Below are 144,179 nucleotides of genomic sequence, written 5' to 3'. Positions count from 1 at the left end.
GTTCTAGGAGGGAAGGGAGGGGGCAGCTAGTCTCAGCATCTAAGGCTTCCGTTCTCTGCTTGGCAGTGAGGGCTTAAACCACAGATTTCAGCCTTCTTCCCTCAGTCTTTGCTCCGAGGTCTCTGCCGTGAGTGTTGGTTTCAGCCGTGTTATATGCTGCCCCCTTAGCTCTGTGGTCCATAAGCGGAGCCCTAGCAGTCCGAGTTCTTCCCTGTCCCACAGCTGCGGTAGTTCCGGGATGCAGCGAGCTCGGAGCACTGAGCTAGGTCTGCGTCCTGTGCCCGCGCAGCTCCGTCTCTGCACTTCTCCCTTCCCTCCTCCCCGCTCGCTCGACTCTCCCACCTATAGGTGAATTCAGTAGTGGGCCTGTTCGTCTTGCCTGTCTGCTGTGCAGGAAGTCCTTTGTGGAGATATTGTTATTCGATTAGTTGTAAATTCCAGGGGAGCTTTACAGAGGCTCACCTCGCGCCGCCATTTTGATGATCGTTTCGTAAACTGAATTTTCTGAATTTTCTAGTGAGATCCCAGCCCACACAGAGACTTAGCGACTTCCCCAAAGCCACACAGATAGTAAGAAAGAGATTCAAATCAAGTTCTGACTCTCTCCTAAACATAAGTTTCCCATTCCACCACACCCCCCCGCCAAAACTGGATGATATAGGTGTACAGGCATATTTGAGAAATGATGAAATATCTGGTTCGGTTACAATGTAAAAGAATGTGGGAGGTGTGGGAAATGGTAGCATACAATCTGTGCAATGTTTCACTAATTTGAACATTAATGTTTACATATCTGATCATTTGCATTAGATTTTAGACATGGAGAAATAATTCCTGGGACAGGTACAATAAAACCTTTCTATAGTTTTTAGAAACTTATGACCTCACAACGTTGAGGGGAAAAAAACAACAAGGAATTAAATTTGATTCTCGATGCAACCATGTTTTACTTGCAATTACTTTAAAACATCATGAATATTTATTACCTAGTTTTCCAGACATTATGCCAGAACAATGATAAGGCAAAAGCTGTCTGAAGCAAATATGGAGAATACCAAATAAAACTGACTGCCTTCGTGTTGCATCTTAACTATATTGTGTTTATGTTAGTTTCATGTTTTCGTATTTTAAAAAACATTGCCCAAATCTGCATATACCTTGAACATTCATTTCTTATCAAATTAAATCTCATTAAATGATGTAAAAATCTGTTAAGTCGTTTTACAAAATAAAAGAATATGTTTTGCAATAAAGATTAAGTTGTTTAGTAGAGCAAACCAATACTTGTTTTATGAGATTTCTATTATACCTTCAGGGCAGTAATTGAAATGACCTGGCTCAGTGATCATGGAAAAGAATTGTACCCTGTACTGAGATTCAAGCTGTTGGCTTTAAGTTTGTAGATGTTAATGTTTAAGCAAATATTTAGCTTCCATGGAGCACCTAAGAATTATAACTAATTTAATGGCTTTTAACAGGAATAACTGAAAACATAGAAATAGGCTCTGAGCATGGCACTTTCATTTTATATAATTTAAGTAATTGAAAAACCTACTAATGGTTATGGATTTCTTGAATTTATGTAATGCTTTATCCTTTCATGTATGTCGTACACATTGCTATAAATTATGTATCAATTTCCCTTTTAGAAACTGAATTTGAATTTCTAATTATTTATAAAACACTATGAGATATTTGGGGAAAAAATTATAGTATTACTAATAAGCATTCAATTAGTTCAATTTCCTGACCTGGATTTCGGAGGCTTAGCTGTTCCAAACCTTCAGAGGATTTTCTTTCCTCCACACACACAAAAAATGGGTTTATATAAATATTAATGAAAGTATTGATTCAGTTTTGAAATTTTTACATTTAACTCAAAATGGAAAATAAGGTATAGAAAATACGTTAATGTTCTGAATCATTTCTGTTAAAAAGAAAACACACACACAATGATATATGTTATTATTTGAAATAGTCCAAGACAAACTTTAAAGAAGAAAGAATCCTGGACAACTGATTCGAGTCTTCAACACCCATTCTGTGCATCTGGGGAGCTCCAACACAAAATCATATGTTGCTGGGAGGCAGGAGAGGCTGGTATTCGTATTTGAGTTTCATACTTTGCAATCTGTTACCTATGCCTCGCTCCTTGGTGGTTTTTTGCTCTATTAAAGTTATACCTTACACCGATCCAGAATTATGCCATTTTAACAAACACTACCTGCTTCTATCAATGTAAAAAAGAAATTGGAAAGGATAAATAAAGCTAGAATGTATTTCTCAAATTTAAATAGAAAAGGCTTCATTAGCCTTTAACAGAAGAGAAACAATTTTGCATACTCAACAATGAGGTACGGAATTAAAGAAGAATTAAAGAAGCAAACTAGATAGTTTTGTATTGTGTGTCAGAATGACCTCTTTGCAGCCACTGAATTGTGTCTAATGATGTGAATAATTTACTCCAGCTTCCCAAGGAGTAATGTAGTGACTTTTATGCTTCACAGAATCAGAATAAATGATTAGAGATAAGACTCAACAAGTAGTCCAAATAAGGGATCTTTACCTTGTGTGATCTGTGGGGGCCATTGTCTCAAAACTAGCAAATTGTCAGTCAACTGAGTTTCAGGTTTCCCTTGTCTCCTTGTCAAAGCCCTCATCTTGGATCAGGTCCTGAAAGCTTGGATCTTGCATTTTGTTTGGTTGACAGAGTTCCTGATCTTGGTCAGTCCTGGCCCTACTTTTGCTCTCTAGTTGAGAGACTTTGGAGACCCACTTACACCTTACCTGCTACTTAACCTCAGCCAGTACCCTTTTGTTGACTTCCCTTCTCCAGGAAACTGACAGCTGGAAGGGACTCCACCCTACTAATGGCACAAGTTATGGCAGTGTCACTGGAATGAACCATTAGCATATTTGTAAATCCATACATAAAATTGAATTACATAGAAAATTATAATCCTCCATGTGCCACCTGTTAAAATAACTTTATAAAAGGACTTTGAAAGAACCAAAAGATTAGGGCAAGTCGTTTCTCCTGTGGGGCTCAGTTTTACTAATCTATAATGGGAGGGGGATGGTCTATAATGTTCCTTCTACTACAAAAATTCTATAATTTTCATATCAAATTATTTTAGTGTGTTTAATTTGATGCTTTGGGAGACTCTATTATTAAATAAAATTAAAGAAAATGTCAGCCACATGCTACAGGTGTTTTTGTTATCAACACATTTATTTTAGAATATATTTAATTTGCTTAAAACTACCCCCCTACACACAATGATTTATGTGACCCATTATTCAGATTTCATCAGGTAGGACAACTTGTGCTGGAACAGCGTGTTTTCTGAAACTTTTGATAAATTATGTCTGTCTATATCCTGTTTAGAGGATAAACTGAAAATCTGTAACAAACAACTGGTTTGACTAAACTTTTCACTGAAATTATCCTATAATTTAATATCCTATAAAATATAGCCAGAAAATAAAGCACCCTTTCCTCCAATCTCCATAGTACTAAAACAATTATGCTATTAATCCTAAATATCACCTAAAAATGTTACTAAAAGGAAAGACAGAATTATATTCTTCCTGCTGCCATTGGCATAAATTGCTATTACATGGATCCATTGACTTACTCTTTGAAGTTGACAGGGCCATTTGGTGGAGAAAAAACACCATATATAGAATTATGAAAATAAATACACCATATTACACACAGCTAGCATTAAGTTAGGCCTGAGTGCAATAAACATGCCTGCTAATCTGTGAGACTTACCACTAATGGGGCTAACCAAATTTCTATGGAAATAAAAAGAAATGTGAAATCATCAGCAGTGTTCCAATGCTTTATGTCTTGGGATAAAATATTAGTGAACACTTCCTGTAAGATCCTATGGTTCTAATCCCAGGCTGTAGAGTCAGACATTAGATGAAATCCTCTTCTCCCCAGCAACCAAACATTACAAGCCAAATGACTTTGGACAAGAGTTACTTATTCTTTCAACTTCAGTTTTATTACCTGAAAATGGAGATAATAATGCCTCCATTCATGGGCTAGTTATTAGCATTAAATGAGATAATGTGTATAATGTTCCTAGTATAAGTTCTGCCACATAGAAGATCAATGAAGGGTAGTTGTAGCTGTTGTAATTTTATTATCCTTGGTGGTATTTTGCCATTGTGATTACACACAAATTTGAATAGCAACAAAGAAATGAGAGTAGAATATAACCATCAATCAGTTGCTTGGTATTAAAGATTGTAAAGACCTGAGATTGTAATGAGGGAAGGGATGGGAAGTGTGCTAATTTCAACTCTGAATAGCAACAAAGAAATGAGAGTAGAATATAACCATCAATCAGCTGCTTAGTATTAAAGATTGTAAAGACCTGAGATTGTAATGAGGGAAGGAACGGGAAGTGTGCTAATTTCTATCTTAATCTATTTCATATCTTCAGTTGTTAACCAACTCTTACTTAAATACCCCCTTCAGAAAATAACTCCATCCAGATGCAAAGTATATTGGAACAAGCACAGGAATCTAGATAGAGTCAGCAAACTATGGGCTCCAGGCTCAATCTGTTACTTCTTGTTCTTAAATAAATTAAGTTTTTGGCACACCACCATACCCATTTGTTTACTTATTGTTCATGGCTTCTTCTGTAGTACAATAGCAAAGCTGAGTAGTTGCAACAGATATCTACAGATATGCCAAAAATATTTACTATCTGGCCCTTTATAGACAATGTTTGCTGACTCCTAATTTAGAATATTCCTTAGGAGTCTCATCTCATTTCACACGATGTCCTTTCTAGAGGACTCCCAAATATTTAAATTTTTTTGAAAAGTGTAGTTAAGCTTAATTAGTTATACGCCTACTGCATTCCACCCACTAAATGAGATATACCTTACCATAATGCTGCCCAATGTGGGAAATGAAATACTTCTTTAAATGAACAGCTTTACATTCCATTTACACCCTTGGTCAGGTGACTTTATGGCATAGATAAAGAAACAAACCAGTGAGTGCATTCTCGGTTCTGAATTATCAAAGAGATGTTAGTTAATTCAAAATGAAACTTCCTATCCTTGAGCCTTCTCTGTCACTTTCTAAGGAACCTCTTGGTTATTTAGACCAAATGTCCAGTTATCTTTCTGACTGCAATTAGTTATTCAAATCTGGCATGATGTAATCCTTAAACCAATATAGTCCCATGATTACTTAAATCTTTCTAAAAGTATCAAAGAAGAAATATATCATCGTTTGCAATCTGGGTTCTATTTCTGGGTTATTTGATTTGTTTAAAATGTTTTGCAATGTTTAAACTGTTTTGTTGTAAATTGAAGCATTTTGTTCTTCTTTCAATGAGAGTAGCAAACAAAAGATCATGCTGATCAAGAGGTAGATCACTTTATCTTCCAAGGCCCTTTTGACTTCTGAGTTTAGTTTGTTTCTTGCAATACACTTCCTTTCTATACTTGTTTTGTGCCATCACATGTCATGTCTTCATTAGTCTGGTGTTCCTCTGGTAAGCTGCCTAGTTGTGTCAATCTCTTGTTTTCAATACTAGCTTTATTGAGATATGATACACAATACCATGCAATTCACCTACTACATGGTACAATTCAGTGGTTTGTAGTGTACGTAGAGAGCTCTGCAACCATCACGACGATCTATTTTAGAACATTTTCTTGACCTGAAAAGGGAACCCTGTTGTCGCGTCCAGCGCAACAAGGGCAGTGAGGATGCGAGAAGGGGAGGTTTGGGTTAAGTTTTTAAGCAAGAAACAAACAGAGACTTAATGCAGTTAAATCTCTCTGAAGGCCAGGGGTCTCTCAGTCTCAGAGGACTTGAGCCCAGAATAAAGCCAGCTGGAGGCTTTTATTGATAGGTATACAAGAAAGTAACATTGTTTCTTACACGGTCTGTGAGGCTCAGACTTCATAACAGAAAAATGTTTATTCCAATCACCCTTTGTCTGTAAACAGCCGAAGCACAAGGTCCCAGGATGTTTTTACCTAAAGTATGTACCTTTTCAGGATCAAGTCTTTCACATTGTAACAACTCGTTGAGAGAAGTGGAAACAGGTGCAAGGGGAAAGCCAGAGAGGACAATACACTTTCCCAAGCAGGGGGAAGAGGAGGCAAAGCCCCTTCCCATACCTGTCCAAGGCAGCTCATTTGGGGTCCCCACTCGGTTCCGCCTGGCTTAGGTTGTATCTCCCATGAGATATCTTACCCGTCTTTGGCTGCAAACCATCTTTTGGGGACCAGACAGAGAGACATAAGGGATAAACACAAGGATGGAACAGAGTCCCAGAAAGGCACAATCTCACAAACTCTTCTTTCCTTAAGGAAAGACATAAAGGGACAGTTGGCTAGGCTGTTGTGTGACTACACCCTGTTAGCAATAAGTCACTATTTTCCTCCAAATTTGGGCTCTACTCCCTCCATCCCTAGGCAAAAACTAATTTTTCTGCCTCTACAGATTTTCCCTTTCTGTACTTTTCATATAAATGAAATCATACATTATGTGGTCTTTTGTAATTGGCTTCTTTCACTTAGCATAAGGTTTTGAAAGTTCAACCATGTTGTAAGACTGTCAATCTCTTTTTAAAGTCACATTTTGCATATCTAGTAGACTAAAACTCACATAATTATATCATTTTTAAATCTGATTATATATTCTTCCTCTCTCTCTCTCTCTCTCTCTCCCTTCATCCTTTATTCCCTCCCTGTTTCATACACACACACACACACACACACACACACACACACACGCACAATGCAGACAATTCTAAATTCACCTAAATCTGGCCTACCATATTCCAGAATCAAACAAACATAACATGACTGTTTCTTCAGGAACCTGATTAGTGGTGTGGAAAATTATGGATAACCCTTATAAATTTTGAAATATGCTCTACAATTGATTCTGGAGGGCCTCTAGTATATCTTTAACAGACCTTTTCATAGGAAACCTCCAATATTTGCAATTACATCCAGATGAAGATTTAGGTTGAATATTTCCTCCAAAAGAATGCTTTTATAATCGAGACACACAAAATAGTGAAGTCAAGATATGTATGTAGGCCAGTGCACTCACCTACCTGGCCCTGTAATTTACAGTCGTGCTCATTTCTCCTCTAAAAACAAAATGTGACATGTGCCACTTAGTTATGTAAACCTCATGGGGGGGATTAATATGGCTGTATCTAAAGTAGCTGTCAGAATTGATGTAACTAAAAGAAAGACCTTCTGTAACTTGCAGTTTAATCATTATAAAACAAAATTCGGAAATGATTTCAATCTCTAAATTAAGTATAACAAATATGTTATTTTAAAATAGATTAAAAAGATGAGATCAAAACAACCTTCATGCCTTCTTTCACAACTTCAACCCAAACATCCTCACTCTTTTCAGGATTCCTACAGCATCCCTTACATTTCTTATCTTGAATTGTTCTCTCATTATTTCATATATATTGGTTTTGCTATTGAATTATCATTAGACAATTAATTCCATGGCTGCTGAAATCATAATTGTTCTATGTTTCTTACAATACTTAATTCACTGCTGAGAAACTAACATGCACTTAAAAGAATATTGCCGACTAATTAAATATTTAACAGACAAAAACCCAGGGGAAAACATTTTAATTTTTTTAAATTTATTGGGGTGAAAATTGTTAGTAAAATTACAAAGATTTAAGGTGTACAATTCTGTATTACATCATCTATAAATCCAATTGTGTATTCATCACCCAGAGTCAGTTCTCCTTCCATCACCATATATTTGATCCCCCTTACAGTAATCTCCCGCCCCCCACCCTCCTTACCCTCTGGTAACCACTAAACTATTGTCTGTGTCTATGAGTTTTTGTTTCTCATTTGTTTGTCTTCTTCTTTTGTTATTTTTGGTTTATATACCACATATCAGTGAAATCATAGGGTTCTCTGCTTTTCCTGTCTGGCTTATTTCGCTTAGCATTATACTCTCAAGATCCATCCATGTTGTCACAAATGTTCCTATGTCATCTTTTCCTACCGCTGAATAGTATTCCATTGTGTATATATGCCACAATTTATTTATCCATTCATCTATCGAAGAACAGTTTGGTTGTTTCCATGTCTTGGCCACCCTAAACAAAGCTGGAATGAACATTGGAGCACACGTGTATATGTATAATGTTTTCAGAATTTTTGAGTAAATACCCAGCAGAGGGATTGCTGGGTCATATGGTAATTCTATTCGTAATTGTTTGAGGAACCTCCGCAATGCCTTCCATAATGGCTGCACAAGTCTGCATTCCCACCAACAGTGTATGAGTGTTCCCTTTTCAACAAAGCCCCTCCAACACTTGTTACTATTTGTCTTCTTGATGATAACCATTCTGACTGGGGTGAGGTGATATCTCATTGCGGTTTTTATTTGCGATTCTCTGATGATTAGTGATGTTGAGCATTTTTTCATATGTCTATTTACCATTTGTATGTCCTTTTGGAGAAATGTCTCTTCAGGTCGTCTGCCCATTTTCCAATTGGGTTGTTTCTTTCTTTGTTGTTGACTTGCATGAGTTCCTTGTATATTTTGGATATTAGCCACTTATTGGAGGCACTGTTTGCAAAACTCACCTCCCATTCAGTAGGTTGCCTCTTTATTTTGTCAATGGCTTCTTTTGCTGTGCAGCTTTTAAGTTTCATATACTCCTATTCGTTTATTTTAGCTTTTACTTCCCTTGCCATTGGAGTCAAATTCATAAAACGCTCTTTGAACCCAAGTTCCATAAGTTTAGTACCTATGTTTTCTTCTATGCAGTGTATTGTGTCAGGTCTCATGCTGAAGTCTTTTCAAAAATTTAATTTTGAATTAATGTTGGTACACAGGGACAGATAGCAGTCCAGTTTCATTCTTTTGCACGTGGCTATCCAATTCTCACAGCACCATTTTTTGAAGAGGCTGTCTTTTCTCCATTGTATGTTTTTAGCTTCTTTGACAAAAATTATCTGTCCATATTTATGTGGTTTTATTTCTGCGTTCTCAATTCTATTCCATTGGTCTATGTGTCTGTTTTTCTGCCAATACCATGCTGTTTTGATTACTATAACCCTGTAGTACAAGCTAAAGTCAGGGAGTGTGATACCTCCAGTATTGTTCTTTTTTCTTAAGATAGCTTTTGCTCTTCAGGGTCTTTTGTTGCTCCAAACAAATCTGATGATTTTTTGTTCTATTTCTTTAAAATATGCCATTGGGATTTTGATGGCAATTGCATTACATCTGTATATGGCTTTGGGTAATATGGCCATTTTCACTATGTTGATTCTTTCAATCTATGAGCACGGAATGTATTTCCATTTCTTTCTGTTTTCTTCAATTTCTTTTAAAAATGTCTTATAGTTTTCAGCATATAGGTCTCTCACATCGGGTTCAGTTTATTCCTAGGTATTTTATTCTTTTTGCTGCAATTGCAAAATAAATTGTTTCTTGTATTTCTTTTGCTGAGATTTCATTGTTAGTATATAGGAATGCAGTAGACTTTTGTACATTGATTGTGTAGCCAGCAACATTACTGTATTCATTGATTGTTTCTAATAGCTTTCTGGTGGAGTCTGGTGGAGTCAGACTTTGGTGGAGTCTGGTAGGGTTTTCTATATATAGCATCATGTCATCTGCAAAGAGTGATAATTTAACTTCTTCATTCCCAATTTGGATGCCTTTTGTTATTTTCTCTTGCCTGATTGCTCTGGCAAGGACTTCCAACACTATGTTTAAAAGCAGAGGTGATAGGGGACAGTCCTGTCGTGTTCCTGAACGTAGAGAAATCGCTTCAGTTTTTCACCATTAATAATGAGATTAGCTGAGGGCTTGTCATATATGGCTTTTCTTATGTTAAGGTACTTTCCTTCTATACCTATTTTAGTAAGTGTTTTAATCATAAATGGATGTTGTATCTTGTCAAATGCTTTTTCTGCCTCAATTGATATAATCATATGATTTTTGTCCCTTATTTTGTTTATGTGATGTATCACATTGATGGATTTGCAAATGTTGAATCATCCTTGTGCCCCGGGGATGAACCTCACAAGGTAGTCATGAATAATCTTTTTAATGCATTGTTGTATTCGATTTGCTAGAATTTTGTTTAGGATTTTTGCATCTGTATTCATCAGAGATATAGGTCTGTAGTTTTCTTTTCTTGTGTTGTCCTTACCAGGTTTTGGTATCAGGGTATTGTTGATCTCATAAAATGATTTAGACATTATTGTCTCTTCTTTAATTGTTTAGAAGAGTTTGAGCAGGACTGGTATTAGATCCTCTCTAAAGGTTTGGTAGAATTCACTAGTGAAGCCATCTGATCCTGGACTTTTGCTTTTGGAAAGGTTTTGGATGACTGATACAATTTCGTTACTGGTGATCGGTCTGTTTCGATTTCCCAGATCTTCATAGTTCAGACTTGGAAGGCTATATGTATCTAAGAAATTGTCCATTTCTTCTAGGTTATTGAATTTGGAGGCATATAGTATTTCATAGTATTCTTAGATGATCCTTTGTATTTCTGTGGTGTCCGTGATAACTTCCTCTTTTTCATTTCTGATTTTGTTGACTAGTGTTGTCTCTCTTTTTATCTTAGTGAGTCTAGCCAAGGGTTCGTTAATTTTGTTAATGTTTTCAAAGAACCGGCTGTTTGTCACATTCATTTTTTTCTATTGTCTTTTTGTTCTTCATTTCATTTACTTCTGCTCTGATTTTTGCTATTTCCTTTCTTCTGACGTTGGGTTTCATTTGTTCTTTTTCTAGTTGTTTAAGATGTACCATGAGGTGATTTATATGGGATTTTTCTTGTTTCTTGAGATAAGCCTGTAATGATATAAATTTCCCTCTTAAAACGGCTTTCGCTGCATCCCAAAAATTTTGGTAGGATGTATTTTCATTGTGATTTGTTTCTTTGTATCTTTTGATCTCTCCTCTAATTTCTTCTTTGATCCGGTCGTTCTTTAAAAGTATGCTGTTTAACCTCCATGTATTTGTGTCTTTTCCTGCTTTCTTTTTGCAGTTGATATCCAATTTCAAATCCTTGTGATCAGAGAATATGCTTGGTATGATTTCAATCTTCTTAAATTTCCTGAGGCTGAAAAAAATGGTGGCGTGAGGTGAGCCTCTGTAACGCTCACCTGGAATTTACAACGAATCAGACAACAATAACTCCACAAAGGACTCCTTGCACAGCAGACAGGCAAGACGAAGAGGCCCACTACTGAATTCACCTCCAGGTGGGTGAATCGCACGAGCGGGGGAGGAAGGAGAGGAGAAGTGCGGAGACAGAGCCGTGCGGGTGCAGGACGCAGACCTAGCACAGTGCTCGGAGCCCGCTGCTCCCGGATATTCCACAGCTGCAGGAGAGAGAAAAACTTGGACTGCTAGGGCTCCGCTTACGGCCAACAGGGGGGCAGCATATAGCACGGCTGCTCCCGGCAGCAAAGACTGAGGGAACAGGGCTGAAATCGGTGGTTTAAGCCCTCACTGCCCAGCGGAGAACGGAAGCCTTAGGCACGGAGACTAGCCGCCCCATCCCTACCCTCCCAGAGCTTGCCGCGCCCCCAACTGCCTGGTGCTAGAAGCGATAAAGTAGCAGTGTCGGATCAAAGGACAGAATATTTGCTGCTCTGAGAACTGTGGACCGCAGACACAGATTCGCAGCTCAACTAGTTCCGGCAAAGGGGAGGGAGCTGTGGAAGCAGGACTGGCTGTGGTGGTGGTCGCCGCCATTCCTCTGGGCCACCTCTAACAACCCACAACGCCCCTGGCCCCAACTATCTGGGCGGATCCCTGCAGGAGTAAACAGAACTGCTGAAACAAACGGGCTCTGAATCTGGTGCAGAAAGAGCTTTGGAACTTCAAAAGCTCTTCGCATACCTATCAACCTGTTGCAGAAGCCACTCCTGTATATGTCTAGGAAGAGAAATAGTAAATCAGTGATTGCCATGAATAACCAAGGCAACAATATAGCTCAGAAAGAAAGTGAAAAGTCTCCAGAAAAGGAATTTAGAGATATGGACATTTGTGATTTAAATGACAGAGAATTCAAGATTGCAATTCTGAAAAAACTGAACGAGATGCAAGAAAACACAGAAAGGCAGTTTAATGAACTCAGAAACACAATCAAAGAACACCATGAGCATTTTACAAAAGAGATTGAAATCTTGAGAAAGAACCAAATAGAATTTCTGGAGATTAAGAACTCAATAGAAGAAATTAACAATAAAATATCCAGCTTAGGTAGTAGAGTTGACCAGATGGAGGAAAGAATCAGTGACATCAAAGATAGGAACCTGGAATTTACACAGAGGGAAGAAGAAAGAGACTTGAGACTTAAAAGAAATGAAAGAACTCTACAAGAACTTTCTGACTCCATCAGAAAGAGCAATATAAGAATAATGGACATACCAGAAGGAGAAGAAAGAGGGAAGGGAACAGAAAATATATTCAAACATATCGTCAATGAGAACTTCCCAAACTTGTGGACAGAACTGGATCCTCGAATCCAAGAAGCAAATAGAAAACCTAATTACCTCAATCCCAACAGGCCTTCACCAAGGAACATTGTATTGAAGCTGTCTAAAATCAATGACAAAGAAAGAATCCTCAAGGCAGCCAGGGAAAAGAAGACGGTAACTTATAAAGGAAAGGCCATTAGATTATCATCAAATTTTTCAGCAGAAACTCTACAAGATAGGAGGGAATAGAACCAAATATTCAAACTATTGAAAGAGAGAAATTATGAGCCAAGAATAATATATCCAGCAAAGATCTCCTTTAGGTATGAAGGAGGAATAAAGAACTTTCCAGACATCCAGAACCTAGGGAATATTCTAATACATGACCTGCACTACACGAAATACTAAAGGAGGCTATTAGACCACCATCAACAGGGACAACTTGTGGCAACCGAAACATAAAAAGGGGGAGCGTAAAGGCCTGAACTGGAATATGAGAATAGAGAAAGTAAGCGTACTGAAGAAACTGGAATACTCTAAATATCAAAATTTCTTTTACATAAACTCAAGGGTAACCACTCAAAAAACATCCAGAACTGAAATATATAATGTAATAAAAGAAGAAACAGAGGAAAACGTCATAGAATACCACCACACAGAAATAAGAAACAACAACAAAAAAACAAAGAAACAATGGAGACACAGCCTTACCAGAAAACTAAAGACAGAATGACAGGAAATCCTCACATATCAATAATCACCCTAAATGTAAATGGACTGAACTCACCAATAAAGAGACACAGAGTAGCAGATTGGATCAAAAAACTAAACCCAACCATACGCTGTCTACAAGAGACACATCTCAGCTACAAGGACAAGCATAGACTCAAAGTGAAAGGGTTGAAATTCACACTCCAAGAAAATGGTACCCAGAGAAAATCAGGTGTAGCATAATGATTTCCGATGAAACAGACTTCAGGGTGAAAAAGATAACAAGAGACAAAGATGGACATTTCATAATGGTAAAGGGGACTATACAACAAGAAGACATAACAGTCATCAATATTTATGCCCCCAATCAGGGAGCACCGAAATATACCAAGCAACTACTAACAGAACTAAAGGGAGAAATTGACCAAAACACAATTATACTAGGGGACTTAAATGCATCATTGACAGCTATAGATAGATCATCCAAACAGAAGATAAATAACGAAATAGCAGCCTTAAATGACACATTAGATGAAATGGACATAATTGACATAGATAGAGCACTTCATCCTAAAACATCAGACTATACATTCTTTTCTAGTGTACATGGAACATTCTCAAGGATAGACCATATATTGGGACACAGAAGCAGCCTCAGCAAATTTAAGAAGATTGAAATCATACCAAGCATATTCTCTGATCACAAAGCTTTGAAATTGGATATCAACTGCAAAAAGAGAGCAGGAAAAAACACAAATACATGGAGATTAAACAACATACTTTTAAAGAACGACTGGGTCAAAGAAGAAATTAGAGAGAGCTCAAAAGATACATAGAAACAAATGACAATGAAAATACATCCTACCAAAATTTTTGGGATGCCGCGAAAGCAGTTTTAAGAGGGAAATTTATATCACTACAGGCCTATCTCAAGAAACAAGAAAAATCCCAAATAAATAACCTCATGTTACACCTTAAAAAACTAGAAAAAGAAGAACAAGCGAAACCCAAGGTCAGCAGAAGAAAGGAAATAACAAATATCACAGCAGAACTAAATGAAATAGAGTACAAAAAGACAATAGAAAAAATTAATGTGACAAAGAGCTGGTTCTTTGAAAAGATTAACAAAATCGATAAACCCTTGGCTAGACTCACTAAGATAAAAAGAGAGAATACACTAATAAACAAAATCAGAAATGAAAAAGAGGAAGTTATCATGGACACCACAGAAATAGAAAGGATTATACAAGAATACTATGAAGGACTATATGCCACCAAATTTAATAACTTACAAGAAATGGAGAAGTTCTTAGAAACATATAGCCTTCCAAGGCTGAATCATGAAGAACTGGAAAATCTTAACAGGCCGATCACCAGTAACAAAATTGAATCAGTCATCAAAAACCTTCCCAAATTCAAAAGTCCTGGACCAGATGGTTTCACTAGTGAATTGTACCAAACCTTCAAAGAGGATCTAATACCAATCCTGCTCAAACTCTTCCAAAAAATTGAAGAAGAGACAGTACTCCCTAACTCATTTTATGAGGCCAACATTACCCTGATACCAAAACCTGGTAAGGACAACACAAAAAAAGAAAACTACAGACCTATATCTCTGATGAATACAGATGCTAAAATCCTAAACAAAATTCTAGCAAATCGAATACAACAATGCATTAAAAAGATTATTCATCACGACCATGTGGGATTCATCCTCTAGGCACAAATATGGTTCAAAACCTGCAAATCCATCAATGTGATACAGCACGTAAACAAAATAAAGAACAAAAATCATATGATTCTATCAATTGATGCAGAAAAAGCATTTGATAAGATACAACATCCATTTATGATTAAAACACTTAATAAAATTGGTATAGAAAGAAAATACCTCAACATAATAAAGGCCATATACGACAAACACTCAGCTAATCTCATATTTAATGGTGAAAAGCTGAAGCCCTTTGCTCTACGTTCAGGAACACGACAAGGTTGTCCCCTATCACCTCTGCTTTTCAACATAGTGTTGGAAGTCCTCGCCAGAGCAATCAGGCAAGGGAAAGAAATAAAAGGCATCCAAAGTGGGAATGAAGAAGTTAAATTGTCACTCTTTGCAGATGACATGATGCTATATATAGAAAACCCTAAAGACTCCACCAAAAAGCTATTAGAAACAATCAATGAATACAGTAAAGTTGCTGGCTACAAAATCAATGTTCAAAAGTCCATTGCTTTCCTATATACCAACAATGAAATCTCAGAAAAAGAGATAGAAAAAACAATTCCTTTTGCAATTGCAGCAAAAAGAATAAAATACATAGGAATAAACTTAACCAAGGATGTGAAGGATTTATATGCTGAAAACTATAAGACATTTTTGAAAGAAATTGAAGAAGACTGAAAGAAATGGAAAGACTCCGTGCTCATGGATTGGAAGAATCAACATAGTTAAAATGGCCATATTACCCAAAGCTATATACAGATTTAATGCAATCCTCATTAGAATCCCAATGGCATTTCTTAAAGAAATAGAACAAAAAATCATCAGATTTGTTGGGAACCACAAAACACCCACAATAGCCAAAGCAATATTTAAAAAAAAAGAACAATAGTGGAGGTATCACACTCCCTGATTTTTCCTTGTACTACAGGGCTACAATAATCAAAACAGCTTGGTGTTGGTGGAAAAACAGACACATAGACCAATGGAATAGAATTGAGAACCCAGAAATAAAACCACATAAATATGGACAGACATTTTTTGACAAAGAAGCTAAAAACATACAATGGAGGAAAGAAAGCATCTTCAATAAATGGTGCTGGCAGAATTGGATAGCTACGTGCAAAAGAATGACACTGGATTGCTATCTGTCACCATGTACCAAAATTAATTCAAAATGGATCAAAGACTTAAGCATAAGGCCTGACACAATAAACTGTATTGAAGAAAACATAGGTACTAAACTTATGGACCTTGGGTTCAAAGAGCATTTTATGAATTTGACGCCAAAGGCAATGGAAGTAAAAACTAAAATAAACGAATGGGATTATATGAAACTGAAAAGCCTCTGCACAGCAAAATAAACTATTGACAAAATAATGAGGCAACCAATTGAATGGGAGAAGATTTTTGCAAACAGTGCCTCTGATAAGGGGCTAATATCCAAAATATACAAGGAACTCATGAAACTCAACAACAAAAACACATACAACCCAATTAGAAAATGGACAGAGGACCTGAAGAGACATTTCTCCAAAGAGGATATACAAATGGCAAATAGACATCTGAAAAAATGCTCAACATCGCTAATCATCAGAGAAATGCAAATGAAAACCACAATGTGATATCACCTCACCCCAGTCAGAATGGCTTTCATCAACAAAACAAATAGTAACAAGTGTTGGAGAGGCTGTGGAGAAAAAGGAACTCTCATACACTGTTGGTGGGAATGCAGACTGGTGCAGCCGCTATGGAAGGCAGTGTGGAGGTTCCTCAAGAAATTACGAGTAGAATTACCATATGACCCAGCAATCGCTCTCCTGGGTATCTACCCCAAAAATATAAAAGCATTTCTCTATAGAGACACGTGTACGCCAATGTTCATTGCAGCTTTGTTTACGGTGGCCAAGACATGGAAACAACCAAAATGTCCTTCGATAGATGAATGGATAAAGAAGTTGTGGTACATATACACAATGCAATACTATTCGGCGTTAAGGAAAGATGATATAGGAGCATTTGTGACAACATGGATGGATCTCGAGAGAATAATGCTAAGTGAAATAAGTCAGACAGAAAAAGCAGAGAACCCTATGATTTCACTGATATGTGGTATATAAACCAAAAAGAACAAGACAAACAAATGAGAAACAAAAACTCATAGACACAGAGACGAAAAAAAATGGCGGCGGCGTGAGGTGAGGCTCTGTAACGCTCCCCTGGAATTTACAACGAATCGGACAACAATAACTCCACAAAGGACTCCTTGCACAGCAGACAGGCAAGACGAAGAGGCCGACTACTGAATTCACCTACAGGTGGGTGAATCGCGCGAGCGGGGGAGGAGGGAGAGGAGAAGTGCTGAGACGGAGATGCGCGGGCGCAGGACAAAGACGTAGCTCAGTGCTCGGAGCCCGCTGCGCCCGGATCTTCCGCAACTGCGGGAGAGGGAAGGACTCGGACAGCTAGGGCTCCGCTTACGGCCCACAGGGCTGAGGGGGCAGCATACAAAACCGCTGAACCCAACGCTCGCTCACGGCAGACCTCGGAGCAAAGACTGAGGGAAGAGGGCTGAAATCGGTGGTTTAAGCCCTCACTGCCGAGCAGAGAACGGAAGCCTTAGGCTCGGAGACTAGCCGCCCCCTCCCTACCCTCCCAGAGCTCGCCCCGCCCCCACCTGCCCGGTGCTAGAAGCCATAAAGTAGCAGTGTCGGATCAAAGGACAGAATATTTGCTGCTCTGAGAACTGTGGACCGCACACACAGATTCGCAGCTCAACTAGTTCCGGCAAAGGGGAGGGAGCTGTGGAAGCAGGACTGGCTGTGGTGGTGGTCACCGCCATTGCTCTGGGCCACCTCTCACAACTCACCCCGCCCCTGGCCCCACCTATCTGGGTGGATCCCTGCAGGAGTAAACAGAACTGCTGAAACAAACGGGCTCTGAATCTGGTGCAGAAAGAGCTTTGGAACTCCAAAAGCTCTTCGCATACCTATCAACCTGTTGCAGAAGCCACTCCTGTAGATGTCTAGGAAGAGAAATAGTAAATCAGTGATTGCCATGAATAACCAAGGCAACAACATAGCTCAGAAAGAAAGTGAAAAGTCTCCAGAAAAGGAACTTAGAGATATGGACCTTTGTGATTTAAGTGACAGAGAATTCAAGATCGCAATTCTGAAAAAACTGAACGAGATGCAAGAAAACACAGAAAGGCAGTTTAATGAACTCAGAAACACAATCAAAGAACACCATGAGCATTTTACAAAAGAGATTGAAATCTTGAGAAAGAACCAAATAGAATTTCTGGAGATTAAGAACTCAATAGAAGAAATTAACAATAAAATATCCAGCTTAGGTAGTAGAGTTGAACAGATGGAGGAAAGAATCAGTGACATCGAAGATAGGAACCTGGAATTTACACAGAGGGAAGAAGAAAGAGACTTGAGACTTAAAAGAAATGAAAGAACTCTACAAGAACTTTCTGACTCCATCAGAAAGAGCAATATAAGAATAATGGGTATACCAGAAGGAGAAGAAAGAGGGAAGGGAACAGAGAATATATTCAAACAAATTGTCGATGAGAACTTCCCAAACTTGTGGACAGAACTGGATCCTCGAATCCAAGAAGCAAATAGAACACCTAATTACCTCAATCCCAACGGGCCTTCACCAAGGCACATTGTATTGAAGCTGTCTAAAATCAATGATAAAGAAAGAATCCTCAAGGCAGCCAGGGAAAAGAAGACGGTAACTTACAAAGGAAAGCCCATTAGATTATCATCAGATTTTTCAGCAGAAACTCTACAAGCTAGGAGGGAATGGAACCAAATATTCAAACTATTGAAAGAGAGAAATCATGAGCCAAGAATAATATATCCAGCAAAGATCTCCTTTAGATATGAAGGAGGAATAAAGACCTTTCCAGACATACAGAAGCTGAGGGAATTTTCTAATACACGACCTGCACTACAAGAAATACTAAAGGAGGCTATTAGACCACCATCAACAGGGACAACTTGTGGCAATCGAAACATAAAAAGGGGGAGCGTAAAGGCCTGAACTGGAATATGGGAATAGAGAAAGTAAGCGTACTGAAGAAACTGGAATACTCTAAATATCAAACTTTCTTTTATATAAACTCAAGGGTAACCACTCAAAAAACATCCAAATCTGAAATATATACTGTAATAAAAGAAGAAACAGAGGAAAACATCATAGAATACTACCACACAGAAATAACAGACAACAACAAAAAGGCAAAGAAACAATGGAGACACAGCCTTACCAGAAAACTAAAGACAGAATGACAGGAAATCCTCACATATCAATAATCACCCTGAATGTAAATGGACTGAACTCACCAATAAAGAGACACAGAGTAGCAGATTGGATCAAAAAACTAAACCCAACCATATGCTGCCTACAAGAGACACATCTCAGCTACAAGGACAAGCATAGACTCAAAGTGAAAGGGTGGAAATTGACACTCCAAGCAAATGGTACCCAGAGAAAATCAGGTGTAGCCATAATGATTTCCGATGAAACAGACTTCAGGGTGAAAAAGATAACAAGAGACAAAGATGGACATTTCATAATGGTAAAGGGGACTATACAACAAGAAGACATAACAGTCATCAATATTTATGCCCCCAATCAGGGAGCACCGAAATACACCAAGCAACTACTAACAGAACTAAAGGGAGAAATTGACCAAAACACAATTATACTAGGGGACTTAAATACATCATTGACAGCTATGGATAGATCATCCAAACAGAAGATAAATAACAAAATCGCAGCCCTAAATGACACATTAGAGGAAATGACATAATTGACATATATAGAGCACTTCATCCTAAAACATCAGACTATACATTCTTTTCTAGTGTACATGGAACATTCTCAAGGATAGACCATATATTGGGACACAAAATCAGCCTCAGCAAATTTAAGAAGATTGAAATCATACCAAGCATATTCTCTGATCACAAAGCTTTGAAATTGGATATCAACTGCAAAAAGAAAGCAGGAAAAAACACAAATACATGGAGATTAAACAACATACTTTTAAAGAACGACTGGGTCAAAGAATAAATTAGAGGAAAGCTCAAAAGATACATAGAAACAAATGACAATGAAAATACATCCTACCAAAATTTTTGGGATGCCGCGAAAGCAGTTTTAAGAGGGAAAATTATATCATTACAGGCCCATCTCAAGAAACAAGAAAAATCCCAAATAAATAACCTCATGTTACACCTTAAAAAACTAGAAAAAGAAGAACAAGCGAAACCCAAGGTCAGCAGAAGAAAGGAAATAACAAAAATCAGAGCAGAACTAAATGAAATAGAGAACAAAAAGACAATAGAAAAAATTAATGTGACAAAAAGCTGGTTCTTTGAAAAGATTAACAAAATCGACAAACCCTTGGCTAGACTCACTAAGATAAAAAGAGAGAAGACACTAATTAACAAAATCACAGATGAAAAAGGGTAAGTTATCACGGACACCACAGAAATACAAAGGATTATCCAAGAATACTATGAAGGACTATATGCCACCAAATTTAATAACTTAGAAGAAATGGACAAGTTCTTAGAAACATATAGCCTTCCAAGGCTGAATCATGAAGATCTGGAAAATCTTAACAGGCCGATCACCAGTAACGAAATTGAATCAGTCATCAAAAACCTTCCCAAATTCAAAAGTCCTGGACCAGATGGCTTCACCAGTGAATTCTACCAAACCTTCAAAGAGGATCTAATACCAATCCTGCTCAAACTCTTCCAAAATATTGAAGAAGAGTCAGTACTCCCTAACTCATTTTATGAGGCCAACATTACCCTGATACCAAAACCTGGTAAGGACAACACAAAAAAAGAAAACTACAGACCTATATCTCTGATGAATACAGATGCTAAAATCCTAAACAAAATTCTAGCAAATCGAATACAACAATGCATTAAAAAGATTATTCATCACGACCAAGTGGGGTTCATCCCCGGGGCACAAGGATGGTTCAACATTCGCAAATCCATCAATGTGATACATCACATAAACAAAATAAAGGACAAAAATCATATGATTCTATCAATTGATGCAGAAAAAGCATTTGATAAGATACAACATCCATTTATGATTAAAACACTTACTAAAATTGGTATAGAAGGAAAATACCTCAACATAATAAAGGCCATATACGACAAGCCCTCAGCTAATCTCATAATTAATGGTGAAAAGCTGAAGCCCTTTGCTCTACGTTCAGGAACACGACAAGGTTGTCCCCTATCACCTCTGCTTTTCAACTTAGTGTTGGAAGTCCTCGCCAGAGCTATTAGGCAAGAGAAAGAAATAAAAGGCATTCAAATTGGGAATGAAGAAGTTAAATTGTCACTCTTTGCAGATGACATGATGCTATACATAGAAAACCCTAAAGACTCCACCAAAAAGCTATTAGAAACAATCAATGAATACAGTAAAGTTGCTGGCTACAAAATCCACGTACAAAAGTCCATTGCTTTCCTATATACCAACAATGAAATCTCAGAAAAAGAGATAGAAAAAACAATTCCTTTTGCAATTGCAGCAAAAAGAATAAAATACCTAGGAATAAACTTAACCAAGGATGTGAAGGATTTATATGCTGAAATCTATAAGACATTTTTGAAAGAAATTGAAGAAGACACAAAGAAATGGAAAGACATTCCGAGCTCATGGATTGGAAGAATCAACATAGTTAAAATGGCCAAAGCCATTTTATTACCCAAAGCCATATACAGATTTAATGCAATCCCCATTAAAATCCCAATGGCATTTTTTAAAGAAATAGAACAAAAAATCATCAGATTTGTTTGGAACCACAAAAGACCCCGAATAGCCAAAGCAATATTTAAAAAAAAGAACAATACTGGAGGTATCACACTCCCTGATTTTTGCTTGTACTACAGGGCTACAATAATCAAAACAGCTTGGTATTGGCGGAAAAACAGACACATAGACCAATGGAATAGAATTGAGAACCCAGAAATAAAACCACAGAAATATGGACAGATAATTTTTGACAAAGAAGCTAAAAACATACAATGGACGAAAGACAGCCTCTTCAATAAATGGTGCTGGCAGAATTGGATAGCTACGTGCAAAAGAATGAAACTGGACTACTATCTGTCACCATGTACCAAAATTAATTCAAAATGGATCAAAGACTTAAGCATAAGGCCTGACACAATAAACTGCATTGAAGAAAACATAGGTACTAAACTTATGGACCTTGGGTTCAAAGAGCATTTTATGAATTTGACTCCGACGGCAATGGAAGTAAAAACTAAAATAAACAAATGGGATTATATGAAACTGAAAAGTTTCTGCACAGCAAAAGAAACTATTGACAAAATAATGAGGCAACCAACTGAATGGGAGAAGATTTTCGCAAACAGTTCCTCTGATAAGGGGCTAATATCCAAAATATACAAGGAACTCATGAAACTCAACAACAAAAAAACAAACAACCCAATTGAAAAATGGACAGAGGACCTGAAGAGACATTTCTCCAAAGAGGATATACAAATGGCAAATAGACATATGAAAAAATGCTCAACATCGCTAATCATCAGAGAAATGCAAATGAAAACCACAATGAGATATCACCTCACCCCAGTCAGAATGGCTTTCATCAACAAAACAAATAGTAACAAGTGTTGGAGAGGCTGTGGAGAAAAAGGAACTCTCATACACTGTTGGTGGGAATGCAGACTGGTGCAGCCGCTATGGAAGGCAGTGTGGAGGTTCCTCAAGAAATTACGAATAGAATTACCATATGACCCAGCAATCGCTCTCCTGGGTATCTACCCCAAAAATATAAAAGCATTTCTCTATAGAGACACGTGTACGCCAATGTTCATTGCAGCTTTGTTTACGGTGGCCAAGACATGGAAACAACCAAAATGTCCTTCAATAGATGAATGGATAAAGAAGTTGTGGTACATATACACAATGGAATACTATTCGGCGTTAAGGAAAGATGATATAGGAACATTTGTGACAACATGGATGGATCTCGAGAGAATAATGCTAAGTGAAACAAGTCAGACAGAAAAAGCAGAGAACCCTATGATTTCACTGATATGTGGTATATAAACCAAAAAGAACAAGACAAACAAATGAGAAAGAAAAACTCATAGACACAGACAATAATTTAGTGGTTACCAGAGGGTAAGGGGGTGGGGGGTGGGTGATGAGGGTAAAGGGGATCAAATATATGGTGATGGAAGGAGAACTGACTCTGGGTGGTGAACACACAATGGGATTTATAGACGATGTAATACAGAATTGTACACCTGAAATCTATGTAAATTTACTAACAATTGTCACCCCAATAAAATTAATTAAAAAAAAAAGAAGTTGTGGTATATATACACAATGGAATACTACTACACGGTAAGGAAAGATGATATAGGAGCATTTGTGACAACATGGAAGGATGTTGAGAGTATAATGCTAAATGAAATAAGTCAGACAGAAAAAGCAGAGAAACCTATGATTTCACTGATACGTGGTATATAAACCAAAAAGAACAAGACAAACAAATGAGAAACAAAAACTCATAGACAGACACAATAGTTTAGTGGTTACCAGAGGGTAAGGGGGTGGGGGGTGGGTGATGAGGGTAAAGGGGATCAAATATATGGTGATGGAAGGAGAACTGACTCTGGGTGGTGAACACACAATGGGATTTACAGACGATGTAATACAGAATTATACACCTGAAATCTATGTAAATTTAACAACAATTGTCACCCTAATAAATTGAATAAAAAAAAAATTTCCTGAGGCTGATTTTATGTCCCTATATATGGTCTATGCTTGAGATTGTTCCATGTACACTAGAAAAAAATTTATAGTCTGATGTTTTAGGATGAAGTGCTCTATATATGTCAATCATGTCCACTTTATGTAATGTGTCATTTATTTCTTTTTTTTATTTTTTTTAGATTTCCCCTTTTATTGATAATTTTTTATTTTTATTTATTTTCATTTTTTTGATTTTTAATTTATTAGTTTCAGATGTACAAGACAAGGTAATACTTAGACGTTCATCATTTATATCCCTCACACTGTGAACCTCCCCCATCCACTATCCCTCCGACCTCGCACCGAGCCATCACATTATATATATAAAATCATAGTTGGCATTCATTAATGCTTAGCTTCTGGTGTACAATGCCATGATCAGACATCCCCAGTATCCCTGAGGTGGTCTCCCAAATAGCACGCATGTCCATCGGATACCCAACAAAATCTTTACAATATTATTGAATACGTTCCCCAAATTAATTTTCAATAAACCCTGAGACCATCTTGTGGTTACGAGCTGCTTCCTAATCCCTTCACCTTTCCACTTATCCCCACCCCACCCCCGCCCATCTAACAACTCTCGGTTTTTTCTTTGTGTCCCCAAAACTGTTTCTGATTAGTTCATTCACATATTCTTTTCTTTAGATTCCGCATATAAGTGAGATCATATGGTACTTGTCTTTCTCTTCTGACTTATTTCACTTAACATAATGTTCTCTAGATCCATCCATGTTGTTGTAAATGATAAGATTAATTTCTTCTTTATGGCTGAGTAATACTCCATTGTATAAATGTACCACAGCTTCTTAATCCAGTCATCTACCGATGGGCATTTCGGTTGTTTCCATATCTTGGCTATTGTGTAAATTGCTGCAATAAACATAGGAGTGCATACAGATTTTTGAATTGGACTTTTGAATTTCTCCGGGTAGATGCCTAGGTGTGGAATTACTGGATCATAGGGTAGTTCCATTTTCAGATTCCTGAGATACCTCCATACTGTTTTCCATAGTGGCTGCACTGATCTGCAATCCCACCAACAGTGCACTAGCGTTCCCTTTTCTCCACATCCGCGCCAGCATTTGTTGTTTGTTGATTTATTGATGATAGCCATTTTGACTGGAGTGAGGTGGTATCTCATTGTGGTTTTTACTTGCATTTCTCTGATGGTTAGTGAGGTTGAGCATTTCTTCATAAGTCTGCTTGCTTTCTGCATGTCCTTTTTAGAAAAATGTCTCCTCAAGTCCTCTGCCCATTTTTTAATTGGGATGTTTGTTTTTTTGGAGTTGAGTTGAGTAAGATTTTTATAGATTTGTGATATTAATCCTTTATCAGATATATCACTGGCAAATATCTTCTCCCATTCAGTACGATCCCTTTTTGTTTTATTGATGGTTTCCTTTGCTGTGAACAATCTTTTTAGTTTGATGTAATCCCACATGTTTATTTTTTGTCTTAATTGCTTCCCTCCCACGAGGGGATATATCGGTAAAAATCTTACTCCGGGTAATGTCCATGAAGTTTCTTCCTATATTTTCTTCTAGATATTTAATGGTTTCAGATCTTACATTTAAGTCTTTAAGCCATTTTGAATTTATTTTTGTATGTGGTGTAAGGAGGTGGTCCAGCTTCATTTTCTTGCATGTGTCTGTCCAGGTTTCCCAACACTACTATTTGAACAGACTGTCTTTACCCCATCATACATTTTTGCTTCCATTGCCGTAGATTAGAAGGGCATATAGGCATGGATTTACTTCTGGACTCTCTATTATGTTCCATTGATCTGTGGGTCTATTTTTATGCCAGTACCATGCTGTTTTGATTCGTGTAGCCTTGTAGTTTACTTTGAAGTCAGGTATCGTTATACCTCCCACTTTGTTCTTATTTCTCAAGATTGCTGAGGCTATCCAGGGTCTTTTATGGTCCCATATAAATTTTAGGATTATATGTTCTATTTCTGTGAAAAACGTCGTTGGTAGATTGATAGGAATTGCGTTGAATATGTATATTGCCTAAGGCAGTGTGGACATTTTAACTATATTAATTCTTCCTATCCATGAAAATGGAATGTGTTTCCATCTATTTATGTCTTCTTTCATTTCTTTCTTCAGTGTCGTATAATTTTCTGCGTACAGATCTTTTACATCTTTGGTTAGATTTATTCCCATATGTTTTATAGTCTTTGGAGCAATTGTAAATAGAATTGCTTTTTTTAATTTCTCCTTCTGCTATTTTATCATTGGTATATACAAATGCAACTGATTGCTGAATATTAATTTTATATCCTGCTACATTACTAAAATCATCTATCAGTTCTAATAGTTTCTTGGTGGAGTCTTTAGGGTTCTCTATATATAGTATCATATCATCTGCATATAATAATAATTTTACTTCCTCCTTACCAATTTGGATGCCTTTTATTTCTTTGTCTTGTGTGATTGCTGTGGCTAGAACTTCCAGCACTATGTTGAATAGAAGTAGAGAAAGTGGGCAACCTTTTCTTTTTGCTGTCTTAGGGGGAATGGTTTGAGCTTTTCCCCATTGAGTATGATGTTAGCTATGGGTTTGTCATGTGCGGCGTTTATTATGTTAAGATATGATCCCTCTATTCCCACTTTCTTAAGGATTTTGATCATAAAATGTTGCTGGATTTTATAAAATGCTTTTTCTGCATCTATTGATATGATCATGTAATTTTTATTTTTCATTTTGATAATGTGGTGTATCACATTAAATGATTTGCGGATGTTGAATCACCCATGCATACCAGGGATGAATCCCACTTGATCATGGTGTATGATCTTTTTAATGTATTGCTGAATTCTGTTAGCTAATATCTGTTGAGAATTTTTGCATCTATGTTCATTAGAGATATCGGCCTGTAGTTTTGTTTTTCTGGTGTCTTTGTCTGCTTTTGGGATCAGGGTGATAGTGGATTCGTAAAAACTGTTTGGGAGTCTTCTTTCCTTCTGGATTTTTTGGAAGAGCTTGAGGATAATAGGTGATAATTCTTTTTTGAACATTTTGAAAAATTTACCAGTAAAGCCATCTGGTCCAGGGCTTTTGTTTGTTGGGAGATTATTGATGACTGATTCAATTTCCCTGGTGGTAATCAGCCTGTTCAGGCTTTCTGTTTTTTCTTGTGTTAGCCTTGGAAGTTTGTGCGCCTCTAGAAAAATTGTCCATTTCTTCCAGATTGTCAAATTTGTTGGCATATAGTTGCTCATAGTAATTTCTTAAAATTTTTTGTATTTCTGTGGTGTCTGTTGTCACTTCTCCTCTTTCATTTCTGATTTTATTAATTTGGGTCCTCTCTCTCCTTTTTTTAATGAGTCTGGCTAAAGGTTTGTCAATTTTGTTTATCTTCTCTAAGAACCAACTCTTGGATTCATTGATCTTTTGTATTGTTTTTCTCGTTTCTATTTTATTTATTTCTGCTCTGATCCTTATTATCTCCTTCCTTGTGCTCCCTTTGGGCTTATTTTGCTGTACTTTTTCCAGATCCCTTAAGTGTGAAGATAAACTGTCAATTAGTGATGTTTCTTGTTTCCTTAGGTAGCCCTGCAGTGCTATGAACTTCCCTCTTAGGACTGCTTTTGCAGCATCCCATAGATTTTGGGTCGTCGTGTTCTCATTCTCATTTGTCTCGAGATATCTTTTGATTTCTTCTTTGATCTGCTGCTTGACCCATTCATTATTTAGTAACATGTTATTCAGCCTCCATGAATTGGTGTGTCTTCCTGGGTTTTTTTTTCCTTTAGTTCATTTCTAATTTCATAGCACTGTGGTCAGAGAAGACAATTGGTATGATTTCAATTTTTTTAAATTTATGAGGGCTTGTTTTGTGTCCTAACGCATGATCTATCTTGGAAAATGTTCCATGTGCACATGAGAAGAACGTGTATTCTGCAGCATTGGGGTAAAATGCTCTGAAAATATCGATTAAATCCAAGTGGTCCAAAGTATCATTTAAGGCTGTTGTTTCCATATTGATTTTCTGTCTGGAGGACCTGTCCCTTGTTGTCAGAGGTGTGTTGAAGTCTCCTACTATGATAGTGTTGCTGTTGATCTCTGTCTTTATGTCCATCAGTACCTGTTTTATATATTTAGGTGCTCCTATGTTAGGTGCATAGATGTTTACTAGGGTTATGTCCTCTTGTTGGATTGATCCCTTTATTATTATATAGTGCCCATCTTTGTCTTTTAATATGTTCTTCATTTTAAAGTCTATTTTGTCAGATATAAGTATTGCAACTCCAGCTTTTTATTCGCTTCCATTTGCATGAAATGTGTTACTTCAACCCTTCACTTTCATCCTGTGTGTGTCTTTTGACCTGAAATATGTCTCTTGTATACAGCATATACAAAGGTCTTGCTTCCTTATTCACTCAGCCACCCTATGTCTCTTGACTGGAGCATTTAATCCGTTTACATTTAAAGTGATTATTGATAGGTACATAGTTATTGCCATTTTTAAATTTGTAGTAAATTGTTTTCATCTTTCTTCTATTTACAGAAGTCCTTTTAGTATTTCTTGCAATGCTGGCTTGGTTGTAATAAATTCTTTCAGTTTGTTCTTTTCTGGGAAGCTCTTTATCTCTCCATCAACTTTCAATGATAGCCTTGCTGGATAAAGCAATGCAGTTTGTAGGCCTTTGTGTTCCATCACTTTGAGTATCTCCTGCCACTCCCTCCTGGCCTTCAATGTTTCTGTAGAAAAGTCATTTGATAGCCTTATGGGAGTAACCTTGTAAGAAACCTTCTGCCCATGTTTTGCTGCTTTTAAGATTCTCTCTTTGTCTTTAAGCTTTGCCATTTTAACTATAATATGTCTTGGTGTGGGCCTGTTTGGGTTTATCCTGGTTGGAACTCTCTGCACTTCCTGGGCTTGTATGTTGGTTTCCTTCATCAGGTTAGGGAATTTTTCGGACATTATTACCTCAAATATGTTCTCAATCCCTTGCTTCCTCTCTTCGCCTTCTGGTATTTCTATGATGCGTATGTTGTTTCGCTTGATGTTATCCCAGAGATCTCTTAACCCATCTTTATTGTTTTTTTATTCTTTTTTCTTACTGTTGTCCAGTTTGGGTGATCTCTGCTAACTTGTCTTCTAAGTCACTGATTCGATCCTCTGCTTCATCTAACCTGCTGGTCCTTCCTTCAAGTGTGTTCTTAATTTCGGTAATTGTGTTCTTTAGTTCTAGCTGGTTGTTTGTTAAGATTTCTACATCCTTTTTTAATTCTAACTGGTTGTTCTTTATGATTTCTATATCCTTCTTATGTCTTCTCTAAGCTCGTTAAACATTCTTATCACCATTGTTCTGAACTGTGTCTCTGAAAGGTTAGTTACCTCTGCTTCATTTGGTTCCAGTTGTGGAGGTTCCTTCTGTTCTTTTATTTGGGACATGTTTGTTTGTCTCCCGATTATGACTGACTCTCTGTGTTTACTTTGATGTGTTAGAAAGATCCCCTAGAGCTCTTATTTCTTGCTGGGTTATCTTATGTAGTATGTGTCTTTTATATTTGACTTGGACTACTTCGTTCTTCTCCTCTGCATGTGCTCCACAGGTGGGTCGTGTGTTTAGTATATTGTCCTGTTCAAGAAGAACTTTAATTGCTTTTTGCGTGTGAGTAGGTGGGTTTAACTCCTAGGCTCTCTTGTTGTGAGACTTGGCTCTGCCCACCGCAGGGTGTTCTGCTGGGTGAGGGTTGGCTACTTAAATGAGGTTTGGCCTCTATGGGCTCTTGTGCCTTCAGAGAATTTCCTCTGGGTGTGTGACTTGTAGATCAAACCCCGTAGTACTCTGGTTTGGTCTAGAGTTGGCTTCTGGATATGTTGAATCTTGTGCCTCTTAAGCTGGGCCCTGTTAGGGCAGTTTCAGCACAAATCAAGTTACCAAGTACAACAACAACAACAACAACAAAGAAAACAAATCAAGTACATTCACATGTAAAATACAACCGACAATCCCCACTCTACATAGGGAAAGATATCAAAGAAATAAAGACAGAACAAAGCAAATCACAACAAGCAGAAAAAAAAAAACACCAAGGAAAGCAAAACAGAAAGCAGCACCAGTCTTGGCTTAAGCCCACCAAGTAATCTCCAAGTTGTCCTCCGCTGTGCCATAGAGTTCCCTGTCTATTGCGCAGGCAACGCTGGTCACCTGGTGCCCAGAGTGAGTTGGGGACTGTAGATTTAAATGCGAAGGCCTGAGGGGTCTGGATGACAGTTTTCAGAGACAGAAACCGTGCAGTTTCTGTCCTTTCCTGCACAAATGCACGCTGAGAGTAGCTGCACCAGCCCTGTGTCCAGTACTCCTGAGTCTTAGGGCCCTCCTTCCGTGGGTGTGTTGGAGGGGGCATGCAGGAGATTTCTAAGCTGCTGAAAGCCGGGAGCTGTGTCTGCCGCTTACTGCTGAACTCAGGGAGTGCTTCCGCAGGTGCCCTTGCCCCGCCCCAGGCTAGCCAGAAAGGGTGGGGTCTGAGGATGGAGGGGTCTTCTCTCTCCCAGGCCAGCCACGTCACACTCCTCCCCAGGCCCGAAAGGGTGGTGGCTGGGGGTGTGGGAGTCTCCTCTCTCCTCCTCCAGCGAAAATCCCCTCCTCCCAGCCTCTTCCAAAGGTCAGAGCTGGCTGCCAATCTTCCCAGCGCCTGAGCACAGACGCCCCTCTGTAATCTGACACTACTCCTCAGTTCAGGGGTCAGTTTAAGTCTCAGGAAGGGTGGGGGGAGCATTCGAAAAGTGGGGTGAGGGGCCCAGGTGTGGCGTCTGAGTTCTTTGTCTGTCCTAGGGCCCACGAGCTGCCCGCCCCCCGGAGCGATCAGCTGTAGGACGCAGGGAAAGAGCCCACCTCCTGGACCCTGTTCTCTCCGTTGCACCTGGGCTCCTGTGGGACTCTAGAGCCCCGGGTGCTGCCTGCCGCTGCTGCTGTGGGCACGCTGCTTGGCCGCGGCTCTACCGTGGGGGGTGCGGAGAGCGTGGTTCGTTTCCTCTTGCCCTCCTCGCTCGTCCCCCACTCGCCCAACTAGCGCACCCCAAAGCTAACCTTCCATGAGTATCCGCTCGGTCCTGGGAGCCGCGCCGCGGTCGCCGACCGTCCTGGGCTTCACTGTGGGGGGGGGGGCGCGCTTCCACTTCGCTGTCCTGCCTCCTCCCCTGCTCACAATCAGCGCATACCTTCAGGTAATTCCTCCACGAGGCTCCCCAATGTTCTGCGTGATGAACAAAGGAATCCTCGATGTGCTGTATGTCCCGATTGCCAGAAAATCTTGAGGAGGATTCAAAAAGAATGCCCCGCTGCCGCCATTGCCATGACGTCACCTCTAATGTGTCATTTAGGACTACTATTTCATTGTTTATTTTCTGTTTGGATTATCTCTCCATAGCGGTCAATGATGTATTTATGTCCCCCAATATAATTGTGTTTTGGTCAATTTCTCCTTTTAGTTGTGTTAGTATTTGCTTGGTATATTTCGGTGTTCCCTGATTGGAGGCATAAATATTGATGACTGTTATGTCTTCTTGTTGTAGAGTTCCTCTACTATTATGAAATGTCCATCTTTGTCTCTTTTTATCTTTTTCACCCTGAAGTCTGTTTCATCGGAAATCATTATGGCTACACCTGATTTTCTCTGGGCATCATTTGCATTCAGTGTCAATTTCCACCCTTTCACTTTGAGTCTATGCTTGTCCTTGTAGCTGAGATGAGTCTCTTGAAGACAGCATATGGCTGTGGTTAGTTTTTGATCCAATCTGCTACTCTGTGCCTTTTTATTGGTGAGTTCAGTCTATTTACATTTAAGGTGATTATTGATATGTGAGCATTTCCTGTCATTCTATCTTTAGTTTTGTGGTAAGACTGTGTCTCCATTGTTTCTTTGCCTTTTTTTGTTGTCTATTATTTCTGTGTGGTGGTATTCAATGATGTTTCCCTCTGTTTCTTCTTTTATTATGGTATATATTTCAGTTATGGATTTTTTTTCTGGAGTGGTTACCTTAAATTTATGTAAAAGAAAGTTTGATATTTAGAATATTCCATTTTCTTCAGCACACTTACTTTCTCCATTCCCATATTCTAGTTCAAGCCTTTACTCTCCCACATTTTGTGTTTTTGTTGCCACAAATTGTCCCTGTTGATGGTGGTCAAATAGCCTCCTTTAGTATTTCTTGTAGTGCAGGTCATGTATTAGAAAATTCCCTCAGCTTCTGTATGTCTGGAAAGATCTTCATTCCTCATTCATATCTAAAGGATATCTTTGCTGGGTATATTATTCTTGGCTCATGATTTCTCTCTTTCAATAGTTCGAATATTTGGTTCCATTCCCTCTTGGCCTGTAGAGTTTCTACTGAAGAATCTTATGATAATCTAATGGGCTTTCCTTTGGAGGTTACCATCTTCTTTTCCCTGGTTGTCTTGAGGATTCTTTCTTTGGTGTTGTTTTTAGACAGCTTCAATACAATGTGGCTTGAAGAAGGCCTGTTGGGATTGAGGTAATTAGGTCTTCTATTTGCTTCTTGGATTCGAGGATCCAGTTCTGTCCACAAGTTTGGGAAGTTCTCATCAACAATTAGTTTGAATATATTCTCTGTTCCCTTCTCTCTTTCTTCTCCTTCTGGTATGCCCATTACTCTTATATTGCTCTTTCTGATAGAGTCAGAAATTTCTTGTAGAGTTCTTTCTTTTATTTTAAGTCTCACGTCTCTTTCTTCTTCCATCTGTGTCATTTCCAGGTTTCTATCTTCGATGTCACTGATTCTTTCCTCCATCTTGTCAACTCTGCTTCCTACGCTGGCTATTTCATTCATTTCTTCTATTGAGTTCTTAATCTCCAGAAATTCTATTTGGTTCTTTTTTAAAATTTCAATTTTTTTATAAAATGCTCATGTTGTTCTTTGATTGTGTTTCTGAGCTCATTAAACTGCCTTTCTGCGTTTTCTTGCATCTCATTGATTTTTTTCAGAACTGCAGTCTGGAATTCTCTGTCATTTAAGTCACATATTACCATATCTTTAAGTTCCTTCTCTGGAGACTTTTCACTTTCTTTCTGAGCTGTTTTGTTGCCTTGGTTATTCGTGGCAATTACTAATTTATCATTTCTTTTCCTAGACATCTACAGGAGTGGCTTCTGCAACAGGTTGATAGGAAGAGTTCTTTTTTTTGTTTTCCAGTACTTGTTCGTAGAATGTTTTATATTCTCTCTGACTGCAGCCTTTTTCTCTCTCTCGCACTGTAGTGTTATGTTTTCTCTGCACTATTCCAGCTTCCAACATAATGGGGGGATTCTCTGGAAGGTGGGCTTCTCCTCTGTTAACAGTTCACCATGGTCATAGTGCACCACATACATGTGTGGTTGCGGAGAGCTTTTGGTGTTCCAAATTTCTTCCTGCACCAGATTCAGAGCCCTTGTGTTTCAGCATCTCTGTTTACTCCTCCAGGGATCTGCCCAGATAGGTGGGGCTAGGGGCGGGATGAGTTGTGATAGGTGTCCCAGAGCAATGGCGGTGACCACTACCATAGCCAGTCCTGCTTCCAAAGCTCCCTTCACTTTGCTGGAATTAGTTGGGCTGTGAATCTGTGTCTACAGACCACTGTTTTCAGAACTGCAAATATTCCATTTTTTTGATCTGACACTGCCTTTATTGCCCTTATAGCACTAGGCATGTGGGGGGGGGCAAGCTCTGTGAGGGTAGGGAGGGGCGGCTAGTCTCGGTGGCCAAGGCTTCCGTTCTCTGCAGCAGTGAGGGCTCAAACCACTGTTTTCTGCCTTATTCCCTCAGTGTTTTCTTTGAGGTCTCTGCTGTGAGTGCTATGTTCACCCCTGTTGTGTACTGTCCCCTCATCCCTGTGGGCCATCAATGGAGCCCTAGCAGTCTGAGTTCTTCCCTCTCCTGCAGCTGTGGTAGTTTCAGGGTGCAGCGAGCTTGGGGCACTTATCTAGGTTCGTGTCCTGCGTCCTGCAGCTCTGTCTCTGCACTCTTACCTCCCTCATCCCCTACTTGCACTATTTGCCCACCTTTAGGTGAATTTAGTAGTGAGCCTCTTCCTCTTGCCTGTCTGCTGTGCAGGGAGTCCTTTGTGGAGTTATAGTTGTTCGATTTGTTGTAAATTCTAGGGGATATTTCCAGAGGCTCACCTCATGCAGCCATTTTGATGACGTCTCTCTCTCTCTCTTTTTTTCACAAGTAAAAATTTGAAAATATCCTTGAACATGTCACAATAATTTCTTTATGAAAATGTGTTTGTAAGATAATTGGAATGCTTTAGCAGACATTCGGATTGATAGTACTCTCTGAGGCTTGCAAAATATTTGAAAGTGCCCGTTCAAGAAATTAACATTCATGTGTATTACATGTGTACGTTTCCAGTTGGAAACATGAAAACATCCCTCACTCAGTAAACAATGGAAATAATTGTTCATTGTTTATATTCCGGGTAAATTTGTGAATTTTCCAGGTCTACCAAGATTTCCTCCATGCCTAATATTTTAAGGATAAAAGAAACATTTAAAATCACACTTAACTTTAAAAAATTCATGTTACTATTTTCTGTGACTATTAAGTTGTGTTTTTAAAAAGACGTAACATATTGAACAAAAAGAGGAATCGAGTTATCCATCCTAGAATCCAAAATATCATAACATCGAATAAAATTATCACATAAACCATAAGAGGAAAGAAGAATTGATTGGTTCCTGGAAATAAATTGACAAATTAACAAACAATTAATTAGCATAGATTGGTAAACAATTATACATTTAGAAATTGAGAAAACAATCGAGTGAATTAGAAGAAATTGTTTAGTATGGAATTGATCAACTCTCTTGATTTCTTCTGTTATATAATGGTTGTGTAGCAAAGTCACATTTAATAGACTATAAGAAGGAGGCTCTAAAAATGGATAAAAAGGAAACAGATAATTTATCCTAGGAACATTTCAGGAAAAAACTGACACTATGTTCACATGATAAATTGTGAACTGGACTGGGTGGAGTGTTAGGTGGAGCTATAGGAAAAAGAACTAAGAAAGGGAGGATGTGCTTGTGAAAAGGAGGAACAATGGTGGACTGGACAGAGATAAAAGCTAAGGGGAAAACTGGAGCATACTATGACATCAGAGGAGAACAGGAAGAAGAAACGGTTTTCAAAATTTTTGATAATAATTTGAAGTTATTTATTACAAATACCGATGGGATTGAAAATTGGAGAAGGAAGAAAGAGGCAAAAACTTTTAGGCTATTGATTCAAACCATTTGTAAAAGACATATATGTATAGGATTTTTTGTAAGGCATCTTTTATCTGTTGGAAACTACTGAGGCAAGAAGGAGTATCACCACCTGGCACCCTGCATCTTTGAAACTATAGACCACTGCACTTCCATTAAAGTGACATTTCTTGACAAAACAAAACAAAAAAAAACAACTCTTGCTGAATGCTGACATCCTCAGTGTTCATGGTGAATGAAGACTTATTAAAGTAAAGCTTTTACGTAAGCTTTTTCGACTAAGAAACAGGAAAGCATAAATAGCATGTGCATAAGATTCTTAATATTTTGACTTATTCTAAATTCTACAACTTGAAAAATTAACTAAAACAGAATATTAAGTTAAATAATTCAGATAAATATATTCTTACTTGAAAACTTAGCTTGCAGAGTCTCTTCATGCTATTGCTACGTGTGTAAATTTAAATTTAAAAGCAGGTGGAAGCTCTTCAATGGTGACTAGCAGACACCATAAAAAGTAGAAAAATGAAGTACGATATTTGGTATACCTAGAAATTTGATGTAAAGAATTCCTGAAACTATACCTTGGGCCAATTATTGAAAAACAGAAATCTCATCCTGGATTCCACTGTAAATTTGCACGGCAATGCACTGTACGGTCAACCTAACACCAACATGCTGCAATTGGTATTTTTGTGCTGACCCAAACCTGGCCCAGTATAAAATCTGTCAAAACAGAAATGTAATGTTTCTGAAACCATGATTGCCCTCTCATTTCTTTTTCACCTTCCTGTGCCTTTCATATGTTCTTCCAGTTGATTAATCATTAATTAATATTTAACGAGGCTTTTCCCCAGTGCCAAGCTCTTCTCTGCTTGTCTAGTCTTTAGGTACTATATGAACTCTCCCACTCCTTCCCATTTAAGAAGCTCTGGCACTGACTAGGTTAATTTCTCTAAAGAGATTCATAACAGGAGATGAAGTGGAGGGGGTTCCTTTACAAGAGTGTTTAATTTTTTTTAGGCCACTCAATTTAGCATTTTCCCTAAAATGCATGTAAAATGGAACATAACTGAACCAATTTTAAATTCTATTTGAAATTTTCCAAGCACACATTGCCTGAACAAAATGGTTCTGACTGGAACAGGAAATGCCTTAGACGTTGTCTACTACAGCTGTCCCACAAGCCAATCTCTTGACCTGACCCCTGGAGAATCATTCAAACTCTGGCCCTCCGAGCTGATTTTGGAGCTGATTTTGGACCTGGAGTGAGCCAAAGGATCGGAATGCAGATAAGGAGCGGACACCTCCACGTGTGCTAATGAAAAAGGTCAGCTATGACTTGGAGGCAATCTCGTGGGCAAAAAAGAAGGAAAGGTACTCTGGGAAGCAGGAGCATGTCTCCAAGTTTTCTCTGGTGAAGGGAGACTGATGAGAAATGACGTGCGTTTCTAGTCAAACGAGTGGAAGGAAGCACGTCACTTCCACCATTCCTTCCCACCTCCACCTCTTACCCCTTTCCGCATGGACAGACAGACATACCGGACAGGTGGTTTTGGTCAACAGTTTACTTGGCACGAAGCCAAAGGCATGAGGGCAGCGTCCTGACCTCCTAAGGAGAGGGGAGATTGCTGAAGTTTTCCCTCTGCGTTGTTCCGGACCTGGACTCACTGGAGCGACAAAACTACTAGAAATGGCCCTTCCCATGCCGAGTTTCTCCTCACGATTCCAGGGAGAAACTGTACCCTCCTTAGACTTAAATAGGGGCTTGGTGGTACACTCTTGTTCCTGACATTCCCATGTTTCTATTTATTCCACAAGATTTTTTTGAACAGTACTCTGAGCCAGGCACTGTGAACTTTCCTAATCTCTTAGCCAGGGAGAGGGAGAAGCAGGCGCGGGGGTCCAATCTCTTCTCTGAGCCGCACAGTTCCAATCCCCATCCCTGCCGGGCGCCCATCCCGGTGATTATTCTCCCAGCTCCCCCACCCAGTTGATGTGACAGGCTCCTGGCCCAATCTCCTTCCTGGTTCCCAGGCCGACTGCAGGCACCACTCGAGCCAATTGGCGGCGGCCGAAGGGCGGAGGGGATGGCCGGAGGGGAGGGAGCGCTGGCTTTAGAACCGCAGCCGCAAAGATTTCAAGAGGCAGAAGTTGTTTGAGCGCGTCGGTGGGAGGCTGTCGGGCCAGATCCCGTACTCTGAGACTTTATGTAAGTGCTTTGTCGGCAGGGGAAAGCACGAGGGTAGGGGGTTGCCTGGGCGTGGGCAGGAAGCGGGTCCAGGGGAGAGCATCTCCCAGAACCTCAGCAGGAATGTGCCTCGCACGGAGGACGGGGGCAGAGGGGGGCCTGGAGAACTCTAAGCTCTAGCCCTTAGGCGCCAAAGCAATCGTTCCCATCAGGGATGGGTGGGAGGGACAGTTTTCCCCACGAACAGCACCCGCCGCAATCACGTTTTCTGCTCTTCACTATAGAGATGGTGCTTTCTTAGTAGTTGCTGCTAACTTGTTGCTAACCTTGGGCTGGCGTCCTTGACGCCAAACCCTGCCCTTCTTCCTTTCCGTGGCGGCGGCCCCGAAGAGGAAACCGAGTGCCTAACTTCCCTCTGTCGTTCTTCTCCAGCTACTGCCACCTTCCCCCACCCTCACCCCGCCCCACCGCCGCCTCGCTCCGGACTCGGAAATCCCGGAGCCGGCAGCCTGCAACGCCTCCAGCTCCGGCTTGGCCGCCACTGGGGACGTCGCGGGGTTGCGCCGGCCCGGGGCTCTGAGGAGTGCCGCGGTCCCGGGAAGGAACCAGGCTCCGGTGGCCCTCCTTCCGCCTGCTTCCCTTGCCCTTAGCGAGAGCGTCGCGATCGCACCGCGTCTCCCTATGAGTAAGCACTTTTTTCCTTTCTGTAGCCGAACATCTCCCAGGCCGTTCAGTCATCTCTCCTGCCGACCCCCGCCGCCCGTCGACTCCCTTCTCAGCTCCTCTGGCTCGGCAGCCCTGAGCTCGTGCTCTGGGCAGTGGCAGCCGGGGATCTCTCGCGGCGCCCCGGGAGACAGAACTGAAGCGGCAGTGGGAGAGGGGTACTATCCCCCTGCCCCACACAGCTGCACTTGCGGGTGTTTACTTTTGTCCACCCGCTGTATTTAAGCGCGCTAATGAGAGGCGGGGGGACGCCGACCACCCCTGCCCTGGCTTCTTGCCAGTCCCAAAGTTGCCGCCGCCGCCGCTGCTAGTGCTGTAGTGTGCGGGCGGCTCCCACGGTCTGGCTCCAGGGCTGGAGGTGACCCCAACCGAGGAGGTGGGGTGGGGTGTGGTTAACGCGATCTGACGCTATGCTTCTTGCTCTAAACCTGATCTGCACCACCTCCCTAGGGGTGCCGAAGGTTGCGTTTAGAACTAACTAGGTTGGAGAGCCTTGTCATTTAGGATCCAATAGACGGGATGCTGGGGGTGCCTGGCCTGCTACGAGGGATGGGTAGTGGTAGAGAGACTGGCTGGCGGCACAGTGGGTGGGAAGGTAGTTGAAATTAAAAAACTACTGAAAGGTAAGCACATACTCCACTTAACTGGATGTCACCATGTATTTGGGAGCCCAAATTTGATCCTGGAGATGCAATTTCCAGTGAATTCCAACGAAGTGCACGGAGTCCCACACTTGCCGGTGGGCATCACGTGCCCCAAGCCTCTGATACCCCTAGGGTAATGGTCACATGACTTCTTTTGACCTTAAAACTGGAATGTAATGGCTGAAGGCCATATTCCAAAAACTATAGCGACAAAAAAGGGAAAGTGAGTGTGAACTAGTCTCTACTCAAGGGAATTCTACTAGGATTTGGATGAGGGAAACAGGTAATTTGGTGCTCAGATTTTATCCAAAATACAAGCAGGAATTGTTTTTAAAATAAGGGTTTGAACTATGTTTGTGCTGGGACATTATCTCCCCTACAGGCCTGCTATCTAGTGATGGCTTTTCTGAATTTTAAAAATATCTTACTAATTATTTTTTAGGAAAATCGTCCTTTTAGTCATGCCCCATTTGATCCCTAAATGATAGATTTGAAGCCATATCCCATAAGATAGTGTTAAAGAAAAGAAAGGCTTTGTCTGTATTCCTGGGTCTGGCCTATGTTCTAATTGTAGTGTTCTCTGTATTACGCATCTGTTTGAAGGTGGTGGATCATCTCTTGACTAAAAGTAACCATCAGTTATTTGTGGTTGGGAATTAATTGGATCAGAAATCAGGCCAAAAACGGTGGACTCTAAATTTGATAAATCCAGCTAGTTGGGTCTTTACCTGTCAAAAGTTTGGTAGAATAATGAGAAGACACTGAAACAACTCCCATCTTGACCAATACCCGCCCTTGTGGCCCAGGTTAAGGTTGCTGTTGCAAAAAACGTGGCAGTTTGCTATTCAGATTATATATTGCTGAGTATAGAAATAGGCAGAGGAATCTCTGAGGGCAGGAGTTTAAAAGCTGTACTTATTTACAAAAATGGATGCAGTTGATACATAAAGTCAGCCTTGAAAACAACAAGGATAGCAAACAATGAAACTGGGAACATTTAAGGGATTTTATCTTTGTGTGACTTAGCCAAAAACCATTTGTGTACTGCAGCAATCTCTGAATGACTCGAGCACTCCGTTTTCCTTCTGTGCATGGGATTCTGAACCTAAAAACTAGTACTTTAAAGCACATAGTTCAGATAGGCTTGGACACACATTAGCTGGAAGTGGATTTAAGCACCTGAGTTATTGGAGTTAACTACTCTGGTAGATAGATGCTTCCTTCCCCACCAGTGGCGGTGAGGTGATAATTTTAGATTGAACTAATAAATATTTAAACTCAAAAAAGCGAGAGTATAACTATCCAACTAGGTTAAAGTAGTAGGGACATACACTTTTTCTTAAACTAAATTTACTGGAGTGACATTGGTTAATGAAATTATATAGGTTTCAAGTGTACATTTCTATAATACATCATCTATATATCACATTGTGTATTCACAACCCAGAGTCAGTTCTCCTTCCATCACCATATATTTGACCCCCTTTTCCCTCATCTACCATCCCCTCCCTCCTTACCCTCTGGTAACCACTAAACCGTTGTCTCTGTGAGTTTTTATTGCTTTGTTTGCTTGTCTTGTTCTTTTGTTGCTTTCAGTTTTATATCCCACATATCAGTGAAATCATACGTTCTCTACTTTTTGTCTGATATTTTGCTTAGCATAATAATCTCAAGATCTACCAATGTTGTTGCAAATGGCAGTATTTCATCTTTTCTTAGAACATAAACTCTTTAAATATTATTAACTCATGTCAAAATAGGATCATCACTAGGCTCTTAGTCTACAGCATTTCATTCTCTTGGGATGTCATCATTTAAAACCACTGACTGCATTGCTGACTTCATTTTTCAGTGGTATGATCTAATGAACCCAGGTATATTACTAAAATTTGGGGCTTGTAAATTTAATTCTTAATTTCTACTGTTAGATCTATAATAGCAAGTTATCGACCTTTTTATCTACCTGGGGTGGGGACCCAAACAAATTATGTTTTGCCTTGACTTAAGTTCTCTAGTCTAACGCCATCATTGAGATTCACTTGCTAAAAATCTGTAGTCTGTGGCATTTTGTTAATTATAACTGGTGAGTATTATTTGTTTGAGATTAAGTCTCTTCTGCAAATGGTCACACACACATTAGATTTGACTGACTATTTATACTATCCAAGGCACTATCAGAAACCAAATAAAATTTTGTTCCTGAGCAAACAGCGTGACTTTTACTGAAAAGAAGGGGATAGTTTGGCCATGATGCTTGAGCACTAAAGTGATTATTTTTGGTGAAACTGACAAGGAAAAGGAAGAAAGTCCACTTCCCATTATTCCATATTCCATTTTAGGCATTATTTCTGCTTGCCCTTTCAAGAAATTTACTGCCATAATATTCTTAGCACATATGATAAATTCATGAATTTGCTATTGTGTTGTAGCATAATCTAGGTGAATGTGTATGCCAAACTGTTTGTTTTTGCTATTTAGTACAGATTCCAGAAGTAGCTGGTATAAAATTGAACATCTATCAATACATGACAACTTGGGTATCTGTTTTTAGAATCATTTTGTACTTGTTCATATGGTAATTTTTCTTTTGGTGATAAGTAGTCCGGGGGAGGACGGGGTTTGATCTGTGAAAATAATGAAACTCAGTTTAGAAGAAAACCGCTAGATCATGTTTTGAGTCTGTATAATTATTCTACAGAGTGATATAACATGTAATGTACGTTCAATGTGTTGGAAGTTTCAAAAGCTTTTTGGATACATTACACTGTTGGAAGCTCTTTTAGATACTAGTGGTCACGACTAGCTGTTTTTAGTTATATGAGAGCTTTGGTTAAAGTTATGGCTTAGAAAAACAAAACTGTCTGACCATGAAATGTCAGTCTCAGGAGAAGATCTGATAATATTTGGGCCAACTTGTAGGTAGTTATGGAGATGAGGCAGTTTCTGAAAATTCAGTATAATTAATAATACTGAATTTGCCTTATTTTTAGAACCTGAAAGACAAATACTATAGTGAGTATAAACTGTTTTAGGGATGAAAAAACATTGCTGGTTAAAGGAAAATTAGAATACTAAGGAGGAAATATGCTGACTTGGCTTCAGAAGAACTAGATTCTAGAGTTTGACTTTAAGAAAGCCACTTAAAATTATTATATTGATAACTAATATTGAGTACATACATGTGCCAGGTACCATGCATTTTCTTTTATAAAATGAGGGCATGGCTCGAAGTTTTTGGTTTGCTGGGATTCTTTTTTTTCAAATAGTTGTAGTCTGGCTTATTTCATTTATATTTATCCGTTCATTTTTCAACTTTTAATGCAACTATATTGAACCAAGCTAAATACCTTGTTGGCAAATTGATGATGACTATTGGCTTATTCCATGACTAATGCTAGTTTTTTTAAAACATAGGCATACTACCTGAGGCTGAAGTAGAATAATATGGAATGTCAACTATAATTTTATATATACATATATATGTATATACATATACGTATACACACATGTATATGTCATGTATATGTATATGTCAACACAATTTTATATATACATATATGTATATACATATACATATATATGTGTGTATATGTATATGTATATACATACATATTCACTGGATGTGGAGTACAGCATGGGGAATAGAGTCAGTGGAATTGTAACAGTTATGTACAGTGTCAGAGAGGGTAGTAGATGGGGGGAGGGGGTTATCACTTTGTGAGGGGTGTAAATGTCTAACTATTACATTATTTTGTACACCTGAAACTAATAAACAAAATAGAGAGATACAGTTTATATCATTCCTTAACAAGGATTTTGGTACATTAAGCCTACTGGTTTTATATTATGAGACAGCTTAATTTTTCTGACCAGTTAGAAATTTGTTTGATGGTAAAGAGGTAGTGTTGTTTATTGGATAAGGCATTGAGTGTGGAATCCAGGGCCTTTTAGTCCTCTACAGTTTGGACAGATAGGCCATCTTTAAGTAAATCATGGAAGTTCTCTGTTCATATCTGGATTTTATTTTATTTTTTTGTTAGCTATCAGTTTCCAATCTATGTATTTCACAGGCATGCAGAAAGGATGAGTGAGCTATGCCTTGTTCTCTAGCAGAAAGGTACTATATAAATTCAAAGTAATGTAGTAGTATACCATAGAAACACTAGCGCTTTAACAAGACTTTACAGAAATGGTAGAATGCTCATCACTTTAGTCTTGCTACATTTTCACTTGTCTGTAAATGTTCTCCAGCCATCCAATTTTACATGCAAAGGAGAAATAAAGTCAGACATAGTATAATGAAAACTAAGAGAAATAGTTGATAACAAGAGAATAAAAACCTATATGTAATAATTTCTTATGGTTTTTTCTATTTTTATTTTTTAACAATTTACTGACCTGATTTATAACTTTAAAATCTTGACATATATACAGATCTGCATTCTTTTCCAGGCCCTACAAATGTTACATGTGGACTTGAACCATTTATTTGTTTGTTTTGCTAAGTATGTATGGTTGTTTTATGTGCATTTTTAAAGAAAAATTATAGAAATGGTATTGTCTTGTAGACTTCATCTCATTCTTTTTTTTTTTTTAACTTGGCTTCTTGATGCAGGATCTATCCACAGAATTGTGAATAGCATGGTCTTTCTAAATATTGTGCAGTATTCTTTACTGCACATCTGTCGCACTGTATTATACTTATCAGTTTTTTCATCCCCTCAAATATTGTGCCAAGTAGCCTGGTAAAGCCATTAATGTGGTGGTGGGATTTTTTTTTTCTTTTACTCTTCACAAGTAATTACTGAGCAGTATTTTGGTGTTCATTGGTAACTGCTGTAGAATCTATTTGCATATCATAATTCATTCCTGGTTTTGTAATTGCCCGTAATAGGAGGTTTTGTGTAATATTGCTCATGAAAAATCAAGTGTTTCTCCTTATAATTGGACTCTAAGGGAGGACAATATGCAGGTATAGCAAAGCACATAATGAAGGCAATAATCTGTACATTTAAGTGATATACACTCACTAACACAGAAAAGGTGAGAAGTTAATGGAGATCTTCCTTTGAAAAACAAATGTGTTGGGCTACATGGGACATTTTCTTTTTTTATTTTAAGATGGGTCATTTTCAACCCCCACCCTCAAAACTATTAACTTGGAATTGATTTTCAATGTTTATTATCATCTTGACAATTATATGATGGTTTTTAACTGTCGTTCTTTGAATTAGCATGCCTTTTTATTTCATTGGTTAAAATTATGTTTGATGACATTTGTTAAAATATCATTTTTAAAATGATAGTACTTAATTAAAATGAAATAAGCAGAAAACCCTTGGTTAAAGGACTTTTAACATAACCTGGTTTCATAGGACTAGTTCTGAAGAGTGGGTTCTTTTTACTAACGGAATTCATTTTTTTCATAAAGTCTGAGCTTTCATCACTACCATCTCTGGTTTAAAGATTAATAGCAAATCATTTTTTGTAATCTTGTAACCCATTTATTGAAAATACAACTCTGTTTCTCTTGAGCTGTTTTATGTATATAATATTTATATATAAAGTATATATGTAAAGATTTTACTTTCTCTAAAATAAAGTTTGTGGGGGGGAGTATCATAGCTTTGAATGTTGATATTGCATTCTACGTTATATGCTCTGATTACATAGTATGCACTCAGATTAACATTCTGCTGTTGACATTAAATAATACACTCTTTCATAGATTAATGTAATTTTAAGCCTTTTTTCTTGTATTTCGTGATTTGCTTGTGTGTTCCAATTTTGCCATTTCTTATGTGCCTTTTTGATAATTTGGAGGGCTCGTATTTCAGGTCAGGGAGAATTACTACTGTAAAGTGCAAAGTGTTTTCCAAAGATGAAAATGACAGGAAATGGTTCCTAGGGTATATCCTATTGCTATAAAACTCAGTATGTATGATTTAGTAATCTAGTGAAAAAGTGTCTTAAGTAGTGCATACTTAAGATATTTTTAACATTTTACTTTGGATTAAAGAAATAAAAGATCACTGTGAAAACCTCACAGGAAAACAAAAGGGCTTATATGGAAGAAACCAAAAATTACTCATAATAGTACGAGCTAACACCTGTTCATATTTTTTTTAATTAAAATTTATTGGGGTGACAATTGTTAGTAAAGTTACATAGATTTCAGGTGTACAATTCAGTATTACATCATCTATAAATCACATTTTACGTTCACCACCCAGAGTCAGTTCTCTGTCCATAACCATATATTTGATCCCCTTTACCCTCATCTACCACACCTCCTCCCACCTTACCCTCTGGTAACCACTAAATTACTGTCTGTGTCTATGAGTTTTTGTTTCTCACTTGTTTGTCTTTTCTTGTTTTTGGTTTATATACCACATATCAGTGAAATCACATGGTTCTCTGCTTTTTCTGTCTGACTTATTTCGCTTAGCATTATAATCTCAAGATCCACCCATGTTGTCACAAATAGTCCTATTTCATCTTTTTTTACCGCTGAATAGTATTCCACTGTGTATATATAGCACGACTTCTTTATCCATTCATCTATCGAAGGACATTTTGGTTGTTTCCATGTCTTGGCCACAGTAAACAAAGCTGCAATGAACACTGGAGCACACATGTCTTTATGTATAAATGTTTTCAAATTTTTGGGGTAGATACCCAGGACAGGGATTGCTGGGTCATATGGTAATTCTATTCGTAAATTTTTGAGGAATCTCCACACTGCCTTCCATAACGGCTGCACCAGACTGCATTCCCACCAACAGTGTATGAGGGTTCCTTTTTCTACACAGTCTCTCCAACACTTGTTACTATTTGTTTTGTTGATGATAGCCATTCTGACTGGGGTGAGGTGATATCTCATTGTGGTTTTCATTTGCATTTCTCTGATGATTAGTGATGTTGAGCATTTTTTCATATGTCTATTTGCCATTTGTATGTCCTCTTTGGAGAAATGTCTCTTCAAGTCCTCTGCCCATTTTTCAATTGGGTTGTTTGTTTTTTTGTTGTTCAGTTGCATGAGTTCCTTGTATATTTTGAATATTAACCCTTATCGGAGGCACCGTTTGCAAAAATCTTCTCCCATTCAGTTGGTTGCCTCTTTATTTTGTCAATGGTTTCTTTTGCTGTGCAGAAGCTTTTTAGGTTCATGTAGTCCCATTCATTTATTTTAGCTTTTACTTCCTCATGTAGTCCCATTCATTTATTTTAGCTTTTACTTCCATTGCCTTTGGAGTCCAATTAATAAAATGTTCTTTGAACCCAGGTCCCTAAGTTTAGTACCTAAGTTTTCTTCTATGCAGTATATTGTGTGAGGTCTTATGCTTAAGTCTTTGATCCATCTTGAACTAATTTTGGTATATGGTGATAGACAGCAGTCCAGTTTCATTCTTCTGCACGTGGCTATCCAATTCTCCCAGCACCATTTATTGAAGAGGCTGTCTTTTCTCCATTATATGTTTTTTGCTCTTTTGTCAAAAATTATCTGTCCATATTTATGTGGTTTTATTCTTGGTTCTCAATTCTATTCCATTGGTCTATGTGGCTGTTTTTCTGCTAACACCATGCTGTTTTGATTATTGTAGCCCTGTAGTACAAGCTAAAGTCAGGCTGTGCGATACCTCCAGCATTGTTCTTTTTCCTTAAGATTGCTTTGGCTAGTCGGGGTCTTTTGTGGTTCCAAACAAATCTGATGATTTTTTGTTCTATTTCTTTTAAAAATGCCATTGGGATTTTGATGGGGATTGCATTAAATCTGTATATGGTTTTGGGTAATATGGCCATTTTAACTATGTTGATTCTTCCAATCCATGAGCATGGAATGACTTTCCATTTCTTTGTGTCTTCTTCAATTTCTTTCAAAAATGTCTTACAGTTTTCAGCATATAGGTCCTTCACATCCTTGGTTGAGTTTATTCCTAGGTACTTTATTCTTTTGCTGCAATTGCAAAAGAAATTGTTTTTTATATTTCTTTTTTGAGATTTCATTGTTAGTATATAGGAATGCAATGGACTTTTGTATGTTGATTGTGTAGCTAGCAACTTTACTGTATTCGTTGATTGTTTCTAATAGATTTTTGGTGGAGTCTTTAGGGTTTTCTATATATCGCATCATGTCATCTGCAAAGAGTGACAGTTTAACTTCTTCATTTTTAATTAGGATGCCTTTTATTTCTTTCTCTTGTCTGATTTCTCTGGCAAGGACTTCCAACACTATGTTGAAAAGCAGAGGTGATAGGGGACAACCCTGTCATGTTCCTGAACATAGAGCAAAGGGCTTCAGTTTTTCACTGTTAATTGTGAGATTAGTTGAGGGTTTGTCATATATGGTCTTTATTATGTTAAGGTATTTTACTTCTATACCTATTTTATTAAGTGTTTTAATCATAAATGGATGTTGCATCTTGTCAAATGCTATTTCTGCATCAATTGATATAATACGATTTTTCTCCTTTATTTTGTTTATGCGGTGGATCACATTGATGGATTTGCAGATGTTGAACCATCCTTGGGCTCTGGGGATGAACCCCACTTGGTCGTGATGAAGAATCTTTTTAATGCATTGTTTTATTTGATTTGCTAGAATTCTGTTTAAGATTATTGCATCTGTATTCATCAGAGATATTGGTCTGTAGTTTTCTGTTTTTGTGTTGTCCTTGCTAGGTTTTGGTATCAGGGTAATATTGGCCTCATAAAATGAGTTAGGGAGTACTGTCTCTTCTTCAATTTTATGGAAGAGTTTGAGCAGGATTGGTATTAGATTCTCTTTGAACGTTTGGTACAATTCACTAGTGAAACCATCTGGTCCAGGTTTTTTGCTTTTCGGAAGTTTTGGATGACTGATTCAATTTCGTTACTGGTAATTACTCTGTTTAAATTTTCCAGTCCTTCATGGTTCAGCCTAGGAAGGCTATATGTTTCTAAGAACGTGTCCATTTCTTCTAAGTTATTGAATTTGGTGGCATATAGTCCTTCATAGTATTCTTGTATGATCCTTTGTATTTCTGTGGCATCCGTGACAACTTCCCTTTTTTCATTTCCGATTTTCTTAATTAGTGTCTTCTCTCTTTTTATCTTAGTGAGCCTAGCTAAGGGTATGTCAATTTTGTTAAACTTTTCAAAGAAGCAGCTCCTTGTCACATTCATTTTTTTCTATTGTCTTTTTGTTTTCCATTTCATTTAGTTCTGCTCTGATTTTTGTTATCTCCTTTCTTCTGCTGACCTTAGGTTTCATTTGTTCTTCTTTTTCTAATTCTTTAAGGTGTAACATGAGGTGATTTATTTGGGATTTTTCTTGTTTCTTGAAATTGGCGTGTAATGATATAAATTTCCGTCTTAAAACTGCTTTCGCGGCATCCCAAAAATTTTGGTAGGATGTATTTTCATTGTCATTTGTTTCTATGTATCTTTTGAGCTCTCCTCTAATTTCTTTTTGACCCAGTCGTTCTTTAAAAGTATGTTGTTTAACCTCCATGTATTTGTGTCTTTTCCAGCTTTCTTTTTGCAGTTGATATCCAATTACAAATCCTTGTGATTAGAGAATATGCTTGGTATGATTTCAATCTTCTTAAATTTGCTTAGGTTAGTTTTATGTCCCAATATATGATCTATCCTTGAGAATGTTTATGTACACCAGAAAAAAATGTATAATCTGATATGTTAGAATGAAGTGCTCTATATATGTCAATTATGTCTATTTCATCTAATGTGGCATTTAGGGCTGCTATTTCATTATTTATTTTGTGTTTGGATGATCTATCAATAGCTGTCAATGATGTATTTAGGTCCCCTAGTATGTGTTTTGGTCAATTTCTCCCTTTAGTTCTGTTAGTAGTTGCTTGGTATATTTTGGTGCTCCCTGATTCGGGAATAAATATTGATGACTGTTATGTCTTCTTATTGTATGGTTCCATTTACCATTATGAAATGTCCATCTTTGTCTCTTGTTACCTTTTTCACCCTGTAGTCTGTTTCATCTGATATCTGTATGGCTACACCTGATTTTCTCTGGATACCATTTGCTTGGAGTGTCAATTTCCACCCTTTCACTTTGAGTCTATTCTTGTCCTTGTAGCTGAGATGTGTCTTGGAAACAGCATATGGTTGGGTTTAGTGTTTTGATCCAATCTGCTACTCTGTGCCTTTTTATTGGTGAGTTCAGTCCATTTACATTTACGGAGATTATTGTTATGTGAGGATTTCCTATCATTTTATGTTTAGTTTTCTGGTAAGATTGTGTCTCCATGGTTACTTTGCCTTTTTGTTGTTGTCTATTATTCTTGCGTGATGGTATTCTATGATGTTTCCCTCTGTTTCTTCTTTTATTAGAGTACATATTTCAGTTCTGCATTTTTTTGAGTGGTTACCATTAAGTTTATGTAAAAGAAATTTGATATTTAGAGTATTCCATTTTCTTCAACATGCTTACTTTCTCCATTCCCATATTCTGGTTCAGGCCTTTACTCTCCCCCTTTTTATGTTTGGTTGCCACAAATTGTCCCTGTTGATGCTGGTCGAACAGCGTCCTCTAATATTTCTTGTAGTGCAGGTCGTGCATTAGGAAATTCCCTCAGTTTCTGTGTCTGGAAAGGTCTTTATTCCTCTTTCATATCTAAAGGATATCTTTTCTGGGTATATTATTCTTGGCTCATAATTTCTCTTTTAATAGTTTGAATATTTGGTTCCACTCCCTCCTGGCTTGTAGTTTCTGCTGAGAAATCTGATGATAATCTAATGGGCTTTCCTTTGGAGGTTATCGTCTTTTTCCTGGCTGCCTTGAGAATTCTTTCTTTGTCATTGAATTTTGTCAGCTTCAATAAAATGTGCCTTGGAGAAGGTCTGTTGGGATTGAGGTAATTAGGTGTTTTATTTGATTCTTGGATTGGAGGATCCAGTTCTGTCCACAAGTTTGGGAAGTTCTCATCGACATTTTGTTTGAATACATTCTCTGTTCCCTTCTTTCCTTCTTCTCCTTCTGGTACCCATTATTCTTATATTGCTCTTTCTGATGGAGTCAGAAAGTACTTGTAGAGTTCTTTCATTTCTTTTAAGTCTCCAGTCTCTTTCTTCTTCCTTCTGTGTAATTTCCAGGTTTCTGTCTTCGATGTCAGGGATTCTTTCCTCCATCTGGTCAACTCTACTTCCTAAGCTGGCTATTTCATTCTTCATTTCTTCTGTTGAGTTCTTAATCTCCAGAAATTCTGTTTGGTTATTTTTTGTAATTTCAATCTCTTTCGTAAAATGCTCATGTTGTTCTTTGATTGTGTTTCTGAGTTCATTAAACTGCCTTTCTTTGTTTTTTTGCATCTCATTGAGTTTTTTCAGAACTGCAATCTTGAATTCTCTGTCATTTAAGTCACATATTTCCATATGTTTAAATTCCTTTTTTGGAGACTTTTCTCTTCCTTTCTGAGCTGTCTTGTTGCCTTTGGTTATTCATGGCAATTACTCATTTATTATTTCTCTTCCTAGACATCTACAGGAGTGGCTTCTGCAACACAAGAAGTCTTTCTTTGTTTTGCATTATCTGTTGGTAGAATGTTTTATTTTCTCTCAGACTGTAGCTCTCTTATCTCTCTCACACTGTAGTGTTATGTTTTCTCTGCACTATTCCAGCTTCTCACACAATGGGGGGATTCCCTGGAAGGTGTGCTTCCCCTCTCTTAACAGTTCACCTGGGTCATCGGGTGCCACGTCTCTTTGGGGATGCGGAGAGCTTTTGAAATTCCAAAGCGCTTCCTGTCCCAGAGTCAGAGCCCTTGTGTTTCAGCAGTTCTGTTTACTCCTCCAGGGATCCGCCCAGATAGGTGGGGACAGGGGCCGGGTGAGTTGTGAGAGGTAGCCTAGAGCAATGGCAGCTACCATCACAGCCAGTCCTACTTCCAAAATTCCCTCCCCTTTGCTTGAACTAGTTCGGCCGTGCATCTGTGTCTGGGGACCACAGTTCTCAGAACTGCAAATATTATGTTCTTTTGATCTGACACTGCTACTGTTCCACTTCTAGCTCTGGGCAGGTGGGATGGGGCGAGCCCTGGTAGGGTAGTGAGGGGCCGGCTATTCTCAGCGACTAAGGCTTCTGTTCTCTGTGGCAGTGAAGGCTTAAACCACCATTTTTCAGCCTTATTCCCTCAGTCTTTGCTTCGAGGTCTCTGCCGTGACCACTGGGTTCAGCCGTGTTATATGTTGTCCCCTCAGCCTTGTGGGCCATAAACGGAGCCCTAGCAGTCCTAGTTTTTTTCTCTCCCACAGCTGCGGTAGCTCCGAGATGCAGGGAGCTCAGAGCACTGAGCTAGGTGTGCGTTGTGTGCCCGCGCGGCTCTGTGGCCGCACTTCTCCCTTCCCTCGTCCCCTGCTCTCGCAATTTGCCCACCTTTAGGTGAATTTAGTAGTGAGCTTCGTCTTGCCTATCTGCTGTGAAGGGAGTCCTTGTGGAATTATAGCTGTTTAATCTGTTGTAAATTTCAGGGAAGATTTCCAGAGGCTCACCTCATACTGCCATTTTGATGACGTCAGTCCTGTTCATATTTTTTATTTATTTCCTCTGTGGAGGAAAAGTTAGATATTTTTACATTTGGGATCATATGGTATACACAGTTTGTTTCCATTCTGTTCACTTATTACATTATGAACATGTTTTCCTGCAATCAGATATTATTGAAATGTTTAAAGTCACCATATGATATTCTATATAATGAATATTTCCTCATTTATTTCACTAATTCCAGGTTGTTGGAAGTTCATGTTGTTTCCATATCTTTTGTTTCTTCTTTTCCATATCTTTTTAAAAAAAACTTTATTGGGGTGACAATGGTTAGTAAAGTTACATAGGTATGAAGTGTACATTTCTGTCATACATCATCTGGATCTTATAGGTTAATGCTTCAGGGAATATTTTTGGGCAAGAATCATTTTGTGACTCATTATTTTTTGAGATAAATACATAGATGAGAAATTGCAAGGATTCTTGTTTTTAAACATGAATTTCTTTGACAATCTGTGAAATTTAAACATAGGCTTAAGCAAAACTAGCCTTAATTTCAAACAGTGGCACTCAAAAAAAAGCTGTTCTTTATGTAGTATATCATAAGTGACTAAACTGACTCGTGCTAGTTTAGGTAAAGTATATGTCTTGGAAATATTTTGCTTTCTCCTGATCTAGTTAACAGGTGCAAAGCAGGATGAAGTAGAGTCCTGTGCGGTATACGTTCATAGGAAGTTCTATTTTTTGAAATGAAACTTAGTGGAGGAAGGGAGACAGGTTTGTTTTTAAGTAGCCTGTAGATTTCAGGTTGCTATAAAATTCAGTTCAAGAATACAGATGTACACATGAAGCTGAAGCTGAATAATCGTGTATGTCAACTATAATTTAAATATGGTCACAGGATTTGGAGTACAGCATATGGAATAGTCAACGGAATTATAATAGATATATACAATGTCAGAGGGGCAATAGATTGGGGGATAGGGGTTATCACCTTGTGAGGGGTGAAATGTCTAACTATTACATTGTTTTGTACACCTGAAACTAATAAAAGAAACAATTTATGGGGATGTAATGTACAGCATAGGGAATATAGTCAATAATATTGTGATAAATGGTAGTGTCAGATGGTTGCTAGACCTATCATGGTGATTGCTTCTTTAGGCATATAAATGTTGAATAACTATGGTGTACACCTGAAACTAGTATAATGTTAGCTATACTTTTAATGAAAATCTTAAAAACATAAAAATAAAGACAAAAAATACAGAGCTTATTTGTGACCATAAACCTTCAGTTGCCTAAAGAAACTTAATCCTGGAGTTGGTTAAATGACTGTATTTGTTGATAGGCTTTTTACATTTCAGGCTATTGGTCTCTTAAATTACATTGACATCACTCAAAAAACTCAAAATTTTATATTTCATTCAGGTTGCTTAAATAATTTGTGCCTAGTTTCAGTATATGGTGACTCCCCAAATTACAAACATTTGACTTAACGAATATTTTGTATATTTGAATGGCTCATTGTGTACTGCATAGCCCTCTTTCTAAACTTATCTTATGCTGCTTCACAGACCCTTCTCTTATGTTTTTCTCCTTCTCAGTTCACCAGTCTCACTAAGGACCATGTTAGTCTGGGTATTCCATGGTGATCCAGAAGTGATGTGGAAGGTTTGTCTGACCTGATAACTGATTCGCACCACCTCTTTTTTCCCCCAGAGGGATCATGTACATGCTATTTCATAGTCAGAATGGATTTTAGCATGAAATAGAGGTTCCAGTAGTTTTGTTACTTTATATCTCTGTGATATTTGGGAAGTTCTCTTAAGTCCTCTAAACCTCAATTTTTCTATCTATAAAATGGGACAATACCTCTTGTTTGTAATGTTAGCCTTAGAATTAAAAGAGAACATTTATTAAAAACTAGCATATAGTGGGTACTTAATAAAGGTTCCCATTTACAAGTCAGTGTTGCCTTAGACGATCTTTGCCAGGTATTTATGTCTTCATTTTCTTCTAATTCAAACCCTTTTTCCTTAAGTATCACCACTCAAGATGAATAAGATAGTTTATTTTTTTTATTTAATGGCATTGTGAAAATATTGCTTTTCATTGTGAATGTGGAGGATTTTAACAAAATTCCAGGTTGGCTTAGCTAAGAAACGCATTTACCATTTAATTTACCCTTTTGTGAGTATATGACATCCAGCAGTCTAAAGAACTTACCCTCAAAGGAGAATTCAAAACATGACTCTTTTAATACATTGTGGACACCATTATAAACTCATTGCCACTAACAAATATAGCTTAGATCAGGATGAAAGGTATAGGTAATGTTGATGCCTGATTTTAGGGGGGAGGAAAAAAAAGCTTCGAGTTCTTCAGTGTTTCTCCAATAGTAGAAATGTAGAATGTTAAAAAGTTTACCTTTTATTGTAATAGCTATGTACAGTGTCAGGTGAGTAGTAGACTTGTTGGGGTTATCACTTAGTGAGGGGTGTAAACGTCTAATCATTATGTTGTTTTGTACACCTGAAACTAATAATAAAAAAGTTTACCTTTGAAAAAATAGGAGAAAAGGAAAAAAAATTAGTGAAAACTTATTTATTTGCCTGGGGAAGGCACAAGGTTATAAATTAAATCAGCATCTTTCCAAGATGACATGTTGCCTTTAGAAATGGGTGAGTCCAAAATATATTAATCTTAAATTTATAATGTCCACTATTTCCTCTAGTGGAAGTTTTTAAAAGGAAAAACCAGGAAACGATCAAGGACATTGACACAGTCAACAGATATTTTGAGCAATTTGTTGATCTCCAGTTTAAAGATACAGTTGAATCATTTTTGCCAGTGTTTATGAATACTTAAATTTTTATATTTTGTCTTACGATAATTAAAAAACTATCATTAAGTATAGATAACAGAAAAGCAATATTGATAGATTTGCATATTTTAAAATAAAAGCCAACCCATATATTTGGTGTCTGATCCTAAGTCAAAGTGTTCAGCCCTCTGGGGAAAAAATAAAAAACCTAGAATATATTTATAGGTGCTAACAGAAGGAGGAAAACTTCCCTAACCACAGAAGATTTCTGTAAAGCTGAAGAGATGGTTAATATGTCAAGTACCTTGAAATATGTCAGCATTATGTAAAAGAAGGACTATAGGCCATTTATAAACAGATATAAAACTCAGGAAAGCTTTAAAATGTGCCCAAAGTTCTCAAGTACATATTAAGATAGTACAAACTACAGATGGGGTGATAGTTAGCCCAGGATAGTAATATGGGCAATACCATAATTTAGTCTATTTGTGAAATGGTTTCATCATTCATTCAACTAAAAAAAAGTTTAATGAAGACTGTTAGGTGCTAGAGCTATAAAGATGGATCAAATACTCTTGCATTCTAGTAAAAGAGAAAAACACACAAGTAATATTGGATTTCATGAAACCTAAAAATATTCTCATGTATAGAAAATGAACTTAAATGTGGCCCTTTTTCTCAACATAAAATTCTAAATTTAAACCTTCTGCGAACAAAGACATTCATTTATAACCCAATATAATCAAATCTAAACTAAGAACAAATCACATTCAAACATTGTTATTTCTTTGCAATAATTATTGCATCCCCCAAAAAGTGCCCATTATGAGTTAATTTTACTTAAATAGAACATTGCTCAGCCTATAAATGAAGGTCAGCAGACACCAGTGTCTTGGAATAAAATAACCCTTTGGCAAGAAAATGAGCCACACCCCATTTAGTTTTTACAAAAATAAAATTCTTTCCAGCTTTTCTAAATTGTAGATGTTGTGCTCAGCATGTACTTCTGCAGTAGTTGGTTCTGCAGCTGTGGAAATATCCATATATGCACAAACCTGAAAAACATTAATTCACTGTTAATTGTACACGCAGCTCTTGTGCTTTCTGTAATACAGTATTCTGTTAAATTTTATCTGACTCACAGATAATAGCAAGTAACTATAGGTATAGCTGATACCTTGATTTCCTGCCTTGAAATTCTTGATTATCAGACTTTAAAATGAGCAGGAAAACCCAGGATTCCAAATCTAGTCATTGTTTCATTTTGGTGGGAGAGAATCAAATGGATGTTCTATGCGTGGGTGTACTATGTTTGCTGTACTATATGGTTTTCTTCAAAGAGTAGTACTAAATTCTTGCCATGTACTATTGAAAGAACTGTACTTCTAGGGAGAAAGGAAAATAAACCCTGCGGGGAGACCCCATTCTCCTAGTTCTTTCACAGTGTGCCTGACACACTGCAGGTCTCCATATATCCATTTGAAAGAGTGAAAAATAAATGGTCATGAATAGTCCTTGCTGAATAATACGCTTCATTCCTTTTTATGGATGGATAATATTCCATTGTATAAAGATTAAATTGTGAAATCCTAATCAGCAAACCAGTAACTTATGAATCACATTGAATACAGTACATAATGATGCAAACCTATAAGAAGACTAAGCAAATGGCTTCCATGGTTTTCTTTCTCTTTTAGTTATTTTAAAAGAACGGTCATGAGTGAATGTTCTGGATCTCACTTTCATTGTGAGAACTGTTTGACTTTAGAGTCAAAGAGGAAATTGGGGAATTTAATATTTTTTTCACATTTTAAATAAGTTTTATTGAGATATAATCCACATTCTATACCACTCATGTAAAGTCTACAGTTCAGTTGATTTTAGTACAGATTTTTTCACAGATATGTGCAACCATCACCACAGGCAGTTTTCATTACCTCAGAAAGAAACCCCATATTCTTGAGCTCTCCAACACTCCACCTCCTCAGCTCTAAGCAACCACTAATCTACTTTGTCACTATAGATTTCCTGATTCTGGACTTTCATATGAACAAAACATACAGTATGTGGTCTTTTGTGTCTGGCTTCTTTCACTTAGCATAATGTTCTCAAGGTTCATTCACATTATAGCATTTGAATACTTTATATAGCATCAATACTTTTTCCTTTTATGGCTCAATAATATTTTATTGTATGGATATATCATGTTTGTCCATTCATCTACTGGTGGACATTTGAATTGTTTCCACTTTTTGGCTATTATGAATATAGGACGTGTAAATATTAAATGTCTAACTACAGGTCAGCTAATAAGTTAGAGATGGTACTGACAAGATAACATTTCATTTATCAGTACTCTGCTGTTAATGTAAATCCTTGCTTTGATTGACTGAGCAACATTGATTTCTACATCTAAGCCTAGCTAATTTTCCTTGTTTGTTGTTTCCTGATGCTTACCAACTTATCATCAACTTGTTCCCAGTACCTTTGTCCTTAGTAATATTTTTAGTTGAATAATGGAAAGCCTGTAAAAGTTATATAATCACCTTTTGTAAAACTTATTGTATAGTAGATGTTTACAAACTTCCTTGTTTAAACAAATTTATTGAACACCTACTCCAAGGAGAAAAGGTAAGCAGTATTAAGGACTGCAGAAGTAAATTATAAATGCTTTGAAACACAATGGTTTTAGTCAACCTAAAGCATTATTGACCACATCTAATGTATTTATTTTTTGAATTTACTTTTCAAATAAGAAATACATTCACAGAACAAAATTCAAATGATATAAAGGAACATAAAAACAATAAGCCTCCTGCCTCTTCCCTTAATCCCCCACTTCCCTTCCCCGGAGGTGACCATTAGTACGAGTTTCTTGTGTGTCCATCCAGAAATGATATGAAGTACATTTAACATTTGACATTTGCAGAAGAGCTTTGTGTTCTCCATATAGGAAGTGTGGCATTAATTTGAAGAAGTCTTTACCTTTTGAGTTTTTAGGCGTGAATATAAGAATGAGGGGTTATCAAAGGATGATAAAAAGAATCACCTTCAGTTTCAGATTGGAGCTTTTCTTTCAAACACCCTTGACCCCAGATTCACCTGCATGGCATTAGGTCAAAATAGTTAATGACACCTACAACCCAACTCTCCCATTATCTTCTGAATTCAATGCACAGAGAAATTCCTGGCCCCATTCTCCTTGCTTTTATGGGCAGTTAGTACCTCTGTGGGGACAGAACCCCAGAAAGCAGTTTCCAGGCTCTCGGCCTCACATAGAAAGGTGCTGGCTCAGGTAGTAAATGGCCATCAACTGTGATTGGATGGCCATCAGCTGTGGCTAGTTGGTCGTCAGCTGTAACCAGTGAGCCATTGGCCACTAATATAACTGCCGTGGCTACGCTAGCAGAAAAATGGGGGCTAGCAAGAAGATGGTGGCTGGGCTGGCAAGCACGGATTGCAGTTAGCATGGAGGAGTGCGGGTTGCAGATTGCAGAGAAGTGGACAGCAGGTTGCGAATAGTGTGGCTCCTGCTTCCTGTTCCTCCAGCCCAGCTGCCAGCGAGAATATATTGGTTTGACTCCCCTACCTATGGCTCCGTGGGTGTTCCTTTTTGGCCTCACCATGTCCTGCGTTCTTATGTGGGGAGCGGGAGCTGAGACCCCGCCGGACGCCCCGCATGACAACCTCCTAGGCACATTAGGAAAGGATAAGCTTCCCTGAGAGAGGAGGGCTGTAGTTCAGTCAAGAAAAGATATAAGTTCTGGAAAACTGATTTAGAACTTTTTATATAATTACTTAATTCATTTAATAGGCCTGTATTAATTATCAACAGTATGCCAGGTACTGGTATCACTATAATAAATAGAACAATGTATCATCGTTTGAAGAACTCAGAGTCTAATCCAGGCACTAAATTTTTTACAGATGAGGCATAAGAGGACTAAGTTATTTGCCTCAGCAGACAGTGGTCGAGTACAGGTGAAGGACAGGGTATCCAGATACCTAACCCATTATTCTTCTCAGCATAAATTTAAACTCCACATCCAGGGTCCAACTTCATTTAATAGGAATGCCTCTTCCTTCCTGAATCAGTTTACACTAACTGGTGTTTTCTTTCAGATGATAACCAAATAGCAGATGCCGTGTTACTAAAGTTGACATGAACTCTCTGAAATTCACTTCACCTGCAACTTAAGCAGCTTCCAGCTCTTCCATAGCTAATGGAATTCATTAGCAATATCTCCGCAGTGGTAAATTATTTTTCTAGGTCATATTTTTAATCCAAAGTACTCCTTATGCTAACAAAACTGCAGTCCTAATTACTGATCTTAAACAGTTTCCTATGTTGTAAATGCATCCAAAAGATTCTGAAAGCTAATTCCAATACAGTATATATTGGGTATACATTATAGGGTTTATCTCTCTTGATTTCCTCTAAACTGGATTTTAGCACTCTCATAGAGCCAGTATTTGTATTCTCACCAAGAAAAAAATTTCCATTTCATTCATTTATTCATTCACTTATTCAAATATTTACTGAGTGCTTTCTATAGGTCAGATACTATTCCAGGCACTGGGGATTATACCTGTGACTGAAACAAACAAAAATTACCACCCTTATGAAGTTAACATCCTACCATGGGGAGATAGAAAATAAACAATTACATAGTATATTCTATGGTAATGTGTTATGGAGAAAATTGAAGCAGGATTGAAGGAATAGAGTGTGGGAAGAAAGGCATTGTCATTTCAAGTCAATCATGTGGTCACAGAAGGCTTCACTGAGAGGGAGATATTTACGGCAAGACAGGAAGGAGATCAAGGAGTGTGCCGTGGGAATATCTAGGGATATTTACTTGTTCACTTGAACGAATAAAATACATTTCTAATCACAGATACCTAAATTGTCATGCATTGATGGGTTTTAGCCCTGAAATTATTGTTTATATCCGTTTTTTATTTAGGTATTGAACAGAAAGAAATATCTTTTACCAATATCAAATACTCTAGTGGAATCATAAATTGACTATATATGCTAAGGCTATTATGTCAGTTATGTCTATAACGTTTTGGAAAGATTAGCAGGAATAATGTTTAAAACAGAATATGGAATTAATGCAAGTAGATTTTCCTCCCTTTTCCCTATTAATTTAATTGCACTGTATTTTGCGTTTAATTCCAAATTAGATTTTTTTAGTTAAACGTTTACCTTGCAATAATCATAGACATGTTGCTTGCAAGAAATGACACAGAGTGATCCTGTATACCTTTTATCCAGTTTCTCCCAATGGTAACCTCTTCCAATATATCAAAATCCAAATACTGACATTGATACAGTCAAGATGCAAAAGAATTTCATCACTAGAATCCCTTGTGTTACCTTTTTATAACAACACACACCTGCTTCCTTCCCCTTCTCCATCTTTACCCCTGGAAACCACTAATCTGATCACTATTTCTATAATTTTGTCATTTCAAAAATATTATATAAATGGAATCATACAAAATGTAACTTTTTGGGATGGGCTTTCTTCACTCAACATAATTCTCTGTAGATTCATCTAAGTTGTGTATACCAATATCTCCTTTTTTTAAATTAAAGTTTATTGGGGTGACAATTGTTAGCAAAGTTACATAGATTTCAGATGTAAAATTCTGTAATACATTATCTATATATCACATTGTGTGTTCACCACCCAGAGTCAGTTCTCCTTCCATCACCATATATTTGATCCCTTTTACCCTCATCTACTAACCCTCCCCCAAACTCTGGTAACCACTAAACTATTGTCTGTGTCTGAGTTTTTGTTTCTTCATTTGTTTGTCTTGTTCTTTTGTTGTTTTCAGTTTTATATACCACATACCAGTGAAATCATACGGTTCTCTACTTTTTCTAACTTATTTGGCTTAGCATAATCTCAGGATCCATCCATATTGTCACAACTGGTATTATTTCATCTTTTCTTAGGGCAGAATAGTATTCCATTGTGTACATATACCACATCTTCTTTATCCAATCATTATTTCTAGAAATTTTTAAGACCACACATTAGATTTCTATTTACAAGACTCCTTAACCTATCATTCTGCTTTAAGGAAAATATGGTTTACCTCTTCTGTTGTCTCAAACAAATGCATTTCCCCCAATAGAAAAATATAATATGCCACTAACATTGGGATTTAGGGTATTGGAGTCTGGGATGTGCTTATTATTCATGAAGAGTAAATCAAAAGTTTTTAAATGAAAACTTTTGTGCATTCTCATGCTTTGATTATGCAAAAAAAAAATCTTTAAAATCACAAAAAGGATCTGGAAAAGTTCTTAATTTAAAAAGGACTCTTGGAAACATACTGTTAGGTATTAAAAAATGAAAGGAACTGTCAAACTGATTAGGGCGGAAGAACAGAAGAGAAAAATGTCACCTTGTTGCTTTTGTCAGGGAAAAGTAAATGAGACTGAGCTTTCATTTCTCACTTGCTCTCTGAAGGTAAAGCTTTTTCTACCCTTCTTTCTTTCGGTTTAATGATTCAGGGTGAAAGCACCAAAAAAACCTTCTGGCTCTCTTGCCCATCCTGTTTATATTCTAAATTGGCTTGTATTGCTTTAATAAAATATATCACTGGTGGCCTATAACATTATGAATATAGTATTAAGTTGTTAGACTTAAAAATCAGGAATCTGAAAATAACAGTCCAGTTATACTACGTTAAATATAGTTAGCAGAATTACTTCTCAATAATGAAAGCTTCCCTAAGTTATAGCATATGGTTCATAGTTTTAGTATAATCATTACAGTGAAATTTACTACCGCTAATACAGAGGGTGCCAAAAAATGTATACATATTTTAAGAAAGGAAAAAATTATTAAAATCATAATACTCACTATATACCAATAGCAAAAGATAAATACAAGTCACGTTTGATTTCTGCAATTACAAGAGGTGCTCAAAGTGGTTACCATCGGTGTAAACTGTTCCAACACCACAGCGGAAGAAGCATGTCTTGCTGTGCTAGGCCTCCCGGATCTCCCCTTGCGCACATCACATACAGTAGCATACATCACAAACTTATCATGAATGCATGCATTTGTTAGGTGTGTTGGAGGTTGTGCTGCATACTCATGGCTCCATTGTTGTACTTCCACAAGGTTCTCCAATTTCAAATACCACTTCAAAATGGTCTTGTGCTCCTCAAATGACAACCGTGCTTCCACCATTTTCTTTGACTGTCCTGCCTGTCGCATGGTGATGCTAGCATTCATTTGATTAATGCCATCTTTTGAGCGAACGTCATACTACACATTGCTACCATAATTCAATTCAACTTTGAAAAGTAATACATAGATAACATCGCTTAAAATGTGTATACATTTTTTTGGCATCCCCAGTATAAGCGATTTGTTTCTTCTCCACCTACTCCTAACTTTATTTAGGTAATAGTCACAGCTACAGAAAATGTACAGCTACGTATCCTGTGATTAGAAAAAAGGTGTAGTTTAAGGAAGAAAGCAATATATTTATTTGGTCTAATGAGAGACTTTTAAATGCTCATTCTCTAAAGCAGTGAATTCTTAGAGCCATGAGCTGGGGCCAGTCTACCCCATCAAAAGAACCCTGCTAGTGGCTTTAGCCAATTTCTGAGATAATAGTACCAGGGAGAGGGAGGGATATACTGGGAGAGGGAAGAAGTTACTCTTGTGTGGATGACTTTTTGCTAACAATATGATTTTTAGCAAGTGAAGACCAAAAAAGCAATTTGATTAGTGGCAGAATTAATTATAATGAGATTTTATTAGCTGTAGTCCCCCCTTATCTGCAGTTTCACTTTCCAAGGTTTTGGCTACCCACGATCAATTGTGGTCTAAAAATATTAAATGGAAAGTTCCATAAATAAACAATTCATTCTGAGCAGCATGATGAAATCTCAGGTCACCCTCATGGGGATGTGAATCATCCCTTTGTCCAGTATATCCATGCTGTATATGCTCCCGTCCATTAGTCACTTAGTAGCCATTTCAGTTATCGGATCAACTGTCACAATATTGCAGTGTTTGTGTTCAAGTAACCCTTATACTAAGAGCCTAACGGTATGTCACAGTCATTCAACTGACTTCATCTTACCACATTGGCAACATATCTTCTCACCACATAGGTATTGTATCATCTCATGACGAGAAGGGTGAGTACAGTACAATAAGATATTTTGAGATAGACCACATTCACATTATTCTTATAGTACATTGTTATAATTGTTCTATTTTATTATTGGTTATTGTTAATCTCTTACTGTGTCTAATTTATAAGTTATACTTTATCATAGGTATGTATGTATAAGAAAAAACATAGTGTATATTGAATTCAGTACTATCCACTGTTTCAGGCATCCACTGGGGTGTCTTGGAATTGTATCCCCTGTAGATAAGGGGGGAACTCCTGTACCAGGTAACAGATTGCCAAATAAAATACTGAGCAAGCAACACTGGTCAGTTATAATTCAGTCTCTAGAGATCTGAGTTAGCATAGTGTTATGTTTATGGATTCAACTCTATCCTCAAAGAAATACAACTGGGGCATCTCAGCAAAAATAAAATAAAAATTATGATAAAATGCATTATGAGACCATAGTATTTTTGCAGCCAGTCATAAAGATAAATCTATATTGTGCTCAGAATTCCGTGTTGGGCCAAAGTTAATAATGACCATTATGTGTAGAAAATAGCAACCATTGTTGTTAAATTAAACTCTCTCTGGAGATTAAAAGAAATTTTTAATTAAACTAATAAAATCTTATGGCAACATAACCAAAGAAATTAGCATAACCAGAGGAGAATGGGTAGAATTAGAGAATAGTGCAATTGTTGAAATATACCTGGCAAAGGAACCCTAAACTATGTAAAGCTGCTGGCTGTTTACTTGTCTAAAAAAACAACTCTAAAAGTATATACACACAAATTTGAGTTTTTTCAGGTAGGCCTTTAAGCAGACTGTTCATGACAAACTCCCAGTGAAATAGAATTGATTTGTATTGTGTTTTAAACATGTATATATGTGTTTGCAAGAATTACATGGAAGAATTAGACAGACAGAGAGTATTGGTGGTTCTTGAAGTGAATACTGGCAATCTTAAGGACATTTTATTAAACAGTGAGGCAACAATTTTTCTCTGCAAACCTGGCTCCAATAATACTACCAGAAAATATTTCACATGCAAACATATCTGAACCTCTTCATGAATGCATTTAACACTTTGAAGTAATGGCAACATCTGGTAACAAGTAGAAACCAGCATCTTATAAACTATGGCTTCATGTTACCACTTCATCTAAATTAGTCATTTAAAGGGGTTTTATTTGTCTTCCAAAGAACTGACAAGGTTAATCTTAGACTAGGGCAGGCAGGCAGGAAACGCTAAAGCGGCTCTTTCTTTTGAAGGTTTGGTTATTCCTTATGAGGTCAAAAAAAAGTCGTATTAAAGTTTAGAAAGGTAAAGCAGTGATATCTTGGCAGCTAAGTTAGATTTTTCTTTCTTTTTTGTGTGGTAAGTTTGAGGGTAAACTGTAAAATTCAAAGTTCTTTATACTTTTCAGTCCACTTCTTTTCTCTGAAATGCTTTTATTTACTAAAAGTGAAAAATTTTTTAAAAACCATTTCAGCTGTCAAATTTGATTAGGGATTCGGTGTCACTAGAAAGATGTAACCTATCATTTGTTTGGCCAGATTAACTCTCAGAAATCATCCTATTTTGAAGAGTTACCCAATGGAACAAGAGTAGATGCCTTTTATATTTATTTATTTGATTTGCATTAAAAGAGCTAAAAGTTTGCTCTTGATTATGTAATAAACCACTGTAGCAAATAACAGTGAGTTAATTCCTTTAGCATGCAATGTCATCATATAGTCATTTAACAGGTACTTATTGAGTGCCTACTGTGTGCCAGGCACTGTTCTAGATGCTTGAGATAGATTGGTGAACAAAGCAGACAAATCACTGCCCTTATAGAGCTTAATAAATATTAACACAGTAGAGTAATTTAAAATCATTTAATGATATCACTCAGCTTTTAAAGACCTTCATTGAATGAGTTTTGAGAACTCTTGCATATTTTATCTGAAGTTTGAATAGGGAAAAATTGACAATTTGTTTGAATAAACGGCAATGAGCTAGAAGCTGATAATTAAAGCAAACATTTGATTTTTGATTCTCACTTTTATTTTTCATTTACTAGTGTTATAATTAGACCCCTTAAGTATCTGAGGAAAGTTGTGAGTTTAACTTGTGAATTTATTTTTTAGGATGGGCTTAATTTGGGGGGGGGGGCGGTGGTGAAAGGACATAGTAGCCTGGGAAATTAATGTTAAAGTATGGCATTTGTAAACATTGTCTTCTGTCATTTGAAGAATTATAGACTACTTAATTATTTAATATTCACAGTGGAAAATGAATGTACTGCTCAGTTATTTTTGCCTATGTGAGTAATACAAGAGCTGACTCAAAGGAGATGACATGATGGTTCCTGTCCTGAAGTGAAATAAGATGATGGGTTGTGGTGGGAAAATAATGTGGTCATGCCCATATTTGTTCACATCTCGTGTTCATTTCCTTTTATAGAGGAAAACCAAAGAGACTCTCATTTCTTATTTTTTAAGTTTCCTTTTTGTATTTCCTTGCCATTTTTTCTTTCTTTTCTCTTAAAAGTGCATTATAATGATTTGCAATTCAATTGGCTCAAGTTGTGTCTTGCAATAATATAAGTACCCCTTAGAATGGTTATAGTGGTGGCATTATACCCATTTTAGGGAATTGATTACGTGTATGGACACTACCCTCTGAGCCCTTTGGGTGTGAAAGACATGTTTCATAAATCTTTATATTTCCTGATGCCATCTCTAGTACAGTGCCTTTTTGAGAGTGGATGGTCATTCAGTGTTTATCTAGTGAATGAACACGAGCCACGAATTTCATTTTTGCTTTCCAAAATACCAAATACTTTCTTGTAAGCATACAGAATTTTTTAAAACTTATTTTTATGGAAAATTTGAAACACACAGTGTAAAATACCGTAATGAACCCCCAGCTTCAAAAATTATTGATATTTGACCAATACACTATACATCTAAAGCTGAAGTAGAATAATATTGAATGTCAACTATAATTAAATATATATATGTATATATATACAGAGAGTGCCAAAAATGTATACACATTTTAAGAAAAGAAAACTGTATTAAAATTGTAATGCTGAATATATACTGATAAAAGATGAAAACAACTCACGTTTGACTTCTGCAATTACAAGAGGTGCTCCAAGTGGTTACCATAAGTGTCCAGACGCTTCTGATTATGGCGAACTACTGCATGAACAATGTTGACCCAAAGTGTCCACTTGTATACATTTTTTTGGCACCCTCTGTATGTATATAGTCACAGGATATGGAATACAGCATAGTGAAGATAATCAATGGAATTGTAACAGCTGTATGCAATGTTAGAGGGGTAGTAACTTGGGGGAGGAGTTATCGCTTTGTGAGGGGGGTGAATATCTAACTATTACATTGTTTTGTGCACCTGAAACTAATAAACAATTGAAAACAAAAGAATTGTACACTTGAAATAAATTATCAGTATTTGATATTCTTATCTTTTCTTTCCCCTTCTTTTTTATTTCTGTTTGGGATTTGTTTTAAAATAACCCACATATTATTTTACCCACAAATACTATAATGCACTTAGTTTTTAATATTTTTAAGTAGTAATAAGTTCTACATTTCATATAGAGTTTAACTTTCAAACCCTTTCTCTTCTAGTTTATGTCAGAGAAGGAAACTCTTACTGTTTATGAAGAGAAAAATTTGATTTGCTAACATGAGCTGGATATTTTTAAGACATTTTATAACAAACATATTGCCTTTCTCAATCTTTTTTTAAAAAATATATTAAAAGTTTTTAAGACCTAAAACCATAAACTCCTAGAAGAAAACATAGGCAGTAAACTCTCTGATATTGCTCATAATATTTTTTCTGATATGTTGCATCAGGCAAGGGAAACAAGAAAAGGGAAAACAAATGGGTCTACACAAAACTAAAAAGTTTTTGCACAGTGTTGTGCGGGGTGTCATGCGGGGTACACAGGATGTGGCTAGGCCAAAAAGGAACACCCACGGAGCCATAGGTAGGGGAGTCATACCACTATAGTCTCACTGGAGGCTGGATTCACACAACGTGCCACCTGCTGTCTGCTTTTCTGCCAACCGACTGACTCCTACTCCCCAGAGGAGCTCCGGCAGTTATATCAGTGGCCAATGGCTCACTGGTTACAGCTGACGGCCAAGTAGCCACAGCCTTCCGCCATATACTACCCGAGCCAACACCTTTCCACGTGAGGCCAAGAGCCTGGAAGCCGCTCTCCAAGGCTTTGTCCCCACAACAGCAAACAACCTCTGAATGGGAGAAGATATTCATCAATGATACATCTGATAAGGGGTTAATATCCATAATTTATAAAGAACTCACACAATTTAACACCAAAAAAAACCTAACAATCCAATTAAAAAATGGGCACAAAACCTGAATAGACGTTTCTCCAAAGAAGATATACAGATGGCCAATAGACAAATACGACGCTCAACGTCACTAATCATCTGAGAAATGCAAATTAGAACCATAATGAGATATCACCTCACACCTGTCAGAATGGCTATTATAAATAAATCAACAAATAAGTGTTAGGGAGGATGTGGAGAAAAGGGAACACATGGACACTGTTGGTTGGATTGCAAATTGGTGCAGCCACTATGGAAAACTCTTTGGAGGTACCTGAAAAAATTAAAAATAAAACTACCTTCTGACCCAGCTATTCCACTACTTGGTATTTACCCAAAGAATTCAAAAAGATATATGCACAATCATGTTCACTGCGGTGCTATTTATAATAGCCAAGATAATGGAAGCAACCTGAGTGCCTATCAACAGACAATTAGCTAAAGAAATTGTGGTACAGGGAGGATGGTGGTAGATGAGGATAAAAGGAATCAAATATATGGCGATGGAAGGAGAACTGACTGTGTGGTGAACACACAATGTGATATATAGGGGATGTATTACAGAATTGTACACCTGAAACCCCTGTAACTTGACTAACAATTGTCACCCCAATAAACTTTAATTAAACAAAAAAAAAGAGGGGCGGCCAGTTAGCTCAGTTGGTTAGAGCATGGTGCTCTTAACAACAAGGTTGCTGGTTCGATCTCCACATGGGCCACTGTGAGCTGTGCCCTCCACAACTAGATTGAAACAACTACTTGACTTGGAGCTGATGGGTCCTGGAAAAACACTTAAAATAAATAAAAATTTAAAAATATTGAGGTACACATATACAATGGAATATTACTCAGCCACAAAAAAGAATGAAATTATACCATTTGCAAGAACATGGATGGACCTGGAAGGTATTAATGTTAAGTGAAATAAGTCAGATACAGAAAGACAAATACTATATGATCTCACATGTGGAATTTAAACAAGAAAATAAATGAACAAATAACACAAAAACAGACTCATAGGTGTAGGGAACAAGTTGATGGTTGCCAGATGGGAGGGTGTTGGGGGCTGGGTGAAAATGTGAAGGGATTAAGAAGTACAAATAGGTAGTTATAAAATAGTTGTGGGGATAAAGTAAAGCACAGGGAACATAGTCAATAATGTGGTAATAACTGTATAGTGCAAGGTGGTTACTAGACTAATCTGGGCCATCACTTCTAAATTATATAAATGTTTAACCACAATGCTGCACACCTGAAACTAATGTAAAATACTATTGAATATCAACTGAAATTGAAAAATTAAAAAGGGAGAGGAACCAAGATGGCACAGTAGGTAAATACTGTGTTTACCTTCTCTCACAACCACATAAAAATTACAACTCATCTACAAAACAATGATTTTTGAGAATCACCTAAAATCAAGCTGAACTGAAGCCTTTCAACTAAGGACTTGCAGAAGAAGCCACCTCCAGATGGGTGGGAAGGTTAGAGACGTGGAACGGGCTGGTCCCACACCCACGTATGACTACTAAAGGTTGGAAGGGCTATTTCGGCTGTGGGGGCCCCTCTCCATCCTCTAGAAGGGCAAGAGATCCCAGTCCTACTGCAGCCCAGAGTTCCAGTGCCGGGGAGAGAAGTCCCCATAATTCCTGGTTGTGAAAACCAGCGGAGGTTGTGACTGAGACAGTGCAGCTGTACTCACAGGCGCTCATCTTAAAGGGACTGTGCGCAGACTTACCCACCAACGGAATAACTCGCTCCAGCGCTGGGGTAGCAGCTGAAAGGCAGCAGAGACACATGGTGGGGAATTGAGTTGTCTGGCTTGGGATGAGGACTGGAGAGGCGGCTTTCACTTGGACGAGGGAGCTGGTGGAGGCTGTTGTTTCTTTGTCGAGCTCTCCCCCTTCCCAGCGTGTGAACATAGGCGACCGCCATTTCTGAGTCTCTGCAGTTCGTTCACCACGCCCTGGTGATTTGAGACCTGGCCCTGCCCAAATTTCGGGCACACCCAGGCCACTTCCAGCAGCTTTTTTATACAGACCACCTTCCTTGGCTCAAGGTGCAGACTTGCCCAGACTCTCAAAGGTTCACAGAACCCGGACAAGCAGCATCTGGCTTGAGCATGTCCTGTACCTTTGGCTGAGCAGCCCTAAGCCAGCGCTAGTGGCAGCTGGCCTTGGTTCATGGCTTGGCCTCTCAAAGGTGCTTCCAAGCACGGCACCATCTGTGGATTTCTTTCTGGCTCCCGCTAGGTGGCCCGGGATGTGGGGCATAGGCTGAGGCTGAAGTAGACCTATAGCGGAACCTCTCCAAGGTGGTCCTGGGGTTGGTGCCCGCAGTGGCAGGCTTCAAAACAAGCTGGAGCCGTAGGGTCAGCACCTATACAACAACTCTTCCACTGTCAAGGCCAGTCCTCACAACCAGTGAACCCAAGGGTAAGTCCCTCCCATTGATGTGCAATTATCAACCAAAGCTCAACTACAAGAGGAGGGCACATACAACCCACACAAGGGATGCACTTGGAGTGCATGGCTCAGGTGACCAGCCTCTGCCACTGAATCCCACAGCACACCTACTACATAAGTCCACTCTGCTAAGACCTGAAGCTCTACCTAATACATAGAGACAAACATGGGGAGGCAGCCAAAATGGGGAGACAAACATGTCCCAAATAAAAGAACAGAACAAAGCTCCAGAAAAAGAACTAAGCGAAATAGAGATCAGCAATCTATCAGATGCAGAATTCCAAACACTGGTTATAAGAATGCTCAGTGATCTCAGGAAGAACTCCAACAGAAAGATAGGAAGCATAAAAATGGAGGAAACCATTAAAAAAGAATGAGTCAGAAATAAAGGATACAATAATGGAAATGAAGAAAATATTACAGGGAATCAATAGTAGAGTAGATGAAGCAGAGGATCCAATGAGCAATGTAGAAGATAAGGTAGCAGGAAACACCCAACCAGAACAAAAAGAAAATAGAATCCAAAAAATTGAGGAGAGTTTAAGGGGCCTCCAGGACAATATCAAGAATACCAACATTCATATTATAAGGGTACCAGAAGGAGAAGAGAGAAAACAAGGAATTGAAAACCTATTTGAAGAAATAATGACAGAAAACTTCCCTCGCCTGGTGAAGGAAATGGACATACAAGCCCAGGAAGCACAGAGAGTCCCAAACAAGATGAACCCAAAGAGGCCAACACCGAGACACTTCATAATTAAAATGCCAAAAGTCAAAGACAAAGAAAGAATCTTAAAAGCCGCAAGATAAAAGCAGTTAGTTACCTACAAGGGAGCCCTCATAAGACTGGCAGCTGATTTCTCAACAGAAACTTTGCAGGCAAGAAGGGAATGTGGCAGGAAATATTCCAAGTGATGAAAAGCAACGACATACAACCAAGATTGCTCTACCCAGCAAGTCTGTCATTTAGAATTGAAGGACAGATAAGGAGCTTCCTAGAGAAGAAAAAGTTGAAGGAGTTCATCACCACCAAACCAGTATTACAAGGAATCTTAGAGGGACTTCTTTAAGATGGGAGGGAGGTTAAGGATGCGTGAAAGGGGAAGGGATTAAGAAGTACAAATTGGTTGTTATACAGTAGTCATGGGGATGTAGGGTATAGCATAAGGAATATACTCGATAATATTGTAATAACTAGGTATGGTGCCAGATAGGCACTAGATCTATCAAGGTGATAGATAGGGATGGGGTTGTGTTCAGGGTGAAAAAGGTGAAGGCATTAAGAAATACAAATTGGTAGTTAATACAGTATGGGGTGTAATCGACAGTATTTTAAAGATCATGTAAAGTGCCAGATGGGCACTGGACTTATCAGGGGAATCACATCATAGACTGTGTAGATGCCTGACCAATGCACTATACACCTGAAGAGCTGATGTAGAATAATATTGAATGTCAACTCTAACTAAATGTATAGGTATATATAGTCACGGGATGTGGAGTACAACATAGGGAAGATAGTTGATGGTATTGTAACAACTATATAAGATGTCAGAGGGGTAGTAGCTTGAGGGGTGGGTTATCACTTTATGAGAGGTTTAAATGTCAAACTATTATGTTGCTTTCTACACCTGAAACTAATAAAAAATGGAAAAAATAAAAAGAATAAGAGGTTCACCTTTACAGTTACAAAACAAATAAGTCATGGGGATGTAACATACAGCCTAGAAAATAGTCAGTAATATTGTGACAGCATGGTACAGTATCAGATGGTTGCTGGACTTATGGCAATAACTTCTTTAGTTATATAAATGTTGAAAAACTAGGGTGTACACCTCAAACTAATATTGTATGTTAGCTGTATTTTTTATATTAACATTTTCTTTTTTATTTTAAATTTATTGGGATGACAATTGTTAATAAAATCATATAGGTTTCAAGTGTACATTTCAATAATACAGCAATCCCTCTTTTGGGTATCTACCAAAAAATATGAAAACATTTATCCGTAAAGATTTATGTGCTCCAATGTTCATTGCAGCATTATTTACAGTGGCCAAGACATGGAAACAATCAAAGTGTCATGCGGTAGATGATTGGATAAAAAAGATGTGGCATACATACACAATCGAATACTGCTCTGCCATAAGAAAAGATGAAATACTGCCATTTGTGACAACATGGATGGATCTTGAGATTATCACGCTAAGCAAATAAGTCAGACAGAAAAAGTCAAGAACCATATGATTTCACTCATGTGGGATATAAAACTGAAAACAACAAAGGAACAAGACAAAGAAATGAAGAAACAGGCAACACTTTAGTGGTTACTAGAGGGTAAGGGGGACGGAGAGGAGTTAGAAGAGGAAAAGGACATCAAATATATGATGATGGATGTTAGCTATATTTTAATAAAAATCTTTTAGAAATATATTAAAAGTTTGTAAACTATGCTATCCTGATAAATTCATGTCTCATGGACATGAACCTGATTCTGCAAAATATGGTTTGGAGTAGAAAATCTGCAGATTGTTCCCCTCAGAATTTATATTAATGAATTAAGTTTTCTTCTCACAATTCAACTCACATTAAAAACAGAACTCACATTAAAAATCAATTCTGTGGCTGTATGCAATGTCAGAGGGGTAGTAGATAGGGGGAGAGGGTTTATCACTGTGTGAGGGATATAAATGATAAATGTCTATGACATTGTTTTGTACACCTGAAACTAATTTAAAAAATCCTATTCTGTTAGGATGATACCCTCTGAGTCCTTCCATCTTGTTGCAAATGGTAAGATTTCAATCTTTTTTTATGACAGAGTAATACTCCATTGTATACAAGCATATGTACCACAATTTCTTTATCCAGTCATCTATTGATGGGCATTTTAGTTGTTTACATATCTTGGCTATTGTGAATAGTGCTGCAGTAAACATAGAGGGTATTATGCTAAGTAAAATAAGTCAGACTGAGAAAGACAAATGCCATATAATCTCACTTATATCTGGAAAATCTAAGGAACAAAATAAATGAGCAAACAAAACAGAAATGGACTCATAGATAAGGAGAACAAACTGATGGTTGCTAGATGGGAAGGGAGTGGGGGTTGGGTGAGAAGAAGGGATTAGGAAGTACAAATTGGTAGTTACAAAATAGTCAAGGGGATGTGAAGTATAGTATGGGGAATATACGTAGTCAATAATATTGTAAAAACTATGTATAGTGTCAGATGGGTATTAGACTTATCTGGGGGGTCACTTCATAAATTATATGCTGAACGACTATGCTGTACACCTGAAACTAATATAAAATAATATTGAATGTCAACTATAATTTTAAAAATATAGTAATGGGATGTGAAGTACAGCATAGGGAGTCAATGGTATTGTAATAGCTATGTACGGTGTCAGATGGGTGGTAGACTTGTTGGGGTTATCACTTTGTGAGGTGTGTAAATGTCTAATCATCATGTTGTTTTTGTACACCTGAGACTAATAATAATAATAATAAAAGAAAGATGTGGAAAGAGGTATGGAAGCCTAAAAAAAGAACCTATTCTCGTGATTGTATTCTCAGTTTTGAAATTTCTTTTTAAAACCTACATACCTTATGTTTTTTGACTCTCTGAAATTGGATGACTGCGTCATAAATATTACTAATTTAAGCACCAGTTGTCAAAAAAAAGTGTGGCATATGGGCCCTTGACAGTCAAAATTACTTGCATAGTAACACTAAGATGTTATTTGCTTTTTCACTGTTGATATTTGTGCTGGTGGGTAAAACTGCTGGTGCCTTAGGAGGTAAGACTATGGCACCACACTGATAAGTCATTGTATTCAACGCTGTACCTTCCCTGTAAAAAAAAAAAAGAAAAGCAAAAAAGAAGCCCTACAAAATTTATTTCATTTACAAATGTCCTTCATGAAACAAGGAAATTTAATTTTATTAAATCTCAAGTCTTGATATACAATTAAAAATTTTTTCTGTGTGATGAGATGGGAAGTATATTAAAAGTTTTTCTGCTGTGTTTTGTAACAGGCATACAGGATGTCAGAGGGGTAGTAGCTTGGGGGAGGGGGTTACCACTTTGTGAGGGGTATAAATGTCTAAACTATTACATTGCTTTGTACACCTGAAACTAAAAAAAATTTTGAAAAAAAGCATTTCTGCTGCATATGGGTGTACAATGGTTATCTTGAGGAAAAGCCCTTTTGCAGTGTTTTGAATTGCAAGGTGAATTAGCTGCACACTTGAAAATAGAAAATCATTTTTATTTAAAGGATGAAATAACATGTTAACTGATTATTCAGACCTGAATATTTGGCAGATATTTTATCAAAAATGAACCAAGTGTGCCTGTCACTGCAAGAAAAATAACCGAGAGTATTTGTTGCCAATGATAAAGTTAGAGTTTTCGAGGAATAATTCAGATTTTTGAAAATTTGCATCGGCCACCAAATTTCAATACTTGGACTTTTCTAATGAGATCAATGGTGTTTTTACTGAAAGTGATTTGCTAGATACTGTAAAATGAAGTGTGACAACATTTGGAAGATGTGCGTTAGTCAAACAATATTGTTCCAAATGACCACTGCATGGTGTTACAAAATCAAGCACAGGTTTAAAAAAAAAGGTCCATTTAGAGTGCAAGGTAGACCAATGGATTTTAATCTGAGTATGAAAAATTCATTAATATGGTATCTGATTCCACACTATAACTAACATTAAATAAACTTTCACTTCTTGCATTTGGACATAGTATTATAAAGAAGAGTATCCATAATTATCTGAAAAAGCTCTTAAAATACTTCTTTTCACCAACATGTTGGTGAGAGAGCACATTTTCCTCGTGTACTTGAACCGAACAGCATGTGAGTTATTCCTTTGTATGAGTTTATTAGCTATGAACAGAACACAGATGTCTTTTTTTCCAGTTTCATTGAGACATAATTGACATATAACATTGTATTAATGTAAGGTGTAAACATGATTTCATATTTGTATATATGTGAAGTGATCACCACAATAAACCTAATTAACAGCCATCACCTCACGTAGTTACAATTTTTTTCTTGTGATGAGAAGTTTTAAGATTTACTCTTTTAGCAACTTTCAAATACAATTTACTATTGTTAACTATAGTCACTACACATGTCTTTTTTTTTAAGTTGTCAAAAAATGTACTGTAAAAATGTATCTGATGCCATTTTTATTTCAAAATTCACTGAGAAGACAAGGTAAAAATGTCAACACGTCAGTTCTATAACAGTAATATGCATATCATGAACATATACGGTTTTCTTTTCAAACGTATGTACCTACTTTTTGAATTGACATTGCTAGAGAAAAGTGAGAAAAGGGCTTTAACAATAGAATTATTACCCAAATACTAACATAAATCTATACTTTTTGCCCAGATGGGTGTCACTTATTCAACTCTAGCAAAAGGAACTTCAATTGGCATTTTATTTCTGTTGAATATTTCATGTATTCTTTCAATCATTATTAGTGGTGCTTTTAGGAATATGTGTTCCTTTGGTAGGAAAAGGCATTCTACTATGAAATGCATGTACTCTTTAATAATATACATATGACGAAGACATGGTATAGTTACCACTTATTCAAAATATTCTGTATCTGTAATACATCAGCACTGCAGATGTCTTTTAAATCAGTTCCTTTCCCCATATGTAGTTAAGTTGTTAATTTTTGAAGGACTCGTGCTTAAAACTACCATCCATTTATTTCAGAACTTTGTTTTAGTGATTAGGACAAGGTATATAATATATAATAAGAAATCCTGTTCTAAAATTTTGACAGATTTGATTACTTTGTTATACAAATACAGAGCTAATGAAGACTTATTGGGGAGGCATACCTTGAAAGTTGAAATTAAGATATTTTATGGTTTATTTTCCCCAAAATATGAAAAACAAATGGTTGCATAAACGAGATCTACTTGTCTGTTAAAACTGACACATCCATACAACAGAAAGTTTGCGTGCCTAGTACTGTTCCTACTATACATTTCCTAAACTTTCCAATATAGTCCAAAATTACAGTAGTAATTTCCTGCATGTTAATTTGGTACCTCTTAATGTTAGATTCCTTTGCTTTGATACTTCTCTCACTGTGAGTGTTATCTATTTGCTTTATACTCATAAGTCATGAAGATGGGTAAGATACTATTTCATTAAAGGACAATAGATCTGTGTCATTGAGGTGTGTCATTAAGCACAGTGGGAGAGGCCTCCAGTGTACATGTCATACATGGAAAGAATATACCCGATATTGGGTGTGGTGGAGAGAATGGTGTTTGAAGGAAACTTGGAGGAGACTTTAAAAATACTGTCTAGGTCTTGTGTTCTAACTATATTACACTGATATATCTATGAAATTCTCATGCAGCTTTGGATGTGCCTTTTTCCCCCTTTCCACCCTGAGGGGAGTGCGTGTCCACAGGTGTATGTGTGTGAACTTTCAACTTTATGGATTTTTGTAACATCAGAGAGAGAGAGAGAGAGGGTGCGCTTTACATATACAGATACAGCATAGGTTTGTTTCCATTGGCTTTCCTCAGCATTCATCACGATGAATTTGAAATGCAGTGTAAAAGTTGTTTTCATTCTGTGGCCTGCTTATAAAAATGTGAAATGTATTACACAACCCTTGCCACCATCTTCTATTCCCAAACCAATTTTCATTACCTGTGGTAAAAATAGAAATTCTCTTCACACACAGAGTTGCTCACAGGCTCATACACAAACATACTCCTCCCCCATCCTGCACACCCACACATACCTCAGATGATGAGTGAGACATTTAGAAAGTTACAAATGGGCCACAGATTAAAACTGGTTGAACTACTGATGTGATAGAACAGTCTTTTAGGAAATGTCCTAGTAGTTACTAAGCAGAAGATAGCATTTTTAAGGAGAGTATCCATTCCTAGAAACTTGACCACAGTGTTTTGCAGTTTAAAATGAATTCTATTATGTAATGGTGAATAGACTTTAAAATCAGCGACATGGTGCCAACAGGTTTCACTCTAAGCAAAGATTAGCCTTAGAGTTCAGAAATCTAGAAAACGAGCACACACACACACACACACACACACACACACACACACACACACACACACACCTCCAGATGACCAGGAAAAGGAAAGTCAAGAAAGTCGTTTCTAGGTAGTGTTATCATTGAAGAAGTCAGTAGCACTTGGGACAGATCCATCTGAATGGTTTGAAACAACAAGTGTGGCAAAAAACAAAAAAAAAGTAAGGCTGGTAAAACCCAACATTTCTGATCTAACACTGAAACTATCTTCTTACCTGAGGCAATTGCCTATGCCCCAGTTTTCTCTGTCTCTAAAATGCATGATAATACAAACATGTATATCCTTTCTTCCAGGTAGCTCAAAGTGCTTGAGAGTTACTATGTCATGTATTCCCTGACAGGCCACAGGCAGATAGTGCTATGCTTGTTTTACAAATGGTGAAATTGAGACTTGGAAAAGTTGAAGAGGCTTCACGTAGTGAGTGAGTCAGCAACGCAGACATGGAAAAACACATCCTCTTGCTCCTGCTGCTATATTCTTTCTGTTCTGGATTGTGTTGCCTTTTGATATTTTATGTGGTTTTTGTGATTAAGGAGACAAAATGTAATCCAGTGTCTGCTAATCATGGTTAGTGATGAGGACAGAAGAACACTGCCTCATAAAAGGGACTATCCCAATCCTTTTTACAAATTAGTGCATTGTGAGTTGCCTCCTTATTCTGAGATTTCAATAAATTACCATAAAATGCTTCACTGTGTTTGCTTGCTATTATTTATAAAGGACTGGAGTAGCTGTTATTTCACTTTCATTCTTATTAGGTAGAGCAGATGATATTATGCATATTATATCCCAGATGGATTATAATAATGAATGCCACTTACTGAGCACCTTGCTGGAGCCAGATGCTCTAATACACTTATATCAGCTCATTTAATCAAGTATGTGGATTAGCTCCACAGTTATAGATATGAACATGGGGCTCAGAGAAGCTAAGTAATTTATTCAATGTCACACAGACTTCACATTTGTTAGACTCCTAAGACCCTGATGTTTCCATTGGGCTCCATTTCCTTTCAAATGATTGTCAGTATTAGAAATGGCCTCCTGAGCCTAGTGCTTTACTCCTATTGATTTTCTGTTCTCTCCCATAAAGGGCACTCACAACAAATTAGTTGCTTACTTTAGTAAATAACTGTTTAGAATTGCTAGACAAGCTAAAAGGCAAATTTCAATAATAAGAATAGCAATGATCACCTATCTAATGCTTACCAGTGTGCCAGGCTATGATCTAAATTTTGGACATACATTATATCTCTTAAGCATCACAACATTGTACAAAGTAGTTACTATTATGTGAAGTAGTTACTATTACCATTCCTGGATGAGAAAACGGAGGCACAAGAACTTAAGGCAACTTGCCTAAGGACAAGCACAGCTAGAAAATGGTGGAGCCAGGATTTGAACCCAATCTGGCTTCAGAAAACTCTTAACTCTGCAGTCCTGCCCCTCAATAGAAAATTCATTTCAGCAAGTATTGGCTTAGTTCCTATATGCTATGCTGATAGAAAATACAGTTCCTACAATTAACAGCTTACATTTCAACAGAAAACAAAGTGTAATAGATACTCGCAGTAAATGCTACAACACCTAGCCCATGGAGGTTGTATGAAGGTATGAATAAGTTTGGAAGGAAATGAACAATAGAGAACATAAGTAGTCAGAGAGTTAATTCGCCTTTCTAAGTAATGCACTTTGCTATGGACAAGTGACTTGGACACTGGGGAGAAGCTAGTTCCATATGTTCTAAAATAAGCAGGTTATTTGGCTAACGTTCAAACTCTAAATAGGTATGTGGGTTGTTGCTATTTGACCTGAACTGACTTTAAATTCCCTAGTGTTCTTGCATGATTTTAGTGGCTCTGGAATGAAAAAAATTAACTTTTCTCTAAATGTTGTGAAGTTAGAATGTATTAATATTTGGCAAAATACTGTGAGGCCTACAGGAAGTGGATTCATAAGTATTATATCATTCTTTTGTCAGCATGTTCCCTTTTTGTAGCAGGAAGTGTTATGACTTGCTCTCTAAAGTTGCAGTTGTAAGAAGAATGTTGGATTTCCAGATTGGTTTCTGGGCGTGGGAAGTTCCTTCTATTAGTGCTGCCGAGAAAGAAACAGGTTTGCTCTCACCGTTGCAGAAGGGTAACTATTTTAATATTATTTTGTTAGGCTATACCTTTTAGATTACTGAATACTTAAGCAGAAATTTACTTTTAAAAAGTTGAAATTCTTCTTATATGTTAGGGTAGTTAAACATTTGGAGACACTTTCTGTATCTTATTCTAGTAGAATCAAATTTAAGAGAAAAATTTGAAGTTTAGAATCCAATCTGTTCTCTATATCTTCTGTCTTTTCTTTATTTTGGAAGTAGTTTAAGAACTTTGTACATTTTTTTAAAATTGGTTTTGAAATCCTAATTATATAACTATATCTATCAAGTTAGATGACCAAAGGTTTAAATGACAGAAACTATTACTCTGTATTTTGGGGGGTGGGGTGAGATTTCAAATGCTTTTGGTCTCTGTTAAATAGTTTTTCGATATTCTATGAACTAGAAGATGAGGTAGCTGTCATGACAACATGATTAGATTAGTATTCTACTCTTACAAAATGACTTATGACAAACAGTTGTCCTAGTGTTTATTTATACTTTACAAATAATTGAAAATCATTGGTAATGATATTTTAGTGGTGTTATTTTATAACATGGTAGTGATACTGATTTTTGATGCTCACAAACTCACCACGGTATTCCTTCACATGGTGATCCTATAAGTTTTATTTCTCCTTGTTTCAGTATAGCTAGTTATACAAATCCTGACCCCAAGTTAAAAGTAACCTCTCAGAGTGATTGCACTTTATATACCTGTATGAATTAAAAAGTGAAGTACGAAACAAAAGAATCTAGTTTTCAGTTAACAAGTACGATATTTGAGAACATATAAGCAGGGTATGTAACACTGCAGGAGGCACTTTCAGTGGCTAATAGATAAGCTCTCAACTTGGCTCAAAGTCTAAGCTAAAATTGTATCTCTAGTGATTCCTGAGTTGTACTCATACATCATAATATTTGGTTGGAGTTGAAGCATGTTAACTATTCTGATCTTGCCGTGTGTGTGTGTGTGTGTGTGTGTGTGTGTGTGTTACCCTTAACCTCGATGTTAATTTCTTAAGGAAAGGAGAATGGAAATACCCATCAGGTGTGAATGTTAATTAATTTCATTAGCAGCAGATAAATGTTTTCATAAATTATTCAGATATTTTTGAAAAGTGTCGAGGTTTACTTAGGAAATATGGAAGAGATTAGGCCTTTTAAAAGAAGAGTACACTGTTTCAATCCAAGCAGTTAATACACCTTAGCTTTGTAAAGATGGGGGAAGGAGCAGTGTCATTTTGTTGTGTCCTTAGTTTTGATATAGTACTCTTCATCACAAGCAAAGGGGTTTTAGAATATAATTAAGATGTACATTAAATATCTACAAAATTCTCAGCAAGAATTCAAAAGAATGTTTTCAATATGACTAAATTGAATTGAATATTTCTATTACTGGGAAGTTGTTAACTTATTTTTAAATAGCTATTAAGCACAAAAAAAGGAAAAGAGAAACTTTTACTTAAAACGGAGATATTTGATATTCTTCCAGGAAATGACACAGGATTGGGCACCCCTTTGGATTTAAGTGACTCATAGGTATCAATGCTTGAAAAAAAAGATCAATTAGAATCTAGCTAGATTCTAGAAGAGAATAGAGTTATTTCCAGAAAGTGAAATCCTGGGATGTCTGTAGTTCGCTTTAAAATAATTCAAAGAAGAGGGGAGGGGAGGGGAAGAAGAGGGGTATAGGAAGCAATTGTAGGACAATCCTGATAAATGTAGAATTTGGATGATAGGTTTATGGGTGTTGTACTGTTTTCTCTTGCCTTTGTATATATTGAAAATTTCATAATAAAAAAATTTAAGTATAGCTTTTGTTTGGGGCAATTTACATTTATTTCTCAATGTTACATTTATCTACAAATTACAGGTTTGTCAAAACATAATTTGTTTGTATGTGATGTGTATTATTGTAAAGGTGAAATGTGCTGCTTTCTTGATTGCCAAAACTATTGCAAGTAAAAACCGTTTCTGGAAAAAACAACAAAAAACAACTTTGTGTTTGACTTTCAGCTATATTCAAAAGACAGGTTGCAAACATCTAATACAGAATTGTACACCTGAAATCTATGTAAATTTACTAACAATTGTCACCCCAATAAATTTAATTTAAAAAAAACAAAAAACAAAACAAAACAAAAAAAACAAGAGTTGATAGTGAAGAATGTGGGAACATTATTATGTCTTGACTATTTTGTTCATAGCTTTCTCTAATAGAGTATGCATTTTTAAAACCTATTTAACCTGTGTTATGTTTAGGTCTGTTCACTTTCCCTTCTTGCCTCCATCAGAGTTTATTCAGCAAACATTTAGTCGCTACTTATTGTGAACCAAGATACAAAGTCAAGTAAGGTGCCAACCCCGCTTTCAAGGAGCTTACAGACTAGGGGAGGAGATAGAGAAGTAGATGGTCATCACACACCAAAAGGGGCTACAGTAATTCGGGAAGGGGTGTTACTGGTTAGCACATGACTCTGTAGTGCATCTCCTTTTAAACAAACAGAAAATTTGAGATGGCTTAGTTGTAGGTATTAGAGAAGTAGGAAGAAGGCTAAGATAGCTTAGCTTAAATGTGCAGTCCCCATGCATGACTTTGCAAATATCAGCCATCTCTGCTCCCCTGTACTTTTTAATAAACCTTCATAATTCTCTCAGGCAGCATACCTGCCGGAGATAGCAATCTCTTCTTCACATTAAATAGTAAGCTAATGTTTAACTCTCCTTAAAGTTTTTGGATGAATTCAGGGCAAAATTGCAATGATAGATAGGCTGCTCTTGGGGTTGAATAAAGGGTAGAATTAGCCTTCAGTCACTAATAGAGCCTTCCGAAGTTTATTTCTCAATTGACTTGGAATTTGAAACATTTTATCATGGAAATAGTAGATAAGGTTTTTCAGGTCAATTCACAAAGGTCTCTGAAATGGTATACTAATGTTACCTGAAATGTTATGTTTTTGTGTTCATATTATTTTAATCTAAATGAGTTGTAGAAGCATAGTTGCTAAATACCGGGGTGCCAAAAACATGTATACACATGACTTGTATTCATCTTTTGTTATCAGTACATATTGAGTATTACAATTTTAATACAGTTTTTTCCTTTCTTAAAATGTGTATACATTTTTTGTCACCCTCTGTATATCCAGATTTATGTCCCATCAACCAGTTGCTTTATTCTGTAGTCCCGAATACTGTATAACCTAACAGCATATATAACAGTACCTCATAGGAAAATACTGTCAGTTTCATTTGGCGTTATCTAGCAATGTCCCCTGTTTAGTTTTACCAATTTGCATCTGAAATGTCAAGTAGAATTACCAGATCTAGGCTTGAAAAACAACCTTGCTAAGTAAAGTATGCTCTATATGTTGGATATTGCTGTCAGAGAAGTTTGCTCTCCACATTGACTATAATAAGGAATTTTTAATAACGCTGAGGTGCTAAAATAATGAACAGTAAAATCTTTTACTGTTTCTTCCGTCTGCTTTAACCTTTCCTAAACTTTCAGGACTGGAAACCTATGACCCATGAGAGGGCATTTAGAGTTTGATTCACTTGTTTTGATTTTCAAAGTAACAAATCATTAAACTGAGAAAGATGCATATAACCTCTTAAGCTATTACAATTACTCCTTTACCAAGATTCCATTCAAGTTTTCTAGAAGGAAGCAAACAAAACTTCAAACCACTTGCTCCTTGAGAAAAATCACTTGTAAGGTTACAAACTAATCATTAAACTATGGGTACCATAGCGATGGCATATCCATGAAAAAAAAATCCTAAAATAAAAAGTAAATCACGTAGATACTTGAGTGTTTGGTTATGTTTATACTAAGACTAAGTTATTAGCACTGATACAATGGGACTGAGTACATGTAACCCCCCCCCCCCCGTATAAAACAGTAGTTCTATAACATGGTTTGAAAATTGGGGAAGCCCCTCGTACAACACGGCATCCTAGAACACGGTTTCACTCTAACACGGTTTGAGAATTAGAGAAATCCCCGAACAACACATAGTGTATGTAATAAGAGCTTTTAAGAGCAAAAGATATCTCATTTGAAATTAGGGAAATCCCTGAATAACACGGAACGTAATAAAAGCTTTTAAGAGCAAAAGGTATCTCATTTGAAATTTTTCATTTGAGCATGGATGTCATATCAGATTTGACTGCAGAATTTTAAAATTTATTAGAATTTTAAATCCATTTTGTTTGTGGAGTATAAAGGTCAGAGGATGAAGATATCTTGTCAAAAAGAAAACGCCCTATGTTAATGGTGCTTAGAAGTGATTACGAAGAAAACATTATTTAATACATATTAATATGTTATACTTTGGGTGAAAATTGCTTTAATAAAGATATTTCTCTTAATTATAAAAATATAATAGTATGGGTTTTTTTTTTAATTTTTAGAACCTAACCCCCTTTCTTGTACTAGTTTTTTGTTTTGTGTAACACAGATTCGCATAACACGGCATTTATAAGGAACCTAATAACTGTGTTATACGAGGGTTACGTGTATTTAGCATTTAAGAGGCTGAAATTAAGCAATATTAAATACAATGAAGCAGAAGCCTCGTCATTTAGGAATGACTGTGCCACAAGAGAAAGTAAGCATTTGTGTCCTTATTTTTTAACAGTATGGCCTGTTTTATTGTCAGTACCCATTTGACACCACTGTTTTGAAGACTGTGACTTAGAACTCACTCTTTATATTGTCTTTACTGAACCTGTTGACTATAGTCTATATTTTTAAACAATTACAGTTTTGGTGATTTCAGTTCAAGGATTAAGTGAATCCCTTATTCTTTAAGTAATGAAAACAAGTTAGTATTAGCTAGCGGGGTCACTATGTACATTTTCTGGTAACCATTCATATTTCTCAATATCATGATCACTTTTATTAGGAATGTTTAAATTATCTTCCATAGGCTACAATAGGCACGAGCCTTCTTTCCACAAAGCAGTCTGTAGCTTCTTTTTGTTTTCATGGTAAGAGTGGTTAATAACCTTCTTTCACACACACTATTTTAATTGTACATTTGCTTCACAGCTCTGTGTCCTGGGCAAAGTCCCTTAACTACCCTAGGCTCTTGATTCTTCCCTAATGAAACTTCAGTCATCACTGGTTATTGGACATACTGGGAATTATCCCTACCCTTGAAACATGGAAAGCAGTTGCAGTATTTTTTTAGCCATGCCTCTGTTCCCAGCATCTAGTGATGGATTATTGTTGTGGGAGTACAGGAGAGGAAGATGAAGTTTAGACTCTGTTCTTGAGAAACAAACAATCTTGAAATAGCATTTGCAGAACAAGTGGTTAGACAAGTATTTGTGAGTTGTTGATAAAAGAATGGTTCTCTTTTATGGGGAAGAGTATTCTCTTTGACCAAGTTTGAGGATCTGTGTGGAGGAGGCAGATGAACTGAATCAAGTAGGGTGGTAGATGTCGCAGCTGCACTGTCCTCATATCCACTTATATAACTATAGGTGGAATCCTATAATTAAATTGTTAAATTTGTGGCAAGATTTTAAATGCTGTGGGAGTTGAAGAGAAAGAGCAGGGGGTGGAGTCATTGGGAAACATGGTTTGGGAGGGGATGAGGTTTCTGCTGAACCTTGAAGGTTGAGTAGAATTTGAAAAAGGGAAAGAAGAAAAATAAAGAGGAGGGCATTATAAGTGTGAGAGGTGTATACAAAGAGAGGGGGTTCTTACTAGAGAGAGAGAAAGAAGGAGGGGCAGGATAAAACAAAAGGTACTGATATAGGAGTTAATAGCCCATGTTCAGGAAAATGGTTGTGATCAAAAAGCTAATTTTAAGTGTTGTTGAAAGGTAAAACCAGTTAGACGTGACTTGTAGGACCACTCTAGAGGACCTTGGAAAATAACGCAGAGATTAGATAATCTGTTTAGGTATAAGCAATTAATAGCTTCCTTAAAAGTGACTGACATGATCAAAATGGTTGTAGGTACTATTTGTAGGTTATTTTAATTCAAAAGATATTTATTGAGACTGCACTGTGTCCATGCATTATACCAAATGCTATGGCGAATGCAAAGATGAGTGAGCTGTATTTCTACTCTAGTAAAATTATAGTCTTGTTGGGAAAATAAATTCATTCAATAAGTCTTTACTGAAGAGTTTATATGGCATTAATGGTTGAGAATACTGACTGGTGTCAGGCAGACCTGGGTTTGAAACCTGGCTCTACCTCTTTATATGTGACTTTATGCAAGTTATTCAAATTCTGTAAGCCTATTTGCTCTTCTTTAAAATGTGAATAACAATATAACCTGGTTCATAGAGGTTTTCTGAGAAGCAACTTGCATAATGTATATCAAGCATTTATTATAGCCCATGTAAATAAGTCCTGCATAAATGTTAGCTGCTATAATATAAACTTACAATGATATGTTATTATGTTTTTTTAATTATTATTATTACCTACTTTGTAGACACTGTGATAGGGGCTGGGAATATGAGGATGAATGAGGTATATATGGCGTCTTCCATCAAAGAACTTTGTATAATAATATTAAATGCTATCATTATAGTGACTATATTTTCCCATTCAAAAATTGGTATATATGATCTGAGAGTAAAACATATTTAAAACTGGAGCAGTCTGAAAGAATCCAGCATTGGTTATAATAGAAGAAAACACAGTTCTGTGAGAGTACTGGGAAGATAGAATTTTTATCTCAGGTGGGGACAATCTGAAGAGACTTCCTTAAAGATGCTTTTGAAGAATAGATAAGAGATGAGTGAAGAGCATTCCACAGAAGAGAAGGACTGGAGGTGAGAAAACACATGGCCTACTTGGGGAATGGGGTATCTTTTATTCATTTATTTTTAAATAGGTTTAATTATGAAACAATATTAGGCTGGTAGAAAAATTTTTCTTCTGCTTGTATTTAAATAGAAAAGCTCAAAGTATTTAACAGAAATAATACTTATGATGAGAGAAAACAGAGAACTTCATTAAGTAGGAAAGACAGGTTGAGGGAGAAAAGAATACAATGATTATAACATTAAGCATTAATCGGCTGTATTCAGCTTCTGTGTTTTTTTTCAATTACAATTGACATTCAATATATTTGAATGCATAGTAGTTAGACATTTACATAATTTACATAATATTTACATAATTTACATAATTTATGAAGTAATCGCCCCTATTAGTCTAGTTCCCACTTGGCACTATACACAGTTATTACAATATTATTGACAATAGGGAATGAGGTATCTTTATAGAGTGTGATTCAAGGGTGCAATGCATATAATGGGAAGTACATTGGAAAGATAGGCGTGTCAATACAGAAAAGTATAGGGCCTTGAATATTGTGCTTACAAGTTGGGGCTTTCTTTTGCATGAACTATATCATAGATCTGCTTTTCAAGAAGTTAGTGTAAAGATTACATTTGAGACAAGACTGGATAGATCAGCTAAAAGGCTTTGGAATAGGCCAGACATGAGGTGATAAAAGGTATGATGAAAGAATCCAGAATGTTTAGTGATTTACTTCACACTCCCTTTGTTTCTTGTGGCCAAACTTCAGTCTCAAATTTGTAAGCCTGGTGTCATGCGGGATGTCATGCGTGGTCTCTGGTCCCGCTCCCCACATAGGAACGCAGGATATGGTGAGGCCAAAAAGGAACACCCACGGAGCCATAGATAGGGGAGTCATCTCACTACAGTCTCGCTGGCGGCTGGGTTGGAGACATAGGAAGCAGGAGTCAGATGATCCGCAACCTGCCGTCCACTGGTCTCTGCCAACCAACCTCACTTGGTAGCTGCACTCCGCTTCTCTCAATCCGTAATCCACACTCCACCACACCACGCCAGGATGCCACAACACCACGCCACACCTTGCTAGCTTAGCCACAGCAGTTATATCAGTGGCTAATGGCTAACTAGTAACAGCCGATGGCCAACTAGTCACAGCTGATTACCATTTACTACCTGAACCAGCACCTTTCCACGTTCAGCTGAGAGTCTAGAAACTGCACTCCTGGCTCTGTTCCCACACTTGGAGACTGAGGAAAGTGGGTAGGTTGAAAAGGAAACCTGATTTGGCAGGAGAGATACTTGAAAGGCAGGAAAATAATTTGGCAATAAGTTCAATTGTAGACACTCAGCTTTTTCCAACTGGAGTCCTCCTCAGTGACCTTCCTTCTTTCTTGGCCAGAGGGTTAAGTCTAGATTTTGACTGTAACCCCTCTAAATTGGATCTGACCTTCTGTTCCAATTGTGTCTGTCACAAACCCTAGGCACAGTGCTACAACCACACCGTCTCCAGCTCCAGAATATCATTTTCTCTTTATGTCTCTGTGCCTAAAATTCCTTTACGAGTGATGTCTGTCCGAGCAATTCCTACTTGTGTTCTAAGATAAAGTTCAGAAGTTACCTTCTGTGGGGACAGAGCCCCAGAAAGCAGTTTCCAGGCTCTCGGCCTCACATAGAAAGGTGCTGGCTCGGGTAGTAAATGGCCATCAACTGTGATCAGATGGCCATCAGCTGTGGCTAGTTGGCCATCAGCTGTAACCCGTAAGCCATTGGCCACTAATATAACTGCCGTGGCTACGCTAGCAAAGAATGGGGCCTAGCAAGAAGATGGTGGCTGGCAAGCATGGACTGCTGTTAGGACGGTGGGTTGCAGGTTATGTAGATCCTGCTTCCTGTGTCTCCAGCCCAGCCACCAGCGAGAATATATTGGTTTGACTCCCCTATCTATGGCTCCGTGGGTGTTCCTTTTTGGCCTAGCCACATCCTGCATTCTTATGTGGGGAGCTGGAGCAGAGACCCCGCAGGCCGACCCGCACGATAAATGGCGCAGCGAGCAGAGTCCCCTGCACGACACCTTCTCTGGAAAACCTTTCCTGATGCCCACCACTCAATAAATATGACTATAATAGCACAATAGCACTAAGGTTATATGTTGTTTTTTCCATCTGTTTTCCCCACTAGACAGTAAGTTCTTTGAGAAAAGGGCACTTTGGGTCCTAATTCTTTATATCGGCAGCACCCAATACTACCAGGTACATACTAAGCCTTCAATTAAGACTTCACTATAAATGAATGAGTGGGTGAATATGGTAGACATTCAAGTTGAAATCTTCTAAAGTCATTCAGAAACACGGTACTGGAGCCTGAGCAATCGTAGTAAGAGTAAGTTGAGCTGTTGCTCACAGAGATTTGACGCTTATCTGACCTGGAGACTAGTGCTGTTGACTTGCTTAATGAGGGAGGAGGCAGGGTGGTGGTTTCTGTTGGTAGAGGTAGGTATGTGAAGTGTGGGTGTTCCAAAGCCCTGCCTGTATTGGGATGGAGGAAGGGGGTAAATGCACACCTTTTTTGTTGACCACTGTTGAATTGTTCACACATAGCAGTGACAGTGGTTGTTTTTTTTTCATTTGTAGTAAAATAATATATTCGTCCATATTTTGTCCACTCTGTTGCTGTCTTCATGATACGAGCTCAAGTATGTGTTGCCAGATCTCTGATTTAAGTCTTGCTTTCCCAATTTTGTTTACCCATCATACTAGTGGTTGGGATAGTCTATGGTGAATATACTGTGCTATTTTCCTTTAGATGCCTTACAATTTCAATAAAAAAAAAATAAAGTTCATGATCAACTCTTGATTATCCATAGAAGAGTTTCCCAATGTGTGTGCCCTGCCTCCTGGCCCACATGGTACTGAATGACACAGATTAGTAAATAGATTATTGAGTCAGCTGCATTCCTAAAGTGAATCGCCTTAAGGGATTGAAAACAGGCTCCCCTCCTCATCTTTTGTCAAATACCTTTCAGAATTTGAGTAATAGTTTCAGGTAGTTATTTGCAGATACACCTTTCTCAACAAAGATTTGTGTTTGGGAGTTTAAGTGTAGTTAAATGAGCCAGTGGAGTGATTTCATAATTGCTGTATTGTTAGTCAAACTCCGTAATTAGGGATGACTTCATAGGCATAAGATTCCTCTATGGGTGACGCCCTGAATTCAGACCCAGTTGTACACCATATCCTTTTATGAAAAAACAAACAAGGTTTTGTTTGCTTTAGTTTTATTCCCTTATTTGAAAATCTGTTTTCCTATGTCTCTGATGTTTAGGGAGAGAGAGGGTTTGCTTTTTATCCTGCTGCTTTTCCCTGTATGGAGGAAGCAAGCCTAGGAGCTAGGGATAGATCAAAGTGCTTTGCAGATGAGAGAATTAAGAAAAATGCAGAGATGCTGGGAGTTTTACTGTTGATTCGTATTTCATTTGGTAAATTTAAAATGGAGGGAAAATATGTTTGTTTTTTTAATATCAGTTCTCTCTGTCTCTCTCTGTGTGTGTCTCTCTTTCCATGTAAGTAAATTTCACTTTTGTTCGAAGACAGAGAGGGAAAGTCAGACTTTGTTTTTGCCTGAACTTGAGGTTAAACTTTTATATTCAGCAAGTAATAATTTACTTTTTACCTCTTCACCTTTTATTTGTGCAAATTACGAGTAATGTGACAATATTAACAAGCTGTTCAAATATATGGCTATGGAAGGAGAACTGACTGGATGGTGAGCACACAATGTGATATACAGATGATGTATTATAGAAATGTACACTTGATAAAAAAAGAAATGTACACTTGAAACCTATGTTTTACTAACCATTGTCACCCCAATAAATTTAATAAAAAAGTAATTAACAAACTGTTGGCTATTTTTTAAAGTGGTCCTGAAATATTTAATGTAAAATTTGTATCTTTTTTAAACTTTCATTTATTTTAAATGTGTTTTTCCAGGATCCATCAGTTCCAAGTCAAATAGTTATTTCAACCTAGTTGTGGAGGGTGTAGCTCACAGTGGCCCATGTGGGGATCTAACCGGCAACCTTGTGTTTTGTTTTGTTTGGTTTGGTTTGGTTTGGTTTTTTTGCAACCTTGTTTTTAAGAGCACCGGGCTCTAACCAACTGAACTAACCGGCCGACCCCTGTATTTTTTTATTTTATTTTATTTTTTTTAATATCTCCTGGTTGCTTTTCAAGTTGTGTTTAGAAACTGTCCTTGTGAAGTAGCCAAATTGTGTCATGGGTGAAAGTGGCTGACAGGTTTTCTTTAGGCCTATCCTTCTTAAATTACTTTGACTAAGGCTTATAATTTTTATATATGAAGGAGATCTATTATACTCTGTAGTCAATAATTATAGGGCAAATGAGAACTTTTCATATATCCCAATTAAAAGGTTCTTAAAACTTATGCCCTATATTTATATAGCCTCTCACAATACGTAGGTATTTATTTATTCCCTATTTTCTTTTATTAAGGATTTGCAGTTGCTGTATAATACTTTATAGTTTACAATGTGCCTTCACATATGCCATCTTTAATCTTCATGAGGATCCTGGGGAAGTAGGTATTATTTATCACTATTTTCAAATGAGTGAACTGAGGCTCACAGAGATTAAATAAACTTGCTAATGGACACACTCCTAGGAAATAGCATAACCCGGGCACTAATTTATGTCTTCTGATTCCACATCCAATAGTCTTTCCATTATAACATCCTTGAGTGAGGAACAACACCTTGTTACAAGGGCTCAGGATTGAATGAAGTGTCTACAGGGCAATAGTGTTGTCAAATCCTGTTTTGCTTCATAATCCCCAGTCTGCGCTGTTTGTTTTAGTTGCTTTGAGGAGTACAATGCCCTATGAAGAGGAATAGAGCTTCTGTAGTTTTAATTTATAAGATTTTAATTTTTAGAAATCTGTTGATACTAACAATTGTCACCCCAATAAACTTTAATAAAAAAAAAATATGTTGCTGCTACCTACCTACCTGGCACAATCTTTCCTAAATTATTTAAGTATGACGTTTTCTCCCAAGATAGTACTATTTGCTCAGTTTCTTTAAAGATAGCCATCAAGACTATGAATAATCTTAAGGACCATCCTTTTTTATTTGTAGTGGGGAAAAATCTGCATTAAATAGCTAAATTAAATAGCTAAATTAAAATTGTGATTTTTATCACCTAAAGCATATATCGTGAGCCTTTTAAATTTGACTTTGTATTCCGTAGTTCTATCTCAGGTACTTCAGGGTAGCATTTATCTATTTTCTTTCAAATACTTATAAATAAATGAAATTGAGTATATTTTTAATATTGGTTTTATTTTTCAATTACAGTTCACATACAATATTATATTAGTTTCAGGTGTACAACATAGTGATAACCCTGATAAATCTAGTACCCATCTGACACCATACATAGTTAATACAATATTATTGACAGTATTCCCTATGCTATACTTTACATCCCCAAGACTATTTTGTAACAACCAATTAGTATTTCTTAATCCCTTCACCTTTTTCACCCAGCCCCCCCCAACCCTCTTCCCAGCTGGCAACCATCAAAATGTTCTCTGTATCTGTGAGTTTGTTTTGTTTGTTTATTTTGTTCTTTAGATTCCACATATATGGAAATCATAGTATTTGTCTTTCTCTGACTCACCCTACTCAGCACAATACTCTCTAGGTCCATCCATGTTATTGCAGATGGCAAAATTTCATTCTTTTTATGACTGAGTAATAGTCCATTATATACAAGGTCGGAAAATTAGGTTGACAAACTCATCCTAGAAAAACTGCTGCATACCTCATTGCTGAATATTACTAAGGTCACCTTCGAAGTAGTCCCCTTGAGAAGCTATGCACTGACGCCAGTGCCTAGTCCACCCTTCAAAGCAATTTTGGAACTCTTTTTCTGGAATGGCTATCAGAGCTGTCATTGTATTACCCTTGATGTCCTGAATGTCATAAAAATGTCTTCCTTTCAATATTTGCTTGATCTTCGGGTAAAGAAAGAAGTCATTGGGGGCCAGATCAGGTGAGTAGGGAGGGTGTTCCAATACAGTTATTTGTTTACTGGCTAAAAACTCCCTCACGGACAGTGCCGTGTGAGCTGGTGCATTGCCGTGATGCAACAGCCATGAATTGTTGGTGAAAACTTAGGGTCGTCTAACTTTTGCAGCCCTTTCAGCACTTCCAAATACCAGTAAAGTTGGTTAACTGTTTGTCCAGTTGTAAAAATTCATAAAGAATAATCCCTCTGATAATCAAAACAGGTTAGCAACATTGTTGCAACAAGTTTGCAAACTTAATTTTCAGGCCTTGTATATGTACCACTTTTTCTTTATCCATTCATTCATTGATGGACACTTACGATGCTTCCATATCTTGTCTGTTGTAAATAATGCTTCAGTAAACATACAGATATACATTCCCTTCAAAGTAGTGTTTTGGGTTTCTTTGGATAAATACTTTTAAGTGGGATTACTGGATCCTTCTTTGTCTCTACTTATGTAGCCTTGGTTTTAGTCTATTTTATCTGGTACAAATATTGCTACCCCAGATTTTTGTTTAAATTCATTTCCATTTTCATGAATATATTTTTCTGTCCCCTTAAGTTCAGTTGTGTGTATCTTTCGATCTGAAGTAAATCTCTTATAGGCAGAGTCCTGTTTTCTTATCCATTTAGCCACCCTATGTCTTTTGATTAGAGCATTTAATCCATTTACATTTAAAGTAATTGTTGATAGATATGCAGTTATTGCCATTTTATTATTTACATTTTTTATCTTTTGGGGGAGGTTCTTAAGTTCCTCTAAATTCCTTGTAATACTGGTTTGGTGGTGAGGAACACCTTTAGCTCTTTCTTGTCTAGGAAACTCTTTATCTTTCCTTCAATTCTAAATGATACTTTTCCTGGGTAGAGTAATCTTGGTTGTAGGTCCTTGCTTCTCATCGCTTTGAATATTTCCTGCCAATCCCTTCTGGCCTGCAAAGTTTCTGTTGAGAAATCAGCTGACAGTCTTATGGGGGGCTCCCTTGTAGGTAACTAACTGCTTTTTCTCTTGCAGCTTTTAAGATTCTCTCTTTGTCTTTAACCTTTGGCATTTTAATTATGATGTGTCTCGGTGTGGGCCTCTTTGGGTTCCTCTTATTTGGGACTCTTTGCTCTTCTTGGGCTTGTATAGCTACTTCCTTCACCGGGGTAGGAAAGTTTTCAGTCATTATCTTCAAATAGGTTTTCAATTCCTTGCTCTCTCTCTTCTCCTTCTGGTACCCCTGTGATGCAAATGTTGGTATGCTTGATGTTGTCCCAGAGGCCCTTTAAACTATCCTCATTATTTTTTTTTTTTGGATTCTTTTTCCTTTTTTCTTTTCTGTTTGGGTGTTTTCTGCCATCTTACCTTCCAAATTGCTGATTCGATCCTCTGCTTTATCTAATCTATGTTGATTCTCTCCAATGTACTCTTTATTTCTGTTATTATATTCTTCATTTTTGACTGGTACTTCTTTTTTTAGGTTTTCTATCTCCATTTTTATGTTTCCTGTCTCTTTATGGAAGTTCTCCCTGAGATTATTGTGCATTCTTATAAGCAGTGTTTTGAACTCTGAGTCTGGTAGATTGCTTGTCTCCATTTTCCTTAGTTCTTTTTCTGGAGCTTTGTTCTGTTTCTTCATATGGGATATGTTTTTTTCCTCCCCATTTTGGCTGCTTCCCTGTGTTTGTTTCTATGATTTAGGCAGGGCTGCTGTGTCTCCCAGTGTTAGTAGAGTGGCCTTATGTACTAGGTGTCCTGTGGGGCCCAGTGGTGGAGTCTCCCTAGTCACCTAAGCCGGGTGCTCCAGGTGTGGCCCTTGTGTGGGTTGTGTCTGCCCTCCTGTTTCAGTTGAGCCTTGGTTGCTGTTTGCATGTCAATAGGAGGGATTGACTCTCAGGCTTGTAACGACTCAGTGTGACTGCAATGGAGGAACTATTGTGCAGGGGCTGACCCTACCAAGCAGGATTTGCTTTAGCAGAGCTCTGGTGCCTCCCAGTCTGCCCTTTGAGTATGTCATCTGTGGAGGCAGCAGGGTGGTGCTTTGGTGCTGTCCAAAGTGGGCCACTGGGTGTGCAGGCCCTGAACCTCCTGGGAAGGGCCCCACTGAAGACCGGGTTCAGCCACTGCCTGTGACCTGCCTGGGGCCACATGGGATGAGTCAAAACAATCTGCCTGGGGCCACATGGGATGAGCCAAAGCAATCCGCAGATGGCTGCCACCTGTGCTGGGCTTGGCGGTCCCTGGGAGAGGCTTAGCTGTGAACCAAGGATGTCTGCCACCTGTGCTGGACTTGGGGCTGCTTAGCAAGAGGTATGGGGCACGCTGAGGCCAGATGCTGCTTGTTTGGGGTTTAGAACTTATAGCTAGTGCGTCAGCAAGTAAGTCTGTGCACGGGCCCTTTAAGAGTAACTCCTGGGACTGAAGCTGCCCTTATCTCACTCAGCCACATCTCCGCTGGTTTTCACATCCAGAAGTTACAGAATCTTCTCTCCGCAGCCCTGGAACCCTGGCCTGGGAGCCTGGTGTGGGGCTGGGACGCCTCACTCCTCTGGGAGGACCTCCATAGCTGAGATATCCATCCTGATTTTTAACCACCACATATGAGTGTGGGACCAGCCCATTCCCCGCCCCTCCTACTAGTGTTGACATGGCTTCTTCTGTATGTCCGTAGTTGTAGGACTTCTGTTCTGCTAGACTTCAAGTGATTCTCAAGGATGGTTATAGTTTAGTTGTAGTCTTGATGTGATCATGAGAGGATGCAAGCACAGTGCTTACCTACTCTGCCATCTTCACCAAAAATTAAATTGAGTTTATTTAAATGAAAGACTCCTAAATCAAACCATTCTGTTATCCTAGACCAAACTTTCCTGGAAATGTTGAGTTAGGGATATATGCATGTTCCAATTTTTAAAAAATTCTTATTCAAGTATGCTCCTTACTGTCTCCTGTAGAGGAAAATCTGAGTTGTAGATGTAAAAGAAGTCACTTTATGCTTTCATTAAGACAACTAGACAGGAATAAGAAATTAGAAAAATTGAGCTTATATTTTGGGGTTTTTTAATGCTGCATTGTATTAATGTATTTTTTTAAGTAAACAGGTGCCTTGAAATCATTTCTATGAGATCTAAGTAGTTCCTGATTTTGTAGGAAGAACAAAAGTACTCCTTTCCTGGCCTACTAATTCACTTTGTGTTGAGTTATAATTATTTACACGTTTGCCTTTCCTAGATTGTAAATACCTTGAGGGTAGGAATTAGTCGTCTAACAGGTGCCTAAAATACTGGAAAAGTTGTTTGAGGATAGAGGTGTATGTGTGTTGGAGAAGGGTATACAGAAGAGGGAAAGAGATTTTGCCCTGTTCAACCCTGCTGCCTTCCAAAGGTGAGAAGTGGAAGGATTTCGTCAGAACCCACTGGTCAGCAGGAATGAAGGATGGGTGATGGCGGGAGTTACCATATTTTGCTGTGTATAATTGGCACCCACGTTTTTGGCCCAAACGTTCAGGGGAAAAAATCTTTCATTTTTATTTTTCAATTGAAGTTTTTATCTGTTTACATTTAGGTACTTGTTTTTTGTATTATAAAGGAATTTTTTTTTAATTTTTTTTTTTAGTGGTTAGCTTTTAACATATTACGGCACAAGAAATTTTATGTAACAGATAATTACAAAACACAAGAACAGATACAAGGTACAAGAAATTTTACATACTGCAACAAATTTAAGACATTTACGTATCCTAGAAGACCTCTTTGTCATTGCAAGTTCATCATAAGTTCAACAAAAACAATGATCCCAATCCAGGGTACTGTTTTGCATATGGATATCATTATTGATTTCTAGAGTTACACTTTTAACTCATAAGCATAAACAAAATAATTAAAAACATTTATATAGATACAGAATTAGTAGTACCCATGTGTAATGTACATTCTTATTTTTTCCTCACAAATTTGGGCAAAAAAATGCACATTATACACGACAAAATACGGTATGTCCAGAACCATCTTTGTCTAATTTTCTTTTGTATAGTAGTGATAAGGGTAGTATGTGACTAAAATTAAATGTATTTTTTTAAATTCACATACTTTAGATTATTCCTGACTCACAAACTGCCCAAACTGGAAAGGACCTTCAGAGATAAACGAGAGACAACATGTTTTGGATTTTCTGAGGCAGTCTCATTTTCAAACTTTCTGTGCCATTGTTCTGTATGGTATAATTCTTGGAGATAGGTAATAATTTCATATTGAAAACATGATTACTTAAAATATGCATAAATAAAATTAGAATAAACCTTATATCGTATTTTTGTAATCAGAAATGTTGAACATCATATTACTAAAATATAGAGTGCTTTTTAAAAGTTCTACCATTGGGTTGCAGTTTAACTTACAAAAATTTTTTTATGCTTAATCTTTAAAATGTCTCACTTCATATCGAACTGAAGATCTTTCTTTACCTTAGAGATCCTGAGACTACTCTGAAAAGTATTTTTACCCAACTGATCTACTGAGAAGTTGTCTGTCTTTAGTGGCATCTTAACACCATAGGTAAGAAAAGTTTACATGTATAAACAGGCAAGTTCTGATTTATGTTTTTTAAAAGTCTTTTTTAAAATACCAGTCATTTAAAATGTCAATTGCATTATGGTGGAAACTTAGCTAATATTATAAATATGGTCATTTTAAAACTTCCCAGGGATTTGAGAAATATGGGCTTGCATTCCAGTTTCATGGCCCCTCTGAGCCTATATTATCTAATAAAAAATGCGGTAAGAATATTTACTTCATAAGGTTGTTATGAGTGTTCAGGGAATTAATATGAATATGAATTTATCTAATGTAGTGCTTGGTGCATAGTTGTTGAATGATGAATTTATTAAAGTACTATTTTATTGAGTGCTTTACTATGTGCCTGGGACTGTGATAAGTTCTAGAAATGATGACTATGGCTATGACAAAGACAGATGTGGCCCAGCTCTCTCTTGAGAGCTTCTCTCTACTGAGTATTAGGCTTAATGTCAAAAGATGAGTTGGTGAGTAGTTTTCAAACTTGTCTAAAAGGGATAAATATGAGACCTCAAATTTGTACTTTGTACTGTATAGTTACCGAAATTTAACACATAGAATACTTATTTGAAAAGGCAATAGATTTAGGACAATGAAACTATTTTTTTTGATACTTTACTGTATAATATGTGTCATTATGTAGTATTTGTCAAACCCCACATAATATATTAACACCAAGCATGAACCTAATGTAAACTATGGACTTCGTGTGATTATGATGTGTTAGTGTAGGTTCATCATTTGTACCAAATGTACCACTCTGGTGCAGGATGTTGATAATGGGCGAGGCTCGTATGTGAGGAGAAAGGCATACATTGGAACTAAACTCTGTACTTTCTGTTCAATTTTGCTGTGAATCTAACTGTTCTAAAAAAGTGAAGTCCTGGGGCGGCTGGATGGCTCAGTTGGTTAGAATGTGAGCTCTGAACAACAGGATTGCCAGTTCAATTCCCACATGGGCCAGTGAGCTATGCCTTTCACAACTGGATTGAAGACAATGAGCTGCCTCTGAGCTTCCGGAGGGGTGGCCGGATGGCTCAGTTGGTTAGAGCATGAGCTCTCAACAACAAGGTTGTCGGTTTAATTCTCAAATGGGATGGTGGGCTGCACCCCCTGCAACTAAAGATTGAAAACGGCAACTGGACTTGGAGCTGAGCTGCGCCCTCCACAACTGGATTGAAGGACAACTACTTGGAGCTGAAGGGCCCTGGAGAAACACACTATTCCCCAATATTCCCCAATAAAATTTATTTTTAAAAAAAGTGAAGTCCTTAAAAAAGATTAAAAGAAAAAAAACCAAAGCCAATAAAAGGCAACACATAATTGTTTTCATTTCCTTATCTCCAAAAATTGTTAATAGGTTTGTGTTTGGGGATTATCCATTGTGATACAGACCTCCTTTCTCTATTGTAGGGCTCATTAAGGTCGAGATCATAAATATTGTGTCGAGAGGCAAAATCAAGAATATTATATTATTGATATTAAGAATATAATATTATTTCCACAAATTTTTACTGACAAAATCCAAAATATAATAATAATTGAGTACATTTTTGTAATACAGGTCTACTGATGAAAAGAATGGAATTTTGCGGGGAGGATAAAATTTCACTTAACTGGGGTTCAGAGTTAATGTGCCTTATCATCAAAATTGACCGCAGATGTTTGTTTATCTATAAAAACATACTTAGCTTGTGGGGCCATAAAAAAACAAGTGGTGGTTCAGATTTGGCCCATAGGCCATAGTTTGCCAAACCCTTCTCTATTTGTGAAATTGGTAAAATAGGACCAAATCACAAAGGGTGTAAACTCAAATAAGTTATGTGTACAAGGATATGTTTATTAGTACACATTTGTATATACTTCTGTATCAAAGCCAAGTATAATTTGTTTTAATTGACTCCTTTAATGGGAGTGATTGGTAGGTATTAATATGCTATTTAAAAATCAGTGTTTTCACAATGAATAATTTTAAAGTGGTTCATTGGGGAAAAAATGGTAACTGTGTGAGGTGATGGATGTGTTAAATAACTTTACTGTAGTAATCATTTCACAATATACATATAAACCATCAAAACTTACACAATATTATATGTCTAATTATATCTCAATAAAGTTGGAAAAATGGAAATAAAACAGTAAAATAGATGATAGATAGATAGATAGATAGATAGATAGATAGATAGATAGATAGACAGACAGATAGATGGCTTAATGGAAAAGTTGTATTTTATATGAATCTTTGGTCATGTAATTTCGACTTTTAGTTTTGGCACATATAACCAAGGATTTCTATTAGGTATCTTTTTCCCATCATTGCCGAGTACCTTGGCTCTTCCTTATACTCTTTTAATGTAGTGTAGAATTTTGTCCTTGAAAGGAAGATTCAGAAATATTTTCTTCTGAGTAACTTTTGGTAAATGATGAGTTCTCATTTGTTTATTTGTTTTATTAATTTTGGCTGTAGCTACTAGTACAGGAACCTATTCAGCTGGTTTTGGTAGTTTGCAATTATGTTTAAATTCCTAAGATGAGCATTTTGCAGGAGTGCTTATAATATATTTATCACAAAAGTTTTTAAAATCGGAACCCTTTTTGGTTTCTCTTTAGATCTTCCATAAATGGATGAGATGGCTACCACTCAGATTTCCAAAGATGAGCTTGATGAACTCAAAGAGGCCTTTGCAAAAGTTGGTAAGTATTTCTGTAGTTTAACTATAGTAAAACAATCATTATTTGGCCCTAATGAAAGTTATTTCTTTAAGTAATTACATGAACAGTTAAATCATGAACCTCAGGGCAAGATAGTTAACATCGATGGGATAAAGTTTTAGAAACTACACTTGAAACTGTATTACTTCTAATTATATCTAGTATCTAATATAGTCAAAGGTTTTTGGTTTGGGGTACCAGTCCTTAACTGGGCCTGCTGTGGCCCCTGAAATTTTTAGACAAACTTTGTATTGTTATCATATTTGATGTATCATATTTTTCTTAGGAGAGAATTTGGAGCTTTCAAAGGGATATGTGACCCCTGAAAATGTTAAGAACCATAAATGCTGTTTTACCTTTCCCTATTTAGCTTGGCTTTATTGCCTTTCTCATATATCTTCAGTGCCTTTGCAATAATACAAACTGTTCTACCTTTGCTTTAACTTACAGCATCAGCATAGGTTGGGAAATCATAGCATGTCATTTGGTTCATCTTTTAACATCATATAACATGTCTTAGAATTTAGGAGATATGGAAGTATAATATTTAGCAGATATGGAAGTAGTTTATATAGTATTTACATTCCAAATTTCAGCGCGTAGGTCAAGTCAATAGAAGATAACGAGAAAATGGTAAAAACTGATTATTGATGTGTTTACTCACATGAGTCAACATGTGCTTAGAGAGGTAGACTATTACTATTTGGTATCTCCTTGATGAAAGGATATGAAGTTGAATCATAATGAGTTGTTATTTAAATCAGAATCTACTCTTTGGCCTATGTTGAAAATCCCATTAGTGAAAAGTAAGGATGGGTACATCTCTATTCCCATACATTTATGATTAACATTTTCTATGAAGGCATTTAGTAGTAATTGCATGCCTTGGGAAGAATAATGAGCCCCAGGCACAGTTACTATTCATAATCCCCATCAGAATTCTAACTAGAAAAAAAATCAAATAGTCCAGAACCTAACAGGATTCATCTTTCAGCGTTGGCTGAATTAGGCTGTTAAACAGCCTAGTTTGTTTCTTTATGAATGAAATTTTGGGGTAAGGACCATGACTTATTATTGCTATTGTTCAATCTTCAAGTCCTTACCTCCTCAAATAAATGTTGATCATTGAATACAGGCCTTGCTCTCTTGAGCAGCATTCTTGAAATATTTGTGTGAATAGTATTTTTTAAAAATTAAAGATAAGGAGCGGACGGGTGGCTCAGTTGGTTAGAGTGCAAGCTCTGGGCAACAGGGCTGCTGGTTCGATTCCCATATGGGCCATCGAGCTGCGCCCTCCACCACTAGAATGAAGTCAATGAGCTGCTACTCAGCTCCCGGGTGGCCAGATGGCTCAGTTGGTTGGAGTGCAGGCTCTCAACCACAAGGTTGCCGGTTCGACTCCTGCAAGAGATGGTGGGCTGTGCTACCTGCAACTAACAATGGCAACTGAACCTGGAGCTGAGCTGCGCCCTCCACAACTAAGATTGAAAGGACAACAACTTGACTTGGAAAAGTCCTGGAAGTACACACCATTCCCCCAATAAAGTCCTGTTCCCCTTCCCCAATAAAAATAAACTTTTTTAAAAAATTAAAGATAGTTCAAATATGTTTACCTGATGCAACTGGAATACTTTTATCAGTAAAAGAGCTTAATTGCTCCTTAAAAGCTTAATGATTGACCAATTATCTCCATGGAGGAAACAGGATTAAACTGCACTAAGTGAGGGATCAGTTATAGAGTTTGGACTGCAAAGAAAGGCTCATTGTTGGAATCACTGTCTTATTTTAAATCATATATCTTGGAGAGTTTAGAGTTGGCAAACGGCTTCCCAAAGGTAGGAGATTTGACCATATGTCTCATTGGAGTCCCTACCAGGCATACATTCTTAATATATGCAAACTTTCATTAGTCTATGTTCTGTAAATAGGAATTCTGGAGTTCAGAATTTCTGCCTGTTCTGCATTTTGTGCTTTTGTATTACCCCCTCAGTATCTAGCTCAGTGTTACACATGTAAGATTCTCAATAAATATTTAGTTAATTGAATCCCAAGGAATTATACATAGTCTTTTCATGTACTGGAACTTTATCATCAACTGTAAACTCAATAGGGCCATTGTTATGAAGATTTTCATCATGGTGGAATTTATTACTAAAGATTTTGGCCATTACATTGTAGCACATAAAGTTTATATATACTTTTCAGCATAATAAAGGCTTGTGTGCAGTCTTTTAGAAAAGACCCAGTTGAATCTTTTAATTTTCCTTTAAAATCTTTGTAGTTTTTTAGTTGTTAGTTATGGAGCCCTCAGGCAACTGTCAAAGGTGTTATGGAAATCTTTTTTTTTCTTCATTAAGAGAAGCTTCATTTCAAAAATAAGCTCTGTAACTTATTCTCCTGTCAGGGACAATTTTTTTCTTATTTTGGGGGGGAAGGTAGTGAAGATTACTTTGTCTCAGTTCAATTGTGACAAAATATGGAAATCATTATATGATTTTTTCCCATCTATTAACAATAATGGCCTTGATTATCTCTTTAGAAATTAAACAAAATCTTAGTGTATGGAGAAAATCTCTGTAATTACCACTAATCATAGGTTTTGTTCAATCAATTAGTAGTGCTTTGAAACTCTCTTTACTAGCAATAAATCAAGTATTAGGATTTAAAATTCTCCTTTCACTCACTCTCTACACCTGCTTAGTGTTAAGCTCCAAACAGAATATTTTCATTTAATTATTTTAATTTTCTCAACATTTGTTTCCAGTATTTCCCACTGGGATACCAAAAGCCTTGGCTCTCATTGTTTTCCTACTTTATAATGTTTCTGTTTTAATTCAAATGCAATGCTGCATAAGTTCTTTCTAAAGAAGAATAAACAAAACTTTCAGAACACATAGGAAGTAAATATTTACCAACTAGAAAATGTCTTTTACATTCTGAGACTTTAATCTTGTTATGGAAGCTAGAGTTCATTGTATGATTACTTGTAATAAAGATAAATTCATGTAATGTAAATCTTCAGATTGACTTTAAAGTCCTGCAAACACTTCTGAATTTTTTCTCTCATAAGGAATTGTTCCTGAGCTTTGGGTTTTTTTTTTAAATATGAATTCAGCAGTTTGGAAATAAAAGAATAATGGGGTTTCTTAAATAACTAGGAATAGTGGGGTATATTCCTTTGACTGCTCACCAAACTGAGCTAAAAAAATGTTGGTTATGGTGATTGTAGCAGTACCAGATTTTCTAATTTCAGGAAGTTGAGTTGTTTCAAATGACTTGATATTCTCTAGTATATAAAAACCACGTCAGTATGATGCCACAAAAAGTCTGGTGGTTTGGTTTGATTTACTCTTAGTAGTCAATAAAACTATACGAGTGCATATTTGTTTAATTATGACTTGAAAAATAAAAACTATAGCCCAACTGAAAAACATAAACCAACCAGTGCTCTTTCACTGTGCCCTCTGCTTAATTATTGATGGACTAGTATTAGAAACAAAGGTCTTGAGATAATCTGAAAGCCATGTTTTGACAATGTGGAAGATAAGAGTACAAATGTGTGGGGGTGTGGGGAAGAACAAGAGCCACACACGTGTGAGAGAATGTACTCGTGTGTGTGTGTGTGTGTGTGTTTAGTTGTGTATGCATTTTTAAAGTGGGAGAATGGCAGCAAGTGGTAAAATGATGGTCCAACTGCTGGAAATTTTGAGTTGGAAAAAGATTGCTAGACATTTTTGATTGCTTGGTCTCAGCTCTCTAACTTTGTCCATCCTTCAGCTGTACATGACCTCCACTTTAGGGGATCCACTATTAGTATGAATTCTTTAGCTGGGACCCATTAAACTGGGTCTTAGATTTGCTGGAATGAGCTACCTGAAGAGGTATAAGCTGGGAAAACCCATGTTTAGGTAAGCATCTGGAGATGTTTAACAGCTGCCTTTTCTAAAATTTTAATGCCAGTGAAAGCTTGACTTTACTGCTTAGATGTTAGGGTGGAATATAATCTAAATTCTGCACCAGTCTTTTGACTGAGTCCTTTAAATCAGTGTATCATGTGCTTTCATGGGCATTCAAAATAGTGTGTGTATGTAAGTCCATTGTTAGACACATAGATTCCTACTGTCATTTTTTAGAGCAAAAAATGTGGAATATATTGGTTAAACGAAATGGAACTTTTAAACCCAGCTTTTCTGAAAGGAAGTGCATCTGCACTTGATTTGTTTTCTTCTTTAAGTCCTAATGAGCACTGTCTGGAGTGGGGTAGTAAAGAAGTTACATCTGTGTTGCAGATGAGGACACACATATTCAACCACTTTATAAAGAAAGATACTAGATTTAGACAGATTCAAGGATGGTTAAAGCAACACACACACACACCCTGGGGTGAAACGAAATCCCAGTCTTTCTTACTGTCAGATTTGTAAGACCAAGTAGCACCCCAAAAGATGCATTTGAAGTGATTGCCCCACATACCACTTGGACATGGGCAGTGTAAAACAGCAGCTAAAATCAAAACCACTTGAATTCTGGCTCGGCTTTCTCCAGACAAGTACTTAAAATAGCTTAAATAACAGGATGCAAGGGGAGGGAAAACATTTCCTTTTAAGGATGTGTATTCTTGGTGTGATTCAAACTTCTGCAGGAACATGGCTGCATAATAAGTTTATTTACTTTAAGGTTACTTGGGGGAGGGTGTTGGGAAAGTTAACTGGCAGTTAAAATAATACTTGGTAAAAGAGCATAATGAGGTTTCTTTTAAAACGAAATGCAGATGTGAACCTAAATGTGTCATCAGAGAGAGGAGAAAGGGGGGTGGAGGGAGGAAACGAAGGAGGGAGAATCTGTTGTTACCAGCAGTTGGTTCCTTTCTGATGAATTCAGTAGCCAATATGAAAGACAAGCCTCTTTGGTGCAGCATTGGGGGCCTCTTAGTTATTATTTTTTAAGTATAGAGATTTTTTAATTTTAATTTTAATGTATTTATTTAAATTAGTTTCAGGTGTACAAAACAGTGCAATAGTTAGACATTTCACCCCTCAAAAAGTGATAACCCCCCTCCCCCAATCTGTTGCCCCTCTGACATCGTATATAGCTGTTACAATTCCATTGACTCTATTCCTTATGCTATACTCCATATCACATGACTATATATATATATTATGGTTGACATACAATATTACTGAGCTTCAGCATCAGGTGTACAGTGCAGCTGTACACAGTCCATGAAGTGGTACCGCTAATAAGACATGTTCCCATCTGACACCCTACAAAATCTTTACATTATTGATTATGTTCCCCAAACTGTCTTTCACATCCCCGTGGCAATATTGTAGTTACCAATTTATGCTGTCTAATCCCTTCCCCGTCTTCCTCATCCCCACCCCACTACCTGCTAGCAACCATCAGTTTTTCCTCTATAGTGATTTTTTTAAAAAATAGAATATTTTGTCATTTATTGAAATTTAGCACTTTACTTTCTGTGGGAACTTTGTTCAGTGGGTAGGTGGAGTTTCTTTTTCCCTGCCTCCCGTTAATGTCTGCCCATACTGACCATATTTTCTGGACCAACAAGGTAAGACATGTGCTTGCAGCAACATTGAGAATGCTCTAGATAACATAGGATGTATGATAATATCGACTCTATCAGGTGGTTGAATATATGATGCTGGAACACAAGTCTTCAAAATGCAGAACCCGTTCCACCCCGTGCCAATGTATAGTTAATGAAGAAGTGGCAAATGAGCCATAAAGGGATTCCAGAATATTGGCAGCTTTAATGAGAAAATCAGGGACTGTCATCCTGCCAGGAGGTTGTGATTTTAGTTTCCAGTTGTTAGAACTGTTTTCAATCTAGGTCTGTGTTTTTTTGGGTCAATTTATTATTAAATTCTCATGTTTACGTCAAAACTCAGGAAAGGAAAGTTTCACCATCAAACATAGTTTTGAGCGCCTGCTTAATAATGTCACTGATGAGATGGAAGCTTTCTAAAATGCCACTGTGCTGTCTCATTTTCTGGCTTTTCAAAGCACAGCACATAGATCTCCGATACTGTTTAAGGAATGGATGGGTGTGTGTGTGTGTGTGTGTGTGTGTGTGTGTGTGTGTGTGTGTATGTATGTCTGTGTGTGTGTGTTGGCTGGGGATTGCAAATAAAATTAGAATAAAACTCTTTAAAAATAATCACACACAATTTTGTCTTCCAGCTGGGAGATTTTGTAAAATTAATTGCAAGCTGCGTTTTTAGGCTCCCTCTGCCATCTTATTGAAATTGTTTTCTTCAAAAGATATGATTTAGGAGTTCTAAGAAAGGCTTGCTATAATTTACTAGGACTGACACTAAAATGCCTTTGATCACAGAAGATAGTAAAAGCTAGATCTGCTGATAAAATAGGGGAAAATAGAAGAATAAATAAAAGTTTTAAAATATGTAAAGCTAGATGACACATGTTCAGTGATTCTTTTCCCATCTCAGAAAAAGATATAGGATAGATACTCCAAGTGACTCAAAAGTTTTACAAGGATTCTGAAGCCATGGTTTCAAGTAAAAAACCAAGATGCTTTGTCTGATTAATCTCTGTTTCTGGTATGTATCTCAGTGTCTGCCACAGAGTAGATACTCAGTTTGCTCTGGAGGTTGACTCATGCTAAACTAGTGCACATGGGATTTCTTAATAAAGTAATTTTCTACATTTAGAATGAAAGAGAGGTCTAGACCTGACAACCATCCCTAGTTGTCTACTTGGGTACTCCTTTGTGGGTGTGTTCACTTAGAAAACCAAATTACAGGTCTGAAGGCTGCTGAGTGGGGACAGGATTCGAACAAAGGGAATGAGGTTGAATGTTATTGAAGGGATATTTCTGTCATGGTTTCTTGATGGAATTGCCATTTAGTCTTATAGTGCTATTTCTTTATTTTTTGTGATTGTTGTTTATTTATTTTGTTTTAAAAATGCTCATTACATTAGAGCACTCTTAATGCTTGAGAATCAATGATTCTAAAAAAAGTATTTTTCTCATTGCTTATTATATGCAAGGTACTGTGCTACATATTGAGGTGGGAGATAAAAAGACTTGAAGAATCTTTATCAAGGGATATGCAACCTAATAAAGTTTGTGGTGTACCGAGAAATTCTTATTCCTCCAACCCCCCTTTAAAATGTTCCTGTCAGTTACTAAAAGCATCTATTATTACTACTCTTCAAAATGGAATTTCCACATTTGGTTATTTTATATTAGTTATATTTTAGGGTGGCTACTTCCTGACATCATTTAATCACATCAGTGACCTTCTAAGTAATGCTCAAGAGAGGTTATTTCAGATAGGGTTCACACAAGTGGTAGTTCTCCCCACTGCTTACACCTCTATTCTTGCCTAATTCAAATAAACTGCCAGGTAGACTAGACTTTCAGGGATTGATTAGTTTCATGTAGCTTTGAATTCACTGTAGTTCTCCAATGTTTATTTTTAAGCATCTTTACCTTCCACTTCTATTATATCACTGTGAATACAAAAAGAACAATTAAGTACTTGTCATATGCTAGGTCTAAATTGTAGTCAATGACAAGTTTAAATTATGCTCAGATATGTCATTTCAAAAGTCAGGGAAAAGTAGAATACATTTAAAAATATTTTTCTATCAGAAATTGCTAAAGTGGACAAAGTTTTAATATTTGTAAGGATTAAGCTATCTCCTTTAATAAAGGTGTCATTAAAATGAAGGACTGTCCTTCGATAGATGAATGGATAAAGAAGTTGTGGTACATATACACAATGGAATACTATTCGGCGTTAAGGAAAGATGATATAGGAACATTTGTGACAACATGGATGGATCTCGAGAGAATAATGCTAAGTGAAACAAGTCAGACAGAAAAAGCAGAGAACCCTATGATTTCACTGATATGTGGTATATAGACCAAAAAGAACAAGACAAACAAATGAGAAACAAAAACTCATAGACACAGACAATAATTTAGTGGTTACCAGAGGGTAAGGGGGTGGGGGGTGGGTGATGAGGGTAAAGGGGATCAAATATATGGTGATGGAAGGAGAACTGACTCTGGGTGGTGAACACACAATGGGATTTATAGACGATGTAATACAGAATTGTACACCTGAAATCTATGTAAATTTACTAACAATTGTCACCCCAATAAAATTAATTAAAAAAAAAATGAAGGACTGTTATATTTAGATAATGAGGTTTATCAATGATGAGAATGTTATTACTCTGTATTTATCTTTAATATATATTATGATTTTATCTCATTTAAGAAAACTGTGTGTCTGTGTGTGTGTGTGTGTGTGTGTGTGTGTGTGTGTGTGTGGTTTATGAAGTCCTGTGTACTTGAGCTTAGAATCAGAGTGTGTTAGAGCCAGAAAGGGACCTTAGAGATCATTTGACCCAAAGCACTCCTTTTACAGATGAGAAAACTAAGACCTAGAATTGTGCAAATTCAATCCTGGATCACATTACTCCCACTTGTGTCCTTTCGACTGTGCTGTGTTTCTTTCATCATGCCCCAGTAGCATTGAGCTCTATTTTAACTTTTTAAAGGAATGGGAGAAACAGATCAGTATACACATGGGAGAAGTGTATTTAAATCCAAGAATTTCATTCATCAAAAGTTGCTAAAATCCTGCCGCAGTGCCTTGTGGATTACTTTGTTCTTTTTAGCGGCTGCAGATGTTGTTGTTGGATTTACTTGCACATATAAAAACTTTACTGATAAAGTGTTTGATGTATGACCTTTTATAAATTCAAAGCAAAGAAAGTGAAGATGTGGAATTAAGTGTTGGGAAGATGGGGAATTAAGTGTTTTGCCTTGAAGGAAATATAAGTGATTTTCAGAAGTGTTGGGTAGTTTGGGGATGTTTTAAAAGCATAGAGATTTTAACTGGTAGATTTAAAATGTAGTCATCTATATTTAAGAATATTTGTTTGACTTTGACTCTAGTATATTTTGTTAAAACTAAACAGAATTTCATCAGCCTTCAAAAAATGGTTTCATATAGGATATTTACTATTTTAATAGGTGGCAAAAGCTGGCCAATATGAATTACCCTTAGATCACACTTAGGATAAAATCCAAAGTATGTTCCATAGCCTAGCCTATAAGAGCTTTTATGATCAGCTCACTAATCTCACCTCTCATTTTCTTCTTTGCTCGCTCTGCTCAAGTCAGACTGCACCTTTGCCGTTCCCAAACACACCAGACACTCCTCTACACCACAGATTTTGCATTTGCTGTTTCCTCTGTCTGTAATCTCTTACCCCAGATATCCACACTTGCTCCCTTACCTCGTGTAAGTCTTCATTCAAATACAATCTCCTCAAAGTAATAATCAAAAATGTCTCCAGGTGGGGTGGCTGGTTGGCTCAGATGGTTAGAGCTCAGTTCTCACAGCACCAGCGTCGCCAGTTTGATTCCCATATGGGCCAGTGATCTGCACCATCCACAACTAGATTGAAAACAATGACTTGACTTGGAGCTGATGGGTCCTGGAAAAACACAGTTCCCCAATGTTCCCCCCCAAAAAAAATGTCTCCAGAAGTTTCTGGATGTACCACAGGGGGCAATTTAACCCCCAGTCTAACCTCTTACCTACCCTGCTTTATTTTTCTTCGTAGCACGTATGTTATATTACATTATATTTTATAGTCATACCTCATGTTATATTTGCTTATTAGTTGTCATTAGAATGTGAGCTCTGACAGCAAGACTTTCTTACAGTGGTTGCAGTATTGCCAATCCCAAAACAGTATCTGGTACAGAGTTTTTAAGTAATGTATCAAATAGATTAACTGTTCACAATACATCTTGGGTCATTTCTCTATTCAGGTTGTTTCCTTTTATTATCACAATTAAATTTATATATGAAAACGACTGGGGACCTAAAGAATTGTTGAACAGTAGGTATTGAAATTGCTGGTCAAAGTCCAACTTTTTTAACTAAAAAAATATGGTCAAGTGATTACAATCCTCAGTATGTTAGCCCTTTTTTCCAATGAGTTAACTTTTGGTCATTGATCAATTTTTTCCCCCATTTTTAGCTGTTTCAGACTAGGCATCATAAGCACTTAGATACACACTCTGTTAAAACTGTAGTAGCACAAAAATTAAAAATATTTTTTGTAGTCATGTTAAACATTTGCATTATTCAGTGCTGCAGTTATTTTTATGAACTCTATATTTGTCTTGGACAAATGTTTATTTAAATTAACTTTTTAAAAAGTGGCACTGAAGATGGTAGCTTCATTTCAGGTGTGCTTTGTAATATAATCAGCATTAATTCATAAAACGATTCCATTAGACTAATGGAAGAATAAGAAACATAAAACTCCTAAATAGCTACCGTAGAAATTGTTTTATACCAGGTCAGTGTTTTATTGGTGTACAATCTATTCATTTCTTAAAGAAGTTCTATTAGCTTCATGATTTAATAATGATTTTATTAAACAACTATGCTTTCTTAATATTTGGGTTGCTATTTTTAAACAAAGCTACTTATACACTATTTAACATACAGGATACGTGATATAAAACCTTGCTCTTTCTGTTAAAATTTGCATTTCCCTTTCAAATGACCTTAGGTACCACACAATAAGGAAAAAAACTGTGTTTAGGCGAGCTTATGAATGAGCCTCAAATGAAGAAAAATAATAGGTTAATTTATTTATCCTTTAAAACTTTTTCGTTTTTTGCTTGCTCTCTCTCTTTTTTTTTTTTTTTTTACAAAGATCTCAACAGCAATGGATTCATTTGTGACTATGAACTTCATGAGCTTTTCAAGGAAGCTAATATGCCATTACCGGGATATAAAGTGAGAGAAATTATTCAAAAACTCATGCTGGATGGTGACAGGAATAAAGATGGGAAGATAAGTTTTGACGAATTTGTTTATGTAAGTATGTAAAAATCCACTATTTTTAGAAGTAATGATTATTCCTTTGTCTAGTGGGATCCTATAGTCATAAGTACTATTATATTAAGTTCCTAAATATATTAGTACTGTTATAACTAATAAAATTTCTCGCATCCCACAGAAAAAGTAGAGAACCATATGATTTCACTGATACGTGGCATATAAAACTGAAAACAACAAAAGAACAAGACAAACAAATGAAGAAACAAAAACTCAGACACAGACAATAATTTAGTGGTTACCAGAGGGTAAGGGAGGAGGGGGGTGGTAGATGAGGGTAAAGGGGATCTAATATATGGTGATGGAAAGAGAACTGACTCTGGGTGGTGAACACACAATGTGAGATATAGATAATGTATTACAAAATTGCACACCTGAAATCTATGTAACTTTGCTAACAATTGTCATCCCAATGAACTTTAATTTAAAAAAAGAAATACAAAAAAAAATGTACTCACATCCCACCCACTAAATTTAGTTAGTTCTCTTAGCCATTAGAATATCTTAAAAAAAGAATTGAGAAAAAACACTGACATAATCCAAGATGTAATACACTGCTCACTGTGTACGGTGAACATCTCCTTTGGGGCTTCATTAAAGGGCATTTTTCAAGGTGCTACATGACATCCTGGAAATGTGCTTTCTCCCTTGATGAGCAGTGTGTTCCCAAATTTTAATGATACACCCTGATTCATGGTCTCAGAAGCTTCCTGAGTTCAGCTTTCTGATTAAAAAGATGTTTGCTACTCTTTTGGTAGTAGTATTTAATCAAATCATTTTCTCTAGGATGACAATTTTGATAATTAAAAGTTAGAAACATATCTTTTTAGTCCATTAGAAGAGGCATTTAAAAGTCTTGTGTCCTTTTCTCATATCATAAAATACTCTTCAAGGTAAGAGGCTGATTTCTTAATTCTTAGACTCTCAAGCACCTGGTTTATTGTTTCGTACTCTGTTTGGAGAGTGTATGTGTAGCACTCACTACTGAAGCCTACTGCTTTCAAGCTGCTAGAGAGCGAGGTCTAGACACATGCCATTTTCAGTCCATATTCATTGACAAAGTGTTTGAACTATATGTTAAAGAATAGCTGTTGCCTCTTCCCTCAATTAAGAACACCCTTAAGATTTTATTTTTATTTATTATTAAGACTGAGTTTGACTAGATATATGCCCAATTAGGCATTCCTTCCAGTATATTGCAAATAGGTAATTGGTGCCTAATATTTATCACAAACTCCCTAGCACTTCTGTCCTCTTTTTTTTTTAATGGTTTAATTTTTCCCCAAGAAACCTGAAATGACAACATATACCCAGTCAGTAACCACAGCAACTGAAATTCTGATGTGTTCTTTCTAATTAGAATTAACCCCTTTAAGAGCACCTTAAGAGTTCAAGAAGCAAATGGATTAAGTAATGATGTCTACTAAGCTGATAGCATTGTTGAGAGGTTGTTACTGTTTTAAAAATGCAGACATCTGTCATAATTATAATGATATATTTCTTTCCATTTTCTTTTGAAATACTGATTTCCTCCCCACAGTTTTTGTCTCCAGTTATTGCCAAAGCCTTTTGTTTTGAATCCTATGTTCCATAGTAAGTTGCAGTTTACTTGCAGTATGAGCACTTGCATGTCCACTGATGTATAACTTGCTCACCTTGTAACTGCATGTTTCATTGTGAATTTAAAGCAGTTTAGAGCAGTAGTTAACTATGATTGGTTCTTTTGGTATAATTTGCTGCTCAGAATTTTTTAATCTAACAAAGAACAGACTTAAATCATTAATATTTCCAGTATATTTAAGAACAAAATTATGAAAGTATCTTTGAGAAAAATGATCCTAGGGAAATATTTAATTTTGTGTATTTTGAAACGTTGCAGATTCCACACTGCTGTTTGTAGCCTTTAAGTGAGGAGGTGTGATTATCCTAGTATATTATTTTTTTTAACACATGCTGCTGCCTGAAACACTTCTTCCTCCTCTTTTTTTCTTTTTTTTTTCTTTTTTGAAAAATTTTATTGGGGAAGGGGAACAGGACTTTATTGGGGAACAGTGTGTACTTCCAGGACTTTTTTTTTCCAAGTCAAGTTGTTGTCCTTTCAATCTTAGTTGTGGAGGGTGCCGTTCAGCTTCTAGTTGTTGTCCTTTCAGTCTTAGTTGTGGAGGGCACAGCTCAGCTCCAGGTGCAGTTGCCATTGCTAGTTGCAGGGGGTGCAGCCCACCATCCCTTGCGAAGAATCGAACTAGCAACCTTGTGGTTGAGAGCCCGCGTTCCAACCAACGCTCAGTTCCTGGAGGCAGCTCAGCTCAAGGTGCCGTGTTCAATCTTAGTTGCAGGGGGCGGAGCCCACCATCCCTTGTGGGACTCAAGGAATTGTACTGGCAACCTTGTGGTTGATAGCCCACTGGCCCATGTGGGAATCGAACCAGCAGCCTTCGGAGTTAGGAACATGGAGCTCTAACCGCCTGAGCCACCGGGCCAGCCCCTATCTTAGTATATTCTTAAAAAGTAACATGCTTAATAATTTGGCATCACCAGGGATTTTTAAAAATAAAATATTAATAAGGGCATTCTAGGTCGAAATGTACATTTTCAAATAGGAAAGAATAAATACATTTATACTTCTTCATTTTTCAAATTAAAAAAAAAAGAAAACATGGGTTCCTGAAAAAGGAAGTGACTGCCCAACATTCCACAGGGGATTAGTGGCTTTTTCCAGTTACCTCCTTTCTATTCAAGAAATTTGAAATAGGAAAGAGAGTAAAATAACCTGCCCAAAGTTTCAGAATGATACCACTATGACTGTACTGAAAGAAAGATGGGTGTTTAACCAAATGTCTGTCCACTCCCATCTGCTTTGTCATCAGTGAAACAGCTCACGAGTTGTCAAGTAACTTAAGAGTAGATCTTAGTTATCTAAGAAGGAGGAAGCACGTTATTCCTGTCAGGTGTTAACATAAGAAAATAGAAAAACATGTTCTTCCATGTTAAGTTTTTTTTCTCATTTAAATTGCTGCTTAAGAGGTGTTCATTGCAAAGCAGGCTACAAACAAAAGCAGTTTCTGTTAATTTTGAAGAAGAATATATGAGGGAGAAAAGAGTCCCCAAATTGTATGTAAACTTCAAATGTTAAAATTGAATTTCATATCCTGATTGTGCTTCTAAGTATTTCAAAACTAAGTTACTGGGTTTTTATACTTGAAAGATAATAGTCGTTTTTTTTTCCTACTTTAGTAAAAAGACTGGTACAGCAGGCAGTAAGTTCTTTCAGCAGAGATGTGTGCATTAAACTCTTGTTTTAACAGTGAGAAACTTGCTAAGTGGAAATAAGTTGTTAACCTATTTTAGGACTTATACTAATAGTACTGACCTCATAGGATTTAATAACTTCATATAAGTAAAGTGCTTAGAACACATGCCCATATAGTAAATGCTACATAGGTGTTAGTTGTTGGTAGTTATTTCTATTTTTTAAAAGCACAGCGTCATTTTCATATTCTTTAGGCTTATAAGAGATTCCCCTGAAAAGTAATAAAAATCTAAACCTGCTACTTTGGAAACAAGCCTCAAACACTGGAAGGCAGTCAATATGTTTTTGCAATTCTTTCTGAAATCTTTCCGTCTTAAGTCCTATGTCTCTGGATTTCTTTGTTTGGTTTGGCCATTCATTCTGTGCTGAGTTAGAAAGGAGGTGGAACTTTTAAAAGGACTAAGAAATATATGTCTACGGAAAAAACATCCAGCCTAAGAGAACGCTTACAAAAATTTATTTGAGCCAAACTGACAACAATTGCCAAGAAGCAAAATCTCAGCGAACTGAGAGAATGCTCCGCAAAATGGCATAGAATCAAAGGAGGATGGTTACATGAAATCCATTGGTGGTAGGTTAAGCGGGTGGGAGAAAGCAAAGCAAGGAAATCTCTGGGATTGGATAAATGTAAATTGGAGGGACAGGTAGTGAATAGTTCACGCAGAGATGTTAATCAAGGGACAAGAATAACAATGAGGGATTCAGTAGTTTCCTGCTCTGGTCTGGAAAAAGGGATGATTGACATTCCAAGGATGTCATCTTAGGTGCAAAAAGGCAATAGACAGGCTTACTTAAGGTGAAGATTGACTTTATGAAGGAAGCTTCAGGCTAAAGATGTGACTTCCTGCCATGGCCCACCTTAGTTATGAATTTTTATATGTTCATGCCATCTTATGTGGTTATTTTCAGTCTCCTGACCTTGTCAGGTGTTAACCTGTGGCCCCTTTTCCATCTTCACATATACATCCCATAAAAGAGACTGGAAAAGATGTATAGAACCAGAATGAGCAGTGCACACCAAGAGTTTGTTCACACATGATAAAGCAAGTCCTTCTTCATTGAGGGAAAGCACAAAACAGTGAGCTCATTAGTATCACAATGGGCTTTGAAAAGATTCATTGACAAGTCTCCAGCACAGTAGTTGGCCTTGTGTTTTCTCTGATTTCAGAGATTCTTTTTAAGCCCACCTAGAGAGTGGCTTTTTATAACTGATAGAAAAGTTGCTGTAGGTGTTATAGGCAGCCCTATCACAAAGTCATCTTTTCCTGTTACCTTTCTTAAATCCTGACTTTCCTTGAATTTATAAACCCAATTGTATTTAGGGAAATAGTAAGCAGTAAGTTTTACAAAATCAAGCTTACTCAATTCTACAGCTGTGATTTCATGCTATACCTGTAATTTCAGAGGTAGAATTTTAGAATGGATGTGTATGTCTACATAGACACACGCACATATACACTAACTACACTAAATATTGCACACAGCCAGTGAAATCAATCTTCTTCCTCTCTGGCTTCCTCGACTTCTTGACTCCTCCTGTGAAGTATCATTAGTGTGAAGCTGACTCCTGTACTCTGGGTAATTTTCAAATTCTTAAAATTATTTTTATTTACATGCTGATTTTTTTAGTCCAACTTTAACTTAATTTAATTTACCTTAACTTCTAATTCAAGAGTAGATAACAAAACAGTGACCTGGGAATACAGAAGTCTTAACTGTGATGTAGTTTGTTCCCATAACTCCTCCTTTGATAACTATATATCTGCTCAGTGAAAAAACAATATTCACTATTCTATCTCATTCTGAACTCTGCTTCATTTTGTAAAACATTGTCTAGTAAATTAAAATCTAAAATGTGTACATTTCCTCATGACTGACATATACCATAAATCACTGGAATGACAAAAAATGTCCAAAATGTTACTGCCTCAGAATGACATATGAAAAGTTATTTTTCTTATTACAAGTATTTTTGCCTCAAGGATCATTTGCTTTGAAAAATTAGGTTGTTTCCATAATCGCAATTTCAGCTGAAAAATAAATCCAAATTTATATACATGATGGAAAAAGAGTAATAATACAAATAGTCATAATCATAATAAAAGGATGTCTGCTATGCGATATTGTAATGCAATTATTTACATAGCTCTAGTTAAACTCCTCATGCTTAGGAATGACATGCAAACTTACAATTAAATTAGTTAATTTTCAATTGTCTTAGAAAAGTTACATGACCTGCATTTTCTAAATATTTTTTTGAAATTATTACAGCCAACCTCAAAATTTCAGTTTTATAATATTTTCCTTTGTTCTTTAGCTTTAAAAAATTAAAAGATAAGAGATAATTGAAGATTTCTGTATTTGTTAAAAGGCTCACTATACAAGAACTTACATTTTATTTGCTCCTTTAGAAAAGAAATTGCTCTTGTGGATATAAAGCTATTTGAGTATAAGTATTTTCTGTTTGTTCAGCAAGTTTTTCTTTAAAGGTCATAAGTTTCTTTTGATAAGTACACTTATGTGTTCTAAACACCGTTCAAAGAAATTTTATGACAATGCTCCATATGCTCCATTTTGTTTTTGTTTTATTAGCAGTCGCTAATTTAGCCATGCACACTGGTAGATCAGGAATAAATTTGGGGTTAGGTAAATTCGAGTATTTAAGAAATATATAGACAGTCCTTTAGAATGTCCATTCATTCAACCAAGTGGTTAGAGTAGAATGTGAAATTTGCTTTGCTACAACCCGCTATGTACAATTAGAATTTACAAGTTAATTTAGTTAGCCATGTTCCTTGTTGTGAAGAAAAGCTGGACTTCATAAATGCACATACAAGACAATCACTGAAGCCTCTTTTCTGTGTTTATTCTCAATAGTCATCTATTGCTGACAACTTAACACATTTTTTTCACCTTATTATATATTTTGATAGAACAAACTCTTATTGAGCTACCCCATTACACCAATAAGTAGGTTTTTTGGTTGAGTCATAAATTTTCATCTTTTTTTTTACTAAGAATTGTGGCTAAAAAGGGGGACCCTTAAACATTTTCTCTCCAGGAAAAGAGCAAAGCCTTCCTTGTTCATAGAAAATTAACAAATTTACCTATGCCTTTAAACCACACTCGTTTTGGCTTAAAGGGGATTCAATGCATGTGGCACTTAATGTTTTTGACAAGTGTGTGCAATTAACTTTCTGGCACATTTTCAGTAGCAGTAATGTAGCACTTGTTTAGCATTTTAAAAACTCATATCTGTTAATTATGAGTTCTCCATATCTGTTAATGTTCATCACCTATGGGGAAGTCTTTAAGTGATCAGAATATAAAAGAAGATAAATATTCTCATTGTGCTACGAATTTAAAATTAATTGTGAATCAATACATGGAGATTAAACAACATACTTTTAAAGAACGACTGGGTCAAAGAAGAAATTAGAGGAGAGATCAAAAAAAACATAGAAACAAATGACAATGAAAATACATCCTACCACAATTTTTGGGATGCAGTGAAAGCAGTTTTAAGAGGGAAATTTATATCATTATAGGCCTATCTCAAGAAACAAGAAAAATCCCAATTAAATAACCTCATGTTACACCTTAAAGAACTAGAAAAAGAAGAACAAGCGAAACCCAAGGTCAGCAGAAGAAAGGAAATAATAAAAATCAGAGCAGAACTAAATGAAATAGAGAACAAAAAGACAATAGAAAAAATTAATGTGTCAAAGAGCGGGTTCTTTGAAAAGATTAAAAAAATTGACAAACCCTTGGCTAGACTCACTAAGATACAAAGAGAGAAGACACTAATAAACAAAAGCAGAAATGAAAAAGAGGAAGTTATCACGGATGCCACAAAAATACAAAGGATCATACAAGAATACTATGAAGGAGTATATGCCACCAAATTCAATAACCTAGAAGAAATGGACAAGTTCTTAGAAACATATAGCCTTCCAGGGCTGAATCATGAAGAACTGGAAAATCTAAACAGACTGATCACCAGTAACGAAATTGAATCAGTCATCCAAAACCTTCCCAAAAGCAAAAGACCGGGACCAGATGGGTTCACTAGTGAATTCTACCAAACCTTCAAGGAGTATCTAATACCAATCCTGCTCAAACTCTTCCAAAAAATTGAAAAAGAGACAGACTCATTTTATGAGGCCAACATTACCCTGATACCAAAACCTGGTAAGGACAACACACAAAAAGAAAACTACAGACCAAAATCTCTGATGAATACAGATGCAAAAACCCTATACAAAATTCTAGCAAATCGAATACAACAGTGCATTAAAAAGGTTATTCATCACGACCAAGCGGGGTTCATCCCCAGGGCACGAGGATGTTTCAACATCCACAAATCCATCAATGTGATACATCACATAAACAAAATAAAGGACATTAATCATATGATTATATCAATTGATGCAAAAAAAGCATTTGACAAGATACAACATCCATTTATGATGAAACACTTAATAAAATAGGTATAGAAGAAAAACACCTTAAGATAATACAGGCCATATATGACAAACCCTCAGCTAATCTCATAATTAACGGTGAAAACCTGAAGCTCTTTTCTCTACGTTCAGGAACAAGAGAGGACTGTCCCCTATCACCTCTGCTTTTCAACATAGTGTTGGAAGTCCTCGCCAGAGCAATCAGGTAAGAGAAAGAAATAAAATGCATCCAAATTGGAAATGAAGAAGTTAAATTATCACTCTTTGCAGATGACATGATGCTATATGTAGAAAACCCTAAAGACTCCACCAAAAAGCTGTTAGAAACACTCAACGAATACATTAAAGTTGCTGGCTATAAAATCAACGTACAAAAGTCCATTGCTTTCCTATATACTAACAATGAAATCTCAGAAAAAGAAATTTTAAAAAATTCCGATTGTAATTGCAGCAAAAAGAATAAAGTACCTAGGAGTAAACTTAACCAAGGGAACACCTATATGCTGAAAACTGCAAGACATTTTTAAAAGAAATTGAAGAAGACACAAAGAAATGGAAAAACATGCCATGCTCATGGATTGGAAGAATCAACATAGTGAAAATGGCTATATTACCCAAAGCAATATACAGATTTAATACAATCCCCATCAAAATCCCACTGGCATTTTTTAAAGAAATAGAACAACAAAATCATCAGATTTGTTTGGAACCACAAAAGACCCCGAATAGCCAAAGCAATCTTAAGAAAAAAGAACAATGCTGGAGGTATCACACTACCTGACTTTAGCTTGTACTACAGGACAACAATAATCAAAACAGCATAGTATTGGCAGAAAAACAGACATTTAGACCAATGGAATAGAATTGAGAACTCAGAAATAAAACCACATAAATATGGACAGATAACTTTTGATAAAGAAGCAATAAAACATACAATGGAGGAAAGACAGCCTCTTCAATAAATGGTGGTGGCAGAATTGGAAAGCCACGTGCAAAAGAATGAAACTCGACTGCTGTCACCATGTACCAAAATTAATTCAAAATGGTCAAAACTTAAGCATAAGACCTGACACAATAACCTGCATAGAAGAAAACATGGGTACTAAACTTATGGACCTTGGGTTCAAAGAGCATTTTATGAATTTGACTCCAAAGGCAAGGAAAGTAAAAGCTAAAATAAATGAATGGGAGTATATCAAATTTAAAAGCTTCTGCACAGGAAAAGAAGCCATTGACGAAATAAAGATGCAACCGGCTGAATGGGAGAACATTTTTGCAAACAGTGCCTCCGGTAAGGGGCCAATGTCCAAAATATACAAGGAACTCATGCAACTGAACAACAAAAAAACAAACAACCCAATTGAAAAGTGGACAGAGGACCTGAAGAGACATTTCTCCAAAGAGGACATACAAAGGGCCAATAGACACATGAAAAAATGCTCAAGATCACTAATCATCAGAGAAATGCAAATAAAACCACAATGAGATATCACCTCACCCCAGTTAGAATGGCTATCATCAACAAGACAAATAGTAGCAAGTTTTGGAGGGGCTGTGGAGAGAAAGGAACCCTTATACACTGTTGGTGGGAATGCAGACTGGTGCAGCTGTTATGGAAGGCAGTGTGGAGGTTCCTCAAGAAATTAAAAATATAATTACTGTATGACTCAGCAATCCCTCTCCTAGGTATTTGAAAACATTTTTCCATAAAGACACGTGTGCTCCAATGTTTATTAGAGCTTTATTTATGGTGGCCAAGACATGGAAACAACCAAAATGTCCTTCGATAGGTGAATGGATAAAGTTGTGGTATATATACACAATGGAATACTATTTGGCTGTTAGAAAAGATGAAATAGGACCGTTTGTGACAACAATGATGGATCTTGAGAATATAATGCTAAGCGAAATAAGTCATTCAGAAAAAACAGAGAACCCTATGATTTCGCTGATATGTGGTATATAAACCCAAAACAACAAAAGAACAAGACAAACAAATGAGAAACAAAAATTCATAGACACAGACAGTAGTTTAGTGGTAACCAGAGGGGAAGGGGGAAAGGGGGTGGGTGATGAGGGTAAGGGGGATCAAATATATGGTGATGGAAGGAGAACTGACTCTTGGTGGTGAACACACAATGGGATTTATAGATGATGTAATACAGAATTGTACACCTGAAATCTATGTAACTTTACTAACAATTGTCACACCAATAAACTTTAATTAAAAAAATTAATTGTGAATCAACAACGTATTTTAATTAATAGATTTTCCAAGAGGTAAAAAGCAGTGATATTGCCAAAACCTTCCGCAAAGCAATCAACAGGAAAGAAGGGATTTGTGCTCTGGGAGGAACTTCAGAGCTGTCCAGTGAAGGAACACAGCATTCTTACTCAGGTAATAGTTTCATGTGCATTGAGTTAACACAGTGAACTAGGTAGGGTGCATGCTGTAATGTCAAGGAGGGGCTCTAGAAAAGCATTGCCTCCTAATTAAGAATACATTAGAAGTTCTTTGCAACATGTATTTGGACTTGCAACTAATATTTGCCATAAGGCAGTATTAGTATTTATTGTATGGCATTGTTAGCTTGCAAGAGACATGATACAATATATGTAATGGCAAACTTTATTATAGTGGAGTTCTACAGTAATATAAAAATAGTTTTTAAATAATTTCGTAACTAAATTCTCTAAGCATCAGTTAACTCTTCTCTGTTGTTTTTGTTCATTTTGTAATTCCTAATAGCCATTGGGTTGCATTGAGGTATCTGGGCTTCCAAAGAGGATAACCACATATTTATGACACATTAACGTTCAGCATTACTGGACAACTATTTTAGAACTTAGAGTCAAATATTTAACCTAGAGTATGAACTAATTTCTTGTGATTCAACATAATTTTAGAGGAAGAAAAATATGCTTTTGTTAACTGGATAAACAAAGCTCTGGAAAATGATGCTGATTGCCGACATGTTATACCAATGAACCCAAATACCGATGACCTGTTCAAAGCTGTTGGTGATGGAATTGTGCTTTGGTAAGATGTTGGCTTATTTTATATCGAAATTTCCAAAGATAATGTTCCAGGTAATTGACGTATTTGTTTCTGGATGTTTGACAGCTTCATCTTGGGAAATAGTTAGAATTGAAAATTGTCTCGGTTCTGCCCATTTCATTTCATCTAGGTCTGTCCATGAAACTACCATCAAAATAAGAATCTAAAACTCAGTCATTTAGCCTGGGAGCCTCTTAATAGGGAAGCTCTCAGCTTCTAATTTCTTCTCATCAGTGAGTATGTAGAGCATTACAACTTTGTTGAACTTAAGTATGCCAGTATCTCTTTATTCTAACGTACTATAGCTTCCAAAAGAAAAAAAGAGGCTATTTTTCAATTCTCACTCTCCAATTACTTATTTCTGAAAAATGTGTTCGTCACTGCTGCTATCCCAGAGCCAACAGTTTCTTGGCACAAATGACATAAGATTAGCAACACTTTGTCAGTTGATGCTCCTATTTATGGAGGCCATGTAACCCTGGGGTTAAAAGCATCCCCCATAATCAGTCTGCCTGGGTTCATATTCGGGCTCTGCCACTCAGTAGCTATGTAACTGTAATCCAGATTTCAGCCCCTTTGCATTTTACTTTCCATCTAGTGTGATCCCTATTTATTATACTTACCTCAGAGGGCTATTGTGAACATTAAGTGACTACATACACATAGAGTGCTTAGAACAGTACAATCGATATATTTCAGATGACAGTGTACAATACATAAAATTCCCCTTTTTTGCAATAAGGCCATTTTGCTTGTTTAAAAGCTGATTTTTAAAATGTAAGATATCCTCTACTTTGTCATGTATAGACACTAAAGAAATAATTCCCCGTGTTTTTTAATAGAAAGATAGTAATATGGTACTGTTTATTTAATATTTCTATTTTGCGTGGAAAGCAGCATGGTTTTTCCTATGCAGAATAGCATGTTTTAGGGCAGGGTTATAAAATACCTAAAATGTTAGGTTCTAACTCTAAATTTGAACCAAATGAGGTTCTTCCTGTTAAGTCACAGATTCTAGACTAATTAACATAACCTTTCTTTCTTTCACCACTGTATTACCAGCATCAAGTATAGTGCCTAGCTCATCATTTAGGCACTCAATATATCTTTGTGAACAAAAGAATCTCATGCTCAACTAATTTTATCTCTCTGTGGATAAATGGCAATTTTTAATTGGGAATTATATAATCTAGAAGAGACTTGATTTCAATGTGAGGTTTTTGTCTGTTTTTAACATTTATTCAACACAATTGTTTTTCAATATCTGAGTTCATTCTTATAAAAAATGTGGAAAACACACACAAAAAAATAAAATGAGAAAATATGCCGCAACCCCCAAATCAGAAGTACCCAACAATCGTAAACATTTTGGTCATTTTTAATTTGTACTTTTCACATACATAGTTTTTTGATGCTCAACATGATAAAAGTCACATATTGCATTTATATTTTCAGATTTCATGAGAGCTATAAGTCTTACTGTTTATGAATATTTACAGACTCTTTACAAGTAAGTCCACTCATTTTAAAATTTTTGTTTCAGTAAAATGATCAACCTTTCAGTTCCTGATACAATTGATGAAAGAACAATCAACAAGAAGAAACTTACACCCTTCATCATTCAGGTATGCACTGTTCTGCCCTCTGTCTTCCATGAGACTATTATTTGAGGGCCTATTCTACAGCCCATAGGCTCTGCATTTCTGTCTTCTTATCTAATTCTTAGAACAACTCTGAATTTAGGATTATTATCTAGGCTTTACAGAGAAGAGAGCTGGGACTCAAAGATTTCTAAACTTGCCCAAGGTTAATGTTGGAACAGAAGTTCAAATCCAGGCCTAATTCCAAAGCCCTATGTTCTTTTCATTACATATTGTGTTCAAAGATACAAAAATAAGCAAACATATTTAAGCTCTTTTTTTTTTAAGATTTTATTGGGGAAGGGGAATAGGACTTTATTGGGGAACAGTGTGTACTTCCATGACTTTTTTCCAAGTCAAGTTGTTGTCCTTTCAGTCTTAATTGTGGAGGGCGCAGCTCAGCTCCAGGTCCAGTTGCCGTTGCTAGTTCCAGGGGGACTCGAGGAATCAAACTGGCAACCTTGTGTTTGAGAGCCCGCGCTCAAACCAACTGAGCCATCCGGGAGGCAGCTCAGCTCAAGGTGCCATGTTCAATCTTAGTTGCAGGAGGCACAGCCCACCATCCCTTGCGGGACTTGAGGAGTTGAACCAGCAACCTTGTGGTTGGGAGCCCCCTGTCCCATGTGGGAATCGAACCAGCAGCCTTCGGAGTTAGGAGCATGGAGCTCCAGCAGCTTGAGCCAACGGGCCAGCCCCTAAACTCTTAATTAATTAGCATATTTAAGGAATGGAGCATTTTTCTTTTCCATTAACTGGGTATTAGACTTTTAGATAGCAAATTCCCACAGGCAAGAACACCTCTTAAGATATGGAGATTGAGAACTTCTATAACTCTTTCAGCTATGTGCCATAGACCTCTCATTAGGCAGTTTTAGAAATACAACACTTAACCCACAAGGATATACTTATTCTAGTCACTCAGCCTTTTCCTTTGGTACTTCCAAAGGGACCAAATGAAAATACAAGCTAACTTCCCATGGAATGCTGGAAAAGACAATAGCAATAAGACTGAGATTTGTTTTAGACATGCTTTTAATACCAATGTCTAGAATTTGTTTTCTGTGGAACTTATGTGGCTGAAATTAATACAGGGTTTTAATTTCCTCATTGAGTGTTATTTTTAGTGAAGGGAGATATAGACTCCTAAAAAATGGAAAGGTCAAAAAGCAAGTGTGTAAATTGGCTGTCTTGCAGGAAAACTTGAACCTGGCACTGAACTCTGCTTCTGCCATTGGGTGTCACGTTGTGAACATTGGTGCAGAGGATTTGCGGGCTGGGAAACCTCATCTGGTTTTGGGACTACTGTGGCAGATCATTAAGATCGGTTTGTTTGCTGACATTGAATTAAGCAGGAATGAAGGTAATGGAACACTGTCATTATTTTGAAAGTTGTTTATTGGTTATTTTTTTCTAGTCAAGCAGACTGTCATGCTTTCACTTAATTGAGGTGATTAGATAACTAGAATTAACATAGGGTAATGCTATAGTGTTATTGAGGAAAACAGCCTAATTATAACTTTATTCTTTAATAGTAATTAGCATTTGTCTGACACTTTAGAATTCATTTTGCAATGAAGACACAAAAGCATAAAGAGTTTAAGGAACTTTCCCAAAGTCCCCAAACTTGCTATCTATTCTTTTCTGCTTTGCCCACACAACCCCCACTCCGTCACCATCCTCTCAGCTCTACCACTGTGCACCATCTCCTGTTATCTTTAATTCCTTTTGTGTTCTATCATAGATTTAGATCTCTTAAAAATATTCTACCCTGACCTTGATGGTCTCATATTTCCTGAGCCAGCAGAAGCATTATCCTTCTTACAGCACAGGTTTTTAAGTCACATCATGGATTTGTAGAAGGCACAAGCATATGCAATACAATTGTCATGAAGTCCTAGGAAGTACTATGTTATCCTCTCCCTATAAAGTTTAAAATATTAAGCACCACTGCAAATATTCATATTTTATTCCAGAAATCACCATCTTAATCCACAGTTACTTTTGGAAGAGACTATATATTTAGGGTTCTCAGTATTTTCAATGCCTCAGAGTGTCTGTCAACAGTCTTATTTTGCACACGTTTATCCATTATAAGACTTTTTTGCATTTTCAAGAATTTATTGCACTGACATTTTCAATCCATTCAAAGGTACCTACTTATATTTGAACAAAGTGTTTCTAATTGCTGGCCTTCTTCACGACGATGTCTATCTTGTCAAAGGAGTTGAAGCCCATTGAAAAATGAAAGGGAGACAACAAAATAAAATTACATTGGCTCATGTAATAAATTAAATGATTTATCTTTGACCTGGCAGAGATGAGGAACAGAAGGAGGGTTCTGTACAAATGACCATATGCTTCTGCCCTTGCTTAAATCCCTCAGTGCCAAAGTGACATGGCATGAAGTGTGGAGTCCATGAAAGATGAAATTTGCCTGATATAGGTATTACCTAGACCTCTTCAGAAATCAGGTGGTTTCTGTCTTCTTCTTCGATATAAATCTCTTTTATGAAGTAATTATTGAATAAGGACTACACAACTTCTTCATAAAACAATACTTAAATTTAGATAATTCTCTATGCAAACACCCAAGCTCTGCTTATTATTTGTAGGAATATTTACAAAAAACCCTCAGCTTCTTCTACACATTTAATTCAACAATGAAAACTTATTGAGCAGCCTTTAAATGTTAGATCCTATAGAAAATGTGAAGTTGAATTATATTCATTTAAAAATAGTTTTAACCCTTCAAGAGGTAATTAATTATACTTAAATATAAATACCATAGTGTTTCTATGCTCCTTTAATCAAAAAGTTAAGTAAAAGTTTCCACAATTTTAAACATCGTCTCCCAAATCTCTGATTATGGTATTATTAAACAAAAACAGTTTATGTAAACATACAACATAATGTGAAAATGTTCATCTTAAAAGCTATAATTTATTTGGTATTTGGAATGTGAAGAATGATAAAGAAAAGAGTAAATTATATATTTGCTGTGTATTCACATAAGACAATGTCTTTATCTATATCATCTTACAATTATTTACTTATATATTTATCTTTTATTAGGCTATGAGTATCTGAAAACCAGAAACTTGGTCATAACTGGTTTTTGCAGCTCTGTTACTTAACAGAGTGTCAAAAGATTGAATAAACTTGTGATGACCATTATCATATAATATATTGGTCATGGGATCTGTTTTTTACTTATAGCCTTGGCTGCTTTACTTCGAGATGGTGAGACTTTAGAGGAGCTTATGAAATTGTCTCCAGAAGAGCTTCTGCTTAGATGGGCAAACTTTCATTTGGAAAACTCAGGCTGGCAAAAAATCAACAACTTCAGTGCTGACATCAAGGTAACTGTGCAAAGAACCATAGCACTTTGGGGGGGTGTCATATAATGACTTCAGAGATTTCATCCCAGATTAACGGGAAATCCTACCAATATAGCACCAAGGCTTGTTGCCTCTTGGCCCCAGTGATAGGTTTCAATACAGAGGTGGAGTCAAGTAAGGAACACAAGCACCAAGTCCAGCTTTCATTCTGTAGAAAAGGGTGAAAGTATTATAGTGCCAGTATTTTATTTTATTTTATTTTTTTTTTTTTTCATAAATTTATTTATTTATTAGTTTCAGGTGTACAAAACAAGGTAATACTTAGACGTTCATCATCCATATCCCTCACACTGTGAACCCCCCTCCCCCCATCCACCATCCCTCCGACCCCACACCGAACCATCACATTATATATATAAAATTATAGTTGGCATTCATTAATGTCCAGCCTCTGGTGTCCAATGCCATGATCAGGTATCCACAGCATCCCTGAGGTGGTCTCCCAAACAGGACGTATAGTGCCAGTATTTTAGATTCTGTTACTGTTAAACATGGAGTATTAAAGGACATGACTATTCCATTCCTAACTGCCTTTCCCAGGCCTCAGTATACCTGTTAGTAAAGACCTAGAAGAGAGAGAGAAGGCCTCACGATTCCCCTTCCCCTTTTGTATTTGCCTCCTCTCCTGTCATGTGCTCCCACTTCTTAGACATTGAGTTCTTGAGGGTACGGATGAGCTCTTATATATGTCTGTGTCTCCTACCTCAGCCCCTGTCCCAGTACCCATCTACTAAGCCCACCTCTGACACAACACCTGGCACATAAAAAGACCCTCAAAGATCTTTGTGTTGAAATCGAATTCTGGAGTTTTCTGCTCACCATGAACAGTAGGGAAAAACTAGCAAGGGAGGGAGACATTGGCAGCATTCATTTATCACATGTTGCCCTTGCCCTCTCAGGAAGAGAGGGACAAAATTACCATAGTAGATATCGTGGAGTTCTCATTAACTGACTGGACTCTCCAAAATCCAGATGTTGGGACACAGGGAACAAACTTGAGAATCTTCACCAAATGTCACTGACCATCAGGGCTATGAACAAAATCAGCTGTGATCATATCAATTTGTTCAGTGGTGAGAGGAAGTAATGGAATATTTGCACTACTGATTTCATCAATGAAAATTATGGGTAGCCCCAAAATTAAAAGACCAGTTGTTCCCACCCCTTCTTTTAACTTACACAATATGTTTGGCCCAGCATTTATTATTATTATTATTAGTTTCAGGTGTACAAAACAATGTAATAGTTAGACATTTCACCCCTCACAATGTGAAAACCCTCTTCCCCCAATCTATTGCCCCTCTGATATCTTGTGACTATATATATTAAATTATAGTCGACATACAGTATTATTCAGCTTCAGCTTCAGGTGTACAGTGCAGTTGTCAGGCATCTACACCCTCCATGAAATGGTCTCCCTAATAAGGCAAGTGCCCATCTTACACCCTACAAAATCTTTACATTATTGATTGTATTCCCCAAACTGTCTTTCATATCCCGCTGGCCTGGCATATTTTGCTTTATGCATTAGATATGTTCCGAAAAACCATTCTTAAGTGGACTTTATGTTCTGGGATGTATTTTAAATGTTCAAAATGAAATCTTATTTGAAAATGAAGCCTGCTTTGAATAGTTTTTAAAGTAAAGGATTGTTCAGTAATGTGAAAAGGAACTTCCAATTTATCTGTATTCAAGTTCAAATTTTCACCTGCAAAATCTTTTTCAGGGTAGTAAATACAGAATCTACTGGTTCTGCTCTTTACCTGTTCTACTCAAATGTATAGGATTAGATTATGAATTCTTTCTGCACCTTTAGTAGGTCATTGTTAATGAAAGCACTGTTATAACTGTCATGCACTATTAGAAGGAGGTAAATCCTGTGCCCAATAATAGTAGGATCTGGGTTTGCATTTCATGAATTGCTTTAAAATGGCTTTCACTCACCTGATTTCCCCCATGCTTAGAATACTTTAGGGCACTGGGTATCAAACTCACTTGGGTAGCTTGTTTAAGATGCAGTTTGCTGGGAGTCATCATATTTGGTAGGTATGGGGATGGATCCAGTAATCTGCATTTTGAGCCACATCCCAGGCTCATAATCTGTAGAGCTTACTGTGAGAAAGATTCCTTCATAGCTTGTCTGGACTGTCAAGGCCCAGTAATAATAGCAAACTATCATAGCTGGGAAGGTAGTCTTCAGATATAGTAGGACTAAGGAATCTTGACTCCAGAGAGGCAGAATTTTACTTCATATGTGTGTTGAAGACCCCTATTAATCCTAGTGTAAAGGTTTTCAAGCTGTGTTCTGTGGAATGTTCACATAGCCTGAATTCTCCTACCCACCCACCCCCAATATGAGCAACACCACTTTGTTTTAGGAATGGGATTCCAAGTAAAAATGTTCAAGTGATGGAAGAGTTCAGGAGCTTAAAACAAAGAGCAGCTTAATTTTGGTTAAGTATATTCAGATTATAAAGGGTTACATGTTATTTCACCAGCTCAAGTATTACTCTTTTAAAAAGTTTTTGTCATATAAATTTACAATTAAACTCATCTTTAACACAGTTAATCTATTCATAGGTCATGATATATATTGTGCTTCGTAATGATATAACCTGTTTATTTTTTCTTTCCCAATGCTTCCTGGATTTCTACTCTCCCATTTGTTTTTTCTTGCTTGTTTTTTTCTACCAAGCTTATTGACTTCAGTAATTCAGTGAAGGTACAGAACTAGTTATGTGTTTACTATCATTATCGTGTTGACAACTTCAATAAACTGTAAAGTTATGACAAAATCCAGTTCATTCATATTCAAGGCAGACATAAGGTCAGATAGATGAACTTTTCTGGGGTAAAGAACTGTTAAATTAGAGAGATTTGTGCCATATATTCTCATTAAATCCAATGCAAATATCCTTCCAAACATGGGGACAATAGAATACATGCTTTCTTTGTAAACATGATCTCGCTGACATTTTTTATTTATTTGTAGGATTCCAAAGCCTATTTCCATCTTCTCAATCAAATTGCTCCAAAAGGACAAAAGGAAGGTGAACCACAGATAGATATTAACATGTCAGGCTTCAATGTAAGTATTTTTGAATTTTACAATCTTATTAAATTGTTGTCCATTTCTTATAAATACAAGAATCTTTATAATTCATGTAGTGGTATTAACATTTTTAAGGATTATTTTAAAATTTATTGCTGTAGGTGTCATTACAAGGCAGAAAGACCAGCTTTGATTTATTTTGAGAGTTCATTAGTGAGTTGCATATTTATGGTCATATTGGTTTATATGGATGGCATAAAATATTCAAACCAAATTTGGGGAAATAAGCACTAGAGATTACGCTTTCCCAAGTATTTGGATTATAACCACAGTGACATATATTTAATGATGATATATTCATATATGCATCTGTAATACTCCTGTGTTGAGAGTAATGTGAATATGTTTACAAACTCCTGATCCATGAAATCCAGTTTGGAGATTCACTGTGATAGACCATGTTCCTGGCTACATCATTAATTTGTTCAAAGACCAGGGACAAATTCCTTCCCAAAATTGGATCTCACTTTGCTCATCCATAAAGTAAGGAATTGAAAAAAGAACAGTGCTGGACTCATCACTCTCCATGACTTTAGCTTGTACTACAGGGCTACAATAATCAAAACATCATGGTATTGACAGAAAAACAGACACATAGACCAATGGAATAGAATTGAGAACCCAGAAATAAAACCACATAAATATGGACAGATAATTTTTGACAAAGAAGCTAAAAACATACAATGGAGGAAATACAGCCTCTTCAATAAATGGTGCTGGGAGAATTGGATAGCCACATGCAAAAGAATGAAACTGGACTGCTATCTGTCACCATGTACCAAAATTAATTCAAAATGTATCAAAGACTTAAGCATAAGACCTGACACAATAAACTGCATAGAAGAAAACATGGGTACTAAACTTATGGACCTTGGGTTCAAAGAGCATTTTATGAATTTGACTCCAAAGGCAATGGAAGTAAAAGCTAAAATAAATGAATGGGACTATATGAAACTTAAAAGCTTCTGCACAGCAAAAGAAACCATTGACAAAATAAAGAGGCAACCAACTGAATGGGAGAAGATTTTTGTAAACAGTGCCTCTGATAAGGGGCTAATATCCAAAATTTACAAAGAACTCATGCAACTCAAGAACAAAAAAACAAAACACCCAATTGAAAAATGGGCAGAGGACCTAAAGAGACGTTTCTCCAAAGAGGTCATACAAATGGCAAATAGACATTTTTCAAATATGAAAAAATGCTCAACATCACTAATCATCAGAGAAATGTAAATAAAACCACAATGAGATATTACCTCACCACAGTTAGAATGGCTATCATCAAGCAGACAAATAGCAACAAGTGTTGGAGAGGCTGTGGAGAAAAAGGAACCCTCATACACTGTTGGTGGGAATGCACATTGGTGCAGCTGCTATGGAAGGCAGTGTGGAGGTTCCTCAAAAAATTACAAATAGAGTTACCATATGACCCAGGAATCCCTCTCCTGGGTATCTACCCAAAAAATCTGAAAACATTTTTCCATAAAGACACGTGTGCTCCAATGTTCATTGCAGCTTTGTTTATGGTGGCCAAGACATGGAAACAACCAAAATGTCCTTCGATAGATGAATGGATAAAGAAGTTGTGGTATATATACACAATGGAATACTATTCAGCGGTAAGAAAAGATGATATAGGAACATTTGTGACAACATGGATGGATCTTGAGATTATAATGCTAAGCGAAATATGTCAGACAGAAAAAGCAGAGAACCCTATGATTTCACTGATATGTGGTATATAAACCGAAAACAACAAAAGAACAAGACAAACAAATGAGAAACAAAAATTCATAGACACAGACAACAGTTTAGTGGTTACCAGAGGGTAAGGGGGGAGGGGGTGGTAGATGAGGGTAAAGGGGATCAAATATATGTTGATGGAAGGAAAACTGACTCTGGGTGGTGAACACACAATGTGATTTATAAATGATGTAGTACAGAATTGTACTACAATTCTGTAACTTTACTAACAATTGTCACTCCAATAAACTTTAATTTAAAAAAAGAAAGAAAGAAAAAGTAAGAAATTTGACTAGACTGTTTGGTCTCAACTTTCTAGGATCTTGTGGTTCTTTGTACCCATTAGATATGGAGTGCATTCTACTAATTTTAAAAGTACACATTTCTGGCCTATTATGCAATAGGATTGAGTGGATTATACCAGCTAAACCATTTACACTGCCCTTACCAGAAGTGAATTTGTAACTGACTTGTTTGCTCATGTTTCTGTCTGTATGTTAAATGTTAAACTATTCCACTCAGGTCACTCTTGGTAAGAGTGAATCACCATCCTTCGCACTAAGGGAGCTGTCTGGCATGACTAGCCAGGTGCCTGGGTAAATGGCACCAGTATACTAACTGATTCTGATAAAGCTTTTCTGTCAATCCTCCCTGATTGACCTTCTTAAAACACACCTTTTTTTGTATCTTCCCTCAGAATTCTTCAAGGATTCCCCACTGATTCTAGAGTTCAGTCTTAAATGTCCTGTTTAGCATTTAAGCCCTATACGATCTTGCTCCATCTCTCCTAGCCGGTGTTATTTCTCACTGGTCTGTACCACTACCCACCCCCAAACACTCATTTTACTTACCTCGACGCCTTTACTCATGCTTTTCCCTTGTTTTACAATGTCCTTCATCTTTTTTAGCCTCATACCTTCTTTAGGACCTCATTTAAAAATCTGAATGGTTTTGGCCTTTTCCTGATGCATTTTGGCATGAGAGATGTAATTCCAGTTGTGTTTAATGTACTCTGTCCTTAGACCTATGATCTGGTGTCATCTAGGGTGTTTTCAAGGTACTGCATATCCTGCTCAGTCAACTTTTTTTTTTGCATTCAAAACAATTTTATAATAAATACCATATGTTGGCTATGAGAATGTAGATGTAGAATTGTATATCCAGTCTATTATTGTAGGAAAACATTTCTATATTTTTTAGTATGGCCTCTTAAAAATGTCTTCTTTTACTTCAACAGGAAACAGATGATTTGAAGAGAGCTGAGAGTATGCTTCAACAAGCAGACAAATTAGGTTGCAGACAGTTTGTTACCCCTGCTGATGTTGTCAGTGGAAACCCCAAACTGAACTTAGCATTTGTGGCTAATCTGTTTAATAAGTACCCAGCACTAATTAAGCCAGAGAACCAGGATATTGACTGGACTCTATTAGAAGGTAACTAAAAGTTTTTCAAATTCTAATGGCTAGGGCTACAGAGTAGAAATACTCATGCAATCGACTAACTAGAACTAGCCCCAGTTCCTTTCACACTTACCTACTCAAAAATAATAATAATGTATGATAATTATTTAAGTTCGAGGAAAGCGGAGTTTACCTTTTTCAGATTATATATGAATGAAGTGTAGTATTTAAAAATTAACAAATGTAAATAGTAGTTGTTGAATATCCACTGACTTGACTATACAATTTTAAAATTTTATGCACTTGAAGTTTAAGTAATTTGTTGCTGTAATATAGGCAAGTAAAAGGCGCACTCATGTGTAGCTTAGTATTTTAAAATGGGCAAGGGAAGATGTAAAATAATATAAGCATAGGTTTATATGACCATAGCAAATTTTTAAAATAGAAACTAAATTTGATAACATGAGTTACTTTGAAGTATGAGGACTTGGGGAGATGTTGGAAAAGGATTAGAGGGGTAGGAGATTATACAAAATTTCTAAATCTCTAAATTGCTTAACTGCTTATAATAAGGTTATATTCTTTAATTTTAAAATAAATTAAATTAAACATTAAGCATGAATCTAGAGAATGTATTTAGAGACAATGCTTGGAGATTCATATTGGAGAAAACCTCTAGATCTGTACAGAAGAAATAAAATAATCTCATATATGGGTTGATATATGCACATATACAAGGTGTTTAATGAATATATAAATTTTGTGAATATTCTTAATAGGAGAAACTCGTGAAGAAAGAACCTTCCGTAACTGGATGAACTCTCTTGGTGTTAATCCCCATGTAAACCATCTCTATGCGTAAGCCTTCTTACAGCTATTATAAAGTTATGAACATCATGAATGGGTGCTACACAAATAATTATAGCTCTAAACATTTTCTAAATGTTAGTTTGTAGTGATTAATGTCAAGTCGTCACTTCTGTTATCATTTTCCAAATACACAAGAGCCCAGATTATTTCTTTACACGATCATAAACTATAAAGTGATAGAATGCATAAATGTCTTTCTAGGGAGCAGATACCCTAATTTGAGACAAAGATCAGGAAACACTTTAAGCAAACCATCCATGATGCCTGGGGCCTTTGTGCTTACTGTTCTCTCTGCCTGGAATGTTCTTTTCCACATCTAATGCCTCACTCCCTTACTATAGTCAAGGCACCTGACCACCACCTATCACTCTCTAACCGCTAACCCTAGTTCTTTTTTTCTTCATAATACTTATACACACTCCAAAATCATATGCATTTATCCATGTCCTTGTTTATTGTCCGTCCTCCTCTCTCTCTGACTCTAATGTAAAGCCAGGGAGTTTTCTCCTATGTGCCCCACTTCTAGAACACTGTCTTGCAAACAATAAACTTTAAATACTTTTAAGTGAATCAGATGGTTTTAGCTCAATTTTAACATAGAGTGATAGAAAATATGAGTCTTGGATATTATCTATGGTTTTATATATCTTGTTTAACAGTGTAGTATTATTGTTTTTAAGGAAACAAAAGCCCAGCTATCTGAAAACACTGATTACATTATTTTTAAATCATTAGTGACCTGCAAGATGCCCTGGTAATCTTACAGTTATATGAACGAATTAAAGTTCCTGTTGACTGGAGTAAGGTTAATAAACCTCCATACCCAAAACTTGGAGCCAACATGAAAAAGGTAGATAATTAAGTTGCCACATATCTTTGTTACAGACTATTTTTATTCTAAATTTGTTTCTTTTCTTTGGAAATCTCTTAACTCTCAGCTTCCCGAAGACAGGAATTGTGTCTTATTTGTTTTTGTGTGCTAAGCATCTAGCCATCATATACATGCACACAGATTAAACAAATGAAAATTTTTAACCATTTCTTTTGTGTGTTTGCAGCTAGAAAACTGCAACTATGCTGTTGAATTAGGGAAGCATCCTGCCAAATTCTCTCTGGTTGGCATTGGAGGACAAGACCTGAATGATGGGAACCAAACCCTAACTTTAGCTTTAGTCTGGCAGTTGATGAGAAGGTATGATACACAATTTTAGCTGTTTAAGCTTTACTCTAATCAGATCTGTGATCTAGTCCTCCTCCTCCTCTTCCTCCTCATTGTTATTGTCATTATTATTATTTTACATGTACAAACCACATCTTTTATTTTTATGCTCTGTTTATGTCCAAAACTCTTTTTAAAAATTTTTCAATTATAGTTGACATTCAGTCATAATAGTGTAATTAGGAGACTAGTCCTTAGTATTTTAAGCAAACATGTCAATGACTACACATTTGAAATTTTTGTATTTAGACTCAAATGAGCTTAAGTAATGAGTATATGTTGGATGTTCCGTGGGAGATGCCTCCTTGAAAGTTAGGCAGCACAACTGTGAATATTTCCTTGTTCTCATAGGAAACCTGAACTGTAGATGCGAGCCTCATTAGTGTCAGTGAATTAAAAAATAGTAAAAATTATGAACATCCCATAATGGAATTATGAAGTATCCATTTGAAAAAGGTCTCTTAACTATAATGCTGAAAAGTATTCATTATGACTGGGTACTAGCCAAAGCATAACTTATTTTAAGTCATTACCACTGTTGGACTACTATAAAATGTGCCTGCTATAGACTGTTGAGCTTGCTCGTTGAAGCACTGAAAATCTCACCCCTCCCCTCCACTACTACTGCAAAGGGTATATCAGTGGCAAGCCACTTCTACTTGAAATTTGCTTTTCATATAACGTGACTCTCTTTCCGTGAAATCTTTAGTTTTCAAATCTAAGGAATAAAAGAAATGGAAGATAAAGCATTGTCCTAATTTTGCATTTTTTCTCATAAAGTAGACTGGGACGTTTTCTCCTGCTTTTTCTTTTAGATATACCCTCAATGTCCTGGAAGATCTTGGAGATGGTCAGAAAGCTAATGACGACATCATTGTAAGCTGGGTGAACAGAACATTGAGTAAAGCTGGAAAGTCAACTTCCATTCAGAGTTTTAAGGTAAGAATTCCATTTGTAACTAACATTGTTTGCTAGAAAGCATAATTTGGAAGGATCACCTTTGGTTTCTTTGTGAGTGAGAATTATTGTTGGACCAATGGCAAAATTTGTTTTTTTGGCAACTTTATGCAAGTAATCATGTTAATCTGTACATATTGAAATTCTCAGATTTCTCAGATTTGTTCTTTTACACTAGGACAAGATGATCAGCTCCAGTTTGGCAGTTGTGGACTTAATTGACGCCATCCAGCCAGGCTGCATAAACTATGACCTTGTTAAGAGCGGCAGTCTAACAGAAGATGACAAGCATAATAATGCCAAGTAAGGGATACTGCATGATACCCTGGCAAGAGCACAGGCTTTGTAGCCAGGCAGATCTGTACTCTCAATCAGGTTCTGCCACTTAAGAATAGTGTCACCTGGAAGAAACCTGTTTGAGCCTCAGATTCCTCATCAGTAAATGGGAGTGATAATACTTACCTTAGAGATTTTGAAATGAATAAAATATATAAGAGCCTAGCATTGTACCTGACCTGGTAGGTGCTCAATCAGTTGTTGCTTTAGTGGCTTAAAGAAATAATGTAGTATATGTTTTAATGCAACTCAATTACAAACTTACAAGGGAAAAATGAGCTAAAAATAATCATGCCTTAGATAAGAGTATTCTTCTGTCTGTCTCACTCTTGTTTTAAACACATTATCCTCTGATGTCTCTTTTACTGTGCATAAATCACTGTTACTACATATATCGAATTTATTATTTTGGCCCTAAATGAGCAGGATGTTTAACCCTCAACTGAAAATATGCTTGGAAGTTTCTTGGATTTCAACAATATTGAGAAGGCCTTTTCCACCCATCTCTTCCCTTCTTCACCAAAGACCTTGACTGTAACCTGGTTTTACAGGCAACCCATGAAAGTTTTACAAATACACACTGAAAATCAGCCCAGAGCAGGGCTTCATACAATACTAAGAAGCATCACTGCAAAACTTTGGAGTTAGGCACATCATTTCTTCCCTCCTTGAAAAATATTTGTACCGGTAGCATATACGAGTATGCTAAAGATTTAATATCAATAATATATAGAGAATTCTTGAAACTTCTTTTACCAGAAACTAGACTATCTTTAATGATTCCTGTTACAAAACACCTAGAAACGCCTCATGTATTAATTGAGGTGTGCTCCTGCAAATTTCCCTAGCTGGACATGTCAGTTATTTCTTTCCTTCTTTTGTCTACCCTTTCTATTCCTTGCTCTGGCCACGTGCCATGTACACTCTTTCCCCTCCCTTGAATATTTGGAGGTATTCATTACAGCCAAAACAACTTGGATGTTTGCATTTGGCACCCCATATCTCTAAGAATACATGAGAGTGTCTGTTATAACATGCTCAACAAGAATATCAACATTGATTATATAGCCAATCTGGGTGACATATGTATTCATTTTCATATCAAGTCAGTGCTCTAAAATTAATTCTCATTTCATATTGGAGAAAAGGAGTGAATAAACATTATCAATTCCAAATAGTAGCACTTGAAAACCTAGTGTCACTTAAGAGTGACCTCAAAAACAATAAAACAAAACAACAAAACGTGAAATCGTTCCAATTTGAACTTCCAATATGGAAGCTTTACATCATAACCAAGAGGAAATAGATGTCTCGTACTGTGTCCTTGGCTGACAAAAATTTCATCTTAATTTTTGTTTCCTCAAAAACTAGGTATGCAGTGTCAATGGCTAGAAGAATTGGAGCCAGGGTGTATGCTCTCCCTGAAGACCTTGTGGAAGTAAAGCCCAAGATGGTCATGACCGTGTTTGCATGTTTGATGGGTAGGGGAATGAAGAGAGTGTAAAATAACTAATTTGAATAAAAACAACCTTGCTCCCAGGTGCATGATTAGCAGTTCAGCTATTTCCAGGTAAAGTGCTTAAGGAATTATTGGTCATTTAAAGGACTTTTAATTTTGATTGATTAACAAGACTAGCTCTTCATGAGAGCCCTCAGGGGAAAGAGTTTTCATAAAAACAGCTCCTTTCCTGCAGTAAAAGTTGGATTTATCAGGCACACTTGATATGTTCTCATAGCCACATTATTTACTCTCCTTCTAGATTGCTGCCCTGGATGTTTCCCACTGCTGTATGTTATTCTTTTTATGTATCTTTTTCCCTCTTAGGATATCCACCACTTGGGACGTGCTTAGATGACTGGATATGAATATTATTAGATAATAATTTTGCTTTCCATCTAGTATGGTAGTTCTTATTTGAGAACTGTGGTCAGAGGGTATTTAGATATGAGTATCCTTCACTTATCTTTATAGTACTGAAAATTTGCAGAAGTAACTGGCCGTGCAGAATGTAATAGAAGCTTTTCATATTCTTTTATTCTTAAAATCAGTATCTTTTTATCGTATTCTTTCTACATATCCTTTTTTGTACATTTAAGAATATTTTGATTACATTAAACAAGACTGCTGATTTTGCTACTTTTTTAAGGGGTCTTCAAGTAAGTAGAAAACATACATTATAGGTAGAGGAAAAATGTACCTTAAATTTGAATCTTCTCCCTTTTACCCAAACTGTAAACAGTAGACATATTTTGTCTTAAAATACTTGGTTCAATATCTACTGACTTGTTTTAAAACCTGTATCATCAAATGCTCTCGATTTAAAATGCTGTGGAATATGACATTTGAGGAGAGAGTGTGCTCAGAAGTTAGAATACGGTAGGCCAAGTATGCTAAGTGTACAATAGATTTTCTAATTTTACACCTCAGACAAGGAGATGTGGTCACTAAAAAAATAAAAATATATGTAGGACTTAACGTACGTAGGACTTATGTACTCTTGCTTTGTGAAGCTGTTTGCTATAGTTTTCAAGATCATAATGTTACTCTGAAAAATGATGTAATCTGATAGCGATGTATTAGTTCAAATAAAGACATTTACATAATAATTAGTCTCTTCATGCTTCTGTCCCTTAGTGGTATGCCAATAATGTCTGCGAGGTTTTTGTGTCCAATATTCTAACACTTTTTCTGGTGTACTATATAAAATGATGCGTGTTAAATTTAAGCTTTTGGAGCTGAATTACAGGGACTGAATTAAGGATATTACCAATGGGAAAAGAAGGCTTTCTCCAGCTTACCAAAATTTCCTTACCCAGTTCCTCCTTTTTTCTTTCTTTCCCATCTCACTCAATCTTTCCAATGTTCTATGATATGCAGAACACCAAAACAATGGGGATCTGACCAACCAAGAAAAAGAGATGGTTTGTTGTTGAGAGACAGATATTCTCAACCTTATCAGTATTGACATTTTGGGCTGGATAATTTTTTATTGGATGGGGGAGGTAGTTGCAGGAGGTTGAGCTGTATGCCTGGCCTCTACCCACTAAATGTCAGTAGCATACCCACAATGTATAAACCAAATATGTCCCCAGACATGGCTAAATGTCCCATGGGACACAAAATCATCCCTAGTTGACCACCAATTGTTTATGGTACCATTTTAAGGCTTTGTGTGAATGACTAATATAAAATGCAGTCCTTTGAGGAACTACATGTTAATATTATAAAATGTTTTCTATTTATAGTCTAAGAGTAAGAAAGACCTTTCTAAGTATGATACATACCCCAAAGACATAAAATAGCGATACTTTTGACAATTCTGCTTTTGCAAAAACATATATATAAACAAAGTCAAAATATAAATAATCAAGATGAAAAGCTTACTCCCATTGTCTTAGCCCATTTAGACTTTTACAACAAGATATCATAGACTAGGTAGTTTGTACACAATAGAAATTTCTTTCTTACAGTTGTGTAGTCTGGAAAGTCAGATTAAGGCGCTGGCAGATTCAGTGTCTGATGAGGCCCTGATTCCTGGTTCATAAATGGCTGTCTTCTGGCTGTAACCACCCATGGCAGAATGGGCAAGGGAACTCTCTGGGGTCTCTCTCTTTTTTTTTTTTTTAATAATGCAAAGAAATTTTTTTATTAGTTTCAGGTACACAAGACAAAGTAATACTTAGACGTTTATCATTTCCATCCCTCACACTGTATGAACACCCCTCCTTCCATCCACTATCCCTCTGAAATTGCACAAAGCCATTACATTTCCACTGTCTCTATTCCTAATGCTGTACTTGGCTTCTTGTAAGTATATACATACATATATATACATATATACATATACATATAGAATTATAGTTGGCATTCATTATTATTCAGCTTCAGGTGTACAGTGCAGTGATCTGGCATCTACATCATCCCTGAGGTGGTCTCCCAAGTGGGACATGGGTCCATCGGATACCCTACACAATCTTTACAACATTATTCATTACATTCCCCAAATTAATTTTCAAAATCCCGTGGCCATCTTGTGGTTACCAACTGTTTTCTAATCCCCTCAACTTCCCCCTTATCCCCACCCCCCCGCCCATCTGGCAACCCTCAGTTTTTCCTCTATGTCTCCAAAACTGTTTCTGATTAGCTCATTCACTTATTATTTTCTTTAGATTCCGCATTAAGTGAGATCATATGGTATTTGTCTTTCTCTGTCTGACTTATTTCACTTAACATAATGTTCTCTAGGTCCATCCATGTTGTTGCAAATGGTAAGATTTCTTTCATCTTTATGGCTGCATAATACTCCATTGAATAAATGTACCACAGCTTCTTAATCCAGTCATCTACCGATGGGCATTTCGGTTGTTTCCAGGTCTTGGCTATTGTGCATAGTGCTGCAGTAAACATAAGAGTGCATAAACATTTTTGAATTGGAGTTTTGGATTTCTCTTGATAGATACCTAGGAGTAGAATTGCTGGATCATAAGGTAGTTCCATTTTCAAATTTTGGAGATACCTCCATACAGTTTACCATAGTGACTGCAGCAATCTGCAACCCGACAAACAGTGCACAAGCGTTCCCTTTTCTCCACATCCTCGCCAGCACTTATTGTTTGTGGATTTATTGATGATAGCCATTTTGACTGGGGTGATGTGGTATCTCATTGTGGTTTTTATTTGCATTTTTCTAATGATTAGTGAGGTTCAGCATTTTTTCATATGTCTGTTTGCCATCTGTATGTCCTTTTTAGAAAAATGTCTCTTCATGTCCTCTGTCCATTTTTCAATGGGTCTTCTGTTTTTTTGGAGTTAGGTTTAGTGAGGTTTTTATAAATTTGTGATATTAACCCCTAGTCAGATATATCGTTGGCAAGTATCTTTTCCCATTCAGTAGGATCACTTTTTGTTTTATTGATGGTTTCCTTTGCTGTGAAAAAACTTTTTAGTTTGATGTAATCCCACGTGTTTATTTTTTCTCTTACTTCCCTCACGGATATGTCAGTAAAAATCTTACTTCGGGTAATGTCTATGAAGTTTCTTCCTATATTTTCTTCAAGGTATTTTATGGTTTCAGATCTTACATTGAAGTCTTTAAGCCATCTTGAATTTATTTTTGTATGTGGTGTAAGGAGGTGGTCCAGCTTCATTTTTTTGCATGTGTCTGTCCAGGTTTCCCAGCACCATTTATTGAACAGACTGTCTTTACCCCACCGTACATTCTTGCTTCCATTGTCGTAGATTAAATGGCCATATAGGCATGGATTGATTTCTGGACTCTCTATTCTGTTCCATTGATATATGTTTCTGTTTTTATGCCAGTACCATGCTGTTTTAATTACTGTAGCCTTGTAGTATAATTTCATGTCAGGTATTGTTATACCTCTCACTTTGTTCTTATTTCTCAAGATTACTGAGGCTATCGGGGTCTTTTATGGTCCCATATAAATTTTACGATTATATGTTCTATTTCTGTGAAAAACGTCGTACGTAGTTTGATAGGAATTGCGTTGAATATGTATATTGCCTTAGGCAGTATGGACATTTTAACTATTTTAATGCTTCCTATCCATCAACAGGGTATGTGTTTCCATCTATTTGTATCTTCTTTCATTTCTTTCTTCAGTGTATTATAATTTTCTGAGTACAGATCTTTTACTTCTTTGGTTAAATTATTCCCAGGTATTTTATAGTCTTGGAGCAATTGTAAATGGAATTGTTTTCTTAATTTCTCCTTCTGATATTTTATCATTGGTATATACAAATGAAACTGATTTCTGAATATTAATTTTGTGTCCTGCTACTTTACTAAATTCATCTATCAGCTCTAATAGATTCTTGGTGGACTCTTTAGTGTTCTCTCTATATAGTATCATATCATCTGCATATGATGACAATTTTACTTCCTCCTCACCGATTTGGATGCCTTTTATTTCTTTTTCTTATCTGATTGCTGTGGCTAGAACTTCCAGCACTTTGTTGAATACAAGTGGAGGAAGGGGGTGACCTTGCTTTGTTCCTGATCTTAGGGGGAATGCTTTTAGCTTTTCCCCATTGAGTATGATGTTAGCTGTGTGTTTATCATATATGGCCTTTATTATGTTGAGATATGATCCCTCTATTCCCACTTTCTTAAGGGTTTTTATCATAAATGCCTGCTGGATTTTATCAAATGCTTTTTCTACATCTATTGATGTGATCATATAATTTTTTTTTCTCATTTTGTTATTGTGGTATATCACATTAATTGATTTGCGGATGTTGAACCACCTTGCATACCAGGGATGAATCCCAGTTGATCATGGTGTATGATATTTTTAATGTATTGCTGAATTCTGTTCACTAATATTTTGCTGAGGATTTTTGCATGTATGTTCATTGGCGATATCGGCCTTCAGTTTTCTTTTTTTGTGGTGTCTTTGTCTGATTTTGGGATCAGGGTGATAGTGGTTTCGTAAAAAGTGTTTGGGAGTCTTCCCACCTTCTGGATTTTTTGGAACAGATTGAGGAGAATAGGTGATAATTCTTTTTTGAATGTTTTGAAAAATTCACCTGTAAAGCCAGGTCCAGGACTTTTGTTTGTTGGGAGATTATTCATTACTGATTCAATTTCCCTGGTGGTAATCAGTCTATTCAGGTTTTCTGTTTCTTCTTGAGTTAGCCTTGGAAGGTTGTACACCTCCAGAAAATTGTCCATGTCTTCCAGATCGTCAAATTTCTTGCCATATAGGTTCTCATAGTAATTTCTTAAAAGTTTTTTGTATGTCTGCCGTGTCTGTTGTCACTTCTCTTTCATTTCTGATTTTATTAATTTGGGTCCTCTCTTCCTTTTTTTTAATGAGTCTGGCTAAAGGTTTATCAATTTATCTTCTCTAACAACCAACTCATGGATTCATTGATCTTTTGTATTGTTTTTCTGGTTTCTATTTCATTTATTTCCTTTCTGATCTTTATTATCTCCTTCCTTGTGCTCCCTTTGGGCTTATTTTGTTATTCTTTTTCTAGATCTCTTAAGTGTGAAGATAAACTGTTGATTAGTCATGTTTCTTGATTCTTTAGGTAGGCCTGCAATGCTATGAATTTCCCTCTTAGGACTGCTTTTGCGGCATCCCATAGATTTTGGGTTGTCGTGTTTTCATTTTCGTTTGTCTTGAGATATATTTTGATTTCTTCCTTGATCTCTTGCTTGGCCCATTCATTATTTAGTAACATGTTATTCAGCCTCCATGAATTGGTGTGTCTTCCATTTTTTTTCTTAGTTCATTTCTAATTTCATAGCACTGTGGTCAGAGAAGACAATTGGTATGATTTCAATTTTCTTAAATTTATGAAGACTTGTTTTGTGGCCTAACATATGGTCTGTCTTGGAAAATGTTCCATGTGCGCTTGAGAAGAATGTGTATTTTGCAGCATTGGGGTGAAATGCTCTGAAAATATCAATTAAATACAAGTGGTCCAATGTGTCAATTAAGGCTGTTGTTTCCATATTGATTTTCTGTCTGGTGGACCTGTCTCTTATTGTCAGAGGTGTGTTGAAGTCCTTTACTATGATAGTGTTACTGTTGATCTCTGTCTTTATGTCAGTCAATATCTGTTTTATATATTTGGGTGCTCCTATGTTGGGTGCATAGATGTTTACTAGGGTTATGTCCTCATGTCGGATCGATTCCTTTATTATTATATAATGCCCATCTTTATCTTTTAATATGTTCTTCATTTTAAAGCCTATTTTGTCAAATATAAGTATTGCAACTCCAGCTTTTTTGTCATTTCCATTTGCATGAAATATCTTACTCCAACCCTTCATTTTCAGCCTGTGTGTGTCTTTCGATCTGAGGTGAGTCTCTTGTATACAGGATATACAAGGGTCTTGCTTTCTTATCTACTCAGCCACCCTATGTCTCTTGATTGGAGCATTTAGTGCATTTATATTTAATGTGATTATTGATATGTACATAGTTATTGCCATTGTTAAATTTGTTTCATCTTTCATTTACAGAAGATTGTTTTCATCTTTCTTTTATTTACAGAAGTCCTTTTAATATTTCTTGCAATGCTGGCTTGGTGGTAATAAATTCTTTTAGCTTATTCTTTTCTGGGAAGCTCTTTATCTCTCCATCAACTTTAAATGATAGCCTTGCTGGATAAAGCAATCTAGGTTGTAGTCCTTTGTGTTCCATCACTTTGAGTATCTCCTGCCACTCCCTCCTGGCCTTCATGTTTCTGTAGAAAAGTCATTTGATAGTCTAATGGGAGTTCCCTTGTATGAAACCCTGTCTTTCTCTTGTTGCTTTTAGGATTCTCTCTTTGTCTTTAAGCTTTGCCATTTTAACTATAATGTGTCTTGGTGTGGACCTTTTTGGGTTTATCTTGGTTGGAAGTCTCTGCACCTCCTGGGCTTGTATGTTGGTTTCCTTCATCAGGTTAGGGAAGTTTTCAGACATTATTACTTTAAATATGTTCTCAATTCTTTGCTTCCTCTCTTCACCTTCTAGTGTTCCTATGATGCGCATGTTGTTGCGCTTGATGTTATCCCAGAGGTCTCTTAAACCATATTCATTGTTTTTTTATTCTTTTTTCTTTCTGTTGTTCTGTTTGGGTGATCTCTGCTAACTTGTCTTCTAAGTCTCTGATTCGATCCTCTGCTTCATCTAATCTGCTGGTAATTCCTTCAAGTGAGTTCTTAATTTCTGCATTCTTTAATTCTAACTGGTTGTTTGTTATGAATTCTACATCCTTCTTTGTGTCATCTCTAAGCTCCTTAAACATTCTTTTCATCAGTGTTCTGAACTCTGTCTCTGATAGGTTGGTTACCTCTGTTCATTTGGTTCCACTTCTGCAGGTTTCTTCTGTTATTTTATTTGGGACATGTTTCTTTGTTTCCCCTTTCTTGCTTGCTCTCTGTATTTGCCTTGATGTATTAGGTAGATCCCCTAGAGTTCTTAGTTCTTGCTGGGTTATCTTATGTAGTATGTATCCTTTATATTTGACTTGGACTACTTTGTTCTTCTCTGCATGTGCTCCAAAGGTGGCTCGAGTGTTTAGTACATTGTCCTGTTCAAGAAAAACTTTAATTGCTTTTTTGCTTTTGAGTAGGTGGGTTTAACTCCTAGGCTGTCTAGTTGTGAGACTTGGCTCTGCCCACCGCAGAGTGTTCTGCTGGGTGAGGTTTGACCACTTAAATGAGGTTTGGCCTCTATGGGCTCTGGTGCCTGTAGAGAATTACCTCTCGATGTGTCACTTGTAAGTCAAACCCAGTAATACTCTGGTTTGGTCTTGAGTTGTCTTCTGGATATGTTGACTCTTGTGCCTCTTAACCTGGGCCCTGGTAGGGCAATTTCAGAACATCATATCACCAAGCACAACAACAACAAAAACATAGAAAAAATCAAATACATTCACATGTAAAAACAACCGACAACCCCCACTCAATA

General features: G+C 36.8%; 1 protein-coding gene across 11 annotated transcripts; it reads left to right on the top strand.

The window, feature by feature from the left end:
- The first annotated feature begins 37,085 nt into the window (after window positions 1-37,085).
- Window positions 37,086-137,356, top strand: PLS3 (plastin 3). 11 transcript variants are annotated; one of them, XM_081043443.1, is made up of 18 exons: window positions 37,095-37,217; window positions 95,124-95,265; window positions 95,498-95,583; window positions 98,212-98,295; window positions 109,057-109,220; window positions 119,283-119,412; window positions 119,922-120,054; window positions 121,616-121,697; window positions 122,907-123,072; window positions 124,929-125,071; window positions 128,103-128,198; window positions 131,203-131,398; window positions 132,145-132,223; window positions 132,971-133,085; window positions 133,294-133,427; window positions 134,270-134,393; window positions 134,590-134,714; window positions 136,119-137,350. In XM_081043443.1, the coding sequence occupies exons 4-18, from the start codon at window positions 98,223-98,225 to the stop codon at window positions 136,249-136,251; spliced, it is 1,893 nt and encodes a 630-aa protein (XP_080899569.1). In that variant the 5' UTR covers window positions 37,095-37,217; window positions 95,124-95,265; window positions 95,498-95,583; window positions 98,212-98,222; the 3' UTR covers window positions 136,252-137,350. The 11 variants fall into 11 exon arrangements, with proteins under 11 accessions (XP_080899567.1, XP_080899566.1, XP_080899569.1 ...); XM_081043434.1 differs by lacking the exon at window positions 95,124-95,265 and adding an exon at window positions 127,806-127,832 and having other exon boundaries at window positions 37,101-37,217; XM_081043442.1 differs by lacking the exon at window positions 95,124-95,265 and adding an exon at window positions 37,629-37,881 and having other exon boundaries at window positions 37,142-37,217.
- The last annotated feature ends 6,823 nt before the right edge of the window (window positions 137,357-144,179 follow it).

The sequence above is a fragment of the Rhinolophus hipposideros genome, assembly GCF_964194185.1.
Source record: "Rhinolophus hipposideros genome assembly, chromosome: X".
In the NCBI taxonomy this organism is placed as follows: Eukaryota; Metazoa; Chordata; class Mammalia; order Chiroptera; family Rhinolophidae; genus Rhinolophus; species Rhinolophus hipposideros.
Note: the sequence above shows the minus strand (reverse complement) of the source record. Positions and strands in the feature narration are given on the sequence as shown.

Coding starts and splice junctions, on each gene's coding strand:
- PLS3 (XM_081043434.1), top strand. CDS start 98,223: ATGGATGAGATGGCTACCACTCAGATTTCCAAAGATGAGCTTGATGAA. Junction 127,833..128,102: donor ACTTCAGTAATTCAGTGAAG/GTACAGAACTAG, acceptor ATTTATTTGTAG/GATTCCAAAGCCTATTTCCA. Junction 132,224..132,970: donor CATGTAAACCATCTCTATGC/GTAAGCCTTCTT, acceptor TTAAATCATTAG/TGACCTGCAAGATGCCCTGG.